The sequence below is a fragment of the Pseudophryne corroboree genome, chromosome 1, assembly GCF_028390025.1.
Source record: "Pseudophryne corroboree isolate aPseCor3 chromosome 1, aPseCor3.hap2, whole genome shotgun sequence".
Taxonomy (NCBI): domain Eukaryota; kingdom Metazoa; phylum Chordata; class Amphibia; order Anura; family Myobatrachidae; genus Pseudophryne; species Pseudophryne corroboree.
This window is the reverse complement of record NC_086444.1, coordinates 453,678,133-453,822,311: the sequence shown is the minus strand read 5'-3', so window position 1 is coordinate 453,822,311 and position 144,179 is coordinate 453,678,133. Positions and strand designations below refer to the sequence as shown.

The 144,179-nt window shown below is 46.8% G+C and overlaps 2 protein-coding genes across 2 annotated transcripts; one reads left to right on the top strand and one right to left on the bottom strand.

Annotated features, from left to right (window-relative positions):
- Positions 1-52,532: 52,532 nt before the first annotated feature.
- Positions 52,533-102,503, top strand: EMC9 (ER membrane protein complex subunit 9). The gene is made up of 6 exons (XM_063913640.1): positions 52,533-53,017; positions 56,337-56,532; positions 69,053-69,129; positions 69,794-69,863; positions 69,948-70,045; positions 101,967-102,503. The coding sequence occupies exons 1-6, from the start codon at positions 52,881-52,883 to the stop codon at positions 102,145-102,147; spliced, it is 759 nt and encodes a 252-aa protein (XP_063769710.1). The 5' UTR covers positions 52,533-52,880; the 3' UTR covers positions 102,148-102,503.
- PSME1 (proteasome activator subunit 1) lies at positions 102,358-143,088 on the bottom strand. Its single transcript, XM_063913639.1, has 11 exons — positions 142,945-143,088; positions 137,404-137,436; positions 136,908-136,970; positions 122,208-122,303; positions 119,293-119,338; positions 117,848-117,945; positions 117,626-117,694; positions 117,477-117,544; positions 117,311-117,365; positions 117,064-117,150; positions 102,358-102,601 (listed from the first exon to the last, which is right to left on the bottom strand). Exons 1-11 carry the CDS (start codon positions 142,981-142,983, stop codon positions 102,521-102,523), a joined length of 735 nt encoding a protein of 244 aa, XP_063769709.1. The 5' UTR covers positions 142,984-143,088; the 3' UTR covers positions 102,358-102,520.
- Positions 143,089-144,179: the final 1,091 nt, after the last annotated feature.

The window sequence follows — 144,179 nt, the reverse complement described above, 5'->3', positions numbered from 1 at the left end:
CTACATCCCATGTGTACGTAGCCATGCCCCCTCTCCCCACCCTCAGTCACCAGTGTGTACATCTCTATGTCCCCCCATTCCCACAGTCACCAGTGTGTACGTCGCCATATCCCCCAGTCACCAATGTGTACGTCTCCATGTCCCCCAGTCACCAGTGTGTACGCAATGGATATGTAACTACATCCTGTGTGTACGTAGCCATGCCCCCTCTCCCCACCCTCAGTCACCAGTGTGTACGTCTCTATGTCCCCCCTTCTCCCAGTCACCAGTGTGTACGTCTCCATGTCCCCCAGTCACCAGTGTGTACATCTCCATGTCCCCCCTTCCCCCAATCACCAGTGTGTACGTCTCCATGTCCCCCAGTCACCAGTGTGTACATCTCCATGTTCCCCCTTCCCCCAGTCACCAGTGTGTATGCCTCCATGCCCTTCTTCCACCACCCCAGTCACCAGTGTGTACGTCTCCATGTCCCCCCATCCCCCAGTCACCAGTGTGTATGTCTCCATGTCCCCAGTCACCAGTGTGTATGTCTCCAGTCACCAGTGTGTATGTCTCCATGCTCCCACTTCCCCCAGCCACCAGTGTGTATGTCTCCATGTCCCCAGTCCCCAGTGTGTATGTCTCCATGCCCCCACTTCCCCCAGTCAGCAGTGTGTATGTCTCCAAGCCCCCACTTCCCCCAGTCACCAGTGTGTATGTCTCCATGTCCCCAGTCACCAGTGTGTATGTCTCCATGCCCCCACTTCCCCCCGTCACCAGTGTGTATGTCTCCAAGCCCCCACTTCCCCAGTCACCAGTGTGTATGTCTCCAAGCCCCCACTTCCCCCAGTCACCAGTGTGTATGTCTCCATGTCCCCAGTCACCAATGTGTATGTCTCCATGCCCCCACTTCCGCCAGTCACCAGTGTGTAATGCCCCCATGTCCCTCCTCCTCCCACCCTAGTAACCAGTCTGTACATCTCCTTGCAGAATGTTTTTAGTTTATGTAGATTTTAATTTTTTCATATTTTGTTATTGTAGGTACAGGTGGGGGGGAGGGGGTCGGTTCCAGACCAGTAAGTTGTCTCTAGGGCCCCGTAAAGTGTAAATCCAGCTCTGCCGCCTTGTGCAGGTGCATAAAAGATCCTGTCAAAAGATACAGTATTTTTCTAAACACTTTTCAGTGTTGCAAGATCACTCCATAGAAGAGATACAAAGGGGTCTATTTACTAAGCTTGGATGGAGGTAAAGTCAATGGAGATAAAGTACCAGCCAATCAGCTCCTAACTGCCATGTCACGGGCTGTGTTTGAACAATGACAGTTATACCCCTTTCAGACTGACAGAGCCGGGTCACACCAGGGAATGTGTGATGCCCAGTATCTGCTCCCCCCCCAACCCCTGCTGGAGCAACTTACAAGAGCAACAGATCGTCCGGTTGCTAGGCAACCACAGCTGGCCGGACGATTACTCGGAGGGCACTAGGACCCAGTGCCTCCGAGCTGGTGATGGGGGGGATTGGCTGCCCGCAGAGCGCCCCAGAAGAGAGGCGGGTCTGGCGCGCAAAGGGTGCGAGGAGAAGAGAGAAGAAAGAAGCAGCCGCAAGTGGAGACGGAGACCTGCGTGACCGCTACCGCCAGCCGCCGGGAGAGTGCTGCACAAGAGAGGGCGCCAGAGAGTGACGTCACGCCCGACTGCCGGGCGGAGGGAGAGAGAGAGAGACGCTGCCGCTGGCCGCCAGGGACACACTGCCCCTACCGCCAGAGCCAACGCTGCCGCTGACAGAGGCGGGACACGCGGCGCTGCTGCTGGCCAGGAGAGTGGTGTACTGTGCACTACAGAGAAGGGGCCACGCTGCGGAGAGCCGGGAGCTGGACAAGCACGGCAGGAGGGAGCTGCAAGCGGCCAAGAGAGGAATCCGGAGGCAACCAGGTACCTGCTCCTCTAATGTTGTTCCCCCTGTAGTTACTGGGATCCCAGGAAAGACAACCCCACCTTTAACCGCTCCAGGACCAGTTTATATAGTACCTGGAAACACAGGCAGCCAGCTTAACATCCACACAGTGCCTCAAGCCCCACTGCCAGTTTATACGGACACCGCCACAGCTATATTAGGTGCAGGACATATACTGGACCCAAACGAACAGTATCACCAACCAGCCTCCCCTGCTGTTGTGGTCACTACCACCCTTATATGATCCCAGAGCCCCAGATTTACAATAGTCACCGGGAGGGACTGAGACCCACTGTTAGGCAGTCCGAGCTGCTTCTGTATGCCCAACTTTGAAATTCTCCAGATTGTGAATTGAGCCGGAGACTCCCTTTGCTGATACCACAGCGCCACCTAGTGGTTCTTTATTACACTGTTTGAACTTTCCTAATTCAGCCATTCTAAAGTGATAATGTAAGCACGTATACTTTGGAAAGCGTTCATGTTGATGTTGTAGTATGCATATTATGCAATTGATAAGTGTTGTGAGATAATGTACCTTATCGAAATGTGCCAGGTTTATTAACCAGCAACTCAAGTTACTTGAAAACGGTGACCACCTTCTTGTAATAAATCTTGTTACCGTGTCCCACCGTAGTGATCTTTGCATACTTTGGGGGTGTTGTCCGTACTGGGGTATCTCCGTCCTTCTGCCCAAACACTATACAGGTGGTCTACGCAGATCCAGCAAGAATCACACTCGAGAACTTGTTGACCAGACAAGCCACAACTGGACAGGTGGAGACACCAGGTATGCTCATATATCACAAATGTGTTCCAGGATGCATACCTTGACGCATCCCGGAATAGACCCCTTTCAGACTGCATCATATATCACATTTGGCAGCCGCGAACAGGATACGAACAAGATGACGGATCATTGGGTTCCCGCTACTCCCACATCAGCATCCGGCAGAAGGATGCTACCAGTGTCACCCGGGCAAAGAAACACGACCACCATGGCTGCATCACCGTTGACTATGCCATACTATTTTGGAGCCCCATGGTTACCAACATATGCAGGAAAACAAGTCCCGGGTTCGAGTACATTAAAATTTTTTAAAGACAAGATGTATTCAATGTTCCGCCTGTACCCACTGACCGAAGAACAGAAAATAGAGATTGTGATGGGTCAATTGACGGACTCGGCACTACGGGAAGTGAAGGCATGGGAAGACAGAGAAAAGTAGACCGTCGAATGCATCTTCAAGAAGCTGGTGACCATATTCGACTGCCAGACCATAGCGGAATTAAAGAGCTGCCTTTATGCGAGAAAACAAAGTCCCGACGAATCCCTGCGAGACTTCGCGCTGGCCCTACAAGAAGCTGCAAAGGCTATACGGGCCCTGGATGAACGAGAGGTCGAAGGGATAGATAGAACGTTAACAGACCTGTTTGTAGAAGGGGCAAGAGGAGAGACGATTCACTCTCAAATGCGCATGGAGAGACGACAGCAACCAGGGAGCTCCTTCTCCGAATTCAAAGAGACGGTGCTGCAGATCCTTGGGAAAATCAGAGCAATAATGTCGAGAAAGACTCGTCTTCGGAGTGGAGTGAAGATGACAGCTACAGAGAAACCACGTCGCTCAGAAAGCCAGACAGACTAGCCCAAGTGGGAGCGGTTCTCCAGCAAGCACAAGCCCCACCGGGACCAGATCCTATGGAAACGCTCAATCAGAAGCTGACGGAGATGACAATGAATTTCTCCCGAATGAGCCGAAGGTTGTAAGAGCTCGACAGGGATCAAGATAGGAATAGACGCCGAGAATGGCATCAAGAACGAGGTTGGCGGAGTCGTCCTCACTGGGACGTGGTAAGAGAATCTGGCCGAAGATCCACCGACCAGTTTGATTCTCAGGGGAGCCCGATATGCAGAGGGTGTCGACAGAGTGGCCATATTGAAAGGAACTGTCCTGCGACTGCTTTAAACGAAGAACTCCCGAGGCAATGGACCGACCTTCGGGAGAGGAACCAGTAAGTGGTCCACTTCCCCAAGAATGGTCCAGGTACGTCGGAGAGTGTCCGCACCTGAAGATCTGGATCAATGGAATCGAAGTGCCAGCTCTGTTGGATACTGGGTCGCACGTCTCAACCATCTGGATCACAGAGTTTCTTCAGCACTGGGACAAAGCCGCCATTGTGTCCCCACCAACCACCTGTCTCCACCTGCTGGCCAGCAATGGGCAGCCCATAACATATCAGGGTTACTGGGAAGCGGACATGAAAACTGGAAATGCGACATTACACCGGCAAGGGTATCTCGTCACCAATGCCCCTAACACTCACCTACCTCCTGTCATCCTGGGCATGAATGTCTTGAAGAACTGCCCTGATGAGCTAGTGGAAGCCCTTCGGCAGGAGATGCAGATAGCAGCCCCGATGGAGTGGAGGGCCTTACAACAGAGGGAGAAGAAGTTCACCAACCGTCGAGGGGAGGTTGGGAAGATCAGAATCGCTGACCACCAGTCTATCCTCTTGAGGCCAAACTCCAAACATGTGGTATGGTGTTGGGCGAGAATCGGTCCAGGAGGACGGGATTATGAAGCCTTGGTGGAACCCTGTGACTCGGAGGGCCAACATCCCTTCACGGTGGCGAGAATGCTAGCAAAGGTGGAATACAGAAGAGTGCCAGTACGCATATTGAACCCGCATCCCTATGCTATCAGACTACACAAGCGCTGCCTGGTGGCGAAAATAAGCTCAATTGACTTCCAAGACATTGTGGGCCAGGATGTGACCACAGCTGCCCAAGAGACGGCGACCGAGGGGCCATTGACAACGGGTCAAGAACCCCCATGGTAGGCTGATATTCAGATCAGCGATGCAGATACCTCCAATGAACAGAAAGTGGGAGCATTACGAGTGGTGCGGTGGAATGCGGCAGCTTTTAGCCAATACCCTTCTGATTTCGGAAAAGTCGACAAAGTGTACCATCATATTCCTACAGGGACGACCCCTCCAATCAAGGAAAGACACCGACCCCTTCCCCCAGCCTTGTACCAGCCTGTGAGGAAGATGATCGCGGAGATGAAAGACGCAGGAGTTATCAAGGAAAGTCACAGCCCATGGGCAGCCACGCTAGTGATCGTTAAAAAGAAGGATGGCAGCCTTCGCTTCTGCGTTGATTACCGCAAGCTCAATGCGGCTACCCATAAGGACACTTACCCGCTTCCTTGGATCGAAGAGTCCTTGATGGCCCTGAAGACTGCCGCATACTTTTCGACCCTTGACCTCACCAGTGGATACTGGCAGATTCAGATGGCCCCCGAGGACATGGAAAAAACAGCTTTCACAACGCCGATGGGTCTGTTTGAATTCTAAAGGATGCCTTTTGAGCTTTGTAACGCGCCCGCCACGTTCCAATGCATCATGGAACACTGTCTTGGACAGCACAACTTCAAGATAGTCCTGTTATACCTCGATGATGTAATAATTTTCTCAAAGAGCTATGAGGACCACTTGCAACATCTAGAAGAAGTGTTCCAACAACTGACAAAATGTGGTCTGAAACTTAAGCCAACGAAATATCACCTGCTCAAACCCAAGGTCCAGTACTTAGGCCCTTAGGCCACGTCGTCAGCGCGGAAGGCGTGATGCCCGACCCTGAGAAGGTCCGAGTTGTTCGGGACTGGCCAGTGCCGAAGACCATCAGGGATGTCAGAAGCTACCTCGGGTTCGTGGGCTACTACAGACGTTTCGTGGAGCACTTTGCCAAAGTGGCAGCCCCGTTGCATGAATTGTTGAGAGGTCAGTCTGGCCGCGAAAGGAAGGGATCGTCACCGGTGCAGTGGGGCGAAGAACAGCAACAGGCCTTCCACCAGTTAAAGACCTCCTTGACGGAAGTCCCGCTATTGGCTTACCCTGATTACGAGCACAGACGCCAGCCATCGTGGATTGGGAGCAGTATTATCCAAGGTGCAGAATGGGCGCGAGAGAGTAATCGCATATGCCAGCAGAGGATTACGCAAAACAGAACGGAATTGCGAGAATTGCAGCGCTTTTAAATTGGAACTGCTCGCCCTAGTCTGGGCCGTCACAGAAAATTTAAACACTATCTCGCTGCTACACCATTTATCATCATGACTGACAACAACCCATTGGCGCATCTGTCCACCGCCCGGCTCGGCGCCCTTGAACAGCGATGGGTATCACGGCTCAGCAATTTCCAATATACTGTGTCCTACAGGAGTGGGAAGTCCAACGGCAATGCCGACGCTCTGTCCCGTTTGCCCACCACCGATGTGGCGGAGGAAGGAAGAGATGTTGAGGAAGAAATAGAAGCCCCAGTTTTCAAGGCCTTGAGGAAAGGATGGACGGTCACCTCAGATCCATTAGCCGTCATGGACCGACAGCGATCAGATATGTCCAAAGCCCCTGCTGTAGACTGGGAAGCGATCCAGTGACAGAACCCAGTGCTGAAGGAACTCACAGCCCTCCTCCGACGAAACCACCAGCAAACCCGGGCACAGCGTGCCGAAGCGGATCCGGAGCTAGTAAAGTTACTGCGGCATCAGGGACAATTTCACCTGAAACAAGGCATCCTAGTATGGACCAGCATCGACCCGGGTACTCACCAGACAGTGGACCAAGTGGTTGTTCCCAGGAAACAAGCCACCTTTCTACTTACCGCCTACCACAACAAATCTGGGCATTTTGGTACCAAAAAAATGTGGTCCGCCGAGGTCAAGATGGGCCCGTCAGTGTTGTGCCCAGAGAGCAACTCACGTCTTGCACCTCCGAAGTATCACCAGAAACAGCAGACTCACCTGTGGCAGAAGGGCGGGGATCCTCAGGGGGCATACCCTTACTTGACCCGATGGAGCTCTTACTCTTTATGTGCGGTCCACCCGCATCGAGCTTAGGGCCCCATGACACCATAGATCCCATGGTTAATGGGCCCTTAGAGGGTCAGAGTCAGCCCAATCCAGTCAATACCCATAGTGAGAACAGAGTCTCCACTGTGGAAATTAGAAGGTCGGGACGTAGCACCAAAGGCGTCCCGCCCCCCAGGTACAGTGAATAAGCTAATACTTGATCTGTAAATACGTTTGTTTAGGAATGTATATGTGTGTTGGTACTCAACTTGGTTATGTTCACCTGTTTACTACTGTTCACATCTTGGAAGACTGTGACGTTGACTTTCGGCATGTTGCCTAATGCGTGAGTACACACAATCTTCCAGAGGGGGAATATGTGATGCCCAATGTCTGCTGCCCCCCCCCCCCCCCCCTCCAAACCCTGCTGGGGCAACTTACAAGAGCAACAGATCGTCCGGTTGTTAGGCAACCACAGCTGGCCGGACGATTACTCGAAGGGCACTAGGACCCAGTGCCTCTGAGCTGGTAATGGGGGGGGGGGGGATTGGCTGCCCGCAGAGCGCCCCAGAAGAGATGCGGGGCTGGCGCGCAAAGGGTGGAAGGAGAAGAGAGAAGAAGGAAGCAGCTGCGAGTGGGAGCCAGAGACCAGCGTGACCGCTACCGCCAGCCGCTGGGAGAGTGCCACACAAGAGAGGGCGCCTGGCTGCCGGGCGGAGAGAGAGAGAGAGAGAGACGCTGCCGCTGGCCGCCAGGGACACACTGCCCCTGCCGTCGGAGCCAACGATGCCGCTGACAGAGGCGTGACACGCGGCGCTGCTGCTGGCCGGGAGAGTGGCGTGCGGTGCACTACAGAAAAGGGGCCACGCTGCAGAGAGCCGGGAGCTGGACAGGCACAGCAGGAGGTAGCTGCAAGCGGCCAAGAGAGGAATCCAGAGGCAACCAGGTACCTGCTCCTCATATACATATACTGGACCCAAAGGAACAGTATCACCAACCTGCCTCCTCTGCTGTTGTGGTCACTACCACCCTTATATGATCCCTGAGCCCCAGCCTTACAATAGTCACCGGGAGGGACTGAGACCCACTGTTAGGCAGTCCGAGCTGCTTCTGTATGCCCAAGCTTGAACTTCTCCGGATTTTGAATTGAGTCAGAGACTCCCTTTGCTGATACCACAGCGCCACCTAGTGGTTCTTTATTACATTGTTTGAACTTTCCTAATTCAGCTGTTCGTGATAATGTAAGCACGGATACTTTGGAAAGCGTTCATGTTGATGTTGTAGTATGCGTATTATGCAATTGATAAGTGTTGTGAGATAATGTACCTTATCGAAATGTGCCAGGTTTATTAACCAGCAACTCAAGTTACCTGAAAACGGTGACCACTTTCTTGTAATAAGTCTTGTTACCGTGTCCCACCTAGTGATCTTTGCATACTTTGGGGGTGTTGTCCGTACTGGGGTATCTCCGTCCTTCTGCCCAAACACTATACAGGTGGTCTACGCAGATCCGGCAAGAATCGCACTCAAGAACTTGTTGACCAGACAAGCCACAACTGGACAGGTGGAGACTCCAGGTATGCTCATATATCACAAATGTGTTCCAGGAAGCATCCCTGGACGCATCCCGGAATAGACCCCTTTCAGACTGCACTTAGACCTGGGATTGACCCGGGACAGCCCCATTTCCACTGATCCCGGGAAATCCCTGCAAATGCATATGTATGTCATTAGAAATGGACATTTTTCTGGCCTGGCTCACATAGATGAGGTCACAATAGGAAAGCAAACGGAGGGGTGGGGCCTGCTCACAGCATTGCATGCACCTTCAAGAACTGCTTCTTTAGAGTCTTCATTTTATTTACAACTTGCTGATGTTTACGTATAATGCCTCTTGCTTCAAGGAGCTTTGCAATATTTTTTGTAAATGACTGCATCATTCACTGTACCTGTGATCTATTTTTGAATCTCCTCCTCACCTCTTATGCTGAGCAGCTCTTTAACCTCCTGATCTGTCCAGGTCGCCATGACTGTCTCCTCCACTTCCTGGATGCTTCCCCGGGCTCTGGATGATGATATCATCTTTTCTGAGCCCGGGGAAGCTCCAATGAGAGGCCTTTTAACAGTCCCGGGTACTAAATACTGGGTAGGGCCCATTCACAATACACTGCATCCCGGGACGATCTCGGATTCAACCAGGGACATGCAGTCAGGGGAGGCAGGGGAGGCAGTGCCTCTTCTGTCATTCCTGATTAAAATAATACAAAAAAGATACTTACGACACATATTCTGTCATAAGTATATTTTTTATATTATGTTAATTTTTTTTAGATTGTAAATGGCTGTTTAAATACATTTGTGCGGCACTGAGAATGGTGCCTCCCACTGTGCATTGTAATCGGCCGGTAGCAGGGGGCGGGCAGGGGGTGGGGCCAAGCAAAAGGCTGTAAAAGTCTATTAAAGCAAGTAATGGAAATGGCACCTGCCCAAGTGCCGCAGAACAGCAGGGATGTGCTTCCAGCCTATCTGAAAGCACGCCCCTGTCACTGTGATTGGTCACTGGGCAGCAGCTGCAGCACTGACAGTGACTGCATCTGGCTGTCACTAGCAGTGCTGTGCGGGGCAAAGGACGTGCATAGCAGTGGCAGCGTCTGAGTGCGGCTCTCCCCTCTCCTTCATCTTCCGCTGGCTCCGGCCTCCCAGGCAGCAGCATAACCAGGTCAGGGACACTCTTTCTCTCTCTCTCTCTCTCTCTCTGCAGCTCTCCCCTCTCCTTTGTGTTCCGCCGGTTCCTTCCTCCCAGGCAGCAGCATAACTCTCTGCGGCTCTCCCTTCTCCTTCGTGTTCCGCCGGCTCCTTCCTCCCAGGCAGCAGCATAACCAGGTCAGGGACTCCCGCCGGCTCCTTCCTCCCAGGCAGCAGCATAACCAGGTCGGGGACTCCCGCCGGCTCCTTCCTCCCAGGCAGCAGCATAACCAGGTCTCTCTCTCTCCTTTTCCCTTCCTGTGGATTAGAACGAAGTTTGTAAATATAATTTTCATTTTTACAGGTACCCCTATTGGATTCTACATGGACAAGTGAACGTGATCGGCGTGGGATGTAGGTAAGTATATGTGAGTGTGTAAGTGTGTTTTAATACATTTTTACTTTCACGGTGTGTGTGTTGTGTATTTATTTGGGTATTTTTGTTGTTGTAGAACTACAGGTACCAGCGAGCCCGTTATTTCCTCGCATGCTGGTACTTGAGGTTATCCAAGTACCAGCAAGCGGGGGAGGCTTGCTGGGACTTGTAGTTCCACAACAAAAAAACAATATTCATTTGTTTGACACACTTATGGCTATCAGCCCGGCACCCACCGCCCAGGGGTGCTATGTACAGCCTCAGGCTTCAACCCTGGCCCTTGGGTGCCTGGAGAGGGGGACCCCTTTATTTAAGGGGTTCTCACTCCTCCAGGAAACCCCAGCCAGGGGTGACTAGTTGGGAGGGTAATGCCACGGCTGCAGGGACCTACATAAATGTGTCCCCTGGCTGTGGCATTATCTCCCTGGCTAGTTAAGACCGGTGCTGGTTACGGGGGACCCTTACATTTTTGTCCCCCGTATTTTTGGAACCAGGACCTGACTAAGAGCCCGGTGCTGGTTGTCTAAATACGGGGAACCCCTGTCCAATTTTTTTCACAGTATTTAAACAACCAGAACCAGCCCGAGGCTGGTTATACTTAGGAGGGTGGACCTCACGCATTTTTTTTTTTTAAATTTTTTAACCCATTCAGACCCTTTTGCATTAAGTTAATGGAAGGCCTGGACAGCAAAAATAGGATTTTAATAACCTACCGGTAAATCCTTTTCTCGTAGTCCGTTGAGGATGTTGGGGTCCATTTTAGTACCATGGGGTATAGACAGTTCTGCAGGAGCCTTCGGCACTTTAAGACTTTTCAACAGTGTAAACTGGCTCCTCCCTCTATGCCCCTCCTCCAGACCTCAGTATAGGAACTGTGCCCGAGGAGACGGACAACTTTGAGAGAAGAATTTACATTAAACTAGTGGCGAGATTCACAGTAGCTCACACCATACAAAATATGCCGCGTTCAAAATAACCCATGTTAACGTGCAAGCATAACACAACAGCAACAGCTGTGAACATCTTAACACATGAGAATCTGTGTAAAAAGATAAAACGTAATTCTGCAGGAAAAATGAGCACTGGGCGGGCGCCCAGCATCCTCTACGGACTACGAGAAAAGGATTTACCGGTAGGTTATTAAAATCTTATTTTCTCTTACATCCTAGAGTATGTTGGGGTCCATTTTAGTACCATGGGGATGTACCAAAGCTCCCAGTATGGGCGGGAAAGTGCTAATGTTCCTGTAGAACTTACTGACCAAACTGAAAGCCATCAGCAGCCAAGGTGTCAAACCTGTAAAACTTAGCAAACGTGTTTGCCCCTGACCAAGTAGCTGCTCTGCAAATTTGCTATGCCTAGACACCCCGGGCAGCCCAGGAAGAACCCACTTTCCTTGTAAAGTGGGCCTTTACCGAACTCGGTAACGGCAATCCTGCCATGGAATAAGCGTGCTGAATGGTACCTCTGATCCAGTGCGCAATAGTCTGCTTAGAAGCAGGAACCCCAATCTTGTTGGGGTCATAGAGGACAAACAAAGATTCTGTTTTCCTTATCCGAACCATTCTTGCAACATAAGTCCTTAACGCTCTGACGACATCCAAGGACTTTTGAAACGGCTGAGGTGTCAGAAGCCACTGGCACCACCACAGGTTGGTTGATATGGAAATAAGACACAACCTTTGGAAGAAAATGCTGACCCGTCCGCAGTTCAGCTCTATCTTCATGAAAAATCAAATAAGGACTCTTGTGTGACAGAGCCCCTAATTCAGACACTTGTCTGCCTGAGGCCAAGGCCAACAGCATGACCACTTTCCAAGTGAGAAACTTCAACTCTACCTCTTGTAGAGGCTCAAACCAGTCTGATTTAAGGAACTGCAACACCACATTAAGATCCCATGGCGCCGCAGGAGGCACAAAGGGAGGTTGGATGCGCAGAACCCCCTTCACGAACGTCTGGACCTCAGGACGGGAAGCCAACTGATCTGAAAGAAAATGGAGAAGGCTGAAATCTGGACCTTGATAGACCCTAATCTCAAGCCAGCATCCACACCCGCCTGTAGAAATAGGAGAAGACGTCCTAATTTAAACTCCACCGCAGGAGACTTCTTGGATTCACACCAAGATACATATTTTCTCCAAATACGATGGTAATGTTTGGACGTTACCCCTTTCCTGGCCTGAATAAGTGTGGGAATGACTTCATTGGGAATACCATTACAGGCTAGGATCTGGTGCTCAACAGCCATGCCGTGAAACGCAGCCACGGTAAGTCTTGATAAACAAACGGCCCCCGCTGAAGCAGGTCCTCGCGAAGAGGAAGAGCTGAGGATCTTCCAGTAATAACTCCTGAAGATCTGGATACCAAGCCCTCCTTGGCCAGTCTGGAGCAATGAGAATTGCTCGAACCCTTGTTCTTCTGATGATCTTGTGAACTTTTGGTATTAGTGGAAGTGGAGGGAACAGATACACCGACTGAAACACACACTGGGTCACCAGTGCATCCACTGCTATTGCTTGTGGGTCTCTCGACCTGGAACAATATTTCTGAAGCTTCTTGTTGAGACGTGATACCATCATATCTACTTGAGGAACGCCCCAACGATCTGCTACCTCTGCAAAGACTTCTGGGTGGAGGCACCTGTCAAAGTCGAAAAATATCTAAACCTACATTGCCTTGTTTTCTCCCCATGCGTGTGCACGCTGCACGTGCATGAACCCTCCCGTGCGTGAGCATACTCGCCGTCACGGGTGCACGGTATGCGCATTTACGGTAGAGTTTGTGTGCGTCTAGCATGCGACTCGATCTTTACATATTTTAGTCATATAATGTATTTTGTAGATTATGGTCCCTTTGATAGAATCTGAAAGTTTAGTTAATATAGCATGTTCAGAGACAAAGAGATCCCTCTTTGTTTGATACGAAGGGTCAGACAGGGGTTACGCAGTGGTGTTTAGTATCCATCGGAAGAGTATATAATTAGCAATATTCCGGTGTTGGTTAGAAACAGATTAATCGCTCGTGCGTATAGTTATGACTATAAGAAGTTTATGGACATTTACTATATTTGCAGTTTATTACCCATGCGGCGGGAAACCTGAGTTCCCCTCCCACCTGAGCAGTTTGAAATAGTCACAGCCCACCTTTATGAACCAACCTATGACCTTTTGTTATAATGCGGAGACGGATTCCTATGTCCAATGAACAATAAGAATGTAGGGACCATTGTACTGTACTGTGTGTAGTGTATATAAAGACAAGCCGACCTGGGCCAGCCCCACTCTACTCTTCTCAACGGTTCTCATCACTGATAATCGGGAGCTGGATATCCAGGAAGGCGCTTGCGATTGTTTCCCCTTGTGCGTAAGTTCTCTGCAGCCATTTTACCTCCTATTTGTTGTAAGCCATTCTCTCTCTCCTTCCCCTTAAATGTAATAGTGCTGCTATTGTATTTTAACGTGTAGTAATTCTGTTAGGTATTTATGTTAGCCTGGTAGTGTATAAACTGTACTGTATATTCTTTTGCAATTGAACGTTCATTCTCTCTCTTAAAGGTGTTAGAACCTTAGACAGGTATTTGAGTGTTTATTATATTTCTAAGGGTTCTCTGAGCGTCTCAGTCGCTCATACAGCTTTTAAACTAACAAGGTTACATTGCGTTGCATCTACACATTATCACTGCATAAAGGTTTACAGTATAAGTACATTCTTTAAGGTATAGTTATTAAGGTTTAATTCTGTGAGCGTTCGTGCCGCTTGTGTTCGTTTCCTGTTCACAAGCATCCGTTACGCTATTAGCGTAACATTACGGTGATCGGCCGCCTATGGTGTGCTTGATACCAACAGCGTATTCTTGCGAGCGTTTGTGTCGCTCGAGCAGCTCGCTCCCGATACAGCGTCCGCTACGCTAAGGGCGTACCCTTACGGTACCTCGTGCGCCAATTGCGTACTGTGTCTCTTAACCTTTTATAGTGTTTAATATAGGGTAAATCTGTAGGCTTTATCAATTGGGGGCTCCTCCGCTCTTCACATATCTGCACTAAGTAACTTTAGCAGACATTATCGGTCAGCAAAGGGCGGGAAGGTGGTATCCCTCGTAGTGCTGACCAGATAAGCGTCTGCTTCGCTCAGTAAGGAATGCTGAGGGAATCCGGAACCGGAAGGTAGGAACAGTACGTTATTGTCTTTTAAAACTGTTTAGTTTCTGTTTTGCGTACGTACGCATAAGCACACACACCTGTATTTCTTGCTTAGTAGTATTTGTCGTATCTCATTCTCCTGATTGCCACATACCATTGATAACGTGCTGAGAGATTTGTTGTTATTAATAGTTAAAAGATAAAAAGTAACATTTAAGGGAATAGTTGTAAAGGCACGCACACAGTCTCGCCTAGAAATACAAGGGAGATTTGGGTGGTGTCCAGTAAATGATTACACTTAAAGATCATTTACATTGATAAACGTGTAGTTGTGTTACTGTGGATGTACTTGGTCTGTGTACACGTGTCCTTACAAGGGCGGGGCGTACACGACGCAAGGGTCGACGCACGGAGCGTATATTACGCAACGGAGCGTACGGATACGCCCACATAATACAAACCGCACGATAGTATTGTTTTAGTAGGCGATAAGGAAGTAACGCGATAATAACGCAAATCTATCTCAAATCCAAAAGTTAAAGTTAAAAGAAAAACCTTCTCTGTTGCAATTCTTCTGGGTTAGACTAATACCGAATAAAAGGAATTCTGTACAGAAATAAGAGTGTTCGAATGTAAGAGTGTGTATATATAAGATTTCTCTCTTTTTACGGACGTGGGAACCATAGGAAATTAGAAAGAGGTACACCAGCGAAAGTGATAGCGCGGGGTGGCTTGGGAGGCGTCCCTTGTTAGTCTCGACATATTATGAGCAGTAGAGTCTGCTGTACATAACAGACCAGGAGGTCACGGACCAGGAGGTTCAGGTACAGTAGACTAGAAGTAGAGAGCACAACCGAAGAGGGTTGGTGCGAGACCCATATAGGCCAACAAAGCTCATTGCTGAAGGAATTTGCAGCCGAAATTTTCAATTCCGTTGATCGTTCCGCACATAAGATTAGTTGCTTGTGTGCAGATACGATTGTACCGCATGTGATTGTGTGCAGTAGCGTGTCTTGAATATTCATAAGAACGCTACTTGCACATTGTTAACGTGATTTGTGTAATTTTTTTTATTTTAAGGGAGGTAGCCTGATCACTCAGGGACACTCCAACGACTGATACTTGCTGGTGAGGGTAACATACTCCCACACGCCCGAGCAAGTAGACGTTCATAGGGGCCCTAGGTTGGGTACGGAACCTCTGGGAACTTTGGTCGCCGTATTGGCCAGCGTGGGCGGAGTTAAGTGGGCGGACCTCGGTGCAAAACCCCCACCGCAGCCTTACCCCGGACATCTTGGTTTTTGTAAGGGTTGCCGAAGACCCTGATTTGACGTCAGAGGTAGTGAAAGCAGCACCTGCAAAGATGGGGGCCAGTTGTTCAGGTAAGGGGCGATCAACCGAGGTTCAGGTTGATTTGGTAAACCGACCAATCGGGTCGGCAAGGTATATCATGTGTGAGAAATATGGTCATCACACAGAGATGTTGTGCAATGAATGGGAAAGGATGACTGTGCATGACGGGGAGAAGTTTCCCCGGGTAGGTAGTTTTAACCCAGAAGTATTACAGAATTTAAGGAGAAGAGTTTGCCTGATTAAATCTTCAAAAAGGCGTATTAGACATTATGACTATTTACAATTGTGGCAACAGGAAAGTGAAATGTAAAGAAATTTAACTTACATATCTGACTCTCATCTTGGGAGGAGAGACATGGCAATGGAGAGGATTATGGCTGCAGAGAATGGCACGATGGTGTACGATAAAAATGCACTTAGTAACTGTATTAAGAATGAAAGTAACAAATGTAATAATGTTTATAAAAATGAAAGTGTCAAAATTACAAATGTTAACCTGTGCAAGTCGCACCCCATGTTAAACTCCCCTCAGGATTACCAGCGAGAAGGTGAAACCAACACGATGTCAACACTCTACCCAGCAGTCATCATACGAGACACCCAGAGGGACACGGCCAAGTTGGTAAAGGCAATAGCAGAACCCCCTAACGGAGGGTCAGGTGAGGTCGTGTCAACAGGCAAGTACGGTATTGTATGTTACTCACAGACAAATGCATCTTACATCAAAGAGTTAACACAAAATAGCATAATGGAACAAAATCCTGTCAGGGTGAACACAATATATTAAAACAAATGTACACTACAGGAAAGTAGCAGTTTATGTGTTAATAAATGGTTTAAAGGAAGTATTAAGAACGAGTATACAAGCCTCTCTACCTAACTGGAGAGATATCTAAGTGGCCGATTTGAAAGAGTCCGCTATTAATCATGACCGGAACATCAAAAGCAAGCCACAAACCCCTGTGAATAGGTCAAAAGTAAGAAGGTGTTACAACTGCTTAAGGGAAGGTCATGTTGCACGAGATTGTAGGTCTAAAAACACACACAAGGTATATACACCCCCTAGAAAACGACATGACCATAATAGTCAAAGAACCAGGGAAACACAGAAAGAGCGGTTGATGGTGATGAGCATCCAAGCATTAGAGGAGGCATCAAATCAACCAAAACCCCAGGCCATCGGCACATGGAGGAAACCAAGGATTTGTTATCGTTGAAAAAAAAAAAAAGAAGGGCATTATGCCAGTAACTGCAACAGCCCACATAAAGTCAGTCCTCCTAGACAGAAACACGAGCAGAGTTACGACACTCGGAAGTATAATCAGGTATCACACATGTCAAATTTTGGTCCACACATATAATTTATGATTAGGAAAGTTGATCATTAACCTTGATAAAGCCTGAGGTAACAGTTAATAAATTGGGAGGTCATTCCTTGAAGACACAGGAATGACCGGGTAAAATTTGTAATGTATCTGTAAAATGTTTCTTTTTCCCCATCTCTGACGTTCACCACAACAGCTCCAACATCACCTGACTACCTGACCTTTTCAGAAGTCTACCAAACCCCAGTATGACCTACCAGCATCGATGTATCCTGGCCAGATACAAAGGGTGGAGTATGAAAATACTGGTGGGAGAGACTATGCAAAGATACCATTGGACATGTAGATGTGACAGCCTGATGGTGAACGGAAGATCTGACAATGTTTTTTTTCTCTCCTGAAAAATGTTTGAAAAATGTTTTTTTTGTTGTTGTTTATTGTTGATTTATGTAACATATATATATGAATTGTTCTCTCTCTCTCTTGTTTTTTTCCCCCTTCTTTCTCATGTTCTCATACTTTACAGATGGTATGTCACACATCAGTTGGATAAATGGTAATGCAAGATTTATTCTCCTTACAGAAAGAGCACTGAGCTAGAAGTAATATTGTATCACCAGAATGTTTAGAAGACTGAGAGACAGCACCTTTGAGATGACAACAGAACAAGAAGAACAACAAGACTAGAGAACTAATTATCGTAACAAGTTTCTCTCCCCCTCAAACTGTTTTTTTTTGTACCCCCATTACAAATTTCTCCTTTCTCCTCCTGTAAGGTGGACTCGCCTCAAGAGACTGTGATCCGGATTTTCCTGTTGACCATGATGTTGACCAGAGCAGTCTGTTCCGGCGAGAGTACCATGGAGGTCGAGAGAGGTTCTGGAATGGGTTCTGATGACAGAGATGGAGGCGTAGATTTCCAAGAACCAAGAACGTAGATTCCATAATCACCAAGCAAAGGCGAGTATCAGAAAACGATCTGGTAGCATTGACCATAGAAGGAATTGTGAAGGATTGTTAGCTGAAGAAAATTGCATCTGTAGGCATTGTGATAACTTAGTTGAGGATGGGTGCATAAAGAAATGTCAGTCCAGTTTTAATGTCCACATGGACCGGCATCCATTGAGTGACTATCACTCCTTAGTGGGTAAAGTGTTAAACCAGACAGACTGTTGGGTATGCTCTCAAGTACCTCAAGGCCATAGTAAATCAGGATTAGTACCATTCCCTTTAACTGTAGGAGAGGTTCTTGAGCTAAGTGGTGGGAGGCCGGTGGACAAGAGGTTTAATATCTCTAGTCCTCCTAGTTTGAAGCTCCACCAATATCATGTGGATAGGTCCTTAGTGTGCTTTAACATTTCCAATCCCCGAAAGCCGGGAAATTGGGAAGTGTCATGGAGTAATCAAACCATGACATTCTCACATAGAGCCGACAGATTGCCCATAGACACAGAACTTATACGCCAGATAGCCGACCATAGGAAATTCTTTCGGTATAGGTACACCTTAGGAAGTAGGATCATGCGAGTTGGAGAAGTATCACCAGGATACTGTGCACAGATCGTACAAACTGATACGTGTACTAAACAGATGGAAGAATTAGGGTTAGGAGAGTTCACATGGAAAATCTGTAATATGGTTATGTCACACTCCGTCCCATATGTTCTCCCCGATGATGCATACGTCATATGCGGGAGGAAGGCGTATAAGTGGCTTGCCCCAAACTCAGAAGGGTTATGTTATATTGGAAAAGTACTGCCTGAGGTAATGACTGTATCCCACACAAAAATGAAAGATATTCACCGCAGTGCCCCAGCTCCTTATACTCACACCCATTACGAGCATGTAGTTAAAAGGCACCTGGTGGAAAGGACAGAGCATCATGCCTCTGACCTGATCTATGAATCCACCGGGATTCAGTTTCTCCTCGCAATGGATATCACTCGTACCGCCAGGGGGGTGATAAATTTCAAATACATAAACGCGCTCGCGAATTTGATAGACAATATCACTGAAATGTATGACGACACTTTTAGGTATACTGGAAGGGAGCTCCAAGCTTATAAAACAGAACTGGTTCAGCATAGGATGGTTCTCAATTATCTCACGGCAGTGACAGGTGGATATTGTGTCACACTGGCAATGCAGTACGGCGTAAAATGCTGCACTTATATTACAAACAGCACCGAGGACCCGGTCGAGGTCATAGACCAAAAGATGGACGACATTCTTCAATTAAAGTGGGAGTTCCGCAGGAGACACAATCTCACCCTTGCTGCTGTGGGTAATGAGCTGACCGGTTGGGTGTCATGGTTGAACCCGCGAAATTGGTTCTCCGGTTTAGGAGAATGGGCTCAAGGAATTATAATGGATGTAGGGAAATTTCTTCTGTGTATCTTGGGTATCGTCATATTGATTGGTTTGGTATTTAGATGCGTTCGGGCTTTAACGAAGTGTAAACGAAGTACTAGGGTGATGAGTCTGAGGAGTGAGGACATTGTAATTCCAATTGATTTGATTTACGACCCAACCATTGAGACCACGCTGTGATAAAATGTGATTCCACGACCCGTTTCTTTCACCCGTTTCTCCTTTGTTTTCCTCCAAGGTACAAGGACTCGCTTGGAAGAAGGATTTGAAGACCACATTTATACAAAGATTTTCTTTTATGCACTATGTTGCCAGCCCCAATATCCCTAGTGACTTTAATGAAAACGCTAGCCCAGAACTTTAGAGTTAGTAAAAAAAAATTTATGGACATTGGAATGGCTTTTTGCTCGCATTTTAGCAAAAGCCCAAAGAGACATCCGGCAACATGTACATCGAGACCAGACTTCAGACAAGAATTCAGTTGGCGAAATGTAAATTAACCTCACATAATGGTATCTCTACCCCATAACGACACTTCTTATTTTCACCCCTACAACCTCTAGGTAACGACACACATAGTTGATAGGGAATATAGACACAGATATTAGCACTCACATATCCCCCCATTCATGTAAGATCAACTAAAATGTGCTCCCCCATTTTGTTGCAACCAAAAGCCGAAAAGAGCTCGGTAAAGTTTGACAGCCCATCCACAGGCCCGTAATACGGGATAAGAAGGAATTCAAATGTATACTTCGCAATACCTCGAAGCTTGATTTAAAACACGTATGGCACGATGATACATGACCCCTCAAGACATGGATTTCATACACACACGCTTTGCTATCTCACTAGGTCATAACTTTTCCCACCTTCTCCTCTCCTTCTCTCCCCAATCATAAAAAGGTATTTGATGATGACATATATTTTTCTGTTTGAAATGTTTAGGAAGTGGCAGTTATTGGTGACTGCCAAAGGGTGGACTGTCAAAGTCGAAAAATATCTAAACCTACATTGCCTTGTTTTCTCCCCATGCGTGTGCACGCTGCACGTGCATGAACCCTCCCGTGCGTGCGCATACTCGCCGTCACGGACGCACGGTATGCGCATTTACGGTAGAGTTTGTGTGCGTCTAGCATGCGACTCGATCGTTACATATTTTAGTCATATAATGTATTTTGTAGATTATGGTCCCTTTGATAGAATCTGAAAGTTTAGTTAATATAGCATGTTCAGAGACAAAGAGATCCCTCTTTGTTTGATACGAAGGGTCAGACAGGGGTTACGCAGTGGTGTTTAGTATCCATCGGAAGAGTATATAATTAGCAATATTCCGGTGTTGGTTAGAAACAGATTAATCGCTCGTGCGTATAGTTATGACTATAAGAAGTTTATGGACATTTACTATATTTGCAGTTTATTACCCATGCGGCGGGAAACCTGAGTTCCCCTCCCACCTGAGCAGTTTGAAATAGTCACAGCCCACCTGTATGAACCAACCTATGACCTTTTGTTATAATGCGGAGACGGATTCCTATGTCCAATGAACAATAAGAATGTAGGGACCATTGTACTGTACTGTGTGTAGTGTATATAAAGACAAGCCGACCTGGGCCAGCCCCACTCTACTCTTCTCAACGGTTCTCATCACTGATAATCGGGAGCTGGATATCCAGGAAGGCGCTTGCGATTGTTTCCCCTTGTGCGTAAGTTCTCTGCAGCCATTTTACCTCCTATTTGTTGTAAGCCATTCTATCTCTCCTTCCCCTTAAATGTAATAGTGCTGCTATTGTATTTTAACGTGTAGTAATTCTGTTAGGTATTTATGTTAGCCTGGTAGTGTATAAACTGTACTGTATATTCTTTTGCAATTGAACGTTCATTCTCTCTCTTAAAGGTGTTAGAACCTTAGACCGGTATTTGAGTGTTTATTATATTTCTAAGGTTTCTCTGAGCGTCTCAGTCGCTCATACAGCTTTTAAACTAACAAGGTGTTATGATTCCAGTACTTCTGACCAGAGGAGATCTTATGACAAAGGCCAGAGTACTGGAAGGGAATGCTGGTTACGGGAGCAGGAAAGCCTAGTAACCCCTGGCGCCCTAACTCCGTTGTCTCGCCCGTGTTATCAGAAATCCCCTGCGAGACTATGGTTGCTTGAGCCCATGGCAGCCGCGTTTGAAGGGCGGATTATGTCTGCCCAACTCCGATGCCCCCTCAGGTCTTAATGGGAGACAAAGGGAAATCCGAGACAGGGTGATAACAAGGGGCCCTCTGACTAAACAACCAGGCCAGGGGCTACAAGCTAACTAAACTTAAACCAGAAGTATGTGCGGACAAACCGCCAGGGAAAAGGACAACCAAAATCCACTAATCCGTTACTCCTACCCAGCACCGCTGGATACCAGAGTGGATTTGTGGGAGCGGAATCCTCCGCAAAAGCTCCGAGACTCAATATAACAAATAATAAATAGTAAGCGGTCAAGCCGCAACACACGGCTACGCCGCGACTCACGAACACCACAGGATGTTAAAGGTGCTCGGTAAGGACTCCAGGAACAGATGACAACTTCCGAGTACTGGACCACTGAGGACAGGAACGACCGGATAGAGCAGGACTGGAAACACTCTCTGCAACAGATACAGCAAACAGGAAGCTATTACCGGCGTCTGTGAGAAGTCCTGAGAGTGCCTTTAAATGGAAGCCCTCCAATCAGGTGCCAGACAGGGCTCATTACAAACATGCCGTGCAGCTGCCATACTGCACGGCCAGGAAACAAGTGTGGTAATTAACTTTGGACCCAGCAACGGGGAACGCGGTCCGACAGTGGCGTCCCCGTTGCTAGGGTCTGTGCGGCTCCGTGCGCCCGGCGTCTAGCGTTGCCAGGGAGCCGGCGGCTGTCCGCATACGGCGTCCCTGGTTGCTAGGCGCCGGGCCGCACTGATGAGCGGACCCTCGGCGCCTAACAGTACCCCCCCCTTGAGGAGGGGTCAAGGAACCCCTAAAGCCAGGTTTCCGAGGAAATTCTCAAAAAAATGCCCTCTTGAGCCTCGGGGCATGGAGATCCTTATCCAGGACCCAAGACCTTTCTTCTGGACCATAACCTCTCCAGTGTACCAGAAAATAAAGCCGACCCCGGGACAACTTGGAATCAAGAACCTTCTCCACCAAGAACTCCTGATGACCCTGTACATCTACTGGTGATTTCCCCTGAGAGATCTTTCGAGGAAATCTACTGGAAGAAACGTATGGTTTCAACAAAGAGCAATGGAACGTATTTCCGATCCGGAGAGCTCTTGGTAAACGTAACCGGAAAGCAACTGGATTGATTTTTTTAATAATATTAAATGGTCCAATAAATTTGGGACCCAATCTGGCTGAGGTTTGTCGAATTTTAATGTTGCGAGTTGACAACCATACCCTATCTCCTACTTTAAAAGTGCAAGGCCGCCGGAGCCTGTCAGAAAATTTTTTCTCCCGAAATGCCGCTTTTCTGAGAGCAAGGTGCACTTTTCTCCAAATGAGTCTGAGATGAGAGGTTAAGGTTATCGAGGAGACAGAGGAATGTTGAAAAAAGGAATTAGCTCTGGGGTGAAAACCAAAAACTGTAAAGAATGGAGACACATTGGTGGAGGAATGACAGGAATTGTTGTAAGCAAATTCCGCCAAAGGAAGAAACTCGGACCAATCATTTTGGAGTTTGGCTGAGTACAAACGCAAATACTGTTTTAATGATTGATTAACTCGCTCAGTCTGCCCGTTGGATTGGGGATGGTAGCCAGACGTTAAAGACAATTTCATCTTTAATGAGGCACAAAAAGACTTCCAAAATTGTGCAATGAATTGTGGACCCCGATCAGAAACAATATCAGTAGGTAACCCATGGAGTCTGAAAACATGACGGAGGAACAAAACTGCCAATCCCTGGGCAGATGGCAGTCGGGGAAGAGCAATGAAATGGGCCATCTTGCTAAAACGGTCCACTACTACCCATATGACTCGGCATCCGGCTGACAGAGGGAGGTCTACCACAAAATCCATGGAAATATGAGACCATGGCCTGAGAGGAACATTCAAGGGCATAAGTTGCCCGATAGGCAAGGAACGGGGAACTTTATGCTGTGCACAGACCTGACAAGAAAAAACAAACTCCTTAATGTCTTTAGAAAGACCAGGCCACCATACTGAGCGGGAGACTAATTCCAAAGTCTTAGAGATCCCCGGATGCCTGGCAAACTTTGCTATCATGAAACTCAGTCAAAACAGTTGCTCTCAAAAACTCAGGGACATAAAGACGACCAGCAGGAGTATTTCCAGGAGCTTGATGTTGAAGCTGCTTTAACTGGGTAAATAAATCTTGTGTGAGGCCTGCCCGAATGACTGAAGACGGAAGTATGGGAGTAACAGGACTGTTATCATGAACTGGAAGAAAACTGCGTGATAGGGCATCCGCCTTGGTATTCTTGGAACCTGGCCTGAAGGTGATAATGAACTTGAAACGAGTAAAAAATAAAGCCCAACGAGCCTGCCGGGCATTCAGCCGTTTAGCTGATTCGATGTACTGAAGATTTTTGTGATCAGTCAAAACTGAAATGGTATGTGTTGCTCCCTCAAGCCAATGCCTCCACTCCTCGAAAGCCCATTTAATAGCCAGTAATTCCCGGTTACCAACATCGTAGTTGGATTCAGCAGATGAGAATTTCCTGGACATAAAGGCACAAGGATGTAATTCTAGAGAATCCGGATCCTTCTGAGACAGGATAGCCCCTACTCCAACCTCCGAGGCATCAACCTCAACAATGAAAGGCAATTCTGGGTTGGGATGTCTGAGGACTGGGGCTGAGACGAAGGCTTGTTTCAAGGCCTGAAAAGATAACTCAGCTTCACGAGACCAGCTGGTTGGATCCGCTCCCTTCTTAGTAAGTGCCACAATGGGAGCAACCAGGTCGGAAAAAGAATGAATAAATCTTCTATAATAATTCGCAAACCCTAAAAAGCGCTGAATTGCTTTTAAGTTGGTGGGTTGCGCCCAACTAAGGATGGCTTGGAGCTTCTTTGGTTCCATACAGAATCCCCGAGGGGAAATAATGTACCCCAAAAAGGATACCTCCGTGACATGAAATTCACACTTCTCCAGCTTGGCATATAGGTGATTTTCACGTAATTTTTGAAGAACCTGACGCACCTGGGTAACATGTTGTTCAATAGAGTCAGAATAGATCAAGATATCGTCTAAGTAAACGACCACGAATCTTCCAAGAAAATCACGGAGCACGTCGTTAATGAGATCCTGGAAAACTGCAGGAGCGTTAGACAGGCCGAATGGCATAACCAGATACTCGTAGTGACCCGACTGAGTACTGAATGCCGTTTTCCACTCATCTCCTGACTTGATTCGGATGAGGTTATATGCTCCTCTCAGGTCAATCTTAGAAAAAATCAAAGCCGAACGTAGCTGATCAAAGAGGACAGAAATCAGCGGCAAAGGGTAAGTATTTTTTACTGAGATCTTATTCAAGGCTCTAAAGTCAATGCAAGGTCTGAGTGATCCATCTTTCTTCTCCACAAAGAAGAAGCCTGCACTTAACGGGGATTTAGATGGCCTGATAAATCCTTTCCCTAGGCTCTCTTTAACATACTCATTCATGGCCACAGTTTCTGGTCCGGACAATGCATATAACCTTCCCTTTGGCAAAGTGGCACCAGGAATTAGCTCAATAGCACAATCATAAGGCCGATGGGGAGGCAGAATGTCTGCATTGCCCTTGGAAAATACATCAACAAAATCCTGGTATTCCACAGGAATGGGTTCGGGAATGGCAGCAGCTATTCTGATGGGAAACGTAATACATTCCTTATTACAGATGGTACCCCATTGTGAGATCTCCCCTGACTGCCAATCAATGATGGGATTATGAAAGGCCAGCCAAGGGTGACCCAGAACCACTGGAACTGCAGGGCAATGGGTAAGGAAAAATTCAATCTTTTCGGAATGAAGAGCTCCTACCGAAAGTAGAACAGGGGGTGTACAGAGGGAAATAACCCCATTGGACAAGGGACTCCCATCTAAACCATGCATGGTGATACGCCTACCCAAGGTTAACTGAGGAATACCTAAGGCCTTGGCCCACGTTAAGTCCATAAAGTTCCCTGCAGCTCCACTGTCAACAAAAGCCGACACCGAAGAACAGAGGCTGCCAAAGGAAACTTTAGCTGGGACTAACAGGGAATTATTCGAGGAGATAAGCTGCAGACCAAAGTGAACCCCCTCACAATTCACTTGGTCGAGGCGTTTCCCGACTTGTTCGGACAATTACGGGCAAAATGTCCCTTACCCCCACAGTACAAACAAAGACCAGAATTTTGCCTTCTGGTTCTTTCTTCAGGAGACAGCTTGGAGAGACCCATCTGCATGGGCTCCTCCAAGTCCACAGGAATGGAAAAAACACAAGGAGAAGACCCGACAGGTGCTCCTTTTTCAGCCCTCCGCTCTCTGAGACGACGATCAATCTTAATAGAAAGCTCCATGAGTTTATCGAGAGTCTCAGGAGCGGGATACTGAAGGAGACTGTTTTTTATAGACTCAGATAAGCCGAGGCGAAACTGACTGCGCAGGGCTGGGTCATTCCAGCCACAGTCGTTCGACCAACGGCGAAACTCCGTACAATAAATCTCTGCGGGATTCCTACCCTGTCTGAGAGCACGCAACTGACTCTCGGCGGATGCCTCTCTATCAGGGTCATCATACAAAAGCCCTAAAGACCCCAGAAAGGCGTCTACAGACAACAATGCCGGATCCTCTGTTCTTAAACCAAAAGCCCAGGTCTGGGGATCCCCCTGAAGTAAAGAAATAATAATTCCGACCCGCTGAGATTCCGTACCTGAGGAGATTGGTCTTAAGCGAAAATAAAGTTTACAAGACTCTTTAAAATTAAAAAACTGCTTCCTATCACCAGAAAAACGGTCAGGCAAATGCATTTTCGGTTCAGGGACGACCCTCGGGGAAGTCCGTAAAAGATCTTCCTGCGACTTCACCCGAAGGGAAAGATCCTGAACCATCTGAGTAAGTTCTTGAATCTGGCTAACTAGAAGCTGGCCAGGATTTGGCCCTAAACCAGTGGGATTCATGAGGCCGACAAATCTTCCAAACTGAAATAAGGGAAAAAATCAAACCTTGTTTAATTTTAAGTTTTGGTGGGGCCGGTAATAATGTTATGATTCCAGTACTTCTGACCAGAGGAGATCTTATGACAAAGGCCAGAGTACTGGAAGGGAATGCTGGTTACGGGAGCAGGAAAGCCTAGTAACCCCTGGCGCCCTAACTCCGTTGTCTCGCCCGTGTTATCAGAAATCCCCTGCGAGACTATGGTTGCTTGAGCCCATGGCAGCCGCGTTTGAAGGGCGGATTATGTCTGCCCAACTCCGATGCCCCCTCAGGTCTTAATGGGAGACAAAGGGAAATCCGAGACAGGGTGATAACAAGGGGCCCTCTGACTAAACAACCAGGCCAGGGGCTACAAGCTAACTAAACTTAAACCAGAAGTATGTGCGGACAAACCGCCAGGGAAAAGGACAACCAAAATCCACTAATCCGTTACTCCTACCCAGCACCGCTGGATACCAGAGTGGATTTGTGGGAGCGGAATCCTCCGCAAAAGCTCCGAGACTCAATATAACAAATAATAAATAGTAAGCGGTCAAGCCGCAACACACGGCTACGCCGCGACTCACGAACACCACAGGATGTTAAAGGTGCTCGGTAAGGACTCCAGGAACAGATGACAACTTCCGAGTACTGGACCACTGAGGACAGGAACGACCGGATAGAGCAGGACTGGAAACACTCTCTGCAACAGATACAGCAAACAGGAAGCTATTACCGGCGTCTGTGAGAAGTCCTGAGAGTGCCTTTAAATGGAAGCCCTCCAATCAGGTGCCAGACAGGGCTCATTACAAACATGCCGTGCAGCTGCCATACTGCACGGCCAGGAAACAAGTGTGGTAATTAACTTTGGACCCAGCAACGGGGAACGCGGTCCGACAGTGGCGTCCCCGTTGCTAGGGTCTGTGCGGCTCCGTGCGCCCGGCGTCTAGCGTTGCCAGGGAGCCGGCGGCTGTCCGCATACGGCGTCCCTGGTTGCTAGGCGCCGGGCCGCACTGACGAGCGGACCCTCGGCGCCTAACACAAGGTTACATTGCGTTGCATCTACACATTATCACTGCATAAAGGTTTACAGTATAAGTACATTCTTTAAGGTATAGTTATTAAGGTTTAATTCTGTGAGCGTTCGTGCCGCTTGTGTTCGTTTCCTGTTCACAAGCGTCCGTTACGCTATTAGCGTAACATTACGGTGATCGGCCGCCTATGGTGTGCTTGATACCAACAGCGTATTCTCGCGAGCGTTTGTGTCGCTCGAGCGGCTCGCTCCCGATACAGCGTCCGCTACGCTAAGGGCGTACCCTTACGGTACCTCGTGCGCCAATTGCGTACTGTGTCTCTTAACCTTTTATAGTGTTTAATATAGGGTAAATCTGTAGGCTTTATCAATTGGGGGCTCCTCCGCTCTTCACATATCTGCACTAAGTAACTTTAGCAGACATTATCGGTCAGCAAAGGGCGGGAAGGTGGTATCCCTCGTAGTGCTGACCAGATAAGCGTCTGCTTCGCTTAGTAAGGAGTGCTGAGGGAATCCGGAACCGGAAGGTAGGAACAGTACGTTATTGTCTTTTAAAACTGTTTAGTTTCTGTTTTGCGTACGTACGCATAAGCACACACACCTGTATTTCTTGCTTAGTAGTATTTGTCGTATCTCATTCTCCTGATTGCCACATACCATTGATAACGTGCTGAGAGATTTGTTGTTATTAATAGTTGGAAGAAACATTTGTGATGATCCGCAACAAGATACCCCCTTGTTTGTGCCTGGATGACACAGTTACACACAAAATGAACACACGAGGGGGGTTAATTCTTTAAAGAAAACCAAATACCTATGATTACTCGGGTAGATTCACCATAATACAGGGTTGGTGTTGCTCCCCAGAGTCAGAAAACCAAATATTCTAGAAAGAGAAAAGAAGACTCTATCTTGGGGGCACTCTTTGAAATATAAATAGGGCCAGATATACCCTTAGGTATCATTAAAATATAACCTTTAATTGTATCTTTAAAATTAATAGGAATTTGAAAAAGAAAAATATATAAACACACACACAGGTTTATTCATATACACCTTGGGATCACTTGTCTGTCACAAGGAGTTCAAAGAACACTGATTGCTCACTATGGAGCTTATTGGCTCAGAGAACACTGATTGCTCACCGAGGAGCTTGTTTTAATTATTTTTATTCAGATTTTTTTATAACCAATTATGATCTCTCACTGTTTAAACAACCATATCATGAATAGGTATTGATTTACCGAACGTCAGCTCCTATATTCTCAAACCCATGTATAATTATAAAAATTCAAAATTTGCCCAAATGGTATATACACAGTGTTGAGAGAAGCAGAATGCCCATCATATTTATATGGTATCTTATGCGCTCATTAGTAGCCCGACATTTATAGTTGGTATAGAGAGAAAAAAGGAAAGAGTAAAAAAGATGATCAGTATGCCATGGTACATTGCTTCTACTGTCTCACCGTCATGAGCTCAAGGTTTTTGTTAGCTCAGCGGCCGGTGGATGAGAGGGCAGCGACCTTGAAATTTCTGACCAGAAAGAGGATAAGTGGCCGTACTGCTTTCCCTGTTAGAGCGGATGGAATGTCTCGATATCCTAGGACATTGCAGGACACTGCACCGCAATCCAGGGATGAGTGTTAACCGAAATTGAGTACAATTCCTGCCTGTTTAATTTTCAGGTAATTGCAGGGAGATGATAGGGAGTGGTTCAATGTTAAACCAGTGCCGTGCACATTCTCATATAGAAATGCATTTATCAAAAAAGCCGTTCTCCACACAGGCTATTAGCAAAGTACTTTCCCAAATTTATTTTCAGGTATACTTTATCGGTATACTAATATTGTTAGGCTCACTTAACATAATTCATTATTTTCTCTAACATTTGACCATAGGTCACTGAACAATATGTGTTGGGCTAAAAAGTAGCAGCAAACCCAGCTAGAATGAAAAGTTTTTATGACCGCAAACCCAGTCCAGCCGCTGAGATCTCTTTTCGTCATGTACTCTGGTCACTAGGACCGGTGCAGCGGACGGCAAATATGAAAACAGCAGCGCTTCGGGTATTACTGGCCGGAAAAAAGATTAGTAGCTGTGCTGCTTTCCACGTTAGAGCGGTTGCAGCGCCTTGATATCATAGGACAGAGCAAGGACGCTGCACCACAATCCGTGGATGAGAGCTAGCTGAAAATAGGAAGATTACCGTTCTAAAGGCAGCAGGACTTCTGGACGGAGCAGCGTATGTTGGTTGTAGGACCAGTGATTCTAACTTTCACAAGGCGACATTGCCATGCTGATTCCAGCTGTGCCAAAACGCGTTTTCACCCGTAGGCTTGCTCACTTCACTGCACTATCTGGCATCAAAAAAGGTGATTTGGGTGGTGTCCAGTAAATGATTACACTTAAAGATCATTTACATTGATAAACGTGTAGTTGTGTTACTGTGGATGTACTTGGTCTGTGTACACGTGTCCTTACAAGGGCGGGGCGTACACGACGCAAGGGTCGACGCACGGAGCGTATATTACGCAACGGAGCGTACGGATACGCCCACATAATACAAACCGCACGATAGTATTGTTTTAGTAGGCGATAAGGAAGTAACGCGATAATAACGCAAATCTATCTCAAATCCAAAAGTTAAAGTTAAAAGAAAAACCTTCTCTGTTGCAATTCTTCTGGGTTAGACTAATACCGAATAAAAGGAATTCTGTACAGAAATAAGAGTGTTCGAATGTAAGAGTGTGTATATATAAGATTTCTCTCTTTTTACGGACGTGGGAACCATAGGAAATTAGAAAGAGGTACACCAGCGAAAGTGATAGCGCAGGGTGGCTTGGGAGGCGTCCCTTGTTAGTCTCGACATATTATGAGCAGTAGAGTCTGCTGTACATAACAGACCAGGAGGTCACGGACCAGGAGGTTCAGGTACAGTAGACTAGAAGTAGAGAGCACAACCGAAGAGGGTTGGTGCGAGACCCATATAGGCCAACAAAGCTCATTGCTGAAGGAATTTGCAGCCGAAATTTTCAATTCCGTTGATCGTTCCGCACATAAGATTAGTTGCTTGTGTGCAGATACGATTGTACCGCATGTGATTGTGTGCAGTAGCGTGTCTTGAATATTCATAAGAACGCTACTTGCACATTGTTAACGTGATTTGTGTAATTTTTTTTATTTTAAGGGAGGTAGCCTGATCACTCAGGGACACTCCAACGACTGATACTTGCTGGTGAGGGTAACATACTCCCACACGCCCGAGCAAGTAGACGTTCATAGGGGCCCTAGGTTGGGTACGGAACCTCTGGGAACTTTGGTCGCCGTATTGGCCAGCGTGGGCGGAGTTAAGTGGGCGGACCTCGGTGCAAAACCCCCACCGCAGCCTTACCCCGGACATCTTGGTTTTTGTAAGGGTTGCCGAAGACCCTGATTTGACGTCAGAGGTAGTGAAAGCAGCACCTGCAAAGATGGGGGCCAGTTGTTCAGGTAAGGGGCGATCAACCGAGGTTCAGGTTGATTTGGTAAACCGACCAATCGGGTCGGCAAGGTATATCATGTGTGAGAAATATGGTCATCACACAGAGATGTTGTGCAATGAATGGGAAAGGATGACTGTGCATGACGGGGAGAAGTTTCCCCGGGTAGGTAGTTTTAACCCAGAAGTATTACAGAATTTATGGAGAAGAGTTTGCCTGATTAAATCTTCAAAAAGGCGTATTAGACATTATGACTATTTACAATTGTGGCAACAGGAAAGTGAAATGCAAAGAAATTTAACTTACATATCTGACTCTCATCTTGGGAGGAGAGACATGGCAATGGAGAGGATTATGGCTGCAGAGAATGGCACGATGGTGTACGATAAAAATGCACTTAGTAACTGTATTAAGAATGAAAGTAACAAATGTAATAATGTTTATAAAAATGAAAGTGTCAAAATTACAAATGTTAACCTGTGCAAGTCGCACCCCATGTTAAACTCCCCTCAGGATTACCAGCGAGAAGGTGAAACCAACACGATGTCAACACTCTACCCAGCAGTCATCATACGAGACACCCAGAGGGACACGGCCAAGTTGGTAAAGGCAATAGCAGAACCCCCTAACGGAGGGTCAGGTGAGGTCGTGTCAACAGGTAAGTACGGTATTGTATGTTACTCACAGACAAATGCATCTTACATCAAAGAGTTAACACAAAATAGCATAATGGAACAAAATCCTGTCAGGGTGAACACAATATATTAAAACAAATGTACACTACAGGAAAGTAGCAGTTTATGTGTTAATAAATGGTTTAAAGGAAGTATTAAGAACGAGTATACAAGCCTCTCTACCTAACTGGAGAGATATCTCAGTGGCCGATTTGAAAGAGTCCGCTATTAATCATGACCGGAACATCAAAAGCAAGCCACAAACCCCTGTGAATAGGTCAAAAGTAAGAAGGTGTTACAACTGCTTAAGGGAAGGTCATGTTGCACGAGATTGTAGGTCTAAAAACACACACAAGGTATATACACCCCCTAGACAACAACATGACCATAATAGTCAAAGAACCAGGGAAACACAGGAAGAGCGGTTGATGGTGATGAGCATCCAAGCATTAGAGGAGGCATCAAATCAACCAAAACCCCAGGCCATCGGCACATGGAGGAAACCAAGGATTTGTTATCGTTGAAAAAAAAAAAAAGAAGGGCATTATGCCAGTAACTGCAACAGCCCACATAAAGTCAGACCCCCTAGACAGAAACACGAGCAGAGTTACGACACTCGGAAGTATAATCAGGTATCACACATGTCAAATTTTGGTCCACACATATAATTTATGATTCGGAAAGTTGATCATTAACCTTGATAAAGCCTGAGGTAACAGTTAATAAATTGGGAGGTCATTCCTTGAAGACACAGGAATGACCGGGTAAAATTTGTAATGTATCTGTAAAATGTTTCTTTTTCCCCATCTCTGACGTTCACCACAGCAGCTCCAACATCACCTGACTACCTGACCTTTTCAGAAGTCTACCAAACCCCAGTATGACCTACCAGCATCGATGTATGCTGGCCAGATACAAAGGGTGGCGTATGGAAATACTGGTGGGAGAGACTATGCAAAGATACCATTGGACATGTAGATGTGACAGCCTGATGGTGAACGGAAGATCTGACAATGTTTTTTTTTCTCTCCTGAAAAATGTTTGAAAAATGTTTTTTGTTGTTGTTGTTTATTGTTGATTTATGTAACATATATATATGAATTGTTCTCTCTCTCTTTTGTTTTTTTCCCCCTTCTTTCTCATGTTCTCATACTTTACAGATGGTATGTCACACATCAGTTGGATAAATGGTAATGCAAGATTTATTCTCCTTACAGAAAGAGCACTGAGCTAGAAGTAATATTGTATCACCAGAATGTTTAGAAGACTGAGAGACAGCACCTTTGAGATGACAACAGAACAAGAAGAACAACAAGACTAGAGAACTAATTATCGTAACAAGTTTCTCTCCCCCACAAACTGTTTTTTTTGTACCCCCATTACAAATTTCTCCTTTCTCCTCCTGTAAGGTGGACTCGCCTCAAGAGACTGTGATCCGGATTTTCCTGTTGACCATGATGTTGACCAGAGCAGTCTGTTCCGGCGAGAGTACCATGGAGGTCGAGAGAGGTTCTGGAATGGGTTCTGATGACAGAGATGGAGGCGTAGATTTCCAAGAACAACATAATCACCAAGCAAAGGCGAGTATCAGAAAACGATCTGGTAGCATTGACCATAGAAGGAATTGTGAAGGATTGTTAGCTGAAGAAAATTGCATCTGTAGGCATTGTGATAACTTAGTTGAGGATGGGTGCATAAAGAAATGTCAGTCCAGTTTTAATGTCCACATGGACCGGCATCCATTGAGTGACTATCACTCCTTAGTGGGTAAAGTGTTAAACCAGACAGACTGTTGGGTATGCTCTCAAGTACCTCAAGGCCATAGTAAATCAGGATTAGTACCATTCCCTTTAACTGTAGGAGAGGTTCTTGAGCTAAGTGGTGGGAGGCCGGTGGACAAGAGGTTTAATATCTCTAGTCCTCCTAGTTTGAAGCTTCACCAATATCATGTGGATAGGTCCTTAGTGTGCTTTAACATTTCCAATCCCCGAAAGCCGGGAAATTGGGAAGTGTCATGGAGTAATCAAACCATGACATTCTCACATAGAGCCGACAGATTGCCCATAGACACAGAACTTATACGCCAGATAGCCGACCATAGGAAATTCTTTCGGTATAGGTACACCTTAGGAAGTAGGATCAAGCGAGTTGGAGAAGTATCACCAGGATACTGTGCACAGATCGTACAAACTGATACGTGTACTAAACAGATGGAAGAATTAGGGTTAGGAGAGTTCACATGGAAAATCTGTAATATGGTTATGTCACACTCCATCCCATATGTTCTCCCCGATGATGCATACGTCATATGCGAGAGGAAGGCGTATAAGTGGCTTGCCCCAAACTCAGAAGGGTTATGTTATATTGGAAAAGTACTGCCTGAGGTAATGACTGTATCCCACACAAAAATGAAAGATATTCACCGCAGTGCCCCAGCTCCTTATACTCACACCCATTACGAGCATGTAGTTAAAAGGCACCTGGTGGAAAGGACAGAGCATCATGCCTCTGACCTGATCTATGAATCCACCGGGATTCAGTTTCTCCTCGCAATGGATATCACTCGTACCGCCAGGGGGGTGATAAATTTCAAATACATAAACGCGCTCGCGAATTTGATAGACAATATCACTGAAATGTATGACGACACTTTTAGGTATACTGGAAGGGAGCTCCAAGCTTATAAAACAGAACTGGTTCAGCATAGGATGGTTCTCAATTATCTCACGGCAGTGACAGGTGGATATTGTGTCACACTGGCAACGCAGTACGGCGTAAAATGCTGCACTTATATTACAAACAGCACCGAGGACCCGGTCGAGGTCATAGACCAAAAGATGGACGACATTCTTCAATTAAAGTGGGAGTTCCGCAGGAGACACAATCTCACCCTTGCTGCTGTGGGTAATGAGCTGACCGGTTGGGTGTCATGGTTGAACCCGCAAAATTGGTTCTCCGGTTTAGGAGAATGGGCTCAAGGAATTATAATGGATGTAGGGAAATTTCTTCTGTGTATCTTGGGTATCGTCATATTGATTGGTTTGGTATTTAGATGCGTTCGGGCTTTAACGAAGTGTAAACGAAGTACTAGGGTGATGATTCTGAGGAGTGAGGACATTGTAATTCCAATTGATTTGATTTACGACCCAACCATTGAGACCACACTGTGATAAAATGTGATTCCACGACCCGTTTCTTTCACCCGTTTCTCCTTTGTTTTCCTCCAAGGTACAAGGACTCGCTTGGAAGAAGGATTTGAAGACCACATTTATACAAAGATTTTCTTTTATGCACTATGTTGCCAGCCCCAATATCCCTAGTGACTTTAATGAAAACGCTAGCCCAGAACTTTAGAGTTAGTAAAAAAAATTTTTATGGACATTGGAATGGCTTTTTGCTCGCATTTTAGCAAAAGCCCAAAGAGACATCCGGCAACATGTACATCGAGACCAGACTTCAGACAAGACTTCAGTTGGCGAAATGTAAATTAACCTCACATAATGGTATCTCTACCCCGTAACGACACTTCTTATTTTCACCCCTACAACCTCTAGGTAACGACACACATAGTTGATAGGGAATATAGACACAGATATTAGCACTCACATATCCCCCCATTCATGTAAGATCAACTAAAATGTGCTCCCCCATTTTGTTGCAACCAAAAGCCGAAAAGAGCTCGGTAAAGTTTGACAGCCCATCCACAGGCCCGTAATACGGGATAAGAAGGAATTCAAATGTATACTTCGCAATACCTCGAAGCTTGATTTAAAACACGTATGGCACGATGATACATGACCCCTCAAGACATGGATTTCATACACACACGCTTTGCCATCTCACTAGGTCATAACTTTTCCCACCTTCTCCTCTCCTTCTCTCCCCAATCATAAAAAGGTATTTGATGATGACATATATTTTTCTGTTTGAAATGTTTAGGAAGTGGCAGTTATTGGTGACTGCCAAAGGGTGGACTGTCAAAGTCGAAAAATATCTAAACCTACATCGCCTTGTTTTCTCCCCATGCATGTGCACGCTGCACGTGCATGAACCCTCCCGTGCGTGCGCATACTCGCCGTCACGGACGCACGGTATGCGCATTTACGGTAGAGTTTGTGTGCGTCTAGCATGCGACTCGATCGTTACATATTTTAGTCATATAATGTATTTTGTAGATTATGGTCCCTTTGATAGAATCTGAAAGTTTAGTTAATATAGCATGTTCAGAGACAAAGAGATCCCTCTTTGTTTGATACGAAGGGTCAGACAGGGGTTACGCAGTGGTGTTTAGTATCCATCGGAAGAGTATATAATTAGCAATATTCCGGTGTTGGTTAGAAACAGATTAATCGCTCGTGCGTATAGTTATGACTATAAGAAGTTTATGGACATTTACTATATTTGCAGTTTATTACCCATGCGGCGGGAAACCTGAGTTCCCCTCCCACCTGAGCAGTTTGAAATAGTCACAGCCCACCTGTATGAACCAACCTATGACCTTTTGTTATAATGCGGAGACGGATTCCTATGTCCAATGAACAATAAGAATGTAGGGACCATTGTACTGTACTGTGTGTAGTGTATATAAAGACAAGCCGACCTGGGCCAGCCCCACTCTACTCTTCTCAACGGTTCTCATCACTGATAATCGGGAGCTGGATATCCAGGAAGGCGCTTGCGATTGTTTCCCCTTGTGCGTAAGTTCTCTGCAGCCATTTTACCTCCTATTTGTTGTAAGCCATTCTCTCTCTCCTTCCCCTTAAATGTAATAGTGCTGCTATTGTATTTTAACGTGTAGTAATTCTGTTAGGTATTTATGTTAGCCTGGTAGTGTATAAACTGTACTGTATATTCTTTTGCAATTGAACGTTCATTCTCTCTCTTAAAGGTGTTAGAACCTTAGACCGGTATTTGAGTGTTTATTATATTTCTAAGGGTTCTCTGAGCGTCTCAGTCGCTCATACAGCTTTTAAACTAACAAGGTTACATTGCGTTGCATCTACACATTATCACTGCATAAAGGTTTACAGTATAAGTACATTCTTTAAGGTATAGTTATTAAGGTTTAATTCTGTGAGCGTTCGTGCCGCTTGTGTTCGTTTCCTGTTCACAAGCGTCCGTTACGCTATTAGCGTAACATTACGGTGATCGGCCGCCTATGGTGTGCTTGATACCAACAGCGTATTCTCGCGAGCGTTTGTGTCGCTCGAGCGGCTCGCTCCCGATACAGCGTCCGCTACGCTAAGGGCGTACCCTTACGGTACCTCGTGCGCCAATTGCGTACTGTGTCTCTTAACCTTTTATAGTGTTTAATATAGGGTAAATCTGTAGGCTTTATCACACCATTATCCTGGATGGAGATTGTGTCTGCTGAGGAAGTCTGCTTCCCAGTTGTCCACTACCGGAATGAAAATTGCCGACAGAGCTTTTGCATGTCTTTCTGCCCAGAGGAGTATCTTTGTCACCTCTGCCATTGCCGCTCTGCTTTTTGTTCCACCCTGGCGGTTTATGTAAGCTACTGCCGTTACATTGTCTGACTGGATCTGTATGGGACGACCTTGAAGAAGGTGTGCCGCTTGATGAAGGCTGTTGTACACAGCTCTCAATTCCAGAATGTTTATGTGAAGGAGTACTTCTTGGAAGCTTCCTTGGAAGCTTTCCTCTTGCGTGACTGCTCCCCAACCTCGGAGGCTTGCATCTGTGGTCACCAAGATCCAAGTCTGAATCGCAAACCTGCGTCCCTCCAGGAGGTGAGAACTTTGAAGCCACCACAAGAGTGAAACACTGGCTTTTGTTGACAGGATTATCCTCCGGTGCATGTGTAGGTGCGATCCAGACCACTTGTCCAGTAAGTCCCATTAGAACACCCTGGTGTGGAATCGGCCAAATTGTAGAGCCTTGTAGGCCGCTACCATCTTCCCCAGCAGGCGGATGCACTGATGAATCGATACGCGTGCTGGTTTTAAAACTTGTTTGACTATCCTTTGGATCTCCAGAGCCTTTTCCACCGGTAGGAATACTTTCTGTGCTTCCGTGTCCAATATCATTCCCAGAAATGATAACCTCATTGTGGGTTCCAATTGTGATTTTGGAAGGTTTATGATCCAACCATGCTGTTGAAGCACCGTCAGGGAAAGTGCAATGTTCTGCACTAGTTTCCCCCTGGATCTCGCTTTTAAGAGGAGATCGTCCAAGTATGGGATGACTTTGACTCCTTTCTTGCGAAGAAGAACCATCATCTCCGCCATCACCTTGGTGCATATTCTCTGAGCCGTGGAGAGCCTGAAAGGCAATGTTTGGAACTGGTAGTGGCAGTCCTACACTGCAAACCTCAGGTATGCCTGATGCGGCGGATAGATGGGAACATGTAAATAAACATCTTTGATGTCCACCGAGACCAGAAATTCCTTTTCCTCCAAGCTGGAGATCACTGCTCTCAGGGATTCCATCTTGAATTTGAACCTTTTCAAATAAAGGTTCAGAGTCTTTAGGTTTAAAATCGGTCTGACCGAGCCATCCGGTTTCGGCACTACAAACAGGCTTGAATGAAACCCTTTTTCCTGTTGTGACACAGGAACTAAGGAAATTACATTGTGTTGACATAATTTCTGTATTGCGTTCAGCACTTTTGCTCTGTCCTGAACAGAAGCTGGTAAGGCTGATTTGAAAAATTGGCATGGGGAAAGGTCCTGAAATTCCAATTTGTACCCTTGGGATACTATCTGCAATACCCAAGGATCCAGATCTGAGTGAACCCAGACCTGGCTGAAAGACAGTAGATGTGCCCCCACCCGATCGTACTCCCGCAGGTGAGCCCCAGCGTTATGCTGAGGTTTTAGCAGAAGTAGCTGTTGACTTCTGCTCCTGCGAGCCTAATGGTGTTGTAGATTTTTTACCTCTTCCTCGACTTCTTCCTGCGAAGAAGGGGGTACCCTTTGTCTTTTTGGACTTGTTGTGCCGAAAGGATTGCATCGTATGAGAATGAAATCCTTTCCTAGGTGGAGCAGCTGCGGAAGGCAGAAATGCTGATTTGCCTGCTGTAGTTGTTGAAATCATGGCATCCAGCTTGTCTCCAAAGAGGGCTTCTCCATTGTAAGGAAGCGCCTCAATATTCTTTTTTGATTCCGCATCAGCATTCCACTGGCGGATCCACATCGCCCTGCGGGCTGAAATTTCCATAGCAGAGGATCTTGAACTCAGCAACCCAATATCATTCATAGCTTCAACTAAGTAACCTGCAGCATTTTTGATATGGCTGAGAGTTAGGACTATTTCATCCCTGTCAACTGTGTCTATGTTAACAAGCAAGTTGTCAGGCCATTTTTCTACAGCGTTACCTACCCACGCACAAGCAATGGTGGGCCTGAGCACCGTTCCGTTAGCCGTATATATGGATTTTAGGGTTGTTTCTAATTTACGGTCAGCTGGATCTTTTAATGAGGCTGAACCAGGGGCAGGCAAAACTATTTTCTTAGACAGCCGAGAAACTGAGGTGTCTATCATTGGGGGTGTCTCCCATTTGTGCCTGTCTTCCTCAGGAAAAGGGTACGCTACACGTATCCTTCTGGGAAGGGTATATTTCTTCTCTGGGTTAGGCCAGGATTCTTCAAAGAACACATTCAAATCCTTTTGAAGAAGGAAAAGTCACAACCTTTATTTAATTTAAAATAATCCTTTTCCTCAGGGACCAGTGTTGTTTCAGGAAACTCCAACACTTCCTTTATAGCAACTATCATACATTGTATGCTTTATGCATTATCTGGGCCAGAGACTTTTTCTGGGAACTTGAGGGGTCCCGAGTGGATGACGTGGAGGGATCAGCAAATAGTACATCCTCCACTGACTTTCTCCAGTATTTTGTCTGTTGTTCAGACTCAGAGAATTTTCTAGAAAGCTTTGACATATTACTTTGTAATTTTCTCACCCACTCTGGCTCCTTCTGTGAGGGAAGGGCCACCACATTACACTCCTGCATATCTAAAATGGCTTCCTCAGGGGAAGAGCTCTCTCCATTGTCTGACATGTCACAAACGTGCACTTTCACACCACAATCACACAGGGGAGCTATCGGTGACAGACCCACACTAAAATCTGTCAGAGAAATGCAGAGGTTTGCCAGTTCACACACTGCACCCTATATGAAGAGAATTGTATCTGTATACTTATTATACAAAACCTTCAGCGCTTTATTTCAATATTAGGCACGCTCACCTAATGTAATATCCCCCCCCCCCCCCCCTCTATAACATCCTGGTACTTGTTTCAGCATTGTTGAGGAGGAACAGTGTCTGTCAGCTTTTCTCTGTGACCCTGCACGAGAAAATGGCAGAGTGAGTGTCTGGCAAGTCTGAGGAGAAGCCACGCCTTCCTGCCTCAGCTACAATGATTTTTATACTGGCTGGGGTTTGTAAATCAGAGGCATGTATTTACCGTTTTGCCAGTGAGAGTAAGGATTTTCCATGCAGCTCAGGGCGCCCCCCTCCACGCCCTGCACCCTGTGTGTGTTTTGAGATGCATGCTTGCGCAGCTTCAGCCGCTGCGCTGTACCTTTTTTGCCATCAACGATGACCGGAGGATCCCCTCTCTGCAGGACTCCGGCAATATACTCACCAGCCTTCTGACTTCTGGCTCTGTTAGGGGGTGGCGGCAGTGCGGTGGGAGTGAACGCTGGCCAGGCTTGGGCTGTGTTCAGTACCCTTCAGGAGCTAATGGTGTCCTGTCAGCGGAAGCAGAACCATTAACTAATTGAGAAGTTGGTTCCTACTTCCCCCACTAAGTCCCATGAAGCAGGGAAGCTGTTGCCAGCAGCTTCTCTGTAAAATAAAAAACCTAACAAAGTCTTTTTCTAGCAGAACTCTGTAGAGCTCCACTAGTGTGCACCCAGTCTCCTGGGCACATTTTCTAAACTGAGGTCTGGAGGAGGGGCATAGAGGGAGGAGCCAGTTCACACTGTTGAAAAGTCTTAAAGTGCCGAAGGCTCCTGCGGAACCGTCTATAACCCATGGTACTAAAATGGACCCCAGCATCCTCTAGGACGTAAGAGAAATGTATAAAGTGTACTTCTGTGTGGTGTGGGCTTTACCTGGCGTAATGTGTAAAAGGGGCTCTACCGGGGCATGGCTTGACTGTCAGCCGAGGCAGTCACACCTTCAGAGAGCTCCTCTCTTTAATACCATAAAACGGGCCTAAAACCCTTACTGCTGCTCCCCCTACCTACCTGGCCTGTTGCCCTATACTGCCCTGCCTGTTTCCACCTGTTTGGGCTAGGTTGCGGAGCCAGGGGACAGGCTTCTCCTGGCCCTGCAGGTTGCGGCCTGCCAACCTTCCAGAAGCCGGAACCTCACCTGGACACTCCTCCGCCAAGAGCTCCGGTGTCTCTGGCAGCCACCACGAATTTCCACCCGCAAGGAGGTCGTCCTTCTGGAGGAAAGACATGGGGACTGCAGCCTCCGGTGATTCGCTGCGGCACTGAACGCCACGGGCAGGCGCCCTGGGTGGGCGGACGGAGCACCCCCCCTGGCAGCGGGACTCGGGAGGCGATCATCCTGTGACATGCCGGAGGAAAGACATGGCTGCTCCCGCCTGCCTACTGCAGCACTCCCTGACCCTGCACGGACCCCTTCCAAGCTCAGACCCCCGGTAACACAGTGCTGCTGGCTGCCGCTTGTTATTCGGCACCTGCTGGATGTGGGATGGTGGCGCCGTGTCCCTGAATTGATCGCCCCCCCCCCCCTCTCTGTATACTGCAGCTGTGACACAAGGAGAGGCAATACCCACTCCATCTGTGGTGTGTGGTGCTGGCCCTCCACAACTGCCTATTACAGTGAAAATATTGTGAGGAGCTGACTTTTGGCACTCTGCCTGGCTCGATGAATGTGCAGCCGTGTTCTGTATGTGCTCCCCTCCTGCTGCTTGCTTGCTCCCTCCCACCTCTGCTGCCTCTTCTGTTGCGGTAGGGACTGGTTTGTGGAATCGGGGAGCGTCCCTAGAGCTTCTGCAGATTGCGACCTTTCCCACGCCTCTCCAGCCATGACCTCATTTCATCTTCTGCCTGAGGTGGACCCTCAGTACCACAGCCCCCACACCCTCCTCCATAATCTGCACTATGGAGGTCATTCCGAGTTGTTAGCTCGCTAGCAGATTTTAGCAGCATTGCACACGCTAGGCTGCCGCCCTCTGGGAGTGTATCTTAGCTTAGCAGAATAGCGAACGAAAGATTAGCAGAATTTCGAATAGAAAATTCTTAGCAGTTTCTGAGTAGCTCCAGACCTATTCACAGATTGCGATCAGCTCAGGCCGTTTCGTTCCTGGTTTGACGTCACAAACACGCCCTGCGTTCGGCCAGCCACTCCCCCCGTTTCTCCAGACACTCCCGCGTTTTTCCCTGACACGCCTGCGTTTTTCCGCACACTCCCAAAAAACGGGCAGTTTCCGCCCAGAAACACCCACTTCCTGTCAATCACACTCCAATCACTTCAACGATGAAAATTCTTCGTTCGGACGTGAGTAAATCTACTAAGTTTGTGTTAAAATACTTAGCGCATGCGCACTGCGTACCATGCGCATGAGCATTTTAGCCTTAATCTCTCCGTTGCGAAAATCGGCAACGAGCGATCAACTCGGAATGACCCCCAATATACCATACCAGTAGACTCATCACGAGTTTGGCTAAATCTGCGGCCTCTTTTCATCCACCCTGCTGCGCTGCGGACAAAGCTACCTCTGCTGTTGACGAGTGCAGCACTTATTAACCTCACCAGGTGCACTTCTCACCCATAGCTGGAATATCCTTACATAGCTCAATGTGGAGACCTCTATTGACATTCCTTACATAATTGAGCCCCGCTCTCTCGCAGTGGATCAGGCCCTCTACCGCAATATTTAGGGCATAGGGCCTATAGGGCATAGGACCCCTGCAGTTTTCCTACACATTGCGATACCAGTATATCATCTTGGAAGGTTGCTGACGATACCTCACCACAATATGTTCCCTTACCACAATATGTTTCCGTAATGTGACCTCTTTGCATCCTGGTTCCCATATATATATATCTCCGAGTGCTACCAGTTCTCTCCTCCCCACTCCAATTGTGTAATTTACATCTATCTTCTTACTCATCCTCACTCTGTTGTTGAAATATTAAATTTTTGCCACCCCCATGCACTCTCTACCATTCACGACTGTTGTTGATCTATTGTTTTATATAGCAGTCCTCGAGTGGGACCCATCTCTTCAGCGTTGTTGCCCCTTTGGGTGCTTTCTGTCTTCTTTTCATATTATATTTTTATTTTGCCTTTCTCTCTCTCTCTCTTTTTTTCTCTTTCTTTTCCTTGGTTCTGGTGTGGATTCTCTGTGAATGTTTTTCTTCCTCATTTTCTTTTTTTGGCAATTCATCCCATATGAAGTTAACATTCCACCCCACTTTCCATTATGGCTTTGAAACTACTCTCTGTTAATGTTAATGTGCTTAACTCCCCTAAAAAACGTACTATAGTCCTTGGTGACTGTCACAGGGAGAGGGCAGACGTTGTTTTTCTCCAGGAGACTCGTCTTACCGGTTTGCATACTCAGCTAAAAGGTAAGCAATACTCCCAGACCTATTTTGCCTCAGCTGATGGTGAGTTGCGATCCTATTTCACCGACGGGTCCCTTTCATTCATGTCAAGACGATAACAGACCCAGAAGGACGTTACTTTATGGTAATTGGTTCCCTACGCTCAGACACATTCACCTTTGTCTCTGTATATGCTCCTAACCAGGACCAAACTCAGTTCTTTCAACACTTATTTTCCCGTCTCCACAAAATCACGCAAGGACACGTTATTCTAAGTGGCGATTTTAATGCAGTTCTTGACCCTTCCCTAGATAAATCTAGCAGCTCAGGCCCTCCAAAAAACACTACTTTCTCTAGGGCATCTCTTACCCTTACTTCTTCCCTTAAACAATTTAACCTCTGTGACTTTTGGAGGTTCTGCCATTCCTCGACCCGCGACTACACACACTGCTCAGCCCCCCACCAACAATACTCACGCATTGACATGCTTCACTTCTCCCAGTCTCTTACCTCGTCCTTAATAAATGCTGGTATTACCCCTTTTACGTGGACCAACCACGCGGGTGTCTACATTCTAATGGATCTTCTTCAGGGTCCCCCGCCGTCTCGCAAATGGCGATTAGATGATACATTGTTACTACATCCTTCGAGTGTTACCGATTTCAAAACTGCCCTCAAGCATTATTTTGAGGAAAACGTAACCCCTGACGTCGCCCCTGGAATCGTATGGGAAGCCCACAAAGCCACTCTCCAAGGCCATATTATGGTAAAAACCTCTATTATGCAAAAAAAGACAACACAAGAGGTCTCATCTCTTGACCGTCAAACCTTACTAGCCCAACATAAACTTAACTCCACAGCCACACTCCATACTCAGATTAATAACCTTAAAGGACAGTTGAATACTCTCCTCTCCCGTCGTGCTGCCACTACCCTGCAGAAACTACGCCAAAGGTTTTATGATAAATCTGATAAAATTGACTCTTTGTTAGCCAACAAGCTACGGCATTAGCAGGCCCTGACCTCCATAGACAAACTCTATTCTTCTACACTAAAAGGCTTTACATACGATTCAAGAGTGATGGTTCTCCGCATGACACTGAAGCGGAACAGTCATACTTGTCCACTACGCCCCTATCTTGCATAACTGCCAGCCAATTGCATTGAATACTGACATTACGCAAGAAGAAACTCTGGCCGCCATTAAATCCATGCGACCCTCCGCTGCCCCAGGACCCAATGGTTTTACGGCTCATTACTGTAAAACATTTGCACCTGAACTTGCTCCCCACCTCACCTCTTTATTTAATTGCATCTTGAATGGCGCCTTCTTCGCACCCATTTCATTGCAGGCTGACATTGTGGTGATCCCAAAACCTGATTAAGATTCCTCGAAATGTGCTAATTACCGGCCAATCTCTCTACTCAATGTAGACCTAAAGATATACGCCAAAATCTTACCATTGCGTCTCGCCACTCACCTTCCCCACCTCATTCACCCAGACCAGGTGGGCTTTATCCCAGGTCGCCAAGCGTCCAACAATACCAGGAGAGCCATAGACGTAATCCACTCTATCCACAAACAGAAACTCCCCTCACTGATTTTAGCTTTGGATGCCGAGAAGGCATTTGACTGTATTTCATGGTCCTTTGTCTTCCATGTTCTCCACAGAATGGGCTTTGGCGGTAGATTCCTCCAAGGTGTTCAAGCACTGTACCACTCCCCATCGGCCACGGTTTCAGTTAACCGCTTTACCTCTTCCCCTTTCGGGATTAATAACGGCACCAGACAGGGCTGCCCACTCTCCCCCTTAATATTTGCCATAGTTATGGAACCCCTAGCTGCAAGGATATGTGCCAATGCTGACATTGCTGGTGCGCGTATAGGCCCAACTGAACACAAAATTGCGCTCTATGCAGACAATGTTTTAATCTCCCTGGGACAACTGGCCCAATCCCTGCAACCTCTCCTGGCTGAAATTGACCTTATTCCAAATTTTCCGGTTATAAGATCAATCCCGACAAAACTGAAGTACTTATTTATTTATTAACAGTTTCTTATATAGCGCAGCAAATTCGCTTGCGCTTTACAATTGGAAATAACAATGATATATCAAAACTGGGTAATAACAAACAGTCATAGAGGTAGGAAGGCCCTGCTTGCAAGCTTACAATCTATAGGGAAATAGGCATGTATACACAAGGAAAGGCGCTATCTATTGCATAGTTGTCCGCCAGATTGCAAAGGTTCTTGGTGGGCTGTATGATATGGTCGTACAGCAATGATGAACCGGGTTCGAGAGGAAGGGAAAGTGAAGAATGAGAAGACATGTGAGGATATGTGTGGACTGTGCAGAGTGGATGCAATTTGATAGGAAGATTTATGAAAGTTATGTGGACGGTTCTGAAATTTGATATGCTTGCCTAAAGAGGTGAGTTTTCAGGGAACGCTTGAAGGTTTGGAGACTAGAGAAGAGTCTTATTGTGCGTGGTAGGGCATTCCACAGAGTGGGTGCAGCCCAATGAAAGCCCTGCAATCGTGGGTGGGAGAGAGTAATAAGTGTGGATGAGAGACGCACGTCTTTTGAAGAGCGAAGAGATCGGATTGGGAGATATTTTGAGATAAGCGAAGTGATGTACGTTGGTGTAGTTTGGTTAATGGCCTTGTGTGTGAGCAAAAGTATTTTATATTGAATACGGTAGAATATAGGTAACCAATGGAGGGACTGACAGAGTGGACCTGCAGACGATGACCATCTAGCGAGGAAGATTAGCCTCGCAGCTGCATTCAGAATGGATTATAGTGCTGAGAGTCTCATTTTGGGAAGACCAGTTAGGAGACTATTGCAATAATCAATGAGGGATATAATGAGAGCATGGATTAGAGTTTTAGTAGTGTCTTGTGTAAGGTATGGTCGTATTTTGGATATGTTTTTTAGATGCATGTAACATGATCTTGAGACAGATTGAATGTGGGGAACAAAGGACAGATCAGAGTCAAGGATGACACCTAGGCAGCGAGCTTGTGGGGTAGGGTAGATTGTCGAGTTTTCAACAGTGATAGAGATATCAGGTTGGTACCTACTATTGGCCAGTGGAAATATAATTAACTCTGTTGTTGAAATATTAAGTTTGAGGTGGCGCGATGTCATCCAAGATGAAATGGCAGAAAGGCATTCAGTGACACGGCCCAGTACAGATAGGTACAAATCAGGGGAGGATAGGTAGATTTGAGTATCATCTGTGTACAGATGATACTGAAATCCAAAAGAGCTGATTAGTTTACCAAGAGATGAGGTATAGATAGAGAAAAGCAAAGGACCCAAGACTGAGCCTCGCGGTACTCCAACTGAAAGAGGTAGCGAAGAGGAGGTAGATTCAGAGAAGCTGAAGGAGCGATTAGATAGGTAGGATAGGAACCAAGAAAGGGCTGTGTCTTTAAGACCTAGGGATTGTAGTGTTTGTATGAGAAGAGAGTGGTCAACAGTGTCAAATGCAGCCGATAGATCTAGAAGAATAAGTAGTGAGTAATGGCCTTTAGACTTCGTAGTGACCAAATCATTGACCACTTTAGTCAGTGCTGTCTCTGTGGAGGTTCCGGTATGAATGGTCGATCATGTTATGGTCGACAGTCATTAGGTCGACCACTATTGGTCAACATTGACATGGTCGACATGGACACATGGTCGACACATGAAAGGTCGACACATGAAAAGGTCGACATGAGGTTTTTTTTTGTGTGTGTCGTTTTTTGCATAAAGTGACTGGGAACCCCAATTAGTGCACCGCGTCCCCTCGTATGGCTTGCTTCGCTCGCCATGTTTCGGGCATGGTGCCTTCGCTTCGCTCGGCACAGATTACCGTTCCAATCGTAGTCCACGTGGATCGTAAAGTATGGAGAAGTACCCCAAAAGAAAAAAAGTTAAAAAACTCATGTTGACCTTTGCATGTGTCAACCATTTTCATGTGTCGACCATGTGTCCATGTCGACCATGTCAATGTCGACCAATAGTGGTCGACCTAAGGACTGTCGACCATAACATGGTCGACCATCTGAACTGATACCCTCTGTGGAGTGTTGGGAACAGAAGCCTGACTGAAGTGGGTCCAACAAAGTGTGTGAGTTAAGAAAGTGTGTGAGTCGAGTGTAGGCAAGTCTCTCAAGTAGCTCAGAGAGACAAATGAGCTGAGAGATAGGGCGGTAGTTTGAGAGAGCATTATGGTCAGAATTTAGTTTTTTCAAAATGGGAGTAATCACTGCATGCCTGAAGAGTGAAGGAAAAATACCAGTAGAGAGAGAGATTACAGATGTTAGTTAAGGTAGGGATGAGCACCAGAGACAGAGCCTTACTTATTTGTGAGGGTAAAGGATCAAGAGGAGAGGTAGTAGAGAAGCAGGATGAGAAGAGTGATGATACTTCATCTTCATTTGTAGGATCAAATGAAGAGAGAGTGCCAGAGGGTTCAGGTAAAGAACGGAGCAGGTCACTGGCTGCCGAAGAGCATACCATTTCATCTCGGATCTTATCAATCTTCTCCTTGAAGTAGGAAGCAAGATCCTGTGCCTTGATAGTGGCTGGTGGGGTAGGTGAGGGAGGATTCAGAAGTGATTTAAATGCATTAAAGAGTCGTTTGGGTTTCAGAGGCTTGAGCAGAGATAAGAGTTTGGAAATATATTTGTTTGGCAGTGTCTAGGGCATTTCTATAAGAGTGGTAGACAGTCTTATATGTGAGGAAGTCACTTAAAATACGAGATTTACGCCACTGATATTCAAGTTTACGTGTGAGTTTTTGTAGTTGCCTTGTTAATTTGGAGTGCCATGGTTGACATCTAGGCCTACGTGGAGTGTGATGGTTAGCTGGAGCCTCTTCATCAAGGGCTAGTTCTAGAGTCTCGTTCAGGTGTGATACAGCCATCTCAGGAGAGGCGAATGCAGAAATAGGTGAAAGCAGTTGTTGGAGTGAAGTGGAAAGTTCTTGAAGATTAGTTGTGTTAATATTTCTGCGGGTTTGAGGAGGATTGGAGGACTTCAGCAACACAGAGTTTGAATTAATGGAGGAGAGCATGCGGGTGATAAGGTTGTGATCTGAGAGGGGGAAAGGAGTGGTAGTGAGTTCAGAGACGGAGCATAGTCTGGTGAATACTAGATCAAGGCAGTGGCCCTCCTGATGAGTAGAGGAGTCAGTGCATTGGGAGAGGCCAAGAGAGGAGGTTAGAGGGAGTAGTTTGGAGGCGTGAGCAGCAGATTTTGGACAATCAATAGCAACATTGAAATCAGCCATGATAATGGTGGAGATGTCAGAGGATAGGAAGTGAGGGAGCCAGGCAGAAAAATCTTCCAGAAATTGTTTAGGATGCCCAGGTGGCCGATAGCTGCAACATGCAGAGAGAAAGGAGAGTAAACCCTAATGGAATGTACTTCAAATGATGTAAATGTGAGTGATGGAACCTGTGGCAGAACAGTGTATGCGAAAGATTGGGAAAGTAAAAGTCCAACTCCTCCTCCTTTATGGTTACCAAGCCTGGGGGTGTGTGTAAAGTAGAGACTACAATGTGCCAGTGATGCAGGGGAGGCTGTGTCAGATTGTGTGAGCCAGGTTTCTGTTATAGCCAGCAGATTGAAGTTGTTAGATATGAATAGGTCATGTTTCGGTCCCGACCAAATTGGCTCTTGAAGTTTCCTTCCCGTTTAATTGGCATAAACACAAACTTAAATACCTAGGTATCTATTTAACCCACCGGCATCACCAACTCTTTCAGGTTAACTTCCCCTGTGTTCTAGACCAGGTCAAATCAGACCTGCTCTCGTGGTCTTCTTTATTTATATCATGGATAGGTCAAATTAATTCGGTGAAGATGAACGTGCTCCCTAAACTCCTTTATCTCTTCCAAACACTCCCTATCTTGGCTTCCTGTGTACAATGGTGTAACCCTGGGGCACGGAAGGTCTGGACTGATATTGAGGCTGCTGAACTGCAGCTTTCTTCTGTTTCCTCCTTTCTGTGGATCCCAAGGTCCAATCGGCCCAAAACCACAGTCTCCCACCCGATCATATCCCGCTCCTTATCTGTCTGGTACTCTGCAAACAAAAAATACAGCCTAGCCTCCACTTCATCTCCGATTGTGCCTATTCTACATAACCCTTCTTTTCCTCCAGGTATGCACAATGCATCATTCCTCCTGTGGAGAAACAGGGGCATACTGTTTCTTAATGACATCTCCGCCATCCCCAATTCTCTCAAATTCAGGAGGATATATCTATTCCCACTAAACATTTTTTTCAGTTCCTCCAAATTAGACATTTTCACTCTACTATACACCCAATTATTACCAAACGACCCCTGACTGCTTTTGAGGCATTGCGCCTTAGACGTTCTTCCACTAGAGGCCTGATATCTTTTATATACGCATTACTTACTGACGACCCTTCCCCCCACCCTAATCCGTACGAGGCGGCCTGGGACACCGACCTTCACACTACCCTAGCTGAGGATGAGTGGACGGAGATTTGGGTCAATGCTGCCTCTAGTTCCATTTGCGTTAAGATTAAAGGGAACACATACAAATTACTTTACAGATGGTACTACGTCCCCTCAAGACTTTTCAAAATTTACCCTGGCTCTTCCGATAGGTGTTGGAGGGGCTGCGATAGCGAAGGCTCCTTCACACAAATATGGTGGTCTTGCCCTAAAATAATTACTTTATGGAAGGATGTCATCGCCTACATAACGACTTTATTACAATTGCCTATTCTGTACGACCCTAAGTTTTTTAAGTTTTCTCTTTTGCCGCTCTATGTCCCAACTTTATCCAGGCAAAAAAAACAATTAATGCGTCATATGGTCTCTGCAACCACCTGCCAAATTGCAATGGACTGGAAATGTGCTGATGCTCCTTCCATTCATTCTATATTAGCTCGTATTTGGTATGTGTACCACATGGAATATATGACTAGCATTATTAATAACTCCTCCAAAAAATGTAACTCTGTATGGTCCCCATGGATCTCCCTCCAAAGAGTTGTCTCCCCATTCGCTTTCTGATTTGTCATCTTTTTTTTTGGTTTCATCAGATATTATCTCACTCTTTCACCGAGAGTCCACCCTTTCTATCTTTTCCCTTCTCTGTTCCTCTTCTATTGGCCTCTTCTTTCGCCTCTCTCAACCACCACTTCGTTTTAACTCTATCCTCTTCCTGTCTCTTCTCTCTTTTCTTTCTCTTTCCTTTTCTACTTAAATTGTTAAAATGGATCATGTTCATTATGCCGTCTCCGTTGTTTTTTCAGATTTTATGCACTTGTTTTTATGTTTCTTGCATTTGACAGTTGTATTATAGTATTGTGTTCTGATCCCTCTAATAAACAAATTCTTTAAAAAAAAAAAAGAAGGGGGGGCTCTACCTGGCGTAATGTGTGTTAGTGACGCTACTGTGCAGGGTAATTTGAATAATGGAGTCTACTGTGCAGCGTAATATGAATTGGGATTTTGTGGCCACGCCCCTTCCCCATGAAGCCATGCCCCTATACGTTTGGCCCAATTTTGAATATGGAGGAGGGAGGGGGTTGGCGCTGATGCTGTTTCTTGCACACAGCGCTAAAATGTCTAGCTACGGCACTGGTGTTAATTTAGTTATCCAAAATTATTTGTTTTAATATAACAAGCTCTGGATAAGAAGATAACTTCAGCCTGGTGTGTGAAGTGCAGGGTCACTGCAGAGAATTTGCACTTGGTGGGAGGAGGTATGCTGGAGGGTCTGTAATCAATAACATAACAAAGTGATGCGTTGAACTCGACTAATTTTACAAATATAAATAATGTAGCAATAAATAATTCAGAGGTCTACGTTTCCACCATCTATGGTTGCTGTGGGTCAGACCTTTTTTTTTTTTTTTTTTGCTTCATTTTTCTCTTAATGATTGCAGACAGTGCTGCAGTTGCTGTGCAAGGCAAGAAGGCTGTTAACCAGCCCAGCAGCCCTACGCCGTACCCGGCTTACACACACATATTATAATACAGTACACCCAGTATATGTGTCCCCCACCCCCGACTCACATAAACCAGGGAGTGTTCCTGTCGGTACGTGTGGAGTGGACCACCGGTCCACCACCACACTGACATTACAGACTGAGCTCAGCAGTCAGTCCGCAGCCCAGCCATGCCCCCTGCTCCAACTCTTTAATCTACATTATACCTGCAAGGCAACGATAGTGCAACCTAGAATAGCATTCTACCATTGATGGTATCCATGCCAATAGCCATCCCTACACACATACATTGCACAGCGAGCATATGCGCCCGGTCCTATCATGACAGGCGTCCTGCCTGTCAGATGTCGCACCCCATTGGCTAACCTCACCCTAATAAGGCGTATCCAGACACTCCGCCAATCAGAGCTAAAATTTATAGCGTTGCCGAGTCTTTTAGCCAATCAGCGAGTTGCGTGGGCGGAGCTGTTATGCCGGTGAAGAAGTGAGCTGGAAGCTGACAGGTCAGTTTCAGTCGTTGCTAATTCTCATTGGGGATAATATTGCCGGTAACGGCATTACCGAGCTATGCACAGACAGACGCTTCCGTATAGCGCAGTAGCAGCACTGGTGTGCGTGCTGGCTATAGAGAGTGGTTTGGGAATATCCCTATGAAGGCAGATGTGAGCCCAGTTGCCCTTGCAGCATGTGTGGCTCACCGTGTACTGCAGACAGACACACTATATACTACATACATGCAGAGCCGCTACATGACAGGCACATTACACTATACCAGAGGCGTAACTAGGGTTTTCGGAGCCCAGGGCAAGATGAAGAGTGGCGCGCGCCCCCCCCCCAAACAAAAAAAAATAAAAAAACACCAAAAGAAGTGTGTGCGCGCACCGAAAAATGGGTGTGGCCACACACCAGAAGGGATGTGGCCACTGAAAACGGGGCGTACCAGCATGACTATCACCTACCCCCTGTGTCGCCTCTCAGCACACTATCACTTACCCCTTGTGTCGTCTCAGCACACCTTCATTCAATTTTTGAACAGTACGCATGCAGAGTCCCCTTTTTACACAGTGCCAAATACACAATTGCCCCACAGTGCCAGATACACAGTGCCAGATACAGCGCCCCACAGTGCCAGATACATATTGCCCCACAGCACCAGATACAATGCCCCACAGCTCCAGATACAATGTCCCACAGTGTCAGATCCACAGTGACAGATACAGCGCCCCACAGTGCCAGTTACATGCCCCACAGTGCCAGATACATGCCCCACAGTGCCAGATACATTGCCCCACAGTGCCAGTTACAATGCCCCACAGTGCCAGATACATGCCCCACAGTGCCAGTTACATTGCCCCACAGTGCCAGTTACATGCCCCACAGTGCCAGATACATGCCCCACAGTGCCAGTTACATGCCCCACAGTGCCAGTTACATTGCCCCACAGTGCCAGTTACATGACCCCCCCCAGTCACTCACCGCTTCCTTCCCGTTCCCGTGGCTGTGCTATGTGAGGGGAGGAGAGCGCAGCGCAGTGCCTCTCCTGCCCCATACCGCTCCAGGTCTCCGGCGGCGGCTATGTGGCGCCGGTTCGCTAGCCAATCAGAGCTTGCGGACCGGCAGCCAATCAGGTTCTGGCTCTGATTGGCTAACGCAGCTGGAGACCGGACAGACGCAGCGGTGCTGGCAGCGGCGGTGAGGACATTGAGGGGAGGGAGAGACGCTGCGCTCTCCTCCCCTCACATAACGGAGTGACGGGGGCGAGTGGGGCATGATGCCCTGGCTGCCGCCGGCGCCCCCCTCTGCTAGGCCTGCCAAGGCGCCCAGGCACGTGCCCCACTCGCCCTACCCTAGTTACGCCTCTGCACTATACACAGTATTTCTCTATAATATAGTTTGTGTGTGTATGATGAGCCCTATATGAAGCGGTTTGCGGTCAAGATGCCGGCTGTCGGGATCCCGGCAGTGGAAATACTGTCGCCGGAATCCCGACACCAGTTGGAATCCCGATGCTGGAAATCTGAAAGGGGCAGGAGACCGACACCGGAATCCCAACCGTGAGTACAGCTGGTGGGTTAGGTTTAGGGCGTATGGGGCATTAGGTCGTCCACACTAAGGTCAACAGTCATTAGGTCAACCACTATCGGTCGACATGGTCACTAGGTCGACATGGAAAAAGGTCGACATGATTTTATTTAAAAAAAAATTGGTGTCGTTTTCTTCGTAAAGGTACGGGGAACCCCAATTAGTGCACCGTTACCCCTAGCATGGCTAGTGAGCTTCAGGCAAGGTGCCTCGCTCCGCACAGGTTACTATTTCCAATCGTAGTCCACGTGGATCGTAAAGTATGAAAAAGTTAAAAAAAATATTATTTTTTAAAAAGTCACGTCGACCTTTTTCCATGTCGACCAATAGTGGTCGACCTAATGACTGTCAACCTCAGTGTTGTCGACCTAATGACCGTCTCCCGGTTTAGGTGCTACATGGGAGGTTGGGTTAGGCTATCAGGCTACAGGGGAGGGAGGTTTAGGCACCTGTAGGCAGTGGTTAGGGTCAGGCACTAAGGGAGGAGGTTAGGGTTAGGCTGCGGGAACAAAGGGCTAGGAAGAGGGGGAAATAGCCTCTACTCACCCCTGTCGGGATTTCATACATCAGGATCCCGGCGTCGCTATTATGAACGCTGGGATCCCGTGTAATGGCTTTACATACCGATTGTGAGCAGAATGGGCCTGATTCAGGTTCAGTCAGACCTGCGCCCATCAAGGCAAAGTACCGATTATTGGTACTTTGCGCATGTGCAGGACCTGTTGTGCACGTGAGCAAATGGGTCCTGCGATATAGGACACAGAGTATCAGCAGACTGTCAGTGATTGACAGTCTGATGCCATTTGGGAGCGGGGAGGAGGTGGCGATGACCTCCGTTTAGAGGGTGAGAAGAGGTCACTGCGACGGACGGCTTGCGCCACACAATGGGGTATGTAGGCCGCCCAGTGCTTAAAGTGGTCCTAGAGAGGTGGTGGAACTCCCCCCCCCCCCCCTCCCCCCTCCCCCCGACGCCCATGCAATAAAGGGGCATGGTCTCAAAAAGAAAGGGGCGTGGTCACACAATAGTAATTATGATCACAGTAGTAGCACCCCTAATACACATAATGCCGACAGTAGTAGCACCCCATAATACACATAATGCCCACAGCAGTAGCGTCCCTTTTACAATGCCCACAGTAGTAATGCTCCTTATGCAATGTCCACTGTGCTGGTAGTGCCCACAGTGGTAGTGCCCCTTATATAGAGCCCATAGTAGTGGTGCCCCTTTTGCAATGCCCTCAGTAGTAGTGCCCCATATGTCCCCAGGAGTGATGCCCCTTATGAAGTGAACCCTTTACAATGCCCTCATTAGTAGTGCCCCCATTAGTAATGCCCTTAATAGTAATGCCCCTGTGTAGTATTGCCCCCAGTAGTAATGTCGCCTGTAGTAATGCCCCCAATCGTTTAGCCCCCTGTAGTTTAGCCCCATGTAGTAATGTGCCCCAGTAGTAATGCCCCTGTACTTAGGCCCCCAGTAGTAATGCGCCCCTGTAGTTTTGCCCCCAGTAGTAATGCGCCCCTGTAGTTATGCCCCCAGCAGTAATGCCCCTGTAGTAATGCGCCCCAGTAGTTATGCCCCATGTAGTTTGCCCCCAGTAGTTTGCCCCAAGTAAAAATGCCCCCTTGTAGTTTAGCCCCCCTGTAGTTTAGCCCCCAGTAGTAGTCACACATGTTTAAAAAAACAAACAAAAACACCATACTTACTAAGCCCCGCTCCCGCGTACGACCGCTGTGATGCTGCTGGCGTCCGGCTTCCCAGCACTATGAGAGAGACGTCTCTCTCAGAGCGCGCACTGACAGAGCCGTGAGCCGGAGCTCAGTAGTGAGCTCCTGCCGCCGCCTTCCGCTATGCAGGGAGAGCCGGGCGCCGCTATTAACACAATCTCAGCGGGCGCCCGGCATCTCCCTGCAGCGCTGCACACATCGGGTGAGGTGAGCCGGAACTGCGTTTCGTCTCCAAGTGGAACTGACGAACGCAGTTCCGCTCCGTTACGGCTCACTTTAACCCCTGAAGCCGCCTGATGGTGACTGAGTGATCCGATGCTGCATCCTAGGACGCAGCGTGGATCACTACTGTAGCAGGAAGTGTCTGCTTGGAATAGAGCCCTCCTACAGCGCTATTGCTGAACTTCAACCACATCTGAATCAGGCCGTAATAATGCAGATTAATTTGCTGTAGGAGTTGTAGTTTGCACTTTGCAGCTCGTTGATAATTGGGCCCAGTTATTACTGCGATCTGGGAGTGATATTCGTGCCCAAAATCGCATTGGTGGATGCACGTACATCATGCCTGCAAGGTGTTCAGAGTGACAGCGGGACTATCCGCGGTCCCCCTGACCACATATGTGCGGCAGCCATTGCTGGGGAGGGTTCTGGGGGAATCCTGTCTTTGCTATGTGTGCCAAATTTAGCCTATAGGCTGCAACGGGCTTCACATGGCGTCAGCTGCGGGGGCCAGTCTTCGGAAAGCTTTGCATTCCAGAGCTTGGTAAATCTGGCAGCACTGCATCTGTGTGGCTAATTACCACGGCTAATTGGATACCGCATGTTGCCTAAACAATTATTTAGCAGGAAAATACTCTGGTTATGTGATTTAATACATGGCTGTTGCTTTATGGGATCATAGTGCATTATTTAAGTTTACTATGGGCCTAATTCATATTTATATGCAATGCCAATGTTCACGCAACTGGGCAATTATCAGTAGACTGCGCATGCACAGTGAGTGCACTGCTCACACACTAAGATACCTTTGTGATGCTGCTTGAATTTAAAAGCAGAGTGATTGACAGGAAGGCACTGTTTGGGGGAAGTAACAGGTAATGGTGGCGAAAACGCAGACGTGTCGCGGGCACTTGCAGGGCGTGTATCTGCCTTCAGCTGCGATCATGTACACAGAAATCTTAGTGCAATCAGTGCTACTGCCGCGACCAGTCTGTAGGATCATAGGCTCACTTGGCGAGCCAATGCATTGATGCGTGAGTTGCTGAGGACTTTTTGATGGCTCTGGTGGGTGTCTGTAATCTTTTCTGGGCGGCAGCTTCACTTGCAATGATTAGCAAGTCCGTATCCTGAAAAATCGCAGCTGCGTAGGCATGTGCGTACATACATGATGATTCCCATGGTCCTATAACAATGGGATTCCAATAGCCTAATAGCACTGAGTAGCGTTATGTGCTCTTTAATCAGGTGTGTTTGGGTTGTGTGTGTGTGTGTGTGTGACTAGATGCATATATGAAACAATCATTTATTAAGCTTGGTAGTCAATATCATGTTTACCATGTTTTTTAGGAAAATGTGTGAAGTTGAGCTCAACACACGTTTGTATGTAAAGATGATTTTACATGCGGCACGCTATCCACAATGTACAGTGAGTGGGGTACTTCTGGGACGCAGGACAGCGGACTGCCTTACGTTGTGTGACTGTGTCCCTATCTGTCACCTACACCTGCCGCTTGCGCTCAGTCTAGAAGTGGCTCTAACACAGGTACATCTTCTTATTTATTTAATTCCATAGCTCTTTCTCTCGTCACCATTCTCTCTCATTTTCTTTGCACCATGCCTTCATGAATGTTTCCTGTGTGTATAGTGTGTCTTTATATATTTCTCCTTTACTGTCCCTTCCTTTTGATAAAGCCTACAGATTTACCCTATGTTAAACACTATAAAAGGTTAAGAGACACAGTACGCAATTGGCGCACGAGGTACCGTAAGGGTACGCCCTTAGCGTAGCGGACGCTGTATCGGGAGCGAGCCGCTCGAGCGACACAAACGTTCGCGAGAATACGCTGTTGGTATCAAGCACACCATAGGCTGCCGATTACCGTAATGATACGCTACCAGCGTAGTGGACGCTCGAGACCACGAGGAGATCACAAGCGGCGCTGACGCTCACAGAATTAAACCTTAATAACTATACCTTAAAGAATGTACTTATACTGTAAACCTTTATGCAGTGATAATGTGTAGATGCAACGCAATGTATATGAGCGACTGTGACGCTCAGAGAACCCTTAGAAATATAATAAACACTCAAATACCGGTCTAAGGTTCTAACACCTTTAAGAGAGAGAATGAACGTTCAATTGCAAAAGAATATACAGTACAGTTTATACACTACCAGGCTGACATAAATATCTAACAGAATTACTACACGTTAAAATACAATAGCAACACAATTACATTTAAAGGGGAAGGAGAGAGAGAATGGCTCACAACAAATAGGAGGTAAAATGGCTGCAGAGAACTTACGCACAAGGGGAAACAATCGCATGCGCCTTCCTGGATATCCAGCTCCCGATTATCAGTGATGAGAACCGTTGAGAAGAGTAGAATGGGAGCTGGCCCAGGTCGGCTTGTCTTTATATACACTTACACACAGTACAGTACAATGGTCCCTATATTCTTATTGTTCATTGGACACAGGAATCCGTCTCCGCATTATAACAAAAGGTCATAGGTTGGTTCATACAGGTGGGCTGTGACTATTTCAAACTGCTCAAGTGGGAGGGAAACTCAGGTTTCCCGCCGCATGGGTAATAAACTGCAAATATAGTAAATGTCCATAAACTTCTTATAGTCATAACTATACGCACGAGTGATTAATCCGTTTCTAACCAACACCGGAATATTGCTAATTATATACCCTTCCGATGGATACTAAACACCACTGTGTAACCCCTGTCTGACCCTTCGTATCAAACAAAGAGGGATCTCTTTGTCTCTGAACATGCTACATTAACTAAACTTTCAGATTCTATCAACAGGACCATAATCTACAAAATACATTATATGACTAAAATATGTAACGATTGAGTCGCCCGCTAGACGCGCACAAACTCTACCGTAAATGCGCATACCGTGCGTGCGCCTGCGAGTGCACGCGACTGCGAGTATACGCACGCACGGGAGAGCTCATGCCCGTGCAGCGGGCACACGCATGAGGTGCATATATGGCAATGTGCAGCGTGATATTTTTCTGACTTTGACAGTCCACCCTTTGGCAGTCACCAATAACTGCCACTTCCTAAAACAGTTCAAAAAGAGAAAAATATATGTCATGTATAATACATTTCTATGATTGGGTAAGGGAGAAGAGAAGAAGGTGGGAAAAAGGTATGACCTAGTGAGATAGTAGAAGCATGTATGTATGAGTCCATGTTTGAGGGGTCATGTATCATCGTGCCGTACGTGTTTTAAATCAAGCTTCGAGGTATTGCGAAGTATACATTTGAATTCCTTCTTATCCCGTGGTACGGGTCTGTGGATGGGCTGTCAAACTTTACCGAGCTCTTTTCGGCTTTTGGTTGCAACAAAATGGGGGAGCACATTTTAGTTGATGATACATGAATGGGGGGATATGTGAGTGCTGATATCTGTGCCTATATTCCCTATCGACTATGTGTGTCATTACCTGAAGGTTGTAGAGATGAAGATAAGGAGCAATTATGGTAAATGCAGTCATAAACTATGTGAGTTTAATATACATTTGTTGATTGAAGTCTTGTCTGGTGTCTTGTCTTGATGTACATGTTGACTGTAGTCTCCCGATGCTTTTGCTATAATTGCTTGAGCAAACAGCTTTCTCAATGTCCATAGACTTACAAAAGTGTTGGGCTATCGTAAAATTTTAAAATCGCTAGTGATATTGGGGGTCTATGGCATTGTCCATCAATGGTCTGTGTAAAAGGTTGTCAAATTCTTCTTCCAAGCAGATGTCTTTGTACCTTGGAGGAAAACAAAGGAGAAACGGGTGAAAGAAACGGACCGTGGAATCACATTTTCATCACAACATTGTCTCAATGGTTGGGTCGTAAATCAAATCAGTCGTTGTTATTACAGTATCTTCACTTCTTAAACTCATCACTCGGGCGCTACGTTTACACTTTGTTAAAACCCGGACGCATCTAAATATCAGACCGACCAATATGATGACACCCAGAATACACAAAAGAAATTTGCCTACATCCATGATAATACCTTGGGCCCATTCTCCTAAACCAGAGAACCAATTTCGTGGGTTCAGCCATGACACCCAACCGGTCAGCTCATTACCCACGGCAGTAAGGGTGAGGTTGTGTTTCCTTCGGAACTCCCATTTTAATTGCAAAATGTCATCCATCTTTTGGTCTATGACCTCGGCTGGGTCCTCAGTGCTGTTTGTAATGTACGTGCAGCACTTTATTCCATACTGAGTCACTAGGGTAACACAATACCCGCCTGTCACAGCCGTGAGATAATTGAGAATCATCCTATGCTGAACCAGTTCTGTTTTGTAGGCTTGTAACTCTCTCCCAGTATACCTGAATGTGTCATCATACATTTCAGTGATATTGTCTAATAAATTTGCAAGCGCAGATATATATTTATAATTTATCACTCCTCTGGCGGTACGAGTGATATCTAACGCGATTAGGAATTGAATCCCGGTGGATTCATGGATCAGGTCAGAAGCCGGATGCTCTGTTCTTTCTATCAGGTGCCGTTTAACGATGTGCTCGTAATGAGTGTGAGTATAAGGAGCTGGGGCACTGCGGTGAATATCTTTCATTTTGGTATGTGATACAGTCATTACCTCAGGCAATACTTTTCCAATATAACACAATCCCTCTGAGTTTGGGGCAAGCCACTTATACGCCTTTCTCCCGCATATGAAATATGCATCATCGGGGAGAACATATGGGACTGAATATGTTAGAACCATGTTACACATCTTCCATGTGAACCCTCCTAACCCTAATTCTCCCATCTGTCTAGTACACGTATCCGGTTGTATGATATGTGCACAGTATCCTGGTGATACTTCTCCAACTCTTATGGTCCTACTTCCTAGGGTATACCTATATCGGAAATATTTTCCACTATCGGCTATGTGGCGTATAAGCTCTGTATCTGTAGGCATTCTATCGGCTCTATATGAAAAGGTCATGGTTTTGTTATTCCATGACACTTCCCAATTTCCCGGCTTTCGGGGATTGGAAATGTTAAAACACACTAAGGACCTATCCACATGGTATTGGTGGAGCTTCAAACTAGGAGGACTAGAGATGTTAAACCTCTTGTCCACCGGCCTCCCACCACTTAACTCAAGTACCTCCCCTATCGTTAAAGGAAATGGTACTAGTCCTGACTTGCTGTGACCTTGAGGTACTTGAGAGCATACCCAGCAGTCTGTTTGGTTTAACACCTTACCCACTAATGAGTGATAGTCACCCAATGGATGCCGGTCCATGTTAATGTTAAAACTGGACTGACATTTCTTGATGCACCCATCCTCAACTAAGTTATCACAATGCCTACAGATGCAATTTTCTTCAGCTAACAATCCTTCACAGTTCCTTCTATGGTCAATGCTACCAGATCGTTTTCTGATACTCGCCTTTGCTTGGTGATTATGTTGTTCTTGGAAATCTACGCCTCCATCTCTGTCATCAGAACCCATTCCAGAACCTCTCCCGACCTCCATGGTACTCTCGCCGGAACAGACTGCTCTGGTCAACATCATGGTCAACAGGAAAATCCGGATCACAGTCTCTTGGGGCAAGTCCATCTTATAGGAGGAAATGGAGAAAAATGAGAAGGGGGAAAGAAATAATTGAGGGAGATGGGATGGGAGGTGGAGAAAAACAATAAAAGGGAACAGGGGATCGACAACTGCCTCAGATCTTATTATTTCTCAATGCTCAGGTGCCGTCTCAATCTTCCTGAAACAGACACTTCAGTGATACAACTTCCTCTACCGTCTGTTCTTTATCACGAGGCCTCTCTGGATCAGCAACCTTCTTACAATGGGACGAATGAACCCAAGTCTCTCTCTCGGCAACCTTCAATGCTGTCGTGCTAATCAATAAGACTTGGTATGGTCCTTCCCATCTGTCAATAAGGCAACCTGAGCGTAGAAAATTCCGTATCATTACATAATCCCCAGGTTCAATGTCATGACAATTACTATCTGGCAGATCAGGAATCACCAACTTCAAGTTATCATTCTGATTCCTTAGCTGTTTACTCATCTTAACCAAGTACTTTACAGTCACTTCGTTGTTACACTTCAAATCATCCTGAGGGTTAATCATAACATGCGGTTGTCGATCAAACAGAATTTCAAAGGGGGACAGATTAAGAGGGGACCTGGGAGTGGTTCTGATGCTGTATAGTACAATGGGTAAAGCTTCTGGCCATGTCAATCCTGTTTCTGCCATAACTTTGCTCAATTTATTTTTAATAGTGCTGTTCACTCTTTCTACCTTCGCACTCGCCTGGGGGCGGTACGGAGTGTGCAGCTTACTATTAATTCCCATCAACTTACACATTCCTTGAAAGACATCACCTGTAAAATGGGTACCCCTATCACTTTCAATTATTCTAGGGATACCGTATCTACACACAAATTCCTGCACAATTTTCTTAGCAGTAAACATAGCGGTATTTGTGGCCGCAGGAAATGCTTCGACCCAATTTGAAAACACATCTATACAAACTAGTACATACTTCAAATTTCGACAAGGGGGTAATTGTATGAAATCAATCTGTATTACTTGAAAAGGGCCGTCTGTTGGTGGGATATGAGATGGTTCTGTTGGTATTGCTTTCCCGATATTCTTCCTCAAGCAGGTGAGGCATGTCATTGCTCTTTTACCTGCATGGGAAGAAAATCCTGGGGCGCACCAGTAAGCTCTTACTAGCTTACACATCCCTTCTTTGCCCAGATGAGTCAGCCCGTGTGCTGCTTCCGCTAGACTTGGAAGGTATGCTCTTGGTGCCACTGGTTTACCCTGTCCATCTGTCCAGAGTCCTGAGGACTCCTGGCCATATCCTTTTAACCTCCAGACTGCCTTTTCCTGTGGGGAACACAAATTTTGCATTTCACACAATTTCTGTGTGTTAACATTATTAAATACCATCAGTTGTGTGGTCTCTGTCTGTCTGGGGGTACCAGCTGCTAACTTAGCAGCTTCGTCTGCTCGGCTGTTACCAAGTGATATTGGGTCTTGGCTATATGTATGTGCTTTACACTTGATAACAGCCACTCTGTCGGGTTCCTGTATCGCTGTTAGAAGCCTTTTGATGTGAGCTGCATGCGCTACCGGTGTACCAGCTGCCGTCATGAAATTTCTGAGGCGCCATAGGGCTCCGAAATCATGGACTACCCCGAAGGCGTACCTAGAATCTGTGTAGATATTGGCTGACTTTCCCTTAGCCAATTCACATGCTCTGGTTAGGGCAACCAGTTCAGCAACCTGGGCTGAGTGAGGTGGGCCTAGCGGTTCTGCTTCTATGGTGCCTTGGTCATCTACGACTGCGTATCCAGTACACAAGTCTCCCGAGTCCGTCTGTCTGTGACAACTACCGTCAGTGTAGAAAGTAAAATCTACATCTTCCAGTGGGTTGTCACTGATGTCAGGCCTTGCCGTGAAATTTTGGGTCAAATATTCCATACAATCATGCATGTCTTTTCCTGTGCTAAATCCTCCTTCACCATTACTCTCATCCTCCACCCTTTGTGCCTGTCCAGGCACACCTGGGAGATGCAGCGCATTAAATCCTGCAACGTATCTCTTTATGGTGATGTTTACGGGGGCCATCAATGCCAATTCCCATCTTGTAAACCGCGCTGATGAGACGTGTCTGGTTTGGGCAGAATTTAGCAAGGCTGACACTGCATGTGGCGTGTGGATTGTGAGGTTGTGTCCTAGCACTACATCTTCGCTTTTTGTTACTAGCAATGCTATCGCGGCAACACTTCGCAAGCATGTGGGGAGGGATCGCGCTACCGTGTCTAGCTGAGCGCTGTAGTATGCTACCGGCCTGCTGGCATCACCGTGCTTTTGGGTTAGGACGCCTGCCGCGCAACCAGCACTTTCTGTTCCGTACAGCTCAAAGGGTTTCCCATAGTCAGGCATACCTAATGCCGGTGCCTGCGTTAGGCACTGTTTAAGTCTCTCAAATGCCATCTCGGATTCGTCTGTATGCGAGATCCGATCAGGTTTGTTTGATGAGACCATCTCCTGCAAAGGTAGGGCTAGTATGGAAAAACCTGGGATCCAGTTACGGCAATACCCACACATTCCTAAAAACGTTCTGATCTGTTGCTGGGTTTGTGGCAGAGTCATGTCTCGAATTGCTTGAATTCTATCAGCGGTCAGGTGTCTCAGTCCTTGTGTCAGACAGTGTCCCAAATATTTTACCTTAGTCCGGCATAATTGCAACTTATCTTTTGAAACCTTGTGTCCGGTTTCTGAGAGATGAATCAGGAGTTGTTTCGTATCTCTCAGGGACGATTCGAGTGAATCAGAACACAGAAGTAGATCGTCTACATACTGTATTAGTATTGATCCACTCTCAGGTTGAAAAGACTGTAAACAATCATGTAAGGCTTGTGAGAAAATACTTGGACTGTCAATGAAACCTTGTGGTAAGCGAGTCCAGGTGTATTGAACTCCTCTGTATGTGAACGCAAACAAATATTGGCTGTCAGGGTGCAGAGGTACCGAGAAGAAGGCGGAGCAGAGGTCAATTACAGTGAAAAATTTCGCAGTGGGAGGGTTTTGCATAAGGATGACAGCTGGATTTGGCACTACGGGGAACTGACTCTCAACTATTTTGTTAATCCCCCTTAGATCCTGCACTAGCCTGTAACCCCTCCCCCCACTCTTTTTAACAGGGAAGATGGGACTATTGGCAGTGCTGGATGTTCTTACCAGAATGCCCTGTTGTAGCAAGCACTCTATTACGGGGTACACTCCTAACTCCACCTCTGGCTTCAGAGGGTATTGTGGGAATTTTGGAGCTATCCTACCATCTTTTACTTGCACAACTACTGGAGCTACATTTGCCATTAATCCAGTGTCTTGTCCATCTTTAGTCCAAAGTGACTCTGGTATTTGGGATGTCATTTCTTCTACCTGGGATGGACTCCTATTTATCATAACAGTATGTGACATTAATTTTGATGGGGAGTCTAGCATATCTTGCACTTCCTGAGCGTGGTTCTCAGGTATGTCTAGAAACACACCTTCAGGAGTGCAATATATGACGCACCCCATTTTACACAATAAATCTCTTCCCAGGAGATTAGTCGGTGCCGATGCAGCCAGCAAAAAGGAATGCTTGGTATGCAACGGCCCTATTGTAATCTCTGCTGGTTTGCTAACCGGGTAGTGCTGTACTACTCCCGTTACTCCCATGGCTGGAATTGTCTTACCAGTGGTTCTCATGCCCACTGTCGAATTTATCACTGATTTGGCCGCCCCCGTATCTACAAGGAAATTTAATGGTTTACCAGCTACATCAATCGTGACCTCGGGTTCACTTTCAAGACTCGCAATTAATTTCACTGGCTGCAGATTACAGGTATGGCCACACCCCTATTGGGTATGGTGACCTCCCTGAATCGCACTGGCAGCAATTACTTGTGGTGGGGGTAGATGGGAACTATCAGAGATTTGCCAGTCTCTTCTTGGGGGATACCTTTTGGTTTCCCCTGCATGTGGCTCATAGCTCTGCTTCTGCGGTACTTGATCCCAATGTCTCGTATCAGGTCGTTGTCTAGGGGGTTGATATGAATTTTGTATTTGTCTTGTTTTACAATCACGTGCCATGTGTCCCTCTCTGTGGCAACAATAACATTTTATACCTCTTGACTTACCCACAGGGGTCACAGTTCTGGGCTGAGGTGGCCAGGTAGTAAGGGCCTGTATGCTCACAGCCATTAGCTTATCACTCTGTGACTCCCTGTGTCTGATGATATTCCGATCATGCCCAGCAGCAGCCTCTCCCAATGCATCCACCGACATACCTCTCCAATCAGGCCTAGTGGTTTGTATTCTATTCCTTAAAACCTCTTTTAACCCATCCATTAATACAGAGACAGCTACTTCCCTGTGGTGTACATTAGTTTTAATGTCATCTATACCAGTGTACCTAGCCATATCCTGCAGAGCCCGGTGAAAATACTCTGGTGTGGATTCACCTTCTTTTTGTTTTATTGTAAAGATTTTATTCCACTTTACTACTGCAGGAAAATATACTCCTAATTGTAAGTTGATTCTCTTTACATTATCCTGATTATACTCGTCTGTTAGTGGTACTTCCTCATCTAACTTGCAATCAGCGATAAACTTTAACGAATCAACATTGGGGGGTAAACATGCCCTCAAAACTGTCCTCCAGTCTTTGTTATTTGGCTCTGCAGAATTTCCTAGCTCTCTAATATACTTTTGACATGCAACTAAATCTTTCCTAGGATCAGGGAATTCAGACATCATTGATCTTAATTCTGCTCGGGAAAAGGGACAGTGCATGGCGATGTTCCTGACAGGAGTTGCTCCTGAGGCTTCAGTTTTCCCATTTGGCACTGCTATTACCCTAACGGGATTAAGTCCTATAACATCATTCTGAGTAGATTCTACAACATGTGGTGAAATGGTTTCAGCATAGTGTATGGTGCCGTACTTACCAGTCGATACGACCTCACCTGTCCCTCCGCTAGGGGCCTTTGCTACTAATCTTACGGGTTGGGTCGTGCCCACTGCTGTTTCTGATATGGTGGCTGCTAGGGAGAGTGCCGATATTGTTGTGGGCTCATCCTCTTGGTCACAATCCTGGGGAAAGTTCAAAACAGGGTACAACTTGCACGGATTAGTGTTAGCATTAATTACTTTAGTTACATTATCTTTAACTTCTATACATTTATCATAACCTTGTGTGCCATTCTCTGCAACCAATTTCTCTCCAGGTATGTATGGTGGTGGGGGTGCAGTGGCTATCAGTTTCCTGATAGGGTTAGATCCAGTGGCTTGCGCCAACCCCCTTTGTATTTCACCTTCCTGTTGCCACAATGTTAAATAGTCATAATGTCTAATACGCCTTTTTGAAGATTTAATCAGGCAAACTCTTCTCCTTAAATTCTGTAATACTTCTGGGTTAAAACTACCTACCCGGGGAAACTTCTCCCCGTCATGCACAGTCATCCTTTCCCATTCATTGCACAACATCTCTGTGTGATGACCATATTTCTCACACATGATATACCTTGCCGACCCGATTGGTCGGTTTACCAAATCAACCTGAACCTCGGTTGATCGCCCCTTACCTGAACAACTGGCCCCCATCTTTGCAGGTGCTGCTTTCACTACCTCTGACTTCAAATCAGGGTCTTCGGCAACCCTTACAAAAACCAAGATGTCCGGGGTAAGGCTGCGGTGGGGGTTTTGCCTCGAGGTCCGCCCACTTAACTCCCGCCCACGCTGGCCAATACGGCGACCAAAGTTCCCAGAGGTTCCGTACCCAACCTAGGGCACCTATGAACGTCTACTTGCTCGGGCGTGTGGAAGTATGCTATCCTCCCCAGCAAGTATCAGTCGTTGGAATGTCCCTGAGTGATCAGGCTACTTCCCTTAAAATAAAAAAATTACACAAATCACGTTAACAATGTGCAAGTAGCGTTCTTATGAATATTCAAGACACGCTAATGCACACAATCACATGCGGTACAATCGTATCTGCACACAAGCAACTAATCTTATGTGCGGAACGATCAGTGGAATCGAAAATTTCGGCTGCGAATTCCTTCAGCAATGAGCTTTATTGGCCTATATGGGTCTCGCACCAACCCTCTTCGGTTGTGCTCTCTACTTCTAGTCTGCTGTACCTGAACCTCCTGGTCCTTGACCTCCTGGTCTGTTATGTACAGCAGACTCTACTGCTCATTAATATGTCGAGACTAACAAGGGACGCCTCCCAAGCCACCCCACGCTATCACTCTCGCTGGTGTACCTCTTTCTACTGGCCTATGGTTCCCACGTTCGTAAAAGAAGAGAAATCTTATATATACACACTCTTACATTCGAACACTCTTATTTCTGTACAGAATTCCTTTCATTCAGTAATAGTCTAACCCAGAAGAATTGCAACAGAGAAGGTTTTTTTTCTTTTAACTTTAACTTCTGGATTTGAGATAGATTTGCGTTATTATCGCGTTACTTCCTTATCGCCTACTAAAACAATACTATCGTGCGGTTTGTATTATGTGGGCGTATCCGTACGCTCCGTTGCGTAATATACACTCCGTGCGTCGACCCTTGCGTTGCGTACGCCCTGCCCTTGTAAGGACACGTGTACACAGACCAAGTACGTCCACAGTAACACACTACACGTTTATCAATGTAAATGATCTTTAAGTGTAATCATTCACTGGACACCACCCAAATCTCCCTTGTATTTCTAGGCGAGACTGTGTGCGTGCCTTTTACAATTATTCCCTTAAATATTACTTTTTATCTTTTAACTATTAATAACAACAAATCTCTCAGCACGTTATCACTGGTATGTGGCAATCAGGAGAATGATATACGGACAAATACTACTAAACAAGAAATACAGGTGTGTGTGCTTATGCGTACGTACGCAAAACAGAAACTAAACAGTTTTAAAAGACAATAGCGTACTGTTCTTACCTTCCGGTTCCGGATTCCCTCAGCACTCCTTACTAAGCGAAGCAGACGCTTATCTGGTCAGCACTGCGAGGGATACCACCTTCCCGCCCTTTGCTGACCGATAATGTCTGCTAAAGTTACCTAGTGCAGATATGTGAAGAGCGGAGGAGCCCCCAATTGATAAAGCCTACAGATTTACCCTATGTTAAACACTATAAAAGGTTAAGAGACACAGTACGCAATTGGCGCACGAGGTACCGTAAGGGTACGCCCTTAGCGTAGCGGACGCTGTATCGGGAGCGAGCTGCTCGAGCGACACAAACGCTCGCGAGAATACGCTGTTGGTATCAAGCACACCATAGGCGGCCGATCACCGTAATGTTACGCTAATAGCGTAACGGATGCTTGTGAACAGGAAACGAACACAAGCGGCACGAACGCTCACAGAATTAAACCTTAATAACTATACCTTAAAGAATGTACTTATACTGTAAACCTTTATGCAGTGATAATGTGTAGATGCAACGCAATGTATATGAGCGACTGTGACGCTCAGAGAACCCTTAGAAATATAATAAACACTCAAATACCGGTCTAAGGTTCTAACACCTTTAAGAGAGAGAATGAACGTTCAATTGCAAAAGAATATACAGTACAGTTTATACACTACCAGGCTAACATAAATATCTAACAGAATTACTACACGTTAAAATACAATAGCAACACAATTACATTTAAAGGGGAAGGAGAGAGAGAATGGCTCACAACAAATAGGAGGTAAAATGGCTGCAGAGAACTTACGCACAAGGGGAAACAATCGCATGCGCCTTCCTGGATATCCAGCTCCCGATTATCAGTGATGAGAACCGTTGAGAAGAGTAGAATGGGAGCTGGCCCAGGTCGGCTTGTCTTTATATACACTTACACACAGTACAGTACAATGGTCCCTATATTCTTATTGTTCATTGGACACAGGAATCCGTCTCCGCATTATAACAAAAGGTCATAGGTTGGTTCATACAGGTGGGCTGTGACTATTTCAAACTGCTCAAGTGGGAGGGGAACTCAGGTTTCCCGCCGCATGGGTAATAAACTGCAAATATAGTAAATGTCCATAAACTTCTTATAGTCATAACTATACGCACGAGCGATTAATCCGTTTCTAACCAACACCGGAATATTGCTAATTATATACCCTTCCGATGGATACTAAACACCACTGTGTAACCCCTGTCTGACCCTTCGTATCAAACAAAGAGGGATCTCTTTGTCTCTGAACATGCTACATTAACTAAACTTTCAGATTCTATCAACAGGACCATAATCTACAAAATACATTATATGACTAAAATATGTAACGATTGAGTCGCCCGCTAGACGCGCACAAACTCTACCGTAAATGCGCATACCGTGCGCCTGCGAGTGCACGCGACTGCGAGTATACGCACGCACGGGAGGGCTCATGCACGTGCAGCGGGCACACGCATGAGGTGCATATATGGCAATGTGCAGCGTGATATTTTTCTGACTTTGACACTTTCATTCTCATCTCTTTTTCTGGCTGTTCCACAGATAGACTCTTGGAGCGCTCTTCAAGAACTGGTTATTGCTGGTTTTTACCAAGTGAACTCTGGCCTTAGAGATACCAGGTGAAAAGCTCTGACTTACTGTATAGCTCTGTCCTAGATTTACTAAAGCTGCTAAAAATGAAAAGTGGTGTTGCCCATAGCAACCAATCAAGTTCTGTTATTTTCTAGGTTGCAATAGAGAAATTATAGCTAGAATCTGGTTGTTATAAGCGTTAGTAAATCTACCCCTTATTGTCCTATTCATCACACCCTAATATGATAATAAAACAGTATATATAAAACTAATAGCTTCATACTGTATCTACTTTTTATTTGCTATATCATATTGCCATTTAAAATAGCCTATTTATAAAAGATAATTTGTACTTTAGCAAGTGGTTCTTTAACAGTGACAGGTACATTTGGTGACTTGCGTTATAGTTGCAAGATAATATTGCTAGTGTAGTCCTAACCTGTATTAATATTGTTACTGTTTAACAGTGTATACTCCACTTTTGAGCAAAGCCTCACACAAAACTCATATTGAAATTAAGTTTATTCATTTGATTCTCTTTATATAACAAAAAAAAAGCTACACTTTAATAAGAGTTGTAAATCCCCTTGGGGTATGGTTTCTTGGGAAAGCACAGAGGAAATACAATAATTAGCACCTGATCTAGATAATGCTAGCAAGTTGCTCCATGCTTCACATTTATGCAGTCATTTTTTTTTCTCTTGCCTTCAGCATCAGTTCTGCTGCTCTCAGGTCAGCTTCACTGATTGCGGAATACCAGGAGGATGCAGTGCTAATACTGGTAAGATAATACAGGGTCATTCCTCTCAGCCATCATTTTGTTTATGTTATTTCCTAAGCCTTTCTTTGTTTTGTTTCTATTTAGATGAATAATGAGCGTCTATCACCCAGTCCTGGGGTCCCTCCGCTCACAGTTTTACATCAGAACAGCAGCAAGCAGTGGGTTCCTAAAGACAAAACTTTGTAAGAGCAATTATTGTGATATATATGAATAATTCCGCCAATATTGTCCTATAAAGGGTCATTCCAACATAAAAGGAAATTTATGGTAGACTTACCATGGTTAAAATAGGATTTTAATTACCTACCGGTAAATCCTTTTCTCGTAGTCCGTAGAGGATACTGGGGATCCATTTTGTACCATGGGGTATAGACGGGTCCACTAGGAGCCATGGGCACTTTAAGAATTTGATAGTGTGGGCTGGCTCCTCCCTCTATGACCCTCCTACCAGACTCAACTCAGTCTAGGAAACTGTACCCGAGGATATAAAAGGATAGTGGTGAGATTCCGAACCAGCATACACAAACAAGAGGAAAGCCATGCTAACCAAACTTGGAACAGAAACAGCAACGGCTGAACCAAACAACAATACGTAACCAAGTAACAGTGCAGGACGAACGAAGCACTGGGCGGGTGCTCAGCATCCTCTACGAACTACAAGAAAAGGATTTACCGGTAGGTAATTAAAATCCTATTTTCTCTTACGTCCTAGAGGATGCTGGGGACTCCGTAAGGACCATGGGGTATAAACGGACTCCGCAGGAGACATGGGCACTCTAAGACTTTAGATGGGTGTGAACTGGCTCCTCCCTCTATGCCCCTCCTCCAGACCTCAGTTAGATCCTGTGCCCAGATGCACTGCAGGGGAGCTCTACTGAGTTTCTCTGAAAAGACTTTTGTTAGGTTTTTTATTTTCAGGGAGCACTGCTGGCAACAGGCTCCCTGCTTCGTGGGACTGATGGGAGAGAAGCAGACCTACTTTACTGATAGGCTCTGCTTCTTAGGCTACTGGGGGTCGGAACACAGGTGTCGTCCTCGCTGTTCGTCCCGGAGCCGCGCCGCCGTCCTCCTCACAGAGCCGGAAGATAGAAGCCGGGTAAGTATAGGAAGTAAGAAGACGACAAAGGCGGCAGAAGACTTTAGTTCTTCAGAGAGGTACCGCGCGGCGGTCGCGCTGCGCGCCATTGCTCCCACACACACACAGGCACAGCAAGGGTGCAGGGCGCAGGGGGGGCGCCCTGGGCAGCAACAATTACCTCACATAACACTGACACCATTCTTAGATACTGCGGAGGCAGTATATTATAAAACCCCCGCCAGTATAAAAAAATGAGCGGGACCGAAGACCGCCATCAAGGGGGTGGGGCTTGATCCTCCAGCACTAACCAGCGCCATTTTCTCCACAGCATGCTGCAGAGAAGCTGCTCCCGGACTCTCCCCTGCTGAACCAAGTAACAGGGGACAAAAAACGAGTGGGGGGGGGCACATTTATTTGGCGCAAATCATATATATAAAAAAGCACTGTATAGGCTGGGACTGTGTTTTCAGTGTCTAGTGGCGCTGGGTGTGTGCTGGCATACTCTCTCTCTGTCTCTCCAAAGGGCCTTATTGGGGGGCTGTCCCCAAATTCATATATCCCAGTGTATGTGGGGGTGTCAGTACGTGTGTGTCGACATGTCTGAAGCGGAAGGCTCGTCTAGGGAGGATGCAGAGCAGATGGTGGTGGTGTCTCCGTCGGCACAGCCGACACCTGATTGGTTGGACATGTGGAATGTGTTAAATGCTTATGTGACTTTATTACATAAGAGATTGGACAAAGCAGGGAGTCAATCCATGGCTTTGACTGTGTCACAAGACCCTTCAGGGTCCTATAAACATCCCTTTTCCCAGTTAGCAGAGACTGATACCGACACGGATTCTGACTCCAGTGTCGACTATGATGATGCGAGGTTGCACCCAAAAGTGGCCAAGAGTATTCAATATATGATTATTGCAATAAAAGATGTATTACATATCACAGAAGACCCTTCTGTCCCTGACACGAGGGTCTGCATGTTTAAGGGAAAGAAACCTGAGGTAACGTTTCCCCCATCTCATGAGCTGAACGCTTTATTTGAAAAGGCTTGGGAAACTCCAGACAAGAGACTGCAGATTCCCAAGAGAATTATTATGGCGTATCCTTTCCCCTCAAAGGACAGGTTATGGTGGGAATCCTCGCCCACGGTGGACAAGGCCTTGACGCGCTTATCCAAAAAGGTGGTGCTATCGTCCTCGGACACGGCGCCCCTAAAGGATCCTGCGGATTGCAGGCAGGAAACTACCTTAAAATCAATTTATGCGCATACGGGAGCCCTACTCAGGCCTGCAGTAACGTCGGCATGGGTTGGTAGCGCAATTGCAGCGTGGGTAGATAACTTGTCATCTGACATTGACACCTTAGATAAGGATAGTATTTTGTTGTCCTTGGGTCACATTAAGGACGCAGCGTTATATATGAGAGAGGCTGCGAGAGATATTGGGCTGTTGGGTTCAAGAGCCAATGCCATGGCAGTTTCTGCTAGAAGGTCCCTGTGGACCCGTCAATGGACAGGTGATGCTGATTCAAAGAGACATATGGAGGCTTTGCCTTATAAGGGTGAAGTTTTATTTGGGGAGGGCCTCGCGGACCTGGTTTCCACAGCTACCGTGGGTAAGTCTTCTTTTTTGCCTTATGTTCCCCCACAGCAAAAGAAAACACCTCAATACCAGATGCAGTCCTTTTGGTCGCATAAGTTCAGAAAGGGTCGGGGCTCTTCCTTCCTCGCCAGAGGTAGAGGGAAAAGAACACCAGCTACAGCTAGTTCTCAGGAACAAAAATCCTCACCGGCCTCTACAAAATCCACTGCATGACGCTGGGGCTCCGCTGGGGGAGTCCGCACCGGTGGGGGCACGTCTTAGTCTCTTCAGCCAGGTCTGGGTTCAGTTGGATTTGGATCCTTGGGTGGTCGAAATTGTATCCCAAGGCTACAAACTGGAGTTCGAAGATGTGCCTCCACACCGATTTTTCAAATCGGCCTTGCCAGCTTCTCCCCCAAAGAGGGAAATAGTTTCAGCTGCCATACAAAAACTGTGTCAACAGCAGGTGATTATCAAGGTTCCCCTAGGGCAACAGGGGAAAGGGTTTTATTCAACCCTGTTTGTGGTCCCGAAGCCGGATGGCTCGGTCAGACCAATCCTGAATCTAAAATCCCTAAACCTATATTTGAAAAAGTTCAAATTCAAGATGGAATCTCTCCGGGCAGTGATCTCCAGCCTCAAAAGGGGGGATTTTATGGTGTCACTAGACATAAAGGATGCTTACCTTCATGTCCCTATTTATCCTCCTCATCAGGCGTACCTGAGATTTGCTGTACAAGATTGTCATTACCAGTTTAAGATGTTGCCGTTTGGGCTTTCCACGGCCCCGAGAATTTTCACCAAGGTGATGGCGGAAATGATGGTGCTCCTGCGCAAGCAGGGGGTCACAATTATCCCATACTTGGACGATCTCCTGATAAAGGCAAGATCGAGAGATCAGTTACTAAAGAGCGTGTCTCTCTCCCTGAGAGTACTACAACAACACGGCTGGATTCTAAATCTACCGAAGACGCAGTTGGTTCCGACAACTCGGCTGTCATTTTTGGGCATGGTTCTGGACACGGAAAAAAAGAGGGTTTTTCTCCCAATGGAAAAAGCCCAGGAACTCCAGAGCATGGTCAAGGACCTGCTGAAACCAAAAAGAGTGTCAGTTCATCAATGCACTCGAGTATTAGGAAAAATGGTGGCGGCCTACGAGGCCATTCCATTCGGCAGGTTCCATGCAAGAACTTTTCAGTGGGACCTTCTGGACAAGTGGTCAGGGTCCCATCTACAGATACATCAGAGGATAAGCCTGTCCCCCAAGGCCAGGGTCTCTCTCCTGTGGTGGCTCCAGAGTACTCACCTTCTAGAGGGTCGCAGGTTCGGCTTTCAAGATTGGGTTCTTGTGACCACGGACGCGAGCCTCCGAGGATGGGGAGCTGTCACACAAGGAAGACATTTTCAGGGAATATGGTCAAGCCAGGAGGCTTGTCTACACATCAATGTGCTGGAATTAAGGGCCATATACACCGGCCTGCAACAGATGGAGAGTTTTCTTCGCAACCTACCCGTTCTGATCCAATCAGACAACGTCACAGCCATGGCGCATGTAAACCGCCAGGGCGGGACAAGGAGCAGAGCAGCAATGGCAGAAGCCACCAGGATTCTTCGCTGGGCGGAAAATCATGTAAGCGATCTGTCAGCTGTCTTCATTCCGGGAGTGGACAACTGGGAAGCAGACTTCCTCAGCAGACACGATCTCCATCCAGGAGAGTGGGGATTTCATCAAGAGGTCTTTGCAGAGATAACAAGTCGTTGGGGACTTCCTCAAATATACATGATGGCGTCACGTTCAACAAAAAGCTTCGGACGTATTGTTCCAGGTCAAGGGACCCTCAGGCAGTGGCGGTGGACGCACTAGTGACACCGTGGGTGTTTCAGTCGGTCTATGTGTTCCCTCCACTTCCACTTATCTCAAAAATATTGAGAATCATAAGACGAACAAGAGTGCAGACAATACTCATTGTTCCAGATTGGCCTCGAAGGGCCTGGTATTCAGACCATCAGGAAATGATCGCAGAAGATCCGTGGCCTCTTCCTCCCAGGGAGGACCTGTTGCAACAGGGGCCCTGTGTGTTCCAAGACTTACCGCGGTTACGTTTGACGGCATGGCGGTTGAACACCAAATCCTAGCTAGGAAAGGTATTCCGGGGGAAGTCATCCCTACTCTAATCAAAGCTAGGAAGGAGGTAACAGCTAAGCATTATCACCGTATCTGGAGGAAATATGTTTCTTGGTGTGAGGCCAAGCATGCTCCTACGGAAGATTTTCAGCTGGGTCGTTTTCTCCACTTTCTACAGACAGGAGTGGATATGGGCCTTAAGTTAGGCTCCATTAAGGTGCAGATTTCGGCCTTATCTATATTCTTTCAGAAGGAATTGGCTTCTCTCCCAGAAGTCCAGACTTTTGTAAAGGGAGTGCTGCACATCCAACCTCCTTTTGTGCCCCCAGTGGCACCTTAACGTGGTGTTACGGTTCCTTAAATCACACTGGTTTGAACCTCTTCAAACGGTTGAGTTAAAATTTCTCACTTGGAAAGTGGTCACGTTGTTGGCCATGGCATCTGCAAAGCGGGTGTCCGAATTGGTGGCTTTGTCTCACAAGAGCCCCTATCTGATTTTCCATGTGGATCGAGCGGAGTTGAGAACTCGTCCTCAATTTCTACCTAAGGTGGTTTCGTCGTTCCATATGAACCAACCTATTGTGGTACCTGTGGCTACGGGTGACTTGGAGGATTCCAAGTCCCTTGATGTAGTCAGGGCCTTAAAAATTTATGTAGCCAGGACGGCTCGAGTTAGGAAAACAGAGGCACTGTTTGTCCTGTATGCGGCCAATAAGGTTGGCGCTCCTGCTTCTAAGCAGACTATTGCTCGCTGGATCTGTAACACGATTCAGCAGGCTCATTCTACGGCGGGATTGCGGTTACCAAATTCGGTAAAGGCCCATTCCACTAGGAAGGTGGGCTCTTCTTGGGCGGCTGCCCGAGGCGTCTCGGCATTACAGCTGTGCCGAGCAGCTACTTGGTCGGGTTCAAACACTTTTGCAAAATTCTACAAGTTTGATACCCTGGCTGATGAGGTCCTCATGTTTGCTCAATCGGTGCTGCAGAGTCATCCGCACTCTCCCGCCCCGTCTGGAGCTTTGGTATAATCCCCATGGTCCTTACGGAGTCCCCAGCATCCTCTAGGACGTAAGAGAAAATAAGATTTTAAACCTACCGGTAAATCTTTTTCTCCTAGTCCGTAGAGGATGCTGGGCGCCCGTCAAGGCTTGTATATAGTTGTTGCTTACATAAGGGTTATGTTACAGTTGTGATCAGTCTCTGGCTGATGCTGTTTTATTCATACTGTTAACTGGTTTGGTATATTCCATGTTGTACGGTGTGTATGGTGTGGGCTGGTATGTATCTCGCCCTTAGATTAACAAAAAATCCTTTCCTCGTACTGTCCGTCTCCTCTGGGCACAGTTATTAAACTGAGGTCTGGAGGAGGGGCATAGAGGGAGGAGCCAGTTCACACCCATCTAAAGTCTTAGAGTGCCCATGTCTCCTGCGGAGCCCGTCTACACCCCATGGTCCTTACGGAGTCCCCAGCATCCTCTACGGACTAGGAGAAAAAGATTTACTGGTAGGTTTAAAATCTTATTTTCTCTTACGTTCTAGAGCACAGGTTCTCAAACTCGGTCCTTAGGACCTCACACGGTTCATGTTTTGCAGTTCAGCTGTAGGTTTTTGAAATGTGAGAGTTGGTGATACACAGTGCAGCTGCTGGGTGACATGGAAAACGTGAACCGTGTGGGGTCCTGAGGACCGAGTTTGAGAACCACTGTCCTAGAGGATACTGGGGATCTATTTAGTACCATGGGGAAGTACCAAAGCTCCCAAACCGGTTGGGAGAGTGCTGAGGGTCCTGCAGAACTGATTGATCAAACGGAAAATCCTCAGAGGCCAAGGTATCTGTTATGCACACCAGTGCCAGCAGGAATGTACTGGTGTCTGAACGGAGAGGGATGCAAAACAAATGAACTCACAGACAGACTGGGGAATATGACATTACATACACAGAAGGTGATAGGGTAACAAAATAAACACAAAGTGAACAGAGAAGCCCAAAGGCTAAGAAACTGGGTGTCTCCCTAGTATTAGGAATGCTCAGATGGAAAGAAGCGAGATGTTGTGATTTAATACGTAGAGAACCCGAAATGCTGTTGCTAAGGGCAACAGCAAAACCCTAAAGGGTTACCAACGGGTGTGGCAGTAAACTCCTTGGTCAGAGATGGAATAATAGACAAGGAGAGTCTCCACAATCCTAGTCCTCACTTGCAGTGCACTGGTTCAGTTTACTGCCACTAAACTGACACCTGAACACCTTGCACAGTGAGAAAGGATTCTGGCAGGCAAGTCTGAGAATACAGCCGCACACTTGCTAGGTTCACAGAGTAGCAAAAGAACCCCAGCAGGTTAAACGACTGACTCCAGTCTTACTGCTAGGTCTGGATTGGCAGAGTGTAATACCAAATCCCAAGGCCTATTTGCAGTAAGCAACAAACAAATACAAAGTTACACAGTACTAGCTAGCTTTCAGGAACTGACTAACCAACAAAGATTCAGCAGCATCTGCCTAACCTGAGAAGAGGGTTTATATAGCAGGTGCTGTCCACGCCCCACTCAGACCTCACAGACTGTGAGCACAAAAACCAGCACCGGATCCCCTGCCGTGCACAGAGCCTGTAACCACTGCACAGCAAAAGACCCGAACCGGAGTATCAGCTACGCTCAGGTTACTCCGCTAGCACTTGTCTCCCGGTTGCCATGACGACGTGGCAGCACAGAGCAGGAGATCCTAACAGTACCCCCCCTCTGACGAGGGGTCAAAGAACCCCTACCACCGGGTTTATCGGGGAACTGCGAGAAGAAAGAGCGTAACAGTCTGGGGGCATGAAGATCACAACTGCGCACCCACGACCGCTCCTCCGGGCCATACCCCTTCCAGTGCACCAAAAATGACAGCCGACCCCGAACCATCTTGGAGTCAAGAATCCTTTCAACAACAAACTCCCTCTGGCCACGTATCAGAAGAGGGGAAGGTCTTCCACTGGAAGAAGGATTACCAATCGCCCGTTTTAAAAGGGAACAATGAAATGTTTTATTGATACCCAAAGAACGGGGTAGATCTAACTGAAATGCCACCGGATTGATAACCCTAGTGATCTTATAAGGACCGATGAACCGGGGGCCTAACTTATGAGATGGCTGTCTCAACTTCAAATTCTTGGCAGACAACCAGACGAAGTCTCCTAATTTGAAGCTGCAGGGTCTTTTCCGCTTATCAAAAACCCTTTTGGTCACTAATGACACAGACACAAGGGCTTTCTTCACTTTCCTCCAAATACCTCTAAGGACCGAAACCACAGAGGAACCACCAGGCGTGGAGTCCAGGGGGTCAAAAGAATTGGCCTTAGGATGATGCCCATACACACAAAGGAAGGGAGAGATCCCTGTAGCAGAGTGAGCCGCGTTGTTATAGGCAAACTCCGCCATGGACAGATGAGCAACCCAGTCAGTCTGACACTTGGAGACATAACACCTGAGGAACTGCTCCAAGGACTGGTTCACCCTTTCAGTCTGCCCATTAGACTGCGGATGGTAGCCTGACGACAAGCTGACAGAAATCTGGAGATCGGAACAAAATGCCCTCCAGAATTTGGCCACAAAGTGGGATCCGCGGTCAGAGACCACATCAAGGGGCAACCCGTGGAGGCGCACAACATGCAGCATAAATAATTCAGACAGGCGTCTGGCCGATGGCAGCCCAACCAATGGAACGAAGTGCGCCATCTTCGAAAACCTGTCAACGACAACCCAGATGGCTGTCATCCCCGAGGATTTGGGCAAGTCCACCACAAAATCCATTGAAATGTGGGTCCATGGCTTAGATGGAATAGAGAGTGGATGTAATGGGCCAACAGGAACCCCTCTAGGAGTCTTATTTCGGGCACAGATGTCACATGCCCGAACCCACTGATCCACATCCCTAGCCACCGAGGGCCACCACACCGCCCTAGATAGCAACTCCCGAGTTCTGGCAATACCCGGGTGACCTGCCGACTTCTTGGCATGGAATTCCAGGAACACTCGCTGTCTTAACCTAGGAGGCACAAACAAAAGACCTACCGGAAGGTCTGGAGGAGCCTCCTCCTGTGCTCTAAGGACTAATGACAAGAGGTCCTGGGTAATGCCCACTTTAATATATGATGGGGACACAATGGGCAATGGCTCCTCGGTGGTCTCCTGGATTGGAGCAAAACTCTGCGAGAGCGCATCAGCCTTGATGTTTTTTGACCCAGGGTGATATGTTATCAAAAAATTAAAGCGAGCAAAAAACAAAGCCCATCGTGCCTGCCTGGCATTGAGGCGCTTTGCTGACTCTAAATATGCCAAATTCTTATGGTCGGTGAGAATTGAGACCACAAACTTAGCCCCCTCAAGCCAGTGTCTCCACTCCTCGAGTGCATCCTTAATAGCCAACAATTCCCGGTTACCCACGTCATAATTCATCTCGGCAGGCGAAAATTTACGGGAAAAGTAAGCACAGGGATGAAGGCGATTATCAGACACCCCCATCTGAAAGAGCACTGCCCCAATACCCATCTCAGAGGCATCCACCTCCACCACAAAAGGACGCTCTGGATCTGGGTGTCGCAGCACCTTGGCCGAGACTAATGCCCTTTTGAGACGGGCAAAAGCCGCTTTGGCCTCACAAGACCAGTGAGCAACATCCGCCCCTTTCTTAGTGAGTGCCACCAAGGGCGCCACTATAGACAAAAATCCAGCGATAAATCGTCTATAAAAATTCGCAAAGCCCAGAAAACGCTGAAGCGCCTTCAAACTAGTGGGCTGCACCCAATCCAGGACTGCCTGTACCTTGGAACCCTCCATTTGGAAACCTTCTGGGGAGATAATATATCCTAGAAATGCGATTTGCTGAACTTCAAATTCGCACTTCTCCAGCTTCGCCCCAAGCCGGTGGTCTCTGAGTTTCTGGAGGACTAAGCGTACATGCTTCCGATGTTCCTCCAGGGAATGGGAGAAGATTAGGATGTCATCTAAGTATACAACTAAGAATCTATCCAAATATTCCCTGAGCACATCGTTCATGAAGTCCTGGAAGACTGCCGGGGCATTACAGAGCCCAAAAGGCATCACCAAATATTCATAATGCCCTGAATGGGTATTAAAGGCAGTCTTCCATTCATCCCCCTCTCTTATTCGGATTAGATTGTACGCACCGCGTAGGTCAATCTTAGAAAAAATGGTGGCAGTACGAAGCTGGTCAAACAAGACCGAAATGAGAGGCAGTGGGTATGAGTTTTTAATCGTGATACGGTTCAATTCCCTGAAGTCGATGCAGGGTCGCAACGAACCGTCCTTTTTACCCACGAAGAAGAACCCCGACCCAACTGGAGACTGTGAAGGTCTGATAAATCCCTTAGCCAAGTTCTCCTAAATGTACTCTGCCATAGCCTGAGTCTCAGGACGTGACAGGGAGTACAACCTGCTCTTGGGAAGCTTAGCATTCGGCAACAAATTAATGGCACAGTCATAGGGGCGATGGGGAGGTAGTACCTCTGCAACTCTTTTGGAGAACACGTCCGCAAAATCTGCATAACATCCTGGCAATCCTGGCAAACTTAGCTGCGAAAGCCTGACTGGAAGGCTCAAGCAACTCCTGAAACAATCAGTACCCCAACTAAGAATCTCCCCAGAGACCCAGTCAAATTGAGGATTGTGGGCCCTTAACCAGGGTAACCCCAACACCAATGGGGCAAAAGTACAGACAGTCACATAAAAGGACAATTTTTCAGAGTGTGTGGCTCCAATAAACAAAGAAATCTGGCTAGTGCAAGAGGTAATTTTACCCTGGGATAATGATCACAATTTCCGATGCCAAGGGTACTAAGGGAACAGAGTGTTTCAGGGCGAATTGGCGGTCCATAAAAACCCCGTCGGCCCCACTGTCCACAAAGGCCTCAGTCTTGACAGTTTGACCGAGGATCTTCAAGGTCACCGGAATGATAAAAGTCTTCTTGGGAAATTCTGACTTCTGGCCTGACAGGATATTTCCCATCACCCTCAGGCCCTGAAGTTTTCCGGCTTTTCTGGGCATGATACTACCACATGACCTTTATTCCCACAGTACAAACATAACCCCTGCTGTCTCCTCCGCGTCTTCTCACGCGAGGAGAGGCGGGTAGCCCCAATCTGCATAGGCTCCTCGGAAAATTCCTCAGAGTCTGAGGTTCCCTTGGGAAAGAAGGAAACCTCGGTCTCCCTTTCAAGCCTGCGCTCTCTCAGCCGTCTATCCACCCGAATGGATAACTGCATGAGCTGATCCAAGCTATCAGGCAAGGGATATTGTACCAGTTGGTCTTTTAACTGGTTAGAAAGACCTCTTCGGTACTGGTGTCTCAGGGCTGGGTCATTCCACTGGGTATCATGGGCCAACCTCCGAAACTCCGTACAATAAACCTCAACTGGCCTTCGCCCTTGCTTAAGGATCGAAATCTGAGCCTCGGCTGAGGCCGTCTTGTCAGGGTCATCATACAACATGCCCAGTGCCGTAAAAAAAGCATCAACACTTTTAAGCGACGGACAGTCAGGCTGCAACCCATATGCCCAGACCTGTGGGTCTCCTTGTAGCAAGGAAATCACTATGCCCACCCGCTGAATCTCCGACCCAGAAGACTGAGGCCTAAGTTGGAAATATAGCTTGCAGCTCTCCTTGAAACAAAAGAACTGCGAGCGATCTCCAGAAAAACGATCCGGGAGATTTACTTTCGGCTCCTTAACCCCTGAAGGTACTGCTGCTGCGGGAGCTCCGCCAGCGGCCTGCGAGGTGTGCATTTTAATGGACAAATCATTAAATTGTCGAGTCAGGACCTGCACCTGATCGACCACCTGTTGCAAAGTATTTTGAGGGGTATGCTCCATATTCCCACAAAATTTCAACAGGAGTATTGGGCTGCTGAATATGTTCTGCACACCAGTGCCAGCAGGAATGTACTGGTGTCTGAACGGAGAGGGATGCAAAACAAATGAACTCACAGACAGACTGGGGAATATGACATTACATACACAGAAGGTGATAGGGTAACAAAATAAACACAAAGTGAACAGAGAAGCCCAAAGGCTAAGAAACTGGGTGTCTCCCTAGTGTTAGGAATGCTCAGATGGAAAGAAGCGAGATGTTGTGATTTAATACGTAGAGAACCCGAAATGCTGTTGCTAAGGGCAACAGCAAAACCCTAAAGGGTTACCAACGGGTGTGGCAGTAAACTCCTTGGTCAGAGATGGAATAATAGACACAAGGAGAGTCTCCACAATCCTAGTCCTCACTTGCAGTGCACTGGTTCAGTTACTGCCACTAAACTGACACCTGAACACCTTGCACAGTGAGAAAGGATTCTGGCAGGCAAGTCTGAGAATACAGCCGCAAACTTGCTAGGTTCACAGAGTAGCAAAAGAACCCCAGCAGGTTAAACGACTGACTCCAGTCTTACTGCTAGGTCTGGATTGGCAGAGTGTAATACCAAATCCCAAGGCCTATTTGCAGTAAGCAACAAACAAATACAAAGTTACACAGTACTAGCTAGCTTTCAGGAACTGACTAACCAACAAAGATTCAGCAGCATCTGCCTAACCTGAGAAGAGGGTTTATATAGCAGGTGCTGTCCACGCCCCACTCAGACCTCACAGACTGTGAGCACAAAAACCAGCACCGGATCCCCTGCCGTGCACAGAGCCTGTAACCACTGCACAGCAAAAGACCCGAACCGGAGTATCAGCTACGCTCAGGTTACTCCGCTAGCACTTGTCTCCCGGTTGCCATGACGACGTGGCAGCACAGAGCAGGAGATCCTAACAGTATCGAACTAGTAAAACTTTGCAAACGTGTTCGAACCTGACCAAGTAGCTGCTCAGCAGAGCTGTAAAGCCGAGACACCCGGGCAGCCGCCCAAGAAGTACCCACCGACCTAGTAGAGTGCGCCTGTACAGATTTTGGAACCGGCAAGCCTCCCGTGGAATAAGCATGCTGGATAGTGAGCCTGATCCAGCGTGCAATAGACTGCTTTGAAGCAGGACACCCAATCTTATTGGGATCGTAAATATAAACAGCGAGTCCGATGTCCTGAGACAAGCCGTTCTCTTCACATAGAGCTTCAAATCCCCCACAATATCCAAAGACTGAAGTAACAGAGGCGTCGGTCACAACCGGAACCACAATCGGTTGGTTTATGTGAAACGCCGACACCACCTTAGGAAGAAATTGCTGACGAGTCCTGAGTTCAGCTCTGTCTTCATGGAAGATTAAATAGGGATTCTTGTGAGACAACGCCCCCAGTTCCGACACACATCTTGCAGAAGCCAAGGCCAACAATGTGACGGTTTTCCACGTAAGATATTTTAAGTCTAGCTCCTGTAAAGGTTCAAACCAGTCCGATTTGGAGGAACTGCAGCACCAAATTGAGATCCCAAGGTGCCGTGGGAGGCACAAGGGAGGCTGGATGTGCAGAACCCCTTTCAAGAACGCCTGGACCTCAGGAAGAGACGCCAAGTGTTTCTGAAAGAAAATGGACAAGGCCGAAATCTGGACTTTTATTGAGCCCAGACGTAGGCCCACATCCACACCCGACTGCAGAAAAAGCAGGAAACATCCCAGATGAAATTCCACAGTAGAATATTTTCTTGTCTCACACCAAGGGAGGTATTTCTTCCAAATACGGTGGTAATGTTTAGACATTACCCCCTTCCTGGCTTGGATCATAGTTGGGATGACCTTGTCAGGAATCCCTCTCCTGGCTAGAATCAGCCGTTCAACGTCCATGTCGTCAAACGAAGCCATGTCAAGTCTTGATAGACAAATGGCCCCTACTGCAGGAGATCCTCGCGAAGAGGTAGAGGCCACGGTTCTTCCAGGAGCATCTCCAGAAGGTCCGCGTACCAGGCCCTTCTTGGCTAATCCTGAGCAATGAGAATTGCTTGAACTTTTTTACCTTTTTATTCTATTCAGAATTCTTGGGATCAGCGGAAGTGGAGGGAACACGTACACCATCTGATAGACCCATGGAGTTGTCAGAGCAACCACCTCCACTGCCTGTGGGTCTCTCGACCTGGAACAATACCGCTTGAGTTTCTTGTTGAGACGAGAGGCCATCATGTCGATTTGTGGACATCCCCATCGATGTGTCAAACACCTGAACACCTCCGGGTGAAGGCCCCACTTCCCCGGGTGCAGGTCGTGTCTGCTGAGGAATTCTGCTTCCCAGTTGTCGACTCCTGGAATGAAGACCGGCAACAACGCCACAGCGGATTTTTTCTGCCCAGAGAAGAATTCTTGATACCTCTGACATTGCTGCTCTGCTCTTCGATCCTCCCTGTCTGTTTATGTACGTTTCTGCCGTCACATTGTCCGACTGAACCTGAATGGCCCGATCTTGAAGAAGATATGGGGCCTGCAGGAGGGCGTTGTAGACAGCCCTGAGTTCCAGAATGTTGATTGGAAGGACGACTTCCTGACTTGACTATCTTCCTTGAAACTGCACCCCCTGGGTGACCGCTCCCAAACCTCTGAGGTTTTCGTCTGTGTTTATTAGAATCCAATTTTGAATCCTGAACCTTCGGCCCTCAATTAGGTGAGAAATCTGTAGCCACCACAGAAGGGAGATCCTGGCCTTTGGCGACAGACGCATCCTCTGGTGCATATAAAGATGTGATCCGGACCATTTGTCCAACAGATCCAGCTGGAAGGGACTCGCATGCAACCTTCCGTACTGAAGCGCCTCGTAAGAGTCCACCATTTTCCCCAGAAGGCGAATGCATAGATGCACAGATATCCGGGTTGGCTTCAGGATATCCTGAACCATCGACTGGATTTCCAATGCCTTTTCCAACGGAAGAAAAACTTTCTGCGACTCTGTGTCCAGTATGATTCCCAGAAATGGGAGCCTCAGAGTTGGCTCTAAATTAGATTTCGGAAGATTTAGAATCCACCCGTGATCCAGGAGTAGTCTAGTTGTGAGACCAATGCTGTTCAACAACCTTTCCCTGGACGGTGCCTTTATCTGAAGATCGTCCACATACGGAATAATGTTCACTCCCTGCTTACGAAGGAGAAACATCATCTCTGCCATCCCACCCTCTGTGCTGTGGAGACCAAATGGCAGGGCCTGGAACTGGTAGTGACAGTCCTGTAGTGCAAAGCGTAGATAAGCTTGGTGAGGCGGCCAGATTGGAATATGAAGGTACGCATACTTGATATCCAGAGACACTGGGAATCCCCCCTCCTCCAGACCTGAGATCACCGCTCTGAGACTCCATCTTGAATTTGAACACTTGTAAGTACGGGTTCAACGATTTTAGATTCAAAATCGGTCTCGCTGAACCGTCCGGTTTCGGTACCACAAACAAGTTGGAATAGTACTCCTTGTTGCGAAGATGAGGTGGAACTGGAACAATGACCTGAGTCTATACCAGTTTTTGAATGGCATCCTGTAAGGTTATACCTGATTTGAAGACTCTGTGAGGTGGGAGCTCCTGAAACTACAGTCTGTATCCCTGGGAAATAAGATCTATGACCCAGGGATCCTGGCATGATGTCCAGATGTGACTGAAATTCTTAAATTGGGCTCCCACCTGCCAGTCTTTTAGGCCACGCAGTCCACCATCATGCAGAAGGATTTGAGGAAGCAGAACTGGAGCTCTATTCCTGAGAACCTGCAGCGGCTGGTTTGCGTGATTTACCTCTAGTGCCCCTGGTGGCAGTAGAAGATTCTCTGACTTTGCCGTTAAACTTGGCAGTCCGAAAGGACTGTAGGGTAGTAGGTCCTGAGTAGGTCTTTCTGGTTGGGGGAGCTGCAGAAGGAAGATATGTGGACTAACCTGCAGTAGCTTTGAAGATCCATTTGTCCAGTTCATCTCCAAATAAGGCCTCGCCTGTGAAAGGTAGGCCTTCCACGCCTTTCCTAGAGTCCACTGACGTAACCACAAGCCCCTGCGTGCTGACACTGCCATAGCCATGGTGCGTTCATTAAGCAAACCTACTTCTTTTATGGCTTCCACCATAAAGTTCGCAGAGTCCTGTATATGTTGCAGGAGTAACACAATCTCCCCCCTAGATAAGGAATCCAACCCTTCAGTAAGATTACCTGACCATTTAGCAATGGCTTTAGTAATCCACGCACATGCTATAGTGGGTCTCTAAGCCACCCCAACCGCTGTGTACAAGGATTTGAGTGTAGTCTCAATCTTACGATCAGCAGCGTCCTTCAGGGAGGCTGCACCAGGAACACAATCTTCCGTGACAACCTGGACACAGATGCATCCACTATCGGTGGACTTTCCCATTTTTTTTTTCTATCCTCAGGAGGAAAACGAAAAGAGAGTAACCTTTTAGGGATTTGAAATTTCTTATCAGGATTTACCCATGGTTCTTCAAACAGGGTATTCAGTTCTTTTGACAAAGGAAAAGTGACTGAGGATTTTTTTTTTACATTAAAATAAGATTCCTCACATTCCTCTGTCACCTTATCAGGAATTTGTGGCACATCTCTGATAGCCTCTATAAGAGCCTATATTCCGTGTGACAGAGCAGCGCCCGCCCCCCCCCTTCTGAATCCCCATCCCCCTCCTCCATGTCTGACCCCTCAGCGTCAGAGTCAGTCTGCAGGATATGGGCCAGAGTTTTTTCTGTGGACAAATGGCAAGGGACTGAGACGCTTGTTTGGGTATTGAGTCTCTCTGTTCATAATCTCATCCACAGACTGTCAAGTATTGCATCTCTTTCTCATTGCGGGACAATTTATTAGAGATATTTGAAATCATTCCCTTGAGGGAATCCAGCCACACTGGTTCAGCCCCGCTAGCCTGAGAAGGTGCACTACACTGAGTACATAGTAGTGAGCTCCCTGGGGAAGAGGATCACTCCGCCGTACATGAAAAATACTCTTTGCCTGACATAATGTAAATGAGACAGCACACACACACAGGAAAGGTTAAAAGCACAATTAACCCACAAAGAGCTCTTCCAGAGAGGCACAGAGTATTTTGGAGCCAGTCCACAGCGCCCTTATCGCTAATGCCAAGCTTAGCCGGGTTGCAGAGTAAGTACCCAGACAGTTGATGAGCCACCAGTGGGATTGTAGGAAGTCTATCGTCCGTTGTAGATGACTAATGAGGACATCGTGGAAGTTTGCCAGAATCAGCAAGTTGTCCAGATACGGCAGGATCCTGACTGCTTGGCGACAGAGATGGGCCGTCATCACAGCCATAACCTTGGTGAAGATACGAGGGGCCGTGGCCAGTCCAAATGGCAGAGCCTGGAATTGATAGTGAAGGTTGCAAATAGCAAACTGCAGATATTGCTGATGCGATATGGCAATAGGCATATGCAGGTAAGCATCTTGTATGTCCAGGGATACCATGTAATCTCCGGGTTCCATAGCCAGTACAATTGAGTGCAGTGTTTCCGTAGGGAACTTGTACACTCTCACAAACTTGTTCAGTGATTTGAGGTTGAGTATAGGCCGAAGGACCCATTGGGTTTCAGGACTAGAAACAGGGTCAAGTAGTATCCTCTGCCCCTCTGGGACAGAGGTACTGGCACTACCACTCCTGTATCCAGGAGGGAACGCACAACCAGTTGTAGAGCTTGTGCCTTCAACGGATCCGAAGGGATAACCGTTGTGCAGGACTGGCTTTGGGGACGGCTCTTGAAAGAGGCTGCGTACCTGTGAGAGACAACTTCTCGGACCCATGCATCTGAAGTGGTCTTTAACCAGGTCTGGGTGAATCGCAGAAGTTGGCCTCCCACCATGGGGTCCCCCAGGGGGCGGCCCGCCCCGTCATGCAGCAGGCTTGTCGTGTTTAGAAGCAGTCTGACGGGCTGCCCAGGATTGTTTTGCCTTGGGCTTGGTGGTTTTTGGGAGCACGAGATTGTCTCGGGAATGCCTGACCTTTTGCTTTCCCTTGAGGCCGAAAGGAGCAAAAAGTGGTACCTTTTGCCTTCTGTGCAGAAGGATTAGTATTCGGGAGAAATGCAATCTTAGCAGCCGCTAGGTCAGTCACAATCTTATTGAGATCTTCCCCCAAATAGGATGTCTCCCTTTAAAAAAAAAACAACAAAAAAAAAAAAAAGAGTACCTCCAAGGTCTTTTTGGAGTCCAGGTCCACCTTCCATGACCTCAACCACAGAATTTGGTGAGCCAGGATGGACGTAGTCGATGCCTTGGCCGCTAGCACACCTGCCTCAGAGGACTCCTGAATGTAATAGGCGCCGGTGGTAATGTGAGACAGGTACTGTCTGGCAATGTCCGATATATCCTGAGGCAGCTCTTCTATTGCCTGAACCCATGCTTCAATTCCTTTTGCACCCCAGGAGGCTGCTATAGTGGGTCTATGTATAGCACCTGTAAGGGAGTAAATAGACTTCAGGCAACCCTCCACACGCTTATCTGTCGGTTCCTTCAGTGTGGTGACAGGCAGAGTAGATGACACCACGAGACGGGTGACATGTGAATCCACCGGCTGTGAATTTTCCCACTTGTTACACAACACAGAAGGGAGAGGATAATGAACTACCATCTTTTTAGATAGGGAGAATTTCTTTCCTGGCGAAGACCAGGGTTCCTGACTTATGTCTACTAAATAATCAGAATGCAGTAATAATGTTCTAGTTACCTTCTGATGTTGAAACTTTATCAGGTTTCTTATACACAGTAGTGGGATCCACATCATCATCTATTTGTAGGATTTGCTTAATAGCAACTACTAGGTCAGGGACATCAACCTGAGTTGTAGACTCCTCGTCAGAAGCAGCTGTATCATTGTCTGACGGGTCAGTATACTCCCCATCCTCATCAGAAGAATCTTTCGAGAGATTAGTTGATTGTGAGGGGGAAATGACCCGCTTAGATGACCCCTTGACACCAGAGTGACTTGGGGTAGGTTTATGTCTAAACAAAAATTGATTTAATTGCTGCAACTGGGTAGACAAATTATCCGCCCAAGGTGGATTACCATAGGGACAATGGCCCTCATTCCAAGTTGTTCGCTCGCTAGCTGCTTTTAGCAGCCGTGCAAACGCTAAGCCGCCACCTTCTGGAAGTGCATCTTAGCTTAGCAGAAGTGCGAACGAAAGGATTGCAGCGATGCTACAAAAAAAGATTGTGCAGTTTCTGAGCAGCTCCAGACCTACTCCTAGCTTGCGAACACTTCAGACTGTTTAGTTCCTGATTTGACATCACGAACACGCCCTGCATTCGGCCAGCACGCTTGCGTTTCCCCAGGCACTCCTGCGTTTGTATCTGACACGCCTGCGTTTTTCCACACACTCCCAGAAAACGGTCAGTTACCTCCCAGAAACACCCACTTCCTGTCAATCACTCTGCGGCCAGCAGTGCGACTGAAATGCGTCGCTAGACTTTGTGTAAAACTACTTCGGATGTTGTGAAAGTACGTTGCGTGTGCGCATTGCGCCTCATACGCATGCGCAGAACTGTCGATTTTTTTTGCCTGATCGCTGCGCAGCGACCGAAAACAGCTAGCGAACAACTCGGAATGACCACCAATATGTGGCTGCAATGGCACAGGAGGTCCCATATGCGTAAGGCGTGTCACAAGCGATTTTTTTTGCCTGATCGCTGCACAGCGACCGAAAACAGCTAGCGAACAACTCGGAATGACCACCAATATGTGGCTGCAATGGCACAGGAGGTCCCATATGCGTAAGGCGTGTCACAAGCGTATTGAGCATAGATGAGAACACTGCCCAAGGTGGCTCCTGATTGTTTACAGGAGCTGCGGACTGACTGTGAGATGTATGGCACATATTACACAGACCATCATACAAAGCTTTCCCCCTCAGGCAAATCTCTGGCGCATGTGCTGCATGAGACAGTAGCGTCCATGGATTTCCCGCCCTTTGTGTTAGACATTTTAGTGAATGTAACCGCAGAGCGTATAAGTACGATATAGCCAGACAGAGTACACTACCTGCGAGTAGATCCCCTAGTATGCGACAGCGTACACAGTACACAACACCAGCGAATAAATCTGGCAGTATGTGACTGAGTACACAATAGAATACACTTGACGGTAAATATTGTGCAGCACTATATATGAGACCATGACACACCTAGTCCCTCAGGGTACAGAATACAGTGATAGATATAGTTGGGATACACCGAAAGTGAAATCCACACAGCAGATACAGGCACACACAGTCACAGTGATAATGCAGATAATTATTTTAGTAAGACAATAAAACTGCACTGGACTAGTATGTGTGCGTATATATATATATATATATATATATATATATATATATATATATATATATATATATATATATATATAGGTCCAGGGAAGAACGGCACTGGAGACAGCAATATGCTGTATTGGGCCTGAGGAAGGGGCAGATGCCCTGAAACGGCTGTTGCCTTAAATACAAATCTTTTCTGCATATTGCTGTCTCCAGTGCCGTTCTTCCCTGGACCTATGTGAATATTTTTGTCCTGGCACGGAGCAAGTTGTGGATAGAGCTGAGGAGTGCCGACTGCTTTGCAAGTATATATATATATATATATATATATATATATATATATATATATATATATATATATATATATATATATATATATAAACAATGTGCGGTACAATATATTCTGGTATAGGTACACTTATTCTTAACTAAAGCTGTCTTAATAATGACCTTTAGAATACTAAATTATCTGTAAAATCACAGCGCTGATGTACAGGCGGAATTACAGAGGAGACCTTGCCCTGCAGTCCCGGAGACCAGTCGCAGCTAATCATAGAAGATGGCGCTCAGCGTCTCAGTGAGGGAGAGTGTGAGGAAGCTCCAGGGCGGGAACACCAGCAGTAGTTGGTGCCCGGAGCTGGGGGAGGGGCTACAGGTCCAGCGCCTTCTCTCCTATGCTGGTCCTCACCACCTGGTACTATGGAGTAAAGTGGGTATTAATATATCCGACCTGTACTCCTGTGTCCTGGTGGATATAGTGGGGTCCCTGCTCTGTTACAGTGTCCACGCCAGCGTCGCAGTCAATCTCCTTAGACTGCGACCGGAACGCAATTTAATGGCGGGTCCCGCCTGGGGGACCCTCTTACCTCCTCCCTTGTGTAGCAGCCACGCGAACCAGGAGAGAGTCTGCAACCGTGTGCCTAGAGCTGGAGCATCTCCGCCGCAAGTACCCGGGAACAGAGCTAGTGGGAGTATGCAATGCCGCTTGGGAGGTGACGGAGACGCAGCACAGAATGTAAACCCTGACATGTAAGTGCTGCGTCCCTTGAAGTCTTCTAAAGCTTTCTCAGGGCTACCCAGTGCAGCCCCCCTGTTAAGTGACTGCTTCTGCAGGCACCAACTCGAAACTGAGCTCACAGTGCCTGGAGGCGGGGTTATAGAGAAGGCCCCAATGCATCCTGGGACAGTCTAAAGGATTTACCAGTAGGTAATTAAAATCCTATTTTCTCTTACGTCCTAGAGGATGATGGGGTCCACATTAGTACCATGGGGATGTACCAAAGCTCCCAGAATGGGAGGGAGAGCGCGGAGGATCCTGCAGAACAAATTGACCAAACATAAGGTCCTCAGAGGCCAAAGTATCGAACTTGTAGAACTTTGCGAACGTGTTCGACCTCGACCAAGAAGCTGCTCGGCAGAGTTGTAATGCCGAGACACCCCGGACAGCCGCCCAGGAAGAACCCACCTTACGAGTAGGGTGGGCCTTAACAGACGTAGGACATGGCAAGCCTGCCATAGTATACGCATGCTGGATAGTGAACGAGAGATCGTCTGCTTCGAACCACATTTCAACCACAATAGGTTGGTTGAAATGAAATGCCGACACAACCTTCGGAAGAAACTGCTGACGTGTCCAAAGCTCAGCTCTATCTTCGTGGAAGATCAAGTATGGGCTTTTACATGACAAAGCCCCCAACTCCGACACACGTCTAGCAGAAGCTAAGGCCAACAAAGTGATAGCCTTCCATGTGAGAAAGTTGGCTTCAACCTCCTGTAGAGGTTCAAACCAATCCGACTGGAGGAACTGCAACACCACGTTAAGATCCCAAGGCGCCGTCAGCGGTACAAAGGGAGGTTGGATGTGCAGAACTCCCTTCAAAAAAGTCTGAACCTCAGGGAGGGCAGCCAACTGTTTCTGGAAGAAAATGGATAGGGCCGAAATTTAATCCTTTATGGATCCTAAGCTCAGGCCCATATCCACACCTGCTTGCAGGAAGAGGAGAAAACGTCCCATTTGAAACTCCACCGCAGGAAACTTCTTGGACTCACACCAAGATACATACTTTTTCCAAATACGATGGTAACGTTTTGACGTTACCCCTTTCCTAGCCTGCATCAGGGTAGGAATAACCTTGTTCAGAATGCCCTTCCGAGCTAGTATCTGGCATTCAACCTCCATGCCGTCAAACATAGCCATGGTAAGTCTTGATAGGCGAACGGCCCCTGCTGCAGCAGGTCCTCCCGAAGTGGAAGAGGCCTCGGCTCTTTTAGCAGTAGATCCAGAAGATCCGCGTACCAAGCCCTTCTTGGCCAATCTGGAGCAATGAGGATTGCCTGAACTCTTGTTCTCCTTATGAGTTTGAGAACTCTTGGAATGAGTGGAAGTGGAGGAAACACGTACACCGACTGGAACACCCACGGAGTCACTAGGGCGTCCACCGCCACTGCTTGCGGGTCCCTCGACCTGGAACAATACCGCTGAAGCTTCTGGTGGAGATGAGAGGCCATTATGTCGATCTGGAGTACGCCCCAACGATCTGTTACCTTCTTGAACACCTCCGGATGAAGACCCCATTCCCCTGGGTGGAGATCGTGTCTGCTGAGGAAGTCCGCTTCCCAGTTGTCTACTCCCGGAATGAAGATTGCTGACAGCGCCAACGCGTGTTTTTCTGCCTGATGATTCTTGTTACCTCTGACATTGCAGCTCTGCTCTTCGTTCCGCCTTGTCGGTTTATGTAAGCCACTGTCGTTACGTTGTCCGACTGTACTTGAATGGCCCAATTTCTCAGAAGATGGGCCACTTGGAGAAGACCGTTGTAGACTGCTCTTAGTTCCAGAATGTTTATCGGCAGGCCGGCTTCCAGACTTGACCACCTTCCTTGGAAGGTTTCCCCTTTAGTGACAGTGCCCCAGCCCCGGAGACTTGCATACGTGGTTAGAAGGATCCAGTCCTGGACCCCGAACCTGCAGGCCCCCAGAAGGTGAGGTAATTGCAGCCACCAGAAGAGCAAAATCCTGGCCTTTGGCGACAGACATATTCTCTGGTACATGTGTAGATGGGATCCCGACCACTTGTCGAGGAGATCCAGTTGGAAGGCCGAGCGTGAAACCTCCCGTACTGCAGAGCTTCGTAAGAGGCCACCATCTTCCCCAGAAGGCGAATGCACTGATGAACCAACACCAGGGCTGGCTTCAGGACATCCCAGACCATTGTTTGTATCACCAACGCTTTTCCTTTTGGAAGAAACACCCTCTGCACTTCAGTGTCGAGGATTATTCCCAGAAAGGACAACCTCCTGGTTGGTTCCAAATGTGATTTTGGAAGATTCAGGATCCAACCATGTTCCCTGAGAAGCTGTGTCGTGAGAGCTATGGACCGTAACAGCTTCTCCGTGGACGATGCCTTTATCAGCAGATCGTCCAGATAATAGGATTTTGGTACATACCAGGTAAATCCTTTTCTTTGAATCCAAAGGGGGCACTGGAGTACTCTTGGGATATGGACGGCTTCCGCAGGAAACAGCACTGAATATTTAAATTTAGAACACTCCACCCCTCCATATCCCCGAGTACCTCAGTGTTTTTTACTGAGCCGAACAGGAACTATAGAGAGGTTGACAATGGAGTATTACATATAACATAACGGACAACAACGAAGTTGACACATAACGTTACTGACAACTAAACAGTTGACACCATAACCAGCACTTGATAAATTTGAACCAGTCGGTGAGAGTGTGTTACCATAAGATCCTCTGAACTTACCACAAACCAGGTAAAACTGCTCTGGGTGGGCGTCCAGTGCCCCCTATGGATTCAAAGAAAAGGATTTACCTGGTAAGTACCAAAATCCTATTTTCTTTTTCATCCACTAGGGGTCACTGGAGTACTCTTGGGACGTACCAAAGCTTCCCCCGTGGGCGGGAGAGCTGTTTGGCACCTGTAACACTAGGCGGCCAAAGCTAGATGCTGATGCCGCAAACGTATCAAACTTGTAAAAGCGCACAAACGTGTGCACTGAAGACCATGTAGCCGCACGGCAAAGCTGCGTCGTAGAAGCTCCCCGACCAGCTGCCCATGAAGTTCCCACAGAACGTGTGGAATGAGCGGTTACTGATGTAGGCGGCTGTAACCTAGCATGAAGGTAAGCCTGACGTATGGTCAGTTTTATCCATCTGGATAAGGTTTGTTTAGACGCTGGCCAACCCATCTTGGCAGCATCATAGAGAACAAACAACGTATCCGTCTTACGTACTGAAGACGTTCGGGATACATAAACGCGTAATGCGCGTACCACATCCAGAGTTCCAGAATGTGCTGTCAACACAGGAACTACTATTGGTTGATTGATGTGAAAAGATGACACTACCTTTGGTAAGAAAGCGGGATTCGTCCGAAGTTCCGCTCTGTCATCATGAAACACCAAATACGGTGGCTTGCATGACAAGGCACCCAAATCTGAAACACGCCTTGCCGAAGCTAAGGCTAGAAGAAAAATTGTTTTCCAAGTGAGAAACTTTATATCCACTTGCTGTAAGGGTTCAAAATATGAAGACTGTAAGAAATCTAAGACCAGATTCAAGTCCCATGGCGCTGTAGGTGGAATGAATGGAGGCTGAACTCTGAGGACACCTTGGAAAAAAGTGTGTATAGACGGCAATAGAGCCAATCGTCTTTGAAAGTAAATTGACAAAGCAGATACCTGCACCTTTAGTGTAGATAAACGCAGTCCTCCATCTAAACCCATCTGTAGAAATAACAAAAGGCGGGATAACTTGAAAGATGATGTCGGAAACTTCCGAGCTTCACACCAACCTATATAGGTACGCCATATTCTGTAATAATGAGCTGCCGTAACCGGCTTCCTAGCTCGTAACATGGTTGGTATAACTGATTCTGGGATGCCCTCTCTTCTTAAGAGGGCGGTCTCAACAGCCACCCCGTCAAACGCAGCCGCGCTAAATCGGGGTAAAGGAACGGACCCTGTTGTAACAGGTCTGGACGTAGTGGGAGCGGCCAAGGATCGTCTGCGAGTAGTCCTCGGAGATCCGAGAACCAAGCTCTCCGAGGCCAATGAGGCGCCACTAGTATGACGGTGACAGACTCTCTTTTGATCCGTTTTAGCACCAGAGGGAGCAATGGAAACGGTGGAAACAGATACACAAGGCTGTACGGCCACGCAACGGTGAGAGCATCCACCGCCACTGCCTTTGGATCTCTTGTTCTGGACACATACTGGAGCGTTTGGTGATTGTGGCGAGACGCCATCAGGTCCACCTGAGGATAACCCCATCGCTGAACCAACATGTGAAACACTTCTGGATTTAATGCCCATTCTCCTGGATGAAAATCCCGACGACTGAGATAATCCGCTTCCCAGTTGTCCACTCCCGGAATGAACACGGCCGACAATATCACCTGGTGGTATTCCGCCCACAATTGAGGATTCGAGCTACTTCCCGCATTGCCATGCGGCTTCTCGTTCCTCCTTGTTTGTTGATGTATGCGTCGCATTGTCTGACTGCACTTGGACAGTCTGAGAGCGAAGCATGTGCACTGCTTGTCGTAGCGCATTGTAAATTGCGCGGAGTTCCAGGACATTTATAGACAGCAATCTTTCGTGATCCGCCCAGAGACCCTGGAGCTGACAATTTTGAATTACCGCTCCCCAACCTCTGAGACTGGCGTCAGTCGTTAGAATTATCCAATTCCAGCCTCCGAACAGTCTCCCTGCGTTTAAATTGTGTTCCTTGAGCCACCAGAGCAGAGACACTCTTGCCCTTGGCGACAACCTCACCCTGTGGTGAATCTGCAGATGCGAGCCCGACCACTGGGCGAGCACATTCAGTTGAAATGGACGCGAGTGAAATCTTCCGAACTGAAGCGCTTCGAAAGCTGCCACCATTGTGCCTAAGAGGCAAATGCACAAGTGTACAGACACTGTGCGTGGCTTGAGCACTAATTGTACTAGATGGCGTAGAATTTGTACTTTCTGTTGTGGTAGGTAAATTCTTTGATTGACCGTATCGAGAATCATACCTAGGAATTGAAGGCGTTGAGACGGAATTAGATGTGATTTCTTGAAGTTGACAATCCAACCGTGGTGAACCAGTACATCGTACGTTAGCAGCGCATGTTGGAGAAGCATCTGTTGAGACGGAGCTTTGATGAGCAGATCGTCTAAATACGGAACTATTGTCACTCCCAGGGATCTGAGATGAGCTATCATCACAGACATCACTTTGGTGAATACCCGAGGCGCTGACGACAGACCAAACGGTAGAGCCTGAAACTGGTAATGGTTCTGGCGTATTGCAAACCGCAAGAATTTCTGATGAGGCTGCCAAATTGGAATGTGTAAGTACGCATCCTTGAGATCTAGCGCAATCATAAATTCCTTTGGCTCTAAACCCGCAATCACGGAACGCAGAGACTCCATCTTGAATCTGTAGTAAGTTACGTACTGATTTAGACCCTTTAAGTTCAATATTGGTCTGACTGAGCCATCCGGCTTCGGTACCACAAACAGACTGGAATAATAACCCTGACCCTGTTGATGTACAGGGACTGGAATCAAAACTGCTGAATCCAGTAGGGACTGAATGGCAATTTGCAGAACCGCCCTCTTGTGGTCCGACAGAGGCAATCCTGTTTTGAAAAACCGCAGAGGCGGAAGACAGTCGTAACTCTATTTTGTAACCTTTTAACACTAAATTGCGGATCCACCCATCCGCGGATGTGTGGAACCACGCCAAATGGAACGTCTGAAGGCGTGCTCCCACAATCGGAGAACCGAGATGGGCTGGTAGCCCGTCATGCCACTGGTTTGTCGGTAACCTTAGCGTCCTGGCGACTTGTGTTGGTTTGTTGGAAACCACGTCCACGACCACGTCTAGCAGGCGTGGCTGTTCCTCTGCCACGTCCTCGAAAGGACTGAGGTCTAAAGGATTTGAACGAAGGTCCAGCGTACCTCCTTCTTGATACCGGTGGAGGTAATGGTAAGAAAACAGACTTACCTCCCGTAGCCTCAGCAATCCATGCGTCCAATTCAGGACCAAACAACTTCTTGCCATCGTAAGGCAACGCCTCTATACCTCGTTTGACCTCTGCCTCCGCATGATAAGCACGCAGCCAGAGTGCTCTTCGTGCCGTAACTAGCGACGATGAAATACGAGAAGTGAGCTGACAGACGTCAGTAGACGCTGTACAGAGATACTCTACAGCCTCACCCATTTGATTTGCAAGTAGTATCAGGTTTTCGTCATGTAAAGCAGATTTGAGTTCTGTAATCCATATTATGAGCGCCTTAGTGACCCAGATGCCAACCAATCCAGGTCTCAACATCACTCCTGCTGCTACATACATGGACTTTAGCATAGTTTCTATCTTGCGATCTGAAGGGTCTTTAAGCGTAGTAGCTGCTGGCACTGGTATGGTTAATTTCTTGGTAAGCTTCGACACTGACGAATCAACTATTGGTGGATTCTCCCATGTACATGTTACCGAGTCTGGAAACAGGTAACTAGACTTAAATCTGCGAGGTATAGAAAACCGTTTATCTGGATTCTGTCGTGTTTCTACTAACATCTGATTAAGAGATTCCGAGACAGGAAAATTTATTGGAGTTTTTTTGTCGTTTAGTAAATACGACCTGATCATTTGTGAGAGGCTCCTCAGTTTCAGTAAACTTCAGAGACTGACGCACCGCTCTGATGAGATCATCAATGCCGGAATTGTTAAAATCCTCACTATCTGACTCCACTTCGCCCTCCTCACCCTCATCTTGTTCCGTGAGGTCTGGCATGGAATCGTCAGAATGCAACATAGCAGAAACTGGAAAATCATAAGACATATGAAATTTATCCCGTTTACCCAAAATGGATTTGGACCTTACGCAAGGCGGAGACGCCTCCGTTAGTTCTGGCGGTCTCACTCTAGACTCAGATCTTGACGTTTCCCGCTCCTGTCGAGCGGCGGTCAATTCTGATTGCAACCCAGCCAGTACATTTGCTAACATTTCCCAAGGAGGGGTCGGTGAGGAAATAGGCTGTAAAACTGGAGCAGAAATTGTATTCTGAACCGAATCCACAAAACATACTGTACATGTGGTAGATCCATCCGGTAACACACTGCTACAGACTTTGCAATTATGCTTTTTAGTTTTTGCTGGTGCCTTACTCATTATGGCGACAGACAATACAATACACAAACACTTGCACGACTCAGTAAAATAGTAGTAAGGTGTCTCTATATATATATCTGGCCAAGTGCAGTACACGTAGCCAGTACTATGAAATGTGATCCCAAATTCCCACTAACACCCCTGCGCCTCCGGTGGAGTAGAGATGTAGTACTGGAACGTTCTGGAATCACAGAGGAAGACACAGGAAGCATGGTTAAAAATGGCTGCCATGCTTATACATATAATCACAGTGCAGGTTCTATTCCTACTGATATTATAAATAGCCTGTGTAACCATCCCTGCCAGTCTTATATATATATATATATATATATATATATATATCATACTGCTATGTTGCTGCTGTACCTTCTCCCCCCCTTCCCCCCCCCCGCGTCTGCTCCGTTGCGGATGCAGTGAGGGCCGGGCAACGGGTTCGTGGGGAAGCCAGCGGGACCTGGAAGCGCGCTGTGAAGCGCTATGATTAGCAGAGCAGCTGAACAAGCGGCGGCGTGAGCAGCGGCCGGGCTTCTGAGAAGTGGCGGCCGGAGCAGCGGGCGGGCTATGTGAAGCGGCGGCCGGAGCAGCGGGCGGGCTATGAGCAAGCGGCGGCCGGAGCAGCGGGCGGTCTATGAGACACGGCGGCCGGAGCAGCGGCGGCGCCTGTAATCAATGTCCCCACACCTCGGGGCGGCAGCGGGAGCTGTCCGCCCCGCACACATACCTGCACTTCGTTGTGATGAGGCTCCGACGGGGCTTCTCAGTAAGCGCCGGCCAGCCTGTGTACAGAAGATCTGTGTGTGTGGCTGTGAGGGTGCTTATTTAGTGAGGACCGACACGCCCCTGCTGCTATCAGCAGCTTGCACTATCCCTGACCCTGCCTTTTGGAAGGGGGAAAGGGATGTAATAAAAATAGAAAAAATATTCCAAAAAAAAAATTAAATTCAAAGTAATTGTGGACTCAGCCACAGAGCTGTTACTACGTCGAGCACAGAAAAAACACTGAGGTACTCGGGGATATGGAGGGGTGGAGTGTTCTAAATTTAAATATTCAGTGCCGTTTCCTGCGGAAGCTGTCCATATCCCAAGAGTACTCCAGTGACCCCTAGTGGATGAAAAAGAAATGGAATTATGTTCACCCCCCTGTCTGCGGAGAACCATCATTTCCGCCATCACCTTGGTGAATACCCTCGGTGCTGTGGAGAGACCGAATGGCAGGGCCTGGAATTGAAAATGACAGTCCAACAGTGCAAATCGGAGATAAACTTGATGCGCCAGACAAATCGGAATGTGGAGGTACGCATCCTTGATATCCAGGGATACCAGGAATTCCCCCTCCTCCAGACCTGTTATCACTGCCCTTAGAGACTCCATTTTGAACTTAAACTCCCTCAGAAAGGGGTTTATTGATTTTAAGTTCAGAATGGGCCTGACCGAACCATCCGGTTTCGGTATCACGAAAAGGTTCGAATAGTAACCTTTGTTTTGCATCAGTGAAGGAACTGGTACGATAACCTGTGCCTCCACCAGCTTCTGGATGGCTCCCTGTAGGGTAGCCCTGTCTGCCGGCAAGCCTGATTTGAAGAACTGGTGAGGAGGGAGATCTTGAAATTCCAGCCGTTACCCCTGGGACACAATATCTAGTACCCAGGGATCCAGGCCGGACGACACCCAGACGTGACTGAAATGTTTGAGTCTCGCCCCCACCTCCAGGCCGCGCTGTCCGCCGTCATGCTGAGGACTTTGGTGTACCAGAAGCAGGTTTCTGTTCCTTGGAACCTGCAGCAGCAGGTTTCTTGGATTTTGGCCGACCTCCTCTAAAGAAGGTTTTGGTAGGTTTGGCCTTTCTTGTTTTAGCAACACGAAAGGGCTGTGATGCTGTTGAAAGAAAAGGTTTTTTTCACAGCAGGTGCAGCTGAGGGAAGAAAAGGTGACTTACCCGCTGTAGCCGTGGAGATCCACTCATCCAACGCTTCCCCTAAAGAGAGCCTGACCTGTGTAGGGTAGGGTCTCCACACCTCTCCTGGATTCCGCGTCGGCAGACCACTGTCGCAGCCACAGTCCTCGACGAGCTGAGACAGACATGGAAGAAATTCCTGCAGCCATTGAACCCAGGTCCTTCATGGATTCCACCATAAATTCTGCAGAATCCTGAATGTTGCGTAAAAACAATTCTACGTCACTTTTATCCATAGTATCCAAATCCTCAAGTTACGTGCCTGACCACTTTACTATAGCTTTGGAAATCCGTGCACAGGCAATAGTAGGCCATAGTATCGCCCCTGAAGCCGTGTATATGGATTTGAGCGTAGTGCCAATTTTGGGATTAGCCGGCTCCTTTAAGGCGGTAGGTAAAACCACCTTTTTAGATACAGACGCATCCACTATGGGTGGGTTTTCCTTTTTTTCCTATCCTCCTCGGGGAAGGGAAAAGCCACCAGAACTCTTCTAGGGATCTGGAATTTTTTCTCCGGGTTTTCCCATGCTTTCTCAAATATAGCATTTAATTCTTTGGATGCAGGGAAGGTTAGCGAAGCTTTCTTATTGTCCGTGAAGTAAGCCTCCTCAACCGGGTGATAGGTCACATGACCTCCACCGTCATCCCGCCCCCTCACTATCCCGATGGTCGGCATGCCGACCAACAGGGACTATTTCCACTCGTGGGTGTCGACGACACCCATAGAGTGGGAATAGAACCTGTTGCGACCGCAGGTCGCCACCGAGCCCGCAGTGTGGCGAGCGCAGCGAGCCCGCAAGGGGCTTGCTGCACTCGCCTCTCAACGCCGGGATCACGGCGTCGGTATGCTAGGAGACCGCCGGTCAGACATACAACACCTGAGCAGGTTGAGGGGGTGTAGTATCTGCAATATTTAACACATCCCTTACAGCCTCTATCACCAAATGCACCCTTTTAGCAAGAGATGCGGCCTTCCTGAGCACATCCCCATCACCGTCTGTCGTGTCAGAGTTGGTATCTGTGTCCTCCTGCATGAACTGTGCAAGAGCACTTTATGGGAACCTCCAGAGGGGGGCCCAGAGGTAACAGAACCGCACCAAACTGCCATAGAGTTCTGTAAAACCTGAGTTGCGGATTCATTTCTGTGCAACCCTAGTAGAAATCGGAGAAATCATGGATTTGATAGTGGCTAACCATTCAGGCTTCCTTGCCGGTATCTGTGCTAAAACAGTGCAATCCTGATTACATGGAATGGGATCATCCGGAGAGGACATATCCTCTGCATTATATGACACAGTCCCTGGACATAGCTTGATTGAGACCACAGACCCTCCACACACACACAGGGGAGGACAGACAGTGTTTCACCCCCAAGAATGGCAAGAGAGACACAGAGATTGGAGCCAACCCACACACAGTGCTTTCCAGGCAAAGGGAGACCCTAAACCAGCTCTGACTGTGTACCTTTTAGGCTGCCATCTCCCCTAAAATTTTGATCTTGACAAAGGTTCCATAGAGGACCGAAATGTTGACCCTGACCCTGTAAACTATGTGAGTTGAATTAAAGAAATCTCATTTTCACTATTGAAGAAGCCTGGTGAGTGCGTGCATTCCTTGTCACTTTTTCTATGTTTGAGACAGCTTCTGGAGGGGACTGATCTCTGGCTATTGCACCCCAGCAGTTGTGACAGTTCAGTATGCGAGTGCAACTTCTCTGGATCTGGATATATATATATATTTTTTTTTTTTTTTTTTTCCATATTGCTTCTAATTATATGTCCCTGAGCATTTAAATGTATTCTAGCGTTATGCAAAGCAGGCTAACATTTTCTTGTGAAAGAAACCCTTTCATATTTGAGATATACTTAGGATTTTTTTGGGTTGCAATTTTTGTTTATTGAGAGCCAGCAATGAATACAGGTACAGATAACAGTAGATGATTTTTGTACATTCCCCTGGAATAGGTTACTTATTGCCCTTCTTTTTTTTTGCAGAGTGATGTGGGGTCACTGGGAAGAGACCCAACGAATTACAAAACAACTAATTCAAGCTAAAGCATATCAACAACTGATTGACTTTGACAGCCATCTTGATGATATCAGAGCTGACTGGACCAATGAAAAGCTGAATGTTGAAATAGCACAACTAGCTACAGCAGCCAATGGCAGCAAATGAACTCTGGGAATAATTTAAGTGAGTAGAGGCCTGACTCTGCTTGTCTTTCTTATGGTATCTCATAGTTGTATGTATACAGCCTGTCTTTGTGTAGCAACTGTATAGTTATACCAGGTACAGCTATACTAGTATATACTGTGTTATTTATGTAAAAATCTTAGACCCAATGGACTTTAGCTGATCCCTGTAGTTCATGTAAAAATTCATTAGTTTGAAGATCATTAATGTTTATTGTACTTCAAGTGCCTCCTTAGCTTGGAATCAAAAGTTACAGTAGAGAAAATGCACATGTACAGTACATCCTGTTCAAAGTATCGCAAAAAGCATGGCACAAATCTATTGCCAAAAAGAAAAACTGATTGGTTGAAACAGTTTAATAGATGAGTCTCTTGGTGTCTCCACGGGGTCTTTTAATCTTGCTGTAATTCTTGATAATGACATCACATAGTGTGGCCTGTGAGAGGAAAAATAAGAATTTACTTACCGATAATTCTATTTCTCGGAGTCCGTAGTGGATGCTGGGGTTCCTGAAAGGACCATGGGGAATAGCGGCTCCGCAGGAGACAGGGCACAAAAAGTAAAGCTTTAGGATCAGGTGGTGTGCACTGGCTCCTCCCCCTATGACCCTCCTCCAAGCCTCAGTTAGGATACTGTGCCCGGACGAGCGTACACAATAAGGAAGGATTTATGAATCCCGGGTAAGACTCATACCAGCCACACCAATCACACTGTACAACCTGTGATCTGAACCCAGTTAACAGTATGATAACAGCGGAGCCTCTGAAAGATGGCTCACAACAATAATAACCCGATTTTTGTAACTATGTACAAGTATTGCAGATAATCCGCACTTGGGATGGGCGCCCAGCATCCACTACGGACTCCGAGAAATAGAATTATCGGTAAGTAAATTCTTATTTTCTCTATCGTCCTAGTGGATGCTGGGGTTCCTGAAAGGACCATGGGGATTATACCAAAGCTCCCAAACGGGCGGGAGAGTGCGGATGACTCTGCAGCACCGAATGAGAGAACTCCAGGTCCTCCTTAGCCAGGTTATCAAATTTGTAGGATTTTACAAACGTGTTTGCCCCTGACTAAATAGCCGCTCGGCAAAGTTGTAAAGCCGAGACCCCTCGGGCAGCCGCCCAAGATGAGCCCACCTTCCTTGTGGAATGGGCATTTACATATTTTGGCTGTGGCAGGCCTGCCACAGAATGTGCAAGCTGAATTGTATTACACATCCAACTAGCAAAAGTCTGCTTAGAAGCAAGAGCACCCAGTTTGTTGGGTGCATACAGGATAACAGCAAGTCAGTTTTCCTGACTCCAGCCGTCCTGGAACCTATATTTTCAGGGCCCTGACCACATCTAGCAACTTGGAGTCCTCCAAGTCCCTAGTAGGCGCAAGACACCACAATAAGCTGGTTCAGGTGAAACACTGACACCACCTTAGGGAGAGAACTGGGGACGAGTCCGCAGCTCTGCCCTGTCCGAATGGACAAACAGATATGGGCTTTTTTGAGAAAAAAACCACCAATTTGACACTCGCCTGGTCCAGGCCAGGTCCAAGAGCATGTTCACTTTTCATGTGAGATGCTTCAAATCCACAGATTTGACTGGTTTTAAACCAATGTGTTTTGAGGAATCCCAGAACTACGTTGAGATCCCACAGTGCCACTGGAGGCACAAAAGGGGGTTGTATATGCAATACTCCCTTGACAAACTTCTGGACTTCAGGAACTGAAGCCAATTCTTTCTGGAAGAAAAATCGACAGGGCCGAAATTTGAACCTTAATGGACCCCAATTTGAGGCCCATAGACACTCCTGTTTGCAGGAAATGCAGGAATCGACCGAGTTGAAATTTCTTCGTGGGGCCTTCCTGGCCTCACACCACGCAACATATTTTCGCCACATGTGGTGATAATGTTGTGCGGTCACCTCCTTTCTGGCTTTGACCAGGGTAGGAATGACCTCTTCCTGAATGCCTTTTCCCTTAGGATCCGGCGTTCCACCGCCATGCCGTCAAACGCAGCTGCGGTAAGTCTTGGAACAGACATGGTACTTGCTGAAACAAGTCCCTTCTTAGCGGCAGAGGCCATAAGTCCTCTGTGAGCATCTCTTGAAGTTCCGGGTACCAAGTCCTTCTTGGCCAATCCGGAGCCATGAGTATAGTTCTTACTCCTCTACGTCTTATAATTCTCAGTACCTTAGGTATGAAAAGCAGAGGATGGAACACATACACCGACTGGTACACCCACGGTGTTACCAGAACGTCCACAGCTATTGCCTGAGGGTCTCTTAACCTGGCGCAATACCTGTCCCGTTTTTTGTTCAGACGGGACGCCATCATGTCCACCTTTGGTAATTCCCAACGGTTTACAATCATGTGGAAAACTTCCCCATGAAGTTCCCACTCTGCCGGGTGGAGGTCGTGCCTACTGAGGAAGTCTGCTTCCCAGTTTCCATTCCCGGAATGAAACACTGCTGACAGTGCTATCACATGATTTTCCGCCCAGCGAAAAGTCCTTGCAGTTTTTGCCACTGCCCTCCTGCTTCTTGTGCCGCCCTGTCTATTTACGTGGGCGACTGCCGTGATGTTTTATCCCACTGGATCAATACCGGCTGACCTTGAAGCAGAGGTCTTGCTAAGCTTAGAGCATTATAAATTTACCCTTAGCTATATTTATGTGGAGAAAAGTCTCCAGACTTGATCACACTCCCTGGAAATTTTTTCCTTGTGTGACTGCTCCCCAGCCTCTCGGGCTGGCCTCCGTGGTCACCAACATCCAAAACTGAATGCCGAATCTGCGGCCCTCTAGAAGATGAGCACTCTGTAACCACCACAGGAGAGACACCCTTGTCCTTGGATATAGGGTTATCCGCTGATGCATCTGAAGATGCGATCCGGACCATTTGTCCAGCAGATCCCACTGAAAAGTTCTTGCATGAAATCTGCCGACTGGAATTGCTTCGAAGGAAGTCACCATTTTTTTACCATGGCCCTTGTGCAATGATGCACTGATTTTAGGAGGTTCCTGACTAGCTCGGATAACTCCCTGGCTTTCTCTTCCGGGAGAAACACCTTTTTCTGGACTGTGTCCAGAATCATCCCTAAGCACAGGAGACTTGTTGTCGGGATCAGCTGCGATTTTGGAATATTTAGAATCCACCCCTGCTGTTGTAACAGTATCCGAGATAGTGCTACTCCGACCTCCAACTGTTCCCTGGACTTTGCCCTTATCAGGAGATCGTCCAAGTAAGGGATAATTAAGACGCCTTTTCTTCGAAGAAGAACCATCATTTCGGCCATTACCTTGGTAAAGACCCGGGGTGCCGTGGACAATCCAAACGGCAGCGTCTGAAACTGATAGTGACAGTTCTGTACCACGAACCTGAGGTACCCTTAGTGATAAGGGCAAATTTGGGACATGGAGGTAAGCATCCCTGATGTCTCGGGACACCATATAGTCCCCTTCTTCCCGGTTCGTTATCACTGCTCTGAGTGACTCCATCTTGATTTGAACCTTTGTAAGTGTTCAAATTTTTTTAGATTTAGAATAGGTCTCACCTAGCCTTCTGGCTTCAGTACCACAATATAGTGTGGAATAATACCCCTTTTCTTGTTGTAGGAGGGGTAATTTAATTATCACCTGCTGGGAATACAGCTCGTGAATTGTTTCCCATACTGCCTCCTTGTCGGAGGGAGACCTTGGTAAAGCAGACTTCAGGAGCCTGCGCAGGGGAAACGTCTCGACATTCCAATCTGTACCCCTGGGATACTACTTGTAGGATCCAGGGGTCCTGTACGGTCTCAGCGTCATGCTGAGAGCTTGTCAGAAGCGGTGGAACGCTTCTGTTCCTGGGAATGGGCTGCCTGCTGCAGTCTTCTTCCCTTTCCTCTATCCCTGGGCAGATATGACTCTTATAGGGACGAAAGGACTGAAGCTGAAAAGACGGTGTCTTTTTCTGCAGAGATGTGACTTAGGGTAAAAAACGGTGGATTTTCCAGCAGTTGCCGAGGCCACCAGGTCCGATGGACCGACCCCAAATAACTCCTCTTCCTTTATACGGCAATACACCTTTGTGCCGTTTGGAATCTGCATCACCTGACCACTGTCGTGTCCATAAACATCTTCTGGCAGATATGGACATCGCACTTACTCTTGATGCCAGAGTGCAAATATCCCTCTGTGCATCTCGCATATATAGAAATGCATCCTTTAAATGCTCTATAGTCAATAAAATACTGTCCCTGTCAAGGGTATCAATATTTTTAGTCAGGGAATCCGACCAAGCCACCCCAGCTCTGCACATCCAGGCTGAGGCGATCGCTGGTCGCAGTATAACACCAGTATGTGTGTATATACTTTTTATGATATTTTCCAGCCTCCTGTCAGCTGGCTCCTTGAGGACGGCCCTATCTATAGACGGTACCGCCACTTGTTCTGATAAGCGTGTGAGCGCCTTATCCACCCTAAGGGGTGTTTCCCAACGCGCCCTAACTTCTGGCGGGAAAGGGTATACCGCCCATATTTTCTATCGGGGGGAACCCACGCATCATCACACACTTCATTTAATTTATCTGATTCAGGAAAAACTACGGTAGTTTTTTCACATCCCACATAATACCCTCTTTTGTGGTACTTGTAGTATCAGAAATATGTAACACCTCCTTCATTGCCCTTAACGTGTGGCCCTAATAATGAATACGTTTGTTTATTCACCGTCGACACTGGATTCAGTGTCCCTGTCTGTGTCTGTGTCGACCGACTAAAGTAAACGGGCGTTTTAAAACCCCTGACGGTGTTTTTGAGACGTCTGGACCGGTACTAATTGTTTGTCGGCCGTCTCATGTCGTCAACCGACCTTGCCGCGTGTTGACATTATCACGTAATTCCCTAAATAAGCCATCCATTCCGGTGTCGACTCCCTAGAGAGTGACATCACCATTACAGGCAATTGCTCCGCCTCCTCACCAACATCGTCCTCATACATGTCGACACACACGTACCGACACACAGCACACACACAGGGAATGCTCTGATAGAGGACAGGACCTACTAGCCCTTTGGAGAGACAGAGGGAGAGTTTGCCAGCACACACCAAAAACGCTATAATTATATAGGGACAACCTTATATAAGTGTTTTCCCTTATAGCATCTTTTTTATATATTTCTAACGCCAAATTAGTGCCCCCCCTCTCTGTTTTAACCCTGTTTCTGTAGTGCAGTGCAGGGGAGAGCCTGGGAGCCTTCCCTCCAGCCTTTCTGTGAGGGAAAATGGCGCTGTGTGCTGAGGAGATAGGCCCCGCCCCTTTTTCGGCGGCCTCGTCTCCCGCTCTTAACGGATTCTGGCAGGGGTTAAATATCTCCATATAGCCCCCGGAGGCTATATGTGAGGTATTTTTAGCCAAAAATAGGTTTTCATTGCCTCCCAGGGCGCCCCCCTTCCAGCGCCCTGCACCCTCAGTGACTGCCGTGTGAAGTGTGCTGAGAGGAAATGGCGCACAGCTGCAGTGCTGTGCGCTACCTTAAGAAGACTGAGGAGTCTTCATGCCGCCGATTCTGGACCTTCTTCTTGTTTCAGCATCTGCAAGGGGGCCGGCGGCGAGGCTCCGGTGACCATCCAGGCTGTACCTGTGATCGTCCCTCTGGAGCTAATGTCCAGTAGCCAAAGAAGCCAATCCATCCTGCACGCAGGTGAGTTCACTTCTTCTCCCCTAAGTCCCTCGTTGCAGTGATCCTGTTGCCAGCAGGACTCACTGTAAAATAAAAAACCTAAGCTAAACTTTTCTAAGCAGCTCTTTAGGAGAGCCACCTAGATTGCACCCTTCTCGGCCGGGCACAAAAATCTAACTGAGGCTTGGAGGAGGGTCATAGGGGGAGGAGCCAGTGCACACCACCTGATCCTAAAGCTTTACTTTTTGTGCCCTGTCTCCTGCGGAGCCGCTATTCCCCATGGTCCTTTCAGGAACCCCAGCATCCACTAGGACGATAGAGAAACATTGCTGTCAGTGGCACAAGTAACCAATTCAAATGTGATTTAATTTTATGTTTAACTACGGTCATCTGAATAAATGTTAAATATGTTGGAGATAAGGTGCCTGGTTCTCACACAGTCATATCTAGTAGTTCAGCATAATAGTCAAACAACTGCATCTGTTTAGGGCGATATCCAATTAGCCACGGTATAATGGATCCCCTGAGGGTTATCCAATTAGCCCTGATAGCCGGCACTTATCAGGGACTATGTTTCGCGTGCCTCAGGCACGCAAAACAGAATCCCCGATATCCAGCCCTTAGAGCCCCGTTTTTCCGGGAAAACACTTGCGTCCAGGAACTTACCTCGGATTGCACATGTTTTTGCTTGAAAACTGTTCTTTTTTTTTTTTTTGTCTGAAAAAACGGGCTAGAATTGGATAGCCCGATAATGACCAACGGGCTAAAATAGTTTTTTTTTAGGCCAAAAAATTAGCGCTGGTAATTGGATACCCCCCCCTACTGATTAGGCCGAAGAACTATATCATTACTATAGCATAATACCTGCTCCAACATGAAGTCTCCACTCATTAGGTTATTTGATTTAGAAACAAGTGCAATCCCCGCATGATGGGGTGTAGCATACTTTGCTATAGCATGTTAATATTTTGTAGTAATAAGAGGTGAGAAAATGCATATGTTATTAGTGGATAATGAGAGAAGATTGGATGTCTTTATTTATATTATGTTTAAGCAGGAAAAACGCAGTTACTCCCCTAAATTCAGAATAGTTGAGATGGAGAAATGGTGCACATAACTCCACATCTGCTTTATGTAACATTATTACAGACTGTTAGTACATATTTAAATGGAGTGGTGGGTGGAATTAGTTATCAGGAGCTGAATCTACTAAACAACGGCAGAAATTTGCTGGTTTAAATGTTATGGTCATCACTTGGATATTTCCCTTGTGTATACCATGCACCAAGATGTGAGCAACATGTGGCTTTTGGCAGGTAAACTGTGCCTTATATGTCATGTTTAGAACACTCTGGGAATTATTCAGTATCCGTTGTAAAACTGATAAAATCGCAAACGGACGCTTTTCATCCATTTGCGCATGCATGAACTTTCGCTTTGCGTTCACATTCCGGAAGGATGTGATGGTATAGTGATTGACAGGCGGCGGGCGTTCTAGATGGCGACACAGTGTTTGGGGGTGGAGCAGGAAACGCAGGCATGTCATGGCCATTTTTGGGGGTGTCCCGATGACGTTGCCTACGACCGGAAACATGGCACTGCATCCGCATACGCAGCCTGGCTACCGCTATTTGCCGATTTCTGCGATGCGATTTCAGTGGAACAGATGGGCGGCCTTGTCCTGTGCTGGACATTCCCCAGCATGCAATTGTAAGCAGTAGCAGTTCTGCTTTTTCAGCAAAACTGCTACTGAAGCTGAATGAGGTCCTCTATACACACTGCAGGTGCTACATATACAAAAAATAATTTACTCTCCGATTTGTTGGGAGTAAAAACACAATGTTAGTGCAATGAGAACTGCTGGGGAAAGAAAATGACTTGTTGTAGAGGCAAATGCCATGCACGTTATATATAATCTAACAATGCAGACCATATTTTATTGTTCATGGTCTCAATTTCAGATTTGTTAAGCAATGTGCATCTAAAACGTGATGGACAGAATCCGTATCAGGTACCACTGTACATATTGTATGGTGCAGTTACTTTGTCACATACTGCAAGTGTTTGGTTGTGAAACCTATGATGGAAATGTATAAATGCACTATTATTCCACTGACGCAAACTGCAAGACTGTACACTTATTTATTAAAGAAAGCTGTTGAAATTTACTGTGTGTATGTTTTCTAAAGGATCTTTACTGTATCTGACATGCAGAAAATAGTATAGCCTAATCGATCATGTGCGTTTTGAACCGCACATACTCCGCAGCCGTGTGTATGCAGCTATAGGTAATACTGGGTCATTCACATTTAAGTTGCATCTACATGTGGCTGGTTAGGGTGAACTGGATACTAATACCCATTTTCCACTGCAGCTACAACCTCTGTTATTGCCGTGATAACACAGTTCCCTAAAAAGAAAAAAAATGGATCCAGTGACCGAGAATCCAACGCAGGTAGCGACCAGGGTTGGATCTGGGAAGGATTTGGGTGAGCTGCAGTGTAAACGGGTAACATTTACAGCATGGGGAGAGATGGATTTCCCGGCGCTTGGAAATGATGTCATTTCCAAGTGCTAGGAGATGAGAGACTGCACCTGTGTACAGCGTAAACGTCGCTGACCCGGGAATGCTTTCAATAAAGACAATGGGCCAAATGTAATAGAGTAAGTGTTTCAGAAAGTGAGAGATTTGGTAAGGTTTTTCTGTTTGTTTGTTTGTTTGCCACTTTAAAAAAAAATAAGAATTTACTCACCGGTAATTCTATTTCTCATAGTCCGTAGTGGATGCTGGGGACTCCGTAAGGACCATGGGGACTAGACGGCTCCGCAGGAGACTGGGCACATCTAAAGAAAGATTTAGGTCTATCTGGTGTGCACTGGCTCCTCCCCCTATGACCCTCCTCCAAGCCTCAGTTAGGACACTGTGCCCGGAAGAGCTGACACAATAAGGAAGGATTTTGAATCCCGGGTAAGACTCATACCAGCCACACCAATCACACCATATAACTCGTGATAGGAACCCCGGTTAACAGTATGATAACAACGGAGCCTCTGAACAGATGGCTCGCAATAACAACCCGATTTGTGTAACAATAACTATTTACAAGTATTGCAGACAATCCGCACTTGGGATGGGCGCCCAGCATCCACTACGGACTACGAGAAATAGAATTACCGGTGAGTAAATTCTTATTTTCTCTGACGTCCTAGTGGATGCTGGGGACTCCGTAAGGACCATGGGGATTATACCAAAGCTCCCAAACGAGCGGGAGAGTGCGGACGACTCTGCAACACCGAATGAGAGAACTCCAGGTCCTCCTCAGCCAGGGTATCAAATTTGTAGAATTTTGCAAACGTGTTTGCCCCTGACCAAGTAGCAGCTCGGCAAAGTTGTAAAGCTGAGACCTCTCGGGCAGCCGCCCAAGATGAGCCCACCTTCCTTGTGGAATGGGCTTTTACAGATTTAGGCTGCGGTAGTCCCACCGCAGAATGCGCCAGCTGAATAGTGCTACAAATCCAGCGCGCGATAGTCTGCTTAGAAGCAGGAGCACCCAGTTTGTTGGGTGCATACAGGATAAACAGCGAGTCAGTTTTCCTGACTCCAGCCGTCCTGGAAACATAAATTTTCAGGGCCCTGACTACGTCCAGTAACGTGGAATCCTCCAAGTTCCTAGTAGCCGCAGGCACCACAATAGGCTGGTTCAAGTGAAACGCTGATACCACCTTCGGGAGAAACTGAGGACGAGTCCTCAACTCTGCCCTATCCATATGGAAAATCAGATAAGGGCTTTTATAGGACAAAGCCGCCAATTCTGACACACGCCTGGCCGAAGCCAGAGCCAACAGCATGACCACTTTCTACGTGAGATATTTCAAATCCACAGTCTTAAGTGGTTCAAACCAATGTGATTTCAGTAACTCCAAAACCACATTGAGATCCCAAGGTGCCACTGGGGGCACAAAAGGAGGCTGAATACGCAGAACTCCTTTGACAAAAGTCTGAACTTCAGGCAGTGAAGCCAGTTCTTTTTGGAAGAAAATCGACAGGGCCGAAATCTGGACCTTAATGGACCCCAATTTGAGGCCCAACGTCACCCCTGCTTGCAGGAAATGCAGGAATCGACCCAGTTGAAATTCCTCCGTTGGGGCCTTCCTGGCCTCACACCAAGCAACATATTTCCGCCAAATGCGGTGATAATGTTTTACGGTGACATCCTTCCTGGCATTGATCAGGGTAGGGATGACTTCCTCCGGAATGCCCTTTTCCTTCAGGATCCGGTGTTCAACCGCCATGCCGTCAAACGTAGCCGCGGTAAGTCTTGGAACAGACAGGGCCCCTGCTGCAGCAGGTCCTGTCTGAGCGGCAGAGGCCAAGGGTCCTCTGAAAGCATCTCTTGAAGTTCCGGGTACCAAGCTCTTCTTGGCCAATCCGGAACCACGAGTATAGTTTTCACTCCTCGCCTTCGTATTATTCTCAGTACCTTGGGAATGAGAGGCAGAGGAGGAAACACATAAACCGACTGGTACACCCACGGTGTCACCAGAGCGTCCACAGCGATCGCCTGAGGGTTCCTTGACCTGGCGCTATATCTTTTTAGCTTTTTGTTGAGGCGGGACGCCATCATGTCCACCTGTGGTCTTTCCCACCGGTTTACCAGCATTTGGAAGACTTCTGGATGAAGTCCCCATTCTCCCGGGTGGAGGTCGTGCCTGCTGAGGAAGTCTGCTTCCCAGTTGTCCACTCCCGGAATGAACACTGCTGTCAGTGCTAACACATGATTTTCCGCCCATCGGAGAATCCCTGTGGCTTCTGCCATTGCCCTCCTGCTTCTTGTGCCGCCCTGTCTGTTTACATAGGCGACCGCCGTGATGTTGTCTGATTGGATCAGTACCGGCTGGTTCTGAAGCAGGGGCCTTGCTTGGCTTAGGGCATTGTAAATGGCCCTTAGCTCTAGAATATTTATGTGAAGCGAAATCTCCTGATTTGACCACAGTCCTTGGAAATTTCTTCCCTGTGTGACTGCGCCCCAGCCCCGAAGGCTGGCATCCGTGGTCACCAGGACCCAGTCCTGTATTCCGAATCTGCGGCCCTCTAGTAGATGAGCCCTCTGCAGCCACCACAGCAGCGACACCCTGGTCCTTGCCGACAGGGTTATCCACTGTTGCATCTGGAGATGGGACCCGGACCATTTGTCCAACAGGTCCCACTGGAGAGTCCTTGCGTGGAACCTTCCGAATCGAAGCTACCATTTTTCCCAGGACTCGTGTGCATTGATGTACCGACACCTGTCCCGGTTTTAGGAGGTCTCTGACTAGAGATGACAACTCCTCGGCTTTTTCCACTGGAAGAAACACTTTTTTCTGGTCTGTGTCCAGAATCATTCCCAGGAACAGAAGACGTGTCGTCGGGACCAGCTGTGACTTTGGAATATTGAGAATCCAGCCGTGCTGTTGTAGCACTTCCCGAGAAAGTGCAACCCCCACTACCAACTGTTCCTTGGACCTCGCCTTTATCAGGAGATCGTCCAAGTACGGGATAATTAAAACTCCCTTCTTGCGAAGGAGTATCATCATTTCGGCCATTACCTTGGTAAAGACCCTCGGTGCCGTGGATAACCCGAACGGCAGCGTCTGGAACTGATAGTGACAGACCTGTACCACAAATCTGAGGTACTCCTGGTGAGGAGGGTAAATGGGGACATGCAGGTACGCATCCTTGATGTCCAGGGAGACCATGTAATCCCCCTCGTCCAGGCTCGCAATAACCGCCCTGAGCGATTCCATCTTGAACTTGAACCTTTTGATATAAGTGTTCAAGGATTTTAAATTTAAGATGGGTCTCACCGAACCGTCCGGTTTCGGTACCACAAACATTGTGGAATAGTAACCCTTCCCTTGCTGAAGGAGGGGTACCTTGACAATCACTTGCTGTGAATACAGTATTTGGATAGCCACCAACACTGCCTCCCTGGCAGAGGGAGTTGCTGGTAAGGCAGATTTTAGAAAACGGCGGGGGGGGGGGGGGGGGGGGGACGTCTCGAATTCCAGCCTGTACCCCTGAGATACTACTTGAAGGGCCCAGGGATCCACCTGTGAGAGAGCCCACTGTGTGCTGAAATTTCTGAGACGGGCCCCCACCGTACCCGGATCCGCCTGTGAAGCCACAGCGTCATGCTGTGGACTTACCGGACGCGGGGGAGGACTTTTGCTCTTGGGAACTGGCTGTATGCTGCAGCTTTTTCCCTCTACCTTTGCCTCTCGGCAGAAAGGATGCGCCTCGCGCCCTCTTGTGTTTATGGGGCCGAAAGGACTGTACTTGATAATACGGTGCCTTCTTTTTCTGTGGGGGTAGCCTGTGGCAAAAATGTCGATTTCCCAGCCGTAGCTGTGGAAACGAGGTCTGAAAGACCATCCCCAAACAGTTCCACCCCCTTATAAGGCAAAACTTCCATGTGCCTTTTTGAATCGGCATCACCTGACCACTGCCGAGTCCATAACCCCCTTCTGGCGGCAATGGACATTGCGTTTATTTTTGATGCCAGCCGGCAAATATCCCTCTGTGCATCACGCATGTATAAGACAGCGTCCTATATATGCTCCACTGTCAGCAAAATAGTGTCCCTATCCAGGGTATCAATATTATCCGACAGGGAATCTGACCACGCAGCAGCAGCACTGCACATCCATGCTGATGCAATCGCTGGTCGCAATATAATGCCCGTGTGTGTATATATAGCTTTTAGGGTAGCCTCCTGCTTTCTATCAGCAGGATCCTTTAGGGCGGCCGTATCCGGAGACGGTAGTGCCACCTGTTTTGATAAACGTGTAAGCGCTTTATCTACCCTAGGGGACGTTTCCCAACGTGACCTATCCTCTGGCGGGAAAGGGTACGCTGCCAATAACCGTTTAGAAATTATCAATTTCTTATCGGGGGAAGTCCAGGCTTCCTCACACACCTCATTTAATTCCTCAGATGCAGGAAAAACTACTGGTAGTTTTTTCTCACCGAACATAATACCCTTTTTTGTGGTACCTGGGGTACTATCAGAAATGTGTAATACATTTTTCATTGCCTCAATCATGTAACGGGTGGACCTATTGGAGGGTACACTAGTCTCATCGTCGTCGACACTGGAGTCGGTATCCGTGTCGACATCTGTGTCTGCCATCTGAGGTAGCGGGCGTTTTAAAGCCCCTGATGACATTTGAGACGCTGGAACAGTCACAAGCTGAGTAGCCGGCTGCCCTATGTCGTCAAACCTTTTATGTAAGGAGCTGACACTGTCACGTAATTCCTTCCATAAGTCCATCCACACAGGTGTCGAACCCACAGGGGGTGACAACACATTTACAGGCATTTGCTCTGCCTCCACATCATGTTCCTCATCATACATGTCGACACAGCGGTACCGACACACAGCACACACACAGGGAATGCTCTGACAGAGGACAGGACCCCATAAAGCCCTTTGGGGAGACAGAGGGAGAGTATGCCAGCACACACCAGAGCGCTATATACCACAGGGATATCACCTATAAAGAGTGTTTTCCCTTATAGCTGCATATATATATTATACTGCGCCTAAATTTGTGCCCCCCCTCTCTTTTTTACCCTTTCTGTAGTGCAGGACTGCAGGGGAGAGCCAGGGATCGATCCTTCCAGCGGAGCTGTGAGGGAAAATGGCGCCAGTGTGCTGAGGGAGATGGCTCCGCCCCTTTTTTGGCGGGCTTTCTCCCGCTTTTTGAGTTATTCTGGCAGGGGTAATTTACACCTATATAGCCTCTAGGGCTATATATGGTGTCAGTTTTGCCAGCCAAGGTGTTAATATTGCTGCTCAGGGCGCCCCCCCCCCCAGCGCCCTGCACCCATCAGTGACCGAAGTGTGTGGTGTGCATGAGGAGCAATGGCGCACAGCTGCAGTGCTGTGCGCTACCTTGGAGAAGACAGAAGTCTTCAGCCGCCGATTTTCCGGACCTTCTTGCTTCTGGCTCTGTAAGGGGGACGGCGGCGCGGCTCTGGGAACGGACGACGAGGTCGGGTCCTGTGTGCGATCCCTCTGGAGCTAATGGTGTCTAGTAGCCTAAGAAGCCCAAGCTACCACCACTTAGGTAGGTTCGCTTCTTCTCCCCTTAGTCCCTCGCTGCAGTGAGCCTGTTGCCAGCAGGTCTCACTGTAAAATAAAAAACCTAAACTATACTTAATTTCTAGGAGCTCAGGAGAGCCCCTAGTGTGCATCCAGCTCGGCCGGGCACAGAAATCTAACTGAGGCTTGGAGGAGGGTCATAGGGGGAGGAGCCAGTGCACACCAGATAGACCTAAATCTTTCTTTAGATGTGCCCAGTCTCCTGCGGAGCCGTCTATTCCCCATGGTCCTTACGGAGTCCCCAGCATCCACTAGGACGTCAGAGAAACAATCGTTTACACTGCAAAACCAGGTTCATCTTGCCGTGTAATACCCCTTTTACACCACCAGCTAGTAACACGGGTTTTTGCACATAAACGTGTTGCTGGCTGGTGTAAAAGGATCGAGTTGGAATAGTCCGGGTCGAGTGACCTGGTATTCCAACTCGGGAAGTTTGCGGGGTTGAACACGTGTTCAACCCGGCAAACTGTGCAGTGTAAACGGTAGCTTCCCGTTTACACTCTATGTGCTGGCGGCGCTTGGAGATCATGTGATCTCCAAGCGCCACCCCCGTCACGTCACCAATATGCCGGGTTGGTTGACTCCGGTCTAAATTGGGGCTGACGCGGGTCGCAGCCGGGTAGCTCCCGTGTCGGGGCTCCCGGCTGCGACCCGCTATACTTGGTGTAAAAGCGGTATAAATGATTGCCACTTTAAAAAAAACTGCAAAACCTTACCAAATCTCTCGCTCTATTACATTTGGACCAAAGTCTCTGTTTAATATGTACAATGGGTATATATCATAACCTTATATACTAAGAATATATTTTTGGAGAATAGATGTTTATTAATATTATGTTTGCCATATATGTGAAAGCTTGTTTAAAGACCACTTCTAAAGCATTTCTCCTTTCGTTTCAACGTATTTCCGATGATTACAGCTATGTCATTCCCTTTGAAATTGAATCTACATTTAGACTGCAGGATAATAAAGGCAGATTAGGGCACTAGTTTTATCAGCTGTCACTTTTATGATGCAAGAACTAGCCGCTTTCTACCAGGCCAACAATAGTCTCACAATGACAGATAAGCCCCCGCTCCCCTGCCATACTCACATAGAAGTTCTTTATTTCCAGAGCTGTGAGCCGCAGTTCAGAGTACTGGGATTCATCCAACTGATGAACCAGAGCCCGATAATCACCCTGAGAAAGGTAAAAGAGAAGATGGGTTTCAAGAGGAAACATTATAAAGGATTTGGGCTCTTTTTCATAATAAACAGTCATTGTATTAAGATTTTTACACCATTAATTCTCAGATCCCACAAAAATTTAATTCATTCCAACAAGCAAAACAGACACTTACCACGTGTGGCCCTTTTGATGCTTTGGCTACAGCATCTCCTCGATCAGAGAGATATCTAAATGGAATAATTTAAACTGATAAGAACAAGTGAAAATATCTGTTAAACTGTTATAGAGCACCTACATTTTGTTAGGAAAAATGACCGCAATGTATAAAAAGTGCTTACTTAGATATCTGAGTATTAATTGCATCTAACTTGGTCCTCAGACTTGTCATCACTTCAAATACTTTTTCCTGAGAACAGAAAGAGACTAAGATAGTATACATCAATATAAACTGCAGTGTCGCATCACGTACAAGTGTCACATGACTCACCTGAACAGCAACGCCAAAGTTATTCCCGTCCTCAATCTGTGGAATCTGAAGCTGCAGCCAAAGAGAAACCTGAGAAGGGCAAGAAACACAGAGTATAAGAGAAGTGCTTATCCCATTACTTTGCAATTCTTATTTTCAGCTACCACATTTTCAGATTCACAGCTCCGGACTCCGTTCCACACCTTCACTGCTCCTCTATTCCATTCATCTCCTCTTTCTCACCATATTTAAATTTTCCTTTAATTCCTGGATTTCTGTCTTGAGTTTTCTTTGTAAACTTGTTATTTTCTCATTGCAAGCAATGGGACCACAGGGGGGGCCTAGAGAGAGGCAGAGATGGAAACAAACACTTACTTGTTGCTTTAAAAATGAATATCAACTATTTTATAAAATCTGCGATAAAAATAAAAAGTATCTTGTTTGCCTTTGTTTAGCGGAGACTCTGCAGACTTTGTATTGCTTGGCTTACGTCTTTGCATATGTACACTGAATATTTATTTTGCTTGTATTGTTGCAAAGAATGAGTTATACCTTGATATTTTTTATGTGGAATAAACTAGTCTCTACTATTGCTATTGTGAGTTGCTTTAGAGATGAATTATTGCAGTGAACTAACATTGTAGCACTCACATTTAAGAATGATGATGGTGAAAGATACTGTAACTAGCCCCTGCCTATTATTATAGCTCCCAGCTGGATTCCTGTTACCAGAGGAAAGTTACATGTATTTTTTTGCTTTCTGGAAATCTCTACTATTCCACATTTATTTTCCTTGAATTCAGACTGATGATGTGTGAGGTTACATGATTAGTGGTAACATCTAAACCGCTAAAGTTTGTCACACAAAAGCAATCATGTCAGCAAATATCAGGTCACATTTCTCTGTTTTAAGAGGATGGGTTTCCTGGAGTGACAGCTAAATGAAAAGCTGCCTTGTTGCTACTGGCATGCATTATCTACTGTTTTACTCAAATCATTCTGTGTTATTAACATTAGGAAATCAATCTGTCCATGTAAAAGTGCTACTTTATATAACACAAAATAATTATGCAAGGTACATGCCATTAATAATTGCAAGTAAAACAGTAAACATATTGACTACATAATGACTGGGGGAGGGGGGATTTAATTAGCATCACGGCAATGCAGCTCCTGGTTTAAATGACCGGAGCTATTCACTTGACTGATTTGCTCCCAGCACCAATCCTGGGAGATGCACCTTACCGCAAATAATGGCTGGGGCTTAGTGATTGTAAACTGCATAGCCCGATTTAAGTGCCTTGTATAATGCTGTTACCACACACTGCAACACTGCGACTAGCCCAGAGGCACTAGTTAACCCGGATGTCTGCTTGCACCATCAGGAGGATGGGATCACAAATCCAACAGTTGTGAGCTCCTCTTGACCCGAGGGCTACAGCCTCACAATACTAATTTAATTCCCCCTTATATCTAAATTCTGCATTCTTCATTGTCTGTTAAGTATATTTGTTAATCCGAAAGCATACGAATAATAACTGTATTGTAGGTTGTACATTTGTTACAGTGTACCACAAAAAGCTAGCAATTTAATGATCATTCTTTTACTTTGTGACACTTTAACAAGATACTGTCCCTGTACCTGAACTATAGATTGTAAAGTCCAGTTTTCCGAAACCTATCTTTACCTTTCTCATCTTCATCATCTTTCTTTTTGTCATCTTTTTCTTTCTTCTAAATGATAACGAAAAACAAATTATTTTGTAAGGATGTTTATTTCTTCTATAGGTCCATTAAACTCATTTATATATTATCATATTATATTATACAGGCACACCACCGATATTCCGGCACCCTTGGTTCCAGCACTGTGCCGGATTATCAGTTTTGCTGGACTAACAGAGGTCGGGCAATACTAATACGTAATACACATTTCTACCTTTTCCTGCATCGTTATGGACCTGTTTCCGCTTCACACCACCACTGACACTTGCACTATGTTTGGAAGCATTGTGGAAGCCATAATTGTGTTTCGTTTGCACAGATGTTCAATGACTGCACACGACACACAGCGCCAAGTGGCCACCATGTGACAGAAGTTGGGAAATATGTGCCGCAGGCTGTGTCCCCAACAGCGTCTGGTTGTTGCCAGGCGACCGTGTTGCTTGCGTACTTCTGGCCGCCGAAACCAGGACGCTCTGCCTGAGGCGGACGGGGCGAGCTTTTGCCCGGCGTCCAAGTGAGTTGCTAGTTACACAGACGCCAGGCACTCACAGGACAGCAGGGACGTGCGGAGGTGCAGCTGCAGTTAATTGTAATTAGGGGAGGCTTGTTTCAATTTGGCTTGCCGATTGGTTCATGCTCCCTTTATCTTCCTGGTCTATCTCTCACTTGGTGCTGGTCATAGTTTCTGGATGCAGTGGGAGCCCTTGTCAGTTGGTACCTGTACTAGCTTGTGAATTTCTCTGCCTGGTTACCTCGCTAACGTCTCCTGCGGAATTCCTGTGTCCAGCCCCATGCCAGTTGCACTTTCTGACATGACTGATAGTTTGCTGTGCCTGTTTTTTCTACCGCCCGTCTCTTTATAGCAGCGTCCTGTGTCTCTCTCTAGTGTTCTCCTGTGTTATCATTTCCAGTATTCCACCTGCTGGTTCTGAGCTCTCCCTGTCGTGCACTCTCATATTCTCATAGCATTCCTAACCCTGTTACTACGGTCTTGTCCTCGTCCTCACCCTCTAGTCTTACTCCTTTGGATCTACTCATTTTTCCCCAGCACTATTGTACCACCCTCGTTCTGCTGTCTTTTGTCTTCTAGCAGCTTCTATCTTCTTGGGGTCTTTTTGCACTATCGGCATTGACCCGGGTCACCCAGAGTATAAGCTCACACTACCACCAGTGGCGTAAGTCCTGCTGGCATCCCAGTACCGGTAGGCACATCATGCCTTATGGGAAAAGCGGCTATTATAGGCAAGAAGACCTGCTGGTCAGTTCTGTGAGTCTTAATCCGGAGTGTAAAAGGGTCACTGCCCATAAGATCCTCAGAGGACAAAGACCATTTAAAAAAAGAAGATTCTTCAGTCGTAACAATATGTCAGGATTAAAAGAGATGCCGGACCATGGGGGTCATTCCGAGTTGTTCGCTCGCAAGCTGCTTTTAGCAGTTTTGCACACGCTAAGCCGCCGCCTACTGGGAGTGAATCTTAGCATATTAAAATTGCGAACGAAAGATTAGCAGAATTGCGAATAGACACTTCTTAGCAGTTTCTGAGTAGCTCCAGACTTACTCGGCATCTGCGATCAGTTCAGTGCTTGTCGTTCCTGGTTTGACGTCACAAACACACCCAGCGTTCGCCCAGACACTCCTCCGTTTCTCCAGCCACTCCCGCGTTTTTCCCAGAAACGGTAGCGTTTTTTCACACACTCCCATAAAACGGCCAGTTTCCGCCCAGAAACACCCACTTCCTGTCAATCACATTACGATCACCAGAACGAAGAAAAAACCTTGTAATGCCGTGAGTAAAATTCCTAACTGCATAGCAAATTTACTTGGCGCAGTCGCACTGCGGATATTGCGCATGCGCATTAGCGACTAATCGCTCCGTTGCGACAAAAAAATAACGAGCGAACAACTCGGAATGACCCCCCATAAACTGTCAAAAAATTAATGGTGTACCTATATTATCTCATGACATCACACAACAACCGCCAGGGGAGCAGGAAGATGTACAAAATATTAGATGTAGGCAAGGCACCCCGCTAGATGTAAACAGCTGCAATCAAGGCAGAGACCGTGACCCCTCCTTTGCTGCATACCCATCATTATGACCCTAGGTGCCACAATTCTCTTCATTACAGTACTGTCTGGTCTGCTTGATTTCCATAAGTGATGAGTGGAGACATGAACAGAGGAGCAAGCTGCCTAGCCATATTCCAACAGATGATGGTCCACTAGGAGAAACTACTGTATAAGTAATAATGTCTCTGAATAGATGGAACACTTGGACCATCTACTGAGAAGACAACCTACTTAAACACTTTGGTGAGTATCCTGTTGGTATCGCTGTAAATTCCTTTGGCAAATGGATCCCCCAGGGTGCTATACAATAAGCCCTGACCACCGGTATTTATCGGGGATTATGCAGAGTCCCTGATAAGCGCCCTTCGAGACCGTTTTTTCCGTAAAAACTCATGGGTCCGGGAACGTGTCCAGGATTCCGTGTGTTACTGCCCGAAAACGGGTCATTTACGCACGGTGAAAACAGGCTATAATTGGATAGCATGATAAGACTATCGAACTAAAAAAGGCCATTTTTGGCGTGCGGTAAATTAGCACCGGCAATAGGATACCACCCTTTATCATTTATTATACCATTTGTCTCTTTCAGACAATATCCCTAGGAAATAATTATTGCAATTTATGCGGACAAGCTGGATCTGGAAACAGTTCTCACACTTCTATGGATGACTTTTTAAAGAACTTTCACAGATGTGCTCTAGGAATTACTATGGTGGATTGGGTTAGGTATGTTTTACCCTGCATCCTGGTGGAACTAATAAGATATTTAATAAGAGCCTTGAACTGATCTGTCCCTGGTACTCTCACCTGTTTTTCTTTTTCTTGCTCCTTCTCAGGGTCTGGTATTGGTATATCCAGCTGAGCTCGCAGTGTTGTCAAATCAGAAACATTCAGCTCTGGAGACTAAGGGAAAACACAGTATAAAAATGACAGTGGAAAAAGCTATATAGAAGACAATAAAATGGTGCTCGCATATTTCAGATTGACCTACGTCTACACTGACAGCACTTCCTGTGGTTTCCTGCTGGCTGTGCCAGGTTATTATATAAAAAGAGATCTAATGAAATTGTTATGGCTTGTTCAAATATAATTTCTATATTTAGATATAAGAGTTATTTGTGCTCAAGGGAGGATTTAAGGGTAGGATGATTAGGCTACAGCTTAAAGGCCCCTACCATTAGTGTCATACCCAACAATGATGGGGTGTTACTTTCCAATACTCCTGTTGCAGCTGCAGTTAATTAAAACACTGTAATCACGGCTATCCCTAACTTCAACTCCCAGAATGCCTTGGGAACAGCTGATGGAAGCATGCACAAAATGAGGCAAGCCCCAGGGTGTCCAGGTAGCATGTTAAGAGTCTGCAGTGCCTAGGAGCCAGCGTGTGGAGGAGGGAGAATACGAATGAAAATAAGAGCTGGACTGAGAGAAAGCCAGTAAGAGTCCCGGGGGGGAACAGTTCAGTGGAGTGGCTGATCAGGAAAGAAGGGATGAGAATGCTCTTTCATACCCAGCAAGAGCCTACAAGAGACCTTAAAAAGAACCTGATGAAGCAAAAGAAAGCAGCATTTAAACCGTTATGCCGCAAAGAACAGAGTGCCTGGGACTTGCAGTGCCACAGCCAGTTCCAGCACCAATCAGAAATGTTCCAGTGCATGCTGTGCCTATCTTTCAGAGGAGAGGCTTCATCCTGAATTACACACAACAAATAAAAAAAATAAAAACAAAATATAAATCTGTGCTTCTACTGTAGGTACAGCTGAACGTTACCAAGGGGGTCGCCTTCAACTAACAGAGAAATATAACAACAGGGATGTGAACCAGCGTAGGTTCATTGGTGCAGTGCCTACACAGCCAGTGGAAAGGCTCCCGCCTATTGAACTCATACATGTGAGGGTATAGGTGGGATTTATCATCTGCTTCTCTGTCAGTTGTGGAATATTCTCCTGCCTATTCATATTGTACGAAAGATGTTTAATAGTACAGTGCATCTGGAAAGTATTCACAGTGCTTCACTTTTTCAACATTTTGTGATGTTACAGCCTTATTCCAAACTGGAACAAATGTATTTTTTCCCTCAAAATTGTACACACACCGTGAAACTTTTTTTTTTTTTTTAGATTTTTGCAAATTTATTAAAAATAAAAAACTAAGAAATCACATATACAGAAGTATTCACAGCCTTTGCCATGAAGCTCAAAATTGAGTTCAGGTGCATCCTATTTCCACTGATCATCCTTGAAATGTTCTTACAGCTTAATTGGAGTCCACCTGTGGCAAATTCAGTTGATTGAACGTGATTTGGAAAGGCACACACCTGCCAAGTCAAAGGACTTGTCTGAAGACCTCCGAGACAGGATTGTCTCGAGGCACAAATCGGGGGAAGGGTACAGAAAAATATCTGCTGCTTTGAAGGTCCCAATGAGCACAATGGCCTCCATCACCTGTAAATGGAAGAAATTCGGAACCACCAGGACTCTTCCTAGAGCTGGCCAGACGTCTACATTGAGCGATCAGGGGAGAAGGGCCCTAGTCTTGGAGGTGTTCAAGAACCCAACAGTCACTCTGTCAGAGCTACAGCATTCCTCTGTGGAGAGAGCAGAACCTTCCAGAAGGACAACCATCTCTGCATCAATCCACCAGTCAGGCCTGTATGGTAGAGTGGCCAGACAGAAGCCACTCCTTAGTGAAAAGCACATGGCAGCCCGTCTGGAGTTTGCCAAAATGCACCTGAAGGACTCTTAGACCATGAGAAACAAAATTCTCTGGTCTGATGAGACATAGATTGAACTCTTTGGCGTGAATACCAGGCGTCATGTTTGGAAGAAACCAGGCACCGCCCATCACCAGGCCAATACCATCCCTACAGTGAAGCATGGTAGTGGCAGCATCATGCTGTGGGGATGTTTTTCAACGGCAGGAGCTAGGAGACTAGTCAGGATAGAGGGAAAATAGGATTTTGGTTACCTACCGGTAAATCCTTTTCTCGTAGTCCGTAGAGGATGCTGGGGTCCACATTAGTACCATGGGGTATAGACGGGTCCACCAGGAGCCATTGGCACTTTAAGAGTTTGAGAGTGTGGGCTGGCCCCTCCCTCTATGCCCCTCCTACCAGACTCAGTCTAGAAACTGTGCCCGAGCAGAAGGATTGTACACAGAGATTCATACCAGCTCACACATAACAGGCACATCAAGCTAACTAGCTTGAAACCTCAGCAACAGCTGAAACAGTACTTACCAAGCAACAATGCAGTACACAACTAAAACAAAGTTGTACTGAACCAAATAACAATTGCAGTAAAACGAAGCGCTGGGCGGGCGCCCAGCATCCTCTATGGACTACGAGAAAAGGATTTACCGGTAGGTAACCAAAATCCTATTTTCTCTTACGTCCTAGAGGATGCTGGGGTCCACATTAGTACCAAGGGGATGTACCAAAGCTCCCAGAACGGGAGGGAGAGCGCGGAGACTCCTGCAGAACTGATTGACTGAACTTCAGATCATCAGAGGCCAAAGTATCGAACTTGTAGAACTTTGCAAACATGTTCGACCCAGACCAAGTTGCTGCTCGGCAAAGTTGTAACGCCGAGACACCCTGGGCAGCCGCCCAGGAAGATCCCACCTTACGAGTAGAGTGGGCCTTAACAGATGTAGGACACGGCAATCTTGCCGTAGAATACGCGTGCTGGATAGTGAACCTGATCCAGCGAGAGATCGTCTGCTTAGAAGCAGAACACCCACATTTTTCTTGGGATCATACAGGACAAACAGAGAGTCTGATTATCTGTGACGAGCAGTCCTCTTCACATAGATTTTCAAAGCCTTAATAACACCCAAGGACTTTGATGAAATTGAGGAGTCAGTAGCAACTGGCACCACAAATGGTCAGCTCTATCTTCATGGAAGATTAAGTAAGGGCTCTTAAAGGACGAAACCTCCAACTCCGACACACGTCTAGCAGAATCTAAGGCCAACAACGTGACAGCCTTCCTTGAAAGAAATATGACCTCAACCTTCTGTAGAGGTTTAAACAGTCCGATTGGAGGAACTGCAACACCAAGTTAAGGTCCCAAGGTGCCGCAGATGGTACAAAGGGAGGTTGGATGTGCAGAACTCCCTCTCAAAAAGGTCTGAACCTCAGGGAGGGCAGCCAATCGTTTTGAAGAAAATGGCTAGGGCCAAAATCTGGACCTGTACAGATCCCCAAACTCAGACCCATATCCACACCTGCTTGCAGGAAGAGGAGAAACCGTCCCAGTTGATTTCCAAATACGATGGTAATGTTTAGACGTTACTCCTTTCCTAGCCTGTATCAGGGTAGGAATAACAGTGTTCGGAAGGCCTTCCGAGTTAGTATAAGGCGTTCAACCTCCACGCCGTCAAACGTAGCCGCGGTAAGTCTTGATTGGCGAACGGCCCCTGCTGCAGCAGGTCCTCCCGAAGAGGAAGAGGCCTTGTCTCTTCTTGCAATCGAGTCAGAAGGTCCGCATACCAAGCCCATCTTGGTCACTTTCGTCCTCCTTATGAGCTTTTAGAACCCTTGGAAGGAGTGGAAGTGTGGGATACACCGACTGGAACACCCACGGAGACACCCGGGCGTGGGGTCCTTGTGGGTCCCTCGAACTGGAACAATAGCGTTGAAGCTTCTTGTTGAGACGAGAGGCCATCATGTCCGTTTTGGGAAAACCCAAAGGTCTGTTATTTCCCTGAACATCTCCAGATGGAAACCCCACTCCCCTGGATGGAGAACTTGTCTGCTGAGGAAGTCTGCTTCCGAGTTGACTCCCGGAAGGAAGATTGCTGACAGCGCCAATGCGTGTTTTACTGCCCCGAGGATGATTCTCGTCACCTCTGACATTGCAGTTCTGCTCTTCATTCCGCCCTGTCGGTTTATGTAAGACACTGTCATTACATTGTCCGAGTACACTTGAATGGCCCGATTTCTTATAAGATGGGCCGCCAAAGAAGACCGTTGTATACGCTGAGCGGTAGTTCGGCTTCCAGACTAGACCACTTTCCCAGGAAGGTTTCCCCTGAGGTGACTGCACTCAGCCTCGGAGGCTTGCATCTGTGGTCAGAAGGATCCAGTGCTGGATCCCGAACCTGCGGCCCTCCAGAAGGTGAGGTAATTGGAGCCACCAGAGGAGTGAAATCCTGGCCCTTGGCGACAGATGTGTTCTCTGTTGCACGCGTAGATGAGATCCGGACCACGTGTTCAGGAAATCCAGGTGGAAGGGCAGGTATGAAGCCTACCATACTAGAGTACCTCGTAAGAGGCCACCATCTTTCCCAGGAGGTGAAAGCATTGATGAACCGACACCCGGGCTGGCTACAGGACATCCCGGCCCATTGTTTGTATCACTAACGTAGAAGATATACCCTCTGCACGTCTGCGTCGAGGGTCAGTCCCCGAAAGGACAACCTCCTGGTTGGTTCCAAATGTGATTTTTGAAATAATCAGAATCCCACCACGGACTCCAAGTAGGCGGATCGCGAGAACAAAGGTCAGCAACATTTCTACCTTGGACGATACCCTTGACAGTAGATCGTCCAGATGCGGAATCATGTTCACCCCGCTTGCGGAGGAGAACCAGCACCTCTGCCATCACCTTGGTGAACACCCTTGGTGTTGTGGAGAGGCCAAATGGCATAGCCTGGAATAGGCAATGACTGTCCCATAGTGCGAATCGGAGATCAGCCTGATGTGGCGGCCACATTGGAATGAGGAGGTACGCATCCTTGATATCCAGTAATACCAGGAATTCCCTCTCATCCAGAGCTGATATCACCGTCCGTAGAGACACCCGTTTGAACAGGAACTCCCTCAGGAAGTGGTTCAGTCATCCCCGGTTCAAATGGGTCAGACCGAACCATCCGGTTGCGGTACCACGAAAAGGTTCGAATAGTAACCTTCGTTATACAAAGAAGGTGGAAAAGGCACAAGTACCTCTGACTCCACCAACTTCTGGACTGTCTCTTTCAGGACAGTCCTGCCTGCCAGCAGAGCTGGCCAGCCTGATTTTGAAAAAATCGGTGAGGAGGGAGATGAAATTCCAGCCTGTACCCCTGGGACATTGCACTCAGGGATCCAGGCAGGACGACACCCAGACATGACTGAAACGTCTGAGCTGCGCTCCCACCGGCCCCACCACCGGGGCGTGCAGTCCACCGTCATGCGGAGGACCTCGGTGGACCTGAAACAGGCGCCTGGTCCTGGGAACCTGCAGTAGCCAGTTTCTTGGACTTGTTCCTACCTCCCCGAAAGGAGGTGTTGGATGGCTAGGCTTCTCTGGCTTGGCAGCCTCACAGGGCTGTGATGCAGTTGAAGAAAAAAGGTTTCTTCGGAGCAGGCGTAGCTGAGGGAAGAAAGGGTGTCTTACCCACTGCAGACGTGGAGAACCACATATCTAGCGCTTCCCCAAACAGCCTGACCTGTGCAGGGTAGGGTCTCCACACTTCTCCTGGATTCCGCGTCGGCAGACCACTGACGTAGCCACAGTCCACGACGAGCTGAGACCGACATGGAAGAGATTCCTGCAGCCATGGAACCCAGGTCTTTCATGGATTCAGTCAGAAACCCAGCCGAACCCTGAATGTGATGCAAAAACAATTCAACATAATTTTTGTCCATTTTATCCAAATCCTCAAGTAACGTGCCTGACCACTTTACTATAGACTTGGCAATACATGCACTAGCAATAGTGGGACTTTACATTGCCCCTGAAGCCGTGCACACTGATCTGAGCGTATTATCAAGTTTACGGTCAGCCGGCTTCAACACCGGATGGGTTTCCCACTCTGTCCTATCCTCCACCGGGAAAGGAAAAGCCACCTGGATCCTCCTAGGGATCTGGAATATTTGGCAGGATTAACCCATGCTTTTTCAAATAAAGCATTTAATTCCTTTGACACAGGGAAGGTTAGCGAGGCTCCCTTATCAGTGAAGGGAGCCTCCTCAACCTGCTAGGTGTTGTATCAGAAATATTCAACACATCCCTAATAGCCTCTACCATTAACAGCACTTGTGCAAGAGATGCCGCCCCCCCAAACATATCCCCGTCACCATCTGCAGTGTCAGAATTGGTATCCGTGTCATCTTGCATAACCGGCGCAAGAACACGTGTTTGGGAACATATAGTGGGGGGCCCTGAGGCGACAGTACTGGGCCAGACTGCCATAGAGTCCTGTAAAGCCTGAGGTGCAAATCCAGCCTGTGCAGCTCTATTATAATTCTGAGAAATCACAGATTCGACAGAGGAAAAATACTCAGGTTCCCTTGCTGTTAAACTGTGCTAAACCAGTGCTATCCTGATTACATGGGATGGGATCACCCTGAGAGGATAAATCCTCCGCAGCATATGACACAGTGTCCCTGGACATAGCTAAAGGAAACCACCAAACACTCCACACGCACACAGGTGAGGGCAGACAGAGTGTCCCCCCCCCCCCCAGGAATGGCAAGAGAGACACAGAGATTGGAGCCAACCCACACACAGCGCTTTTATCTAAAGGGAGACCCCTTATCAGCGCTGACTGTGCACCTTAATAGGATACACAGTCATTTTGCAGCCTCTCTCCACCCTTCTACAACCCCCTGGTACTGTGAGAGATAGCTGGAGTTGCTGTGGAGGGACCTGCTTCTCCTGATCAGCGCTGTGCAGGCAGGAAAATGGCGCTGAACGCTGCTGGGTCCTCTCTGAGGAGAAGCTCCACCCCCGAAATGGCGCTGTCTTCCACCTCACCATGGATTATACTGGCCTGAGGATTTACTGCTGGCTGAGATCCGCGGACCCCGACAGGCTTCTGGACCAGTGTAGGGGGTAGCGCTGGCCCAGGGCGCCCCTCACAGCACCACACCATGTACCGCTGAGCCTTCCCAGGAGCGCAGTTAATACTGCACTCCCATCCCCACTGCCACCATTTTCACACCGGCCCCCCGCTTGCTAGGGGGGTTGGTGACTTACTCGCCACAATCTTCAGCTCTGTAAGGGGGTGGCGGCATGCTGCCAGGGCGAGCGATCCCCTGTGGCGGGGAGCGATCTATCCTCTCAGGAGCTCAGTGTCCTGTCAGCGGAGTAAGTGGCTCAGACCCCGCAGGGTGGACACTACTCCCCCCCCCTTAGTCCCACGCTACAGGGAGGCTGTTGCCAGCAGCCTCCCTGTAAAATAAAAAACCCTAAAACAAAGTTTTACTAGAGAAGCTCTGGAGAACTCCCCTAGCTGTGACCGGTTCCTCCGGGCACATTTTCTAAACTGAGTCTGGTAGGAGGGGCATAGAGCAAACTCTTAAAGTGCCAATGGCTCCTGGTGGACCCGTCTATACCCCATGGTACTAATGTGGACCCCAGCATCCCCTAGGACATAAAATAAAGATGAATGCAGCAATGTACAGAGTCATCCTGGATGAAAACCTGCTCCAGAACGCTCTTGACCTCAGACTGGGGTGACGGTTCATCTTTCAGCAGGACAACGACTCTAAGCACACAGCCAAGATATCAAAGGAGTGGCTTCAGGACAACTCTGTGAATCTCCTTGATGGCCCAGCCAAGCTCAGACTTGAATCCGATTGAACATCTCTGGAGAGATCTGAAAATGGCTATGCACCAACGCTTCCCATCCAACCTGATAAAGCTTGAGAGGTGCTGCAAAGAGGAATGAGCGAAACTACCCATAGACAGGTGTGCCAAGCTTGCGGCATCATATTCAAAAAGACTTAAGGCTGTACTTGCTGCCAAAGGTGCATCAACAAAGTATTGAGCAAAGGCTGTGAATACTTATGTACACGTGATTTCTTAGTTTTTTATTTTTAATAAATTTGCAAAAATCTCAAAAAAACTTTTTTCACGTTGTCATTATGGGCTATTGTGTGTAGAATTTTGAGGGACAAAATTAATTTATTCCAGTTTGGAATAAGGCTGTAACATGGCAAAATGTGGAAAAAGTGAAGCGCTGTGAATACTTTCCGGATGCAATGTATGTACTCTATTAATTACACCATTTGGCCTTTTATGTTGAGTGAAGTTTCTGGTGAGAGGGTATATCCTTTAGGAACACCATTTAGAACATCTATTCATTCTATTATCGTGGGTATCCACAAATCAAAAGGCATTGCACGTTACCACTAATGTCAGTATATGAATATCTAATCTTATTTAGCGCCCCCTGATTCTGTTTTGTGATATATATACGGTCAAGTCACATTATTATGACCCACCATCTAATAGCCAGCGTAACCACTGTGTGCAGCACAGACAGCAGCTAGACAGGTTGAACTGTCACTTTATACACAAGTCTGGTAGCCCCCAGGTTAATTTTGGCTGTGTCCTGCACCACTGTAGCGTATCGGTCAGCTCACGCACATTTGTAGCCAAAGTTCACTACTCACATCAATGGCACGTGGTGCTCTGCAGTTTCCACGTCGGTTATTTGCAATGGTGACATTTGTCCAGTCACGATACACCTTCACCACAGCAGCACGTGAACAGTTCACAAACTGCGCTGTTTCAGAAAAACTGCCATCCTAGTCCCGAAAGCTGATAATCAGTCCTTTCTGCAACTCGGATAAATCTCCCCTATTACCCATGACAGCAACGAGTGATATGTGTGGAGACGGCCTACCGTACACCTTATATAGCACCCAAGCCAGCACTCAACACGTGACGTACTTCATGGGCTACGCAATGCCAACGTCAAATGTAGGACGTGGTTATAATACTGTGACTCGACCGTGTATATGTATTATATATATATATATATATATATATATATATATATATATATATATATATATATATATATATATATATATATATATATATATATAAAGTTCTGGCACTCACTACTAGCATCATTGCTTGACCCCGTTGACCTCCGTAAGGATGAAGCATACAAGACACTCCGCATTTGTAGAAATAGACAGATGGCGGCACTCAGAGACAATAAAGACATCATACCACCAGGTTGATGCCAACGTTTCAAAGCATGTGCTTTTTAACATACCAAAATCCTGTTTTCTCCTTTATCCACTAGGGGACACTGGAGGCTTATTACAGTGGGGACGTGCCAGAACACAATTCATGGGCAGGAGAACGCTGAAACACCTGCAACACAGAGCGGCCAAATTGAGTCAGGGGCCGCAAAGGTATCAAATTGTTAAAATCTGACAAGAGTATTTTGTCCTGCCCAGGTAGCTGCATGACACAGTTGCGTGGCTGAAACCCCTTGGGCAGCCGCCCATGAGCGTCCCACTGAATGTGTGGAGTGTGCAGAAATGGATGCCATTGGAGTTTGAGAAAAAGCCAGACAGGATTGTCGAATAGTGAGTCGAATCCAGCGAGCCAACGTCTGCTTTGACACAGGTCACCCCAGCTTAGCTGGATCATAGAAGATGACCTGCTGAATTAAGGCAATGTCCTGTAATAGTCTCTCCTTTCACTGACCCTTTATGAGGAGATCGTCTAGGTAAGGAATAATGGTCACCTCCTTCGCAAGGTGAATCGTCATCACCGCCATCACCTTTGTGAGCTCTCGTGGCCCGGGTGATAGGTAAAATGGGAGTCCCTTACCGCAAATCTGAGGTAGGCCTAATGCAGTTCCTAGATTGAAATGTGGAGATAGGCGTCCTTGATAGCTAGTGATACAAGGAACTCCTGGGTGTCCAGCTTCGCAATTACTGAGTGGAGGGATTCCATCTTGAATTTTAAATCCGTTAGAAATGGATTTAGGAATTTCAAATTCAGAATTTGCCTGATGGGAGCATCCAGTTTTGGTACAATGAACAGGTTTGAGTCTATTGGTGAGGGGGGACAGGAAGCAGCACCTCTGAATTCAAGAGTTTTGCAATTGCCTCCTGTAATACCACACTATTTCCTTCTGAATCTGGTAAACCTGAGGTGAAGAAATGATGAGGGGGCTGGAAAAGAAAATCTATTTTGTATCCCTGGTTGACTAGGCTTCGCACCCAAGCATCTCAATAGGTTTTCCCCAAAATCTCTCTGAACTTCAAGAGGCAGGCTCCCAGCATAGGATCTCCCAGGTGGGAGAGTAGCCTGGCATGCAGTAGGTTTACTGGTAGACTTAGGCTCCTGATGTCCTGGAGCTGCTGCAGATATACCTCTGCCTCTGGTGCCCCTACAGGTAGAAGAGGAGCCTCTGGCTCTACCTCTAAACTTGGAGGGTACACAAAAGAAACTAAAAGAGGGCCCAGAGTATGACTTTCTGGTATTCAGAGATGCTGAAGGCAGATAAATGGATTTCCCACCTGTAGCTTGAGAGATCCACTTATCCAGTTCAGGGCCAAATAAGATATCGCCTAAAAAAGGAAGAGCCTCTAAAGCTCTCTTGGATTCTGCATCTGCTAGCCACTGACAAAGCCATAAGGCTCTACGGGGCTGAGATTGCCAAAGCAGAAATACGAGAACCAAGCATGCCCACATCTCTGGAAGCATCTCCTAAGTACAAAGCAGACTTGCGTATACTGTATATGCTCTGCTAAAGTGACAGGCACTGCTCGTAGGAGACCATCTTGCAACCATGTTGATAGCTGTTTAGCCCAGCCTCTAAGGCCTTGTTAAACTAGGGGCGAAAAACTATCCCTGCTGCTTTGTATATAGACTTCAGGGTAGCTTCCAATTTACGATCTGACAGTTCCTTCAAGGAGGTAGCGCCCGGAATCTGTAATATTGTTTTCTTCGACCAACGGTAAATGGAAAGCACTGCTGGAGGAGTCTCCCACTGTATTCTGCTATCTGGATAAGGATAAGAGGCATGAAGATGCTTTGAAACATGAAATGTTTCATCAGGATGTTTCCAAGCCAAAGCTAATTGGTCATCTAATTACTATGAGACTGGGAATGTGAGCAAAGACATTTTGTTTTTTACTAAAAAAGAATACTGTGAAGGTCTCATTTCTGTGTCGGAGACCTTAAACACCTGACGCATGGCCAAAATAAGTGCCTCTATGCCCTGGGAAACTACCTCCAAGTCCTCCTCTGCCTCGTTGATAAATTGACCCTTCTCTATAGTGGAAGTATGTTCCTCTTCCTCAGAGTCTGATTGTAAGACAGTAAAAGTCTCTTCTTTGAGGTAGTCTTTCTTACAGAAGCAGATGGCTGTTTTGTAGGAGCCATGGCCCTTGGTCCTTGTCAGTCCCTCCACCAACCTAGCTAAAGCCTGCGCCCAAGCCGGTTCTGGTGTCGGCCCCATTAGAGATCTGGATGTTTCTCTGTCCCTTCAAGAGGCAGCTAGTTCAGAGGATAAATCTGACATTACTCCTGCGAGTGTGGACACCCTCAAATTAACACATTTTTTAGACACATGATCAAAGTGTTATAGCCGAGTGCATCCATCTTCAGCCTACATAATTTTGTGGAGAAATTAAAGTCATAACTCATTAGGGTGAAGGTCCTAAAGTTATAGTAGTGAAAATATATGCCAAGCACATTTAACTATACAGAAGCTAGACCTAGTTTTAGATATCGCTCTAAAAACAATAGCCCTTGCTGCTTACATCCCTCAAGTATCCTTTAGGTGAGTTGCGCTCCTCATCTCACTGATAGGTCTTGGATCTGCTGAATGCAAAAAGGATCTTTACCTATCTTGCATTACCTATTGTCATAACTAATTAAGCAATTGATGTTTGATTTGTATAATTTTAATTTAATAAAATAAACATATTAATTCTGAATAGTTAAATACACAAGGTATTTAGGGTTCTCAGACTCCATTTTGTCCCACTCGATTACTGCCCCACTCGATTACTGCGATCTGTAGATGGGATTTTTAGCAGTACCTAGAATCTCCCGTAATTCATCTGGGGGTCAAGCTTTTAGTCATGCGGCTCCGACTCTATGGAACTCACTTCCCTGCACAGTGCGAGAGGCCCCAACTATAGAATCCTTCAAAAGTAGACTCAAGACTTTCCTGTTTACTCAAGCATTTCCATAATGTTCCTTTTAGTATCTTCATGCTTGTGAATTTTATGAAAAGCTTTTCTGTACTTCATTATTTTCTGTACTATATTATGCTATGTATCTGTTAAACGCCTTGAGTCCTATTGGAGAAAGAGCGCTATATAAATAAAATTATTATTATTATTAAATGAATGTAACTCTTTCCCCACAGTCTCAGTTATCTGTGTAGAACAAGGAATGTGTCTAGCTACAGTTATTGGGAAATAGTGTCAAACATAATATATTTTATGAACACAATTAAAAGTTGTTATGCATATTTCTCATACACGTTCACATAATTATCTAGTTTAAATTGTTGCTAAAGTAGCCAGATGTCTGTCCTTGGCATTGTTATTTAATTAATTTGAAGCCAGCTAGAACAAATCTGTAAATTTAAGAGAATTATGATCTTAGGGACAATTAAAGCTTTAAGTAAAAATGGGCATTATACATGAAATATAATCATCTAAATCTGTGTTAAGAGTCAAAATACCAAGGGGTCAGTCCAATTGTGGGCGATGTTTTCACCCCCGCAAGTTAGTTGCAGCCCCATAGGGATACTGTACGTACATGCGAATTCAGGGGGAGATGCAAGCTGCAATGACATTGCCTTCGTGTCCACGCCATTGCAACAGCAACTTGCACCCTTCACAACTGAATTGACCCCCATGATTCAAAGTACTGTAAGAAAAAAAATTAAGTATTTAGAAAATATGCTTTGAATCGGGAATCCAGGTATAGATAATTGTCTGTCTACAATTTTAACAAGTGGTCTGCTTATCCAACCAATTACGGTGTTTATATTGTTAAGCACGTAGGTGTTGATAAGAACAAAGCTGTGAATCCTGAAACTAAAGAGAAATAAGTTAACTAATATGATGAGCTAAGGAGAAAAACTCAAAGATCAATCACCGACAAACTGATTGACTTCTGAGTTGGATTAGGAGAGGGGCCATAGGAGCAGTCGTGCCCCTCCATTAATCCAACTCCGAGTAATAGCGGTGGCCAAAGATGCGTCTCCAGTGAGTCTCGCGGGATGATGAGGTATAATCCCGCAAGACAATGGGCAGTCTGGCCCTGAGTGATGTGCTATGAATAATACGGAATATGCATCTGCTTAGTTAATTAGAAGTTAATAAATAAAAGAGTGAGTTGAGACATGTTAGGTTTCTGGATACAAATCTCTGTAAATGCATTTACTTTGTGCTGTGCACAAGAAGAATTGGCTTTGCATGCTATTTTTTTTTTTTTTTTTTTTGTACGAATACTTAAGGTAAACCTTTTCTACTTCAACCCTTTGGTATTGACATTTCAGTTATTATAACTTTGATACTGAACTTTCAAATATAATTTTCTACCATCTGTGCTCCCAACAACAATTCATTTCTACACATATATTTGTGGGTGTGGATCATAGGGTCGACAGTAACTAGGTCGACAGTCATTAGGTCGACCACTATTGGGTGACAGTGACTAGGTCAACACCTGAAATAGATCGAAACGGTCATTAGGTCGACATGGATAAAGGTCGACAAGAGTTTTTAATATATTTTGGTGTCGTGTTCTTTGTAAAGTGACCGGAAACCCCAATTAGTGCACTGTATCCCCTCGCCATGCTTCGGGCAAGGTGCCTCGCTGCGCTCGGCACAGGTTACTATTCCCAATCGTAGTTCACGTGGATCGTAAAGTATGAAAACGTTAAAAAAAATATTTTTACAAAAACTCATGTCGACCTTCTCATGTGCCGACCTTTGCCATGTCGACCTAGTGACAATGTCGACCTAATGCATGTCGTCCAATAGTGGTCACCCTAATGAGTGTCAACCTAAGTGCTATAGACCTGAAGACCAGATACCATATTTGCAGTGGCACGTTCCAAAAGCCCCAAGCAGACACACTCCTATGTATCCACAAGATCGCCTACGGGAGCGTTTGTTCAAAACTAAATAAGCTTTGCACCTAGGGGGTCATTCAGACCTGATCGCACGCTAGATTTTCTCGCTGCGATCAGGTCAGAACTGCGCATGCGTATGCACCGCAATGCGCAGGCGTGTCGTACGGGTGCAAAGCGGGTCGTTGCTGTGCGATGGATTTTACGAAGAATCCATTCGCACAGCCGATCGCATGGAGACTGACAGGAAGAGGGCGTTTGTGGGTGGCAACTGACCGTTTTCTGGGAGTGTTTGGAAAAAACGCAGGCAGGCGTGTCCCAAGTTTTTGCAGGGCGGGTGTCTGACGTCAACTCCGGGACCTGACAAGTTGAAGTGATCGCAGTGGCTGGGTAAGTTGTGGCCAACTCAGAAACTGCACAAAACTTTTTTTGTAGTGCTTGGCCGCACATGCGATCGCACGCTTGCAAAGCAAAAATACACTACCCTATAGGCGGCGACTATCTGAACGCAGCGCTGCAAAAAATAGCTAGCGAGTGATCAGGTCTGAATGACCCCCCCCAGTTCACAATTAAAATGCTCTTAATAACCCTTACTATGTAGCTTTCTAATACCCAAGGTTACAAACAGTAATGTATCTTTAGTTACTGGGAATGCATCCAACTTACACTGATGAGTTTGTCTAGCTCAGTAATCTTCTGTGGAAATCCCACTGATATTAGCTCGTCAGCCTGTGGAAGTAAAGGGAACAGTGTGAGAGGGAGAGAGCTGAGGGTGAAAAGCGACTGACAACACCAAGGCTAGGGTCACACATAGTGTTTTAGCGGGTCTCGCTGCAGGGTTCACACATATGAGGCCTCGCCGGATGCCGCAGAACAGGATCTGGCCAGTGTCACGATGGGATTTGAAGTGGAACACAGTGCACAGCGCACTGTGTAAACACATACATTCAAGTATATGTGTTCTACTTGAAATCCGGTCATCCTGTCATCCTGCTCAATCGCAGCATGCTGTGGTTGGATCCGGTGGGTGGGTGGTTGCGGCACCGCCGCATATGTGTAGATGGCCGCATAGGAATCCATGTGCAGGCTTCTACCTGCCAAGCTAAAATGCTATGTGTGGCACCAGCCTAATGACTCAGGTAACAGAATAACAGCTCCTTACCTCCTTACAGAGTTGACTGCGGAATGCATCCACCTGTAACAAGACAGATGGTTAACAAATTGGTTTGGTTATGAATATGGTTTCGATCTTTGCTTTATGTAACAATATTAATGGTAGACAGCTTTCCCTGATAGTCCAGGAACAGATCCAATATTTAAACAAGTCTAAAAGCAGTCAGCTACAATTCCCGTCACAGCAGAATCTTCTTAATATGGACTAACAACAATATCCAGCTGTAGGGTCTAATCACTGAACAACCAATATCCAATTTCACTATCCAATTTGGCCACATACGTGTGTAACAGTGTTGGACAGAATCTACTGATCAGAAGTCATACCAAATGGCCAGGAGTCTGGAGCAGCATTAGCTTGGCTACCCTGTGACAACACAAACATAGCCATAACCGAGTCGATATCCAGGTCTCCGACGGTCCTGTCTTCACCTGCAGTCCAGTGTGAGAAACGTGGAGGCGAAGGCAGGTATATCCTGCACGTGCTCTGGCGGCTGAGCTCAGGGAGGCTGCAGTGGCTGCTGGGACCTCAAGGGGGCAGAGCCAGAATGTATGCCAGGCAGAAAACAAGGAAGTAATTAACTTCCCAGCTTCAGACTACACTATCCTGAGATGGCGACCCTGAACACACATGAGAAGAAGAAAGCACTGCTTTCCATCTTTTGATGAATCACACTCAGTACGGTGATGCAATTCAGCCACAGAGCGCCGGTGCAGCTGGAGAAGTCAGGAACTTCTCCACGGAATTGCACTTAGCATAGAAAAGTCCTGTTTACTGCAAAATAGGGTTTATCTCTGCTCCATGAATAGATTGCAATATAATCTACCAGTATGCTTTTGGACTGTGTGGGAATACCAGGAAGAAACCCATGCTGGGAACACACAATTCGCACTCAGGACACTAGTCAGGAATCCAACTTTTGACCTCAGCACTACTGTACTGTATGTACACATATGTGACTTAGGGGGACATGTACTAAGCAGTAATAAAAGTGGAGAAGTGACCCAGTGGAGAAGTTGCCCATGGCAACCAGTCAGCATTGACGTAACATTTATATTTGCATATTATAAACACATACAGAGCATCTGATTGGTTGCCATGGGTAACTTCTCCACTGGCTCACTTCTCCACGTTTATCACTGCTTAATACATGTCCACCTTAATGCTGTATCAGGATAACAATAAAATCTAAACATGTTTCACACAATAAAAGTGTCCGTTCACAACTTTACATAATGTTGGACAGGCTTGGACAGATATAGGGCTCGATTTAAGAATGAGCCATAACCCTTTTAGCACTCACTAAAGAGTTATGACATCAATTCAGTACTTAGCACACAGCGGATGACTTTACCCCCTTACGCCATCTATAGATGGTGTTAGCGTTAGTTTCCATTGCTGCCAATGGGGACCCAGAAATTGTCTTTCTGACATCAGTAAAGCTTTCCACGCTTTCCAGAATCTCTGCTGAGTTCAGCTTGAGCTCACTGAACAGGTAAATACAATGGCATTTGTTAGTATCACTGTGCCCAGACACAAGTATTATTAAATGGAGCCCATAATCATCCCAATCACTGGAGTTTACTTTTCGGAAGACTTCCAACTTCTGGAAGTCTACGTAGGGGTCCTGGATACTTCTCAAACCTCCGGCAACTAATGCTGAGAAGAGGGTGAGGTCGCAATTTACTATGAATTGCTCCATCACACTGCTCCCAACAACATAGTTATTGGGCGGGATTCAATTCTTTTCACCCCTTTCCACACCCGTTCTGTTTCTGCCCTCAGGGGCGTGGTATCATTATTTCAGCTCGCTACCCCCGGAGTAGGGAGGCACCCAACCCTTTACATGGCTTAACCTGATCACTATGGGCGCAATATGTGCGATAACGGAGATCATTTTAGAGAGGAAATTGGGCGTGATATATCATTTGAATCCCACCCATTATGTCACAAGGTGGCACCTAAATTATGTGATTGTCAACACAATGCCACCCCATACCCTATCCCTGTTGCACAGATCATCAAGCAACGACATTTTTTGTTCTGAGCATGAGATCTAGGCAGTTTTGTAGTTCAGTTGGTCACAGGTTTGATGCATGATTAATTTGAAAGCAACCAACTTGCCCACTAGATCTACACAATGGGGCAGATGTACTAAGCAGGGCCGCCATCCCGGGCCTGTATAGAAAAGGAGCCCGGGTGGCAGTGGCGTGGATTAGCTAGTGCACCGGCAGGCAGCAGCCATGGAGAGACAGGGGCAGCGCCAGTGCCATTTCAAATGTGGCAACGGGCGTGAGCCAATAGGAGCTTGTGGACTGGCAGTCAATAAGGAGCCACGGGCTCCCGGCAGCATCCGACTTTCACTGAGCGACGTTAGGCAGCCGGCACGTATGTGCTTGCATTGTCATCCTATCGGGTTGGGTTTAGAATGCCGGCGTTTGGGATGCTGGCAGTCATAATACCGTCAGCGGCATCCCTGAATGTGAGAATCCCGACAGCCTAACCCTAATCCTCCCCATGGGTGGCTAAATCCAGGGACGTGCGGTGAGGTAAATGGCTCAGGAGGCACTGGCTAGCAACAGAGCCAGATTTACACACTAAGCCAAAGGGTTCATGTGGGTATTATACACAGGGGCAGCAGTATATACTGCTGGAAATCTGGTGAGTTTTGATAAGAGATGTGTGGAAAAAAGATAAGCTGGTGAGGCACTGCCTCACTTGTCATAGACTTTTTACTTCAGAGTTTTGACTATAAAAATTATTAGAATAATACAAAACAAGATATTTCTAAAGCTGTGTACACACAGTGCAATATTTCTTTCGATTTTGCACTATATTTTCTTACGATTTTGACTATATAGTCAAAATCGTAAGAAAATATAGTGCATTTTGCACCGTGTGTATAGTCCTTGTGATTCCGATGTGCGGTCCCGCGGGATTGGCATCGCAAGGAAAAATACACAGGCAGCCCAACATTGACTATATCGGCGGGGCCGGGCTCCAGCCGCGTCGAATAGTCAATGTCGGGCTTACGGAGCATCGCGCCGTGTGTACGCAGCCTAATAGATTCTTTGTATTTTTCATATACTTAATAAAGTCAAAACGTTAGTATATACTGTTAGTATGACAGGAAAGGCTCTGCATCACCTCACTCCATGTCACTGCCTAAACCTAACCCCCCCCCCGATCCCTCCCTAACTCTTACCTAACCCTTACCCTCCCCTTCCATTAAGTGTCGGGATTTAGACTGACCCCCTTAGCATCTCTAATGTTGGCGGGTATGCAGACAGGGACACCTATCCTCATACACACAGCCGATCCCCATCTTTAATCAGTCCCCCTGTCTCATACTTGCCAAGGAAGTTCCCACTATCTCTCCTATTCCAACACCCTCTCTGCCTAAGAGTACATCCCTTATATTACCCACATATCGCCAGTCACTCACCTACTCCACAGTCCACCTCATCACTCATTCAAAACGGGTGGGACGCGTGGCTAAGGGGGGACTGTGAGCGATCACGTAGGACTCATTCTGCTCATGTGCAGAATGGGTCTTGTGCACAAACAGTCTCACAAACATATTTCTCTGAATCAGACAGCCTGACATGAGGTTTGTGTGAATACTGCTGGCAAACTCATAAGGCCAAGACAGAACAAACTTGTTGAGGTTTCACAATTTCTCTAGGCCATAGGTTCTCAAACTTGGTCCTCAGGACCCCACACAGTGCATGTTTTGCAGGTAACCCGGCAAGTGCACAGGTGTATTAATTACTCACTGACACATTTTAAAAGGTCCACTGGTGGAGCTAATTATCTCACTTGCGATTCTGTGAGGAGACCTGCAAAACATGCACTGTGTGGGGTCCTGAGGACCGAGTTTGAGAACCTATGCTCTAGGCCAGGCATTCCCAACCACGGTCCTCAAGGCACACCAACAGTGCAGGTTTTAGTGATATCCAGGCTTCAGCACAGGTGACTTAATTAGTAGCTCAGTTATATTGATTTAACCATCTGTGCTGCAGCCTGGATATCACTAAAACCTGCACTGTTGGTTTTACAGTATATTGGGGCGATTCTCTGTGATGCACGGGACAGCTACACAAATTCAAACAACATACTTCTCCAAAATACCAAGATTTTAGTGGGTCTTTAGTTCTAGGGTAAGGCATTGCTACTAAGCAATTAAGTTTTCATATAACAACAATTTCTTAACAGACCAGTTTAAAAGGAAAAAAAATGTAAAAGCATGTGATACACAGTACTTTATGTTCACTTTGTGGAAATCACCCATTTTCAGACCTCATCAGACAAGTGTGTATATTAACAACATACCCTGACTGCATAACCTGACTGCATGCAAGAGAGCTGTAATGATATTTAATCCTCGCTCGGTTTGTAATTTAATCCTCATGTAACTTGTTTTTCAGATCTTATGCTAGCGGAATTGCAGATCGTATTCTTTTACTTTCTGTATTGTCAGACTCCTCTGTTTTCAACTGTCAAAAAAATCTCTATTAACTTTAACTGTATACATGTCCGAATTGCTGGCGGTAACATTTATATGAAGCAATTATTTGTACAAGCCACTTATATACTAACCGCAGTTGGTATATCTGTCTCACAGCACTGGGGTCATAAGTTTGATTTCAACCACAGCCCTTTTCTGTGTGAAGATAATATATCCTCCCTTGTTTGTGTGGGTATTACTGTGTTGTGTTGTGTTGGTATCAGCTGCTCTGCCATTGACGGTAGATGCGGTTTACCACCATCGACGATTAACCATAGATGGTGAGCAATCGGTGGTTAGGCTATGCACATGCGTATAGCGGGGCCGGCAATCACATCGAGGGACAGTCACCGATGTTTGCCTTACTATCAGCGACTTTCTATCGACTGTGAAGACACCACCGCCATCAGACCATCAATGGTTGCTAATTGGCTTTTATCAAAATTAACACCAGTGTGTGTTTATGTATCTGTGTAGTAAGTTATATGGAATGTAAACTATACATATACAGTATATAAATCTATCACAGGAAGTTACGCTAAGTACAGCTGCAGGCCTCATCCTTATGACAAGGCTGTTTTTACAATACACGTGTGTGTGTGTGTGTGTGTGTGTGTGTGTGTGTGTGTGTGTGTGTGTGTGTGTGTGTCATCTTAGGTGGTATGACATTGTGCAGTTTAATGTGAAGTTAATATATGACCCTGTGGCAGTACCTTACTCCTACAGATAGACATCATGTGCATGCAACACTCTTATCTACCTACTCGTGAATCTATTAAATGTGTGTAATATACGTATATGTACATACAGTATGTGGTTGGAGGTGCTCACAGTACCCTGCACACATCCCGTCCTTACTCACATGACTAAAGTATGAAATGTGCCAAGCACAGAGATAGTTAGGGGCTGAAAAGCACCCACAGAGGGGACACCTTTGTATGTATAATATATGGACCTAGAACAAATACATGCTTACATAATACAGTATATAGGGACACAAATAAACCTGCTCTTCCCCTCACCTTGTTTACAGCTTCTGGGGAAACACGTAAGTCTGCCATTTCCTTACAGTGATTACAGGCAGGGAGAACGTCGTCTGCTCCGTCTTCGTTCTTCCTATAGCAGTGACTGTAGACGTTACAGTTTAAGAGAAAGTGAAAGTAAAGACGAAGGGACTTTACGAGGAGGAGGGGCGAGGCCGTGTATGGGAAGAGGAAAAGGGTTAAAAGTAAAACGTGGATGGACTCGGGGAGGGGGGTTTAGCTGTCTATAGAAACAAGGGATAGTGAATAATATGATGTAGAAACAACATAGATGAGAGAAGAATAGGGGAATAAAGTGATGTCTGCTAAGGAGGTGAGAATATAATAACAAAGAGGTAGATATACTTGTGGACATGTATGTATGCATCATTTGTATGTATGTATAAATGAAATAAAATAGGCTGCAAGAACAATTTAATTTACAACATTGAAAATAAATACATATATTTAAATGAAGGTGAAATATCCTATGGTACACCAAAGAGTGCGCTCTAGTTTACAAATGTCTACTGTTTTTGTACAAATTAGGGAACATCTTAACATTCTATAAGTCAGAAAATAAATATCACCCTACCTACACAATCAAATAGATCATTATTAAAGGTTTAAAAAAATCTGCCAAATAAAGGACTGAAGTTACAAGTTATAACAAGAGCTACTGTAGCTTCCATAAACCCACCATGAATCATAAACACATCATAATCTATGATTTATTCACATTAATGCACACAAATCAATCCTAATTTAAAGAAACATATTCTGCAGGAGCCATGAATAATGCACAATCACAAATAGAGTATTTTCTGCAGGATCCTTGTTAATTTATGTAAATTCACTGTGAATCCATTATAAGATCCGGGTGGATTTTTAGGATCTGTTTTAGAAATGTCCAACAGTCCGTACACTGGCTGCAGAGGCTGCCAGTAACTGACATCACAACTGGGCGGGCACATGTAAATGCCTGCCCAGTTTTGACATCACATCATGCAAGACACATCGGGCCGACAATCGATAAAGGTGGGTACCATTGGCGTTTCTATAATGGGTGCAGTGTGTGCGGTGCACACACTGCACCCATTTCTCCTATACTTACCTTTCCGGAGTCCATCGCTGACCGTGTGTGGGCCTCCTCCTCTCCCGTAGCCGGCACGCCGCTGCTAGCGCACTGACCACTAGAGACTCTGGCACAGTGCCAGAGGCTACAGCGCATGCAC

Bases quoted from the DNA above. Each gene is read 5' to 3' on its own strand.
- EMC9 (XM_063913640.1), top strand. From the start codon at position 52,881: ATGAAGCGGTTTGCGGTCAAGATGCCGGCTGTCGGGATCCCGGCAGTG. The intron at 69,130-69,793 runs GTGAAAAGCTCT...TCTTGCCTTCAG, and splicing joins TCTGGCCTTAGAGATACCAG to CATCAGTTCTGCTGCTCTCA. The intron at 70,046-101,966 runs GTAAGAGCAATT...TTTTTTTTGCAG, and splicing joins GTTCCTAAAGACAAAACTTT to AGTGATGTGGGGTCACTGGG.
- PSME1 (XM_063913639.1), bottom strand. From the start codon at position 142,983: ATGGCAGACTTACGTGTTTCCCCAGAAGCTGTAAACAAG. The intron at 136,971-137,403 runs GTAAGGAGCTGT...TTACTTCCACAG, and splicing joins GCAGTCAACTCTGTAAGGAG to GCTGACGAGCTAATATCAGT. The intron at 117,151-117,310 runs GTAAGTGTCTGT...TACCTTTCTCAG, and splicing joins CATCAAAAGGGCCACACGTG to GGTGATTATCGGGCTCTGGT.